The sequence below is a fragment of the Lissotriton vulgaris genome, chromosome 7, assembly GCF_964263255.1.
Source record: "Lissotriton vulgaris chromosome 7, aLisVul1.2, whole genome shotgun sequence".
NCBI classification, from domain to species: Eukaryota; Metazoa; Chordata; class Amphibia; order Caudata; family Salamandridae; genus Lissotriton; species Lissotriton vulgaris.
In genome coordinates this window covers 593,132,874-593,277,052 of record NC_141695.1, presented here as the reverse complement: position 1 = coordinate 593,277,052, position 144,179 = coordinate 593,132,874, and the positions used below count along the sequence as shown (strand labels likewise).

Here is a 144,179-nt window from a genome sequence, read left to right as displayed (position 1 = left end):
GTCCGGATCTCCGCAGCGCGGACGCGCGCCGGGCGACGCCCGGGCCAAGGGCGGGCTCGTTCGAGCCCGTTCGAGGACGATCTAGGACGGGACGGGGCATCCCTCTTTCGTCTACAGCATACTGCAAAGGACAAGGTCAGTATCAAGTCATTGTGGGACCTCTTGTAGAGGGGCTATATAGAGTTAGCGATAGATTTACCCCTGCACTTTGAGTAGCTAGTGTTGTTTTGACTCCAGCAATGGCAACCGTAAATGTGGGAAAGGGAAGAAAACCAATTCCAGGGGGGTAATTCATAGGAACACTGGATCAATTCCTCATCAGGGCATCATCCATGTTGACCCACCAAATTGATATTACGGAAAAAAGGCTATCCCTAGACCCTAACTTTGACAAAAGGTCATCTCTGGGACGGTTGGCGCAGGCACCATCACCAATTCAGCTAGATTCACCTGGTACTCCAGCGAGAGGGGCAGGCAATGAGGGTCTACACCAGGCCCTAATAGATACCAGACCCCCGGGACCTCCAGCTAGGGTGGAAGCTGAACCACCCCCAGTCCCACCTGTTGCTTCTTCGGTCCCGGTTGTGGCAACTAGGACCAATATTTTGGGCGAATCCCTCGGAAAAATAAACACGAGATCCGCAACTAGCTCCAGGAGGGGCGCAGAAGCTGTGGAAGTAGTGGTTAGAAGGAAGAGAGGGGGTGCTCCGCTAAACATGAGGAAGGCTAAAATACAGAAACGCAATAATGCTGGAGATGGCCAAATGTCCACGGCTGTAGAAAGCTCAGCAATCGATCAGCAGTTGAAACTAATGATCACAACTTCTCCAAGTATTAATTCTACACCTCCTTATGAATCAGGAGAGGAGTTTTGGGTAAAAATGGAAAATATCTCCTTAGAGACTTGCCGCCCACTACACGACAGACTTAATGCAATTGAGAACAGACTGTTCCATTTGGAACACTTGGACACAGCAGCTACAGGGGAAACGAGGGGCAGCTCAAACCATTGATGCAAATGTCATTAAAGAAATGCCCCTAGGGAGTGTTAATGTTCCTTGTAATCCATCTGTTTCGCAGATAAATAACTTAGAAAGTATCCCGCCATCGGGGCGGGTTGTTCAGGATAGGGAGAATTCTGCAAATAATTATAATAGGAGTAGAATTTCTGGGTGTGAGAGGGGTGGAGGGGCACCAAACTCCCAAGACCTACCTATTAGAAGGGTAAGTAGTGATCATTCAGCTACAGATTTGAAATGTTTGGATCTCCTCCCTGAGTCCGCCCTGTATGTTATAATTCTCACGGGGGTCCCAGCCTTGGACCAGGGCAAAAGGGAGGAATATGGGGACCTTAAAAACAAATATATACATTGGCTCAACCATAATAGGCCACTGCCACTGCACGCATCAAGTGAAATTCTTTTCGTGCGAGACGCATTGAATGGGTAGGGCCACAGGTGAAAAATATCAGGGGGGACTGTGTAGTGGTAAATTTCAGGGATAGGAGGGTGGTGGATTATATTTGTAACTGGTGACCATGCTCTCAAGATGGACGAATTCAAACACTCCCCCTGACTTATTTCTATCCGAGTACTACTAGGGCAAGAAGACAACAGCCAAGGGCAAGCCGTGGTATCCAAGGGACTAACTCAAGGGACTAGGCCCCAGGATTCACAAGTACCTTGGTCGGGATATATCAACAACCCCCCCCAGTTGTGACTTGTTGGCACTGAGCAATAGATTCAGCGTCCTAGACCAGATAGATTGACGGCAAACCACTGGCCCACTCCAGTCTCTTAATGATGAAGCGGATGGCCTATGTATGGCCCATAGCCCCTCAGATTCCTCCATGTGGCCCAATAAAGTACCCAGTCCCAAGGAGTACCTGTTAGCTAGGAAGGACACAGAGTGTGTGGGTAATAGGATTAAGGCAGGTAATCAGGGAATTTGCACAGAGACTGGAACTCCCTATCTAGCTATTTTGGGGGGTGTTAGAGACGTAGTGGCAAATGAGGATGTGGGAACCATGATCGGGTGTGAGGGAGAAGAAATCGGTCAAACCCGCATTGGTAATATAGATGAGGACTTGACCACTTCAGGGGCCAAGTTAGATGGGGTGACAACCATTACTGGGGCGTTGTAATGAAGGATTCGATTCAAATTATTTCCTGGAATGTGGCAGTAATCAAAAATAAACTGTTGTGCCCAGAATGGTGAGCATTCGTGGAGCAAAATGATGTCTGCCTCTTCCAGGAAACTTGGGCGCTGACCGACACTCTAAGGCGGGGGTATTCTGCCTTTAGTGTACTGGCAACATCGAAGTGAAGGGGAAGACCATCAGGGGGTCTGAGCATCTGGGTTGGTACTCATCTGGGGGCTCAGGCTGCCGAGATTCCTACTGGGTCACGAGATGTGCAGTGTGTTCTTCTCACATCCCCAGAAAACATACAAACTGCTTTCATAAACATCTACTTAAGACCTACCCGAGTGGGAAGGAGTCGGGCACTATTGACCAGCTTAGGCAGTTCACTTCAACCCTTGATCCGTCAATTATCCAAATTGTGGGTGGTGACTTTAATTGTCAGTTTGAGCCACTCACTGTTTCCACCCAAGATGACCTAGAAGACGAGGATCAACATTGGCATGTCCCGGAACCGCAGATTCAGGTAGTTAGAGCCTGGACCCCACTAGTACTACAAATCAATTCATTTACACTTGTGTCCTCCCTTAGAGCTTGTAACGGCAGGACCGCATCCGATAGGCCTGGCCGTATGATATTCAACAGAGAAGGTCACAATTCCTTCTTGGATAATATCGTGGTTGAACCAAGAAATTGGGGAATGGTCCTGGACTTTACAATTCACAACAGGAAAGATAGTGACCATAATCCTCTGGTCATGATGTTAAAACCAGAGAGTCTGGGCATCACAAATTTAGTGTCTGACCAAAACCAAGTTGGTCCACCCCTCCTTTTAAGAAATAATAGGAGGAGAGTCAAGTGGCCACAGATAATAGGCTCCTCAGACAAACTTGCTGATGTTTACCAAAGTGCCCTGCCCTACTTGAGTGACATGGGTGAGATGTTGGACAAAGTCATGCACCTTGGGACCGGAGAAGGGCCCTTAAAAATACATCTTGGGCTTATTCAGAATCTCTCTGGCGTGTTTTGTTCTGAAGGAAAACCAAAGGAAAAAATAGTTACAGTGAGCCCTTGGTACAATGTACACTGTAGGGAAGCCAAAATGGACATGCTTCTTGCAGTCAAGTCAAAGGACAAAACCAGGATTAAGGTCTGTCGCCGTCTATATAAACAGGTTATTCAGAGGGGGAGAAAAGAGTGGGAGGCAGACAATTGGGAAGATCTTAGAATCGCACTCAAGTCCAAAGATTTTAAATCCTTTTGGACAATTGTTAGCTGTGGAAGCAGGGCCGGCACTCTGGCCAATGAACCAAATATAGCTGCCTCGGCCTGGGAAGTGCATTTTGGGGCCCTGTACTCCTCAGCGAGTGATGACGGCTCTGAGAACGTTCAACCTAGCCCACTCCATTTTAATCGATAGGAGATGGCTTGGGATATTACAGTAAAGGAGGTAGAGTCTGACATTTTGAAGTTAGCTCCAACCAAGGCCCCTGGTCTGGATAAGATCCCAGGAGATCTTTATCGTTCGGAACTGAAAATATGGGTTCCTTATTTATATGTTCTTTTTTAATGCTATATTAAACGGTATGGAACCCCCAGACACTTAGCGGGGTGCCGAAATCGTACCTGTCTTCAAGAAAGGATGCCTTCTCAAACCGTCAAACTATAGGACAATTAGCCTTATAGATGTGACGCAGAAACTGATGGGTCGAATTATTTTAGGAAGAATTCAGAGCTGAATGGAGGACAACAAGATTTTATCCCCTTTCCAGGCTGGTTTTAGGCAGGGTACATCGACAGTGGATTAGTTATTCAGACTGCAGGTCCTATATCGGAAAATGGTGACTGTAGAGGGTGGCAGCCTCTACATGATCTTTGTGGACCTGCGGTCGGCATTTGACCTGGTACCTAGAAACAAACTGTGGAGTGTATTGCAGGATTTGGGCATACCACAAAATTTACTTAACATTTTAATGAGACTCCACGCTGAAAATTATGCTTGGGTAAGGTGTGGGAATTATGGGGAACTGTCCGGCAGCTTCCCTGTCAACCACGGGGTGCGCCAGGGCTGTGTCCTGGCTCCCACCCTTTCTTGTCTTTATATAAATGGATTGGTTGACCAAGTATGTAATGAACATCGATGCCCCGAGACTAGCCACCGGTAGGGTGCCCGCTCTGATGTTCGCGGACGACACTTTGTTGTTGTCCAAGACATCAACGGGCATCCAACGTATTCTTGATGGCTTCGCCGAGTTCTGTGCGTCGAGGGGGCTGGAGAACAACTTGGATGAAACCAAGTTCATGATCTTCAACCTGCCGAGGCAGACACGTCCGAACCCCCTCCTAGGTGGAACCCCATTGGAGAGAGTGAAGACATTTGAATATCTGGGTATCACCTTGGGAGAACATTTGGAATGGGATTCGCAGCTGGTGAAAGCCACACTCAGTTATCTAAGGTGGTGGGTGGCATCCAGAAGCTGCATAGAGTGTCTAAATATAAGCCTACAGCCCCAGTAATTGAAATTTACAGTGTCCAGGCCAGACCGGCAGCTCTCTATGGGGCCGAGTTGTGGGGGCATGAGAAATCACAAATCCTTGCCAGGGTGGAACACGCATTTGTTAGGAATACCCTGGGTCTCCCTCTAAGTACCCCACTTGTACCATTGCGTATGGACCTAGGGCTCCTCCCTATTAAGGAGGTCATGCCTTTACGTCCGCTATTGTACTGGAAAAGATATTGGTTGGTGCCGGAACTCCATTGCTATAAACATGAATTCACGGAAATTTGGGATGCACTGAGAAGTAAGAACATTAGGTGGCTGTCCCACATAAAGCTAACTACTTGTAGGCTGGGCCTAGCGGATCTTTGGGAAACTCCAGAAGTTACTTGCCCGGTGATATCTAAAGCGGATTTGAAACGCCACTATGAGAATTACAATCTAGCATCCATGCATGACAGTTCAAAGGGGGGCAGATTGACCACTGAGTTCCTCCATGTTAAAGAAGTTTATAAAAGGGAGGAATTCTTGGACTAGATATTCCCTGCAGTAGCACGTAAACTCTATATGCAATTCAGACTCGGAACTCTTCCACTCCGAGCTCTTCCCAGTAAATGGGATAGAGCTTCGAGTGGGGAATGCCCTGCCTGTGGTTCCTGTCTGGAGGATGAAGTCCATGTACTTTTCTTTTACCCTGCGTACCAGGGTCCACGCAAGCACTGGCTTATTGCAATTTGCAGAAATATGGGTTTTCGCCAGTGTGTACATGCATTTAGGATGCTGAAATACGATACGCACCCGGCAATAGTTTTTGCAGTTTCCCGATTCTTGAATGCAATGTGGCATAAACGCAGGAAATTATTACTGTCCATAGTGTCTAGCTTGAGTTGATTGTTTTATTCCTATCAAGACGTTTGATAATGAACACTACGTTTAATTCTTATTTTATCATTCTATAGCATTGTTGTAGTTGACAAACTGTATACATATTGTATTTTTAATGACATGTCTATTTATTGTCTTAAACTTTGTATTAGATGTTTTATATGTACTTTTATGGTCCTCGGTGGCCGAAATAAAGTTATCGAACGAGCATATTAGGAAACTGAAACTAGTGGTTGCCTCTTGATGTTTCTGAGATAGAGTGTGTATAGCTCATACACTGACTGGTACATTTTCAGAGCTAACGTATGCCCTGCAGGCAGCACAGTTTCAGCAAAAAGACAGCATTCACCCCCTCTCGGCCTGTGTTGAATATGTTAATGATATGGCTCCTGATCTTTCTTCAAAAGGGGGTTTGGCTCCTGGGGGCAAGCCGTTCAAGCCATCATGGTGTAAAATTTAGGACAGGATTGCACATTGATCCTTGTAGCTATGATACGGACACCTGAGCATTCAGAACGTAAAGCTCAGTCCCACTCTCAAACAAGCATTTACAATGCAATGGTTTCGCCTTTGTTAAAGTTAGAGCTATTGGCATTGCTCTTGACATTATTTTTATTTATGTTTTTTTTAACATAAATAAATGGCATTGTCATTTACAATGCCAATAGCTTAATCTCTCGCAAATGCCACACACAAACACCCACAGAGAGCCCCCCCACAAACACACACAGCGCCCCCCCACACAACCACACAGCGCCCTCCACACATACACCCACACAGAGCCCCCCCCCACACAGAGCAGAAGTATGCTACATTTAATGCGAGTCACAGGGCTTTAGATCTCATCCACAGAGGATACCAGACCCTTCTGGTGTGCATTAGTTATCATTCTGCGCAGTCTGTATTCAATCCATCAATCTCGGCGTCACTGGAGAGCGCGAGATACCCGGAAGAGGAACTGATTCAGGCGGTGAGACTGTTACCGCCATCCAGATGGTGAAAAAAACTCTGCGCGGATGAGGTGTTCAAAGTCCAGTTGGGGAAGATATTGGAAGCAACTTACATTACAGCTATTGTCGCAGTCAGCTGACCTGTCCACATGCTCTTGTCATTTCAAGAATAACCTGTACCCAAATCGGCTTTCTTCATAGCCATCCAGTGACTGTCAAATGCCACTAGATATTGCTGAATTTAATTTACGTTGAGCTGGACTCTTTATAACCCATTAGTCACAATGGGTACGTACAACTCCTAATTTAATTTTCGAGCTCTGATTTGAAATTATTTTCATCCATTTGAATGCCATTTACCCTGAGCTATACATAAATATGATTTACCTGTTTAACGGCTGCGCTCAGTACACTATCGAAGAAGATCCTTAACCCAAATACTCGCCAGGCACTCCAGATCCTCTCAGCCCATCTGAAACCACAATATAAATGGGCCCTTGCAGCCAGCTGATCTGTTCACATTTAGACTTTGTGGTGACCTTCAGGCCTTCATTATGTGGAAGGTGGTAACTGCAAAACAGAGGCCAAGAATAAAGGGCAGGCTTATTCAGATATCTGCCTGCTTTACAGAGTTTACATAGATATCTAACATGAGAGTGGAAGTCCACGCTGAGGTGGGTCAAAGGCGTCGCCGCAAAGTAGCAAGCTGTGCTCGAGCACTGGCAGGTGAACTGGTTTAGGGATTCTCAGTTAAATGAAGGGAAGCATGGACACGGAGGAGGATAAGAGACAGAAGAGTATGTGGATGCAGGGAAGCATGGACGGAGAGGAGTATGAGAGATAGAAGGGTAGGTGAATGAGGGAAGCATAGACAGAGGAGGATGAGAGGTAGAAGGGTAGGTGGATAGAGGGAAGTATGGATGAAGAGGAGGAGGAGAGGTAGAGGGGTAGATGGATGGAGGGAAGCATGGAGGAAGAAGAGGATGAGAAGCAGAGGGGTAGGTAGATGAAGGGAAGCATGGCCGAAGAGGAGGCAAAGAGATAGAAGGGTAGGTGGATGGAGGGAAGCATGGATAGAGAGGATGATAAGAGGTAGAAGGGTAGGTGGATGGAGGGAAGCATGGATGGAGATCATGATAAGGAGTAGAGGGGTAGGTGGATGGAGGGAAGCATGGATGGAGATCATGATAAGGAGTAGAGGGGTAGGTGGATAGAGGGAAGCATGAACGGAGAGGAGGATGAGAGGTAGAAGGGTAGGTGGATAGAGGGAAGCATGGATGGAGAGGAGGATGAGAGGTAGAGGGGTAGGTGGAGGAGGGAAGCATGGACGAAGAGAGGATGAGAAGCAGAGGGGTAGGTGGATGAAGGGAAGCATGGCCGACGAGGAGGCTAAGAGATAGAAGGGTAGGTGGATAGAGGGAAGCATGAACGGGGAGGAGGATGAGATGTAGAGAGGTACGTGGATAGAGGGAAGCATGGGCGGAGAGAATGATGAGAGGTAGAGGGGTAGGTGGAGGAGGGAAGCATGGACGAAGAGGAGGATGAGAAGCAGAGGGGTAGGTGGATGAAGGGAAGCATGGATGGAGAGGATGATAAGAGGTAGAGGGGTAGGTAGGTGGATGGAGGGAAGCATGGACGGAGAGGAGGATGAGAGGTAGAGGGGTAGGTGGCTGCAGGGAAGCATGGATAGAGAGGAGAGGTAGGTAGGTGGATGGAGGGAAGCATGGACGGAGAGGGTGATAAGAGGTGAGGGGGGTAGGTGGATGGAGAGAAGGATGGATCGACGGACAGGGGACAAATGGAAAGAGTTTAGATTGAAGGGGTGGATGAGAGAAGGGTGGACAGAGGGACAGACACAGATGAGTGGGTGGATGGAGCTAGGGATGGCTGGGTGGGAGGAGAGAGGGACAGATGTATCAATGGAGAAGTGAGGGATGCCTGAGAGAAGGGTGGATATGGAGAAGGAAGGGGAGCAGGTCAGATGATGGAGGGAAGGAAAGAGGGGTGGAGAGACTGGCGGATGGAGAAAAGAAGGATGGATGAATTATGGATGGAAGGAAGGAGGGGAAAAGACAGGCACAAAATAATAGAAGGAAAGAAGGATGAATTGGTGGAAGAGGACTGAGAAAAAGATGAGAGAAAGAAAAATGGAAGGAAGGATGGAAAAAGACAATAATCGAGAACTGGAAGGACTAAAGAAAGACGGTCCCACACCCTGCTCCCCGGGCTAGTGTCGACCCCACCCGCTGGTTCAGTGTTTCTTCGGATCCGTTCCAAGTGGGGAGCATCCATTTTTCTTGTGACGTCCCTCAAGAAAACTAAACCCACAAGCACCAGAATGCAAAGGTGGTTCCATTGCTTGGAGAACTCCCCAGGCCCGGGTGGGGGCTTCAGTGTGAGTGCAGGGGGCATGGTACCTCCCTCCTTCCCGCCCTGCTTACCCGGTGGCAGTCTCTGTGCTGCGCCCTCCTACTCCGAGTACCACCTGAGCTGAGCTGCCCGGCTGGACAGACTGCCCACCGCCGGCAGGTCGTCGGTCAGCGCGCGCGCGTCCATCCCGGGTCCTGGCACCGTCCCCGCGCCCGGGGATCCGACTCCTCTTCCCACGGCCTCAGACGGGAAATGCCGCCCCCTCGGAGGCGCCGCAGCTAGCACCGGCGAAAGTGAAAGCACCCGAAGCCGAGTGGGCTGAGTATCGGTGGCCCACACGCACATACCAACCCCGAAAAGCCCAGCCTAATTTTAGAAGTGGGCTTGCGGTTAATTATCCCGGCTTCCCCAGAAGGCAAAGAGAAAGCGTGTGATCTTGTGCACACCGATTTATATAAGGCGAGGCGCCTCAGATAAATCGGCGAGCAGCGCTGCACGAAATTTACGTGCAAAGCAGTGCACAGCACGAGTTTTTCAGTGAGAGCTGAGAGACAGCAGGATGTAGCAGGAGGGGCGATTCTCACCGAAACACAGTTCATCTGCTGAGAAATCAGGTCTGAGGAATTATGAGCCCAAGACCCGCCGAGGCGGGAATTGAACCCTGGTCCCGGACCAGAACTCTGCATCAGGGTCTGCCGCTCTAACCATTGAGCCACACTCCTCCACTAAAAATCATTCAAATCACTTTCTCATGTACTGTTACTGTTCAACACACTTTGCAGTCAATGTCTACATCGTGAAAGTTGAAAAAATGCACCGTGGGTTATATATATATTGCACCGACCAAATCTTTAGTCACACAATCACCATAGTATGCCAACGATGGACAAATGTTTTTAGTTTTAGGATTAATTTATAACAGACTTGATACTTTCTCGTCACAATATTTACTTCTGTGTGGCTCCGTTTTGGTATTAATATCACCACATTAATTAGCTAAGAATATCCTGGCACCCAGAATGTTTTGATCTAGAAAATATATCCTGATATTTGAAGGCCACTGAACTTTTTATTTGGACCATTCCCTCGTCAACACTTTGAGAGAAAGCCAGTGCGGTTCCCTTATCCCAAATCGCGCGCAGGGTGCCCCATTAAACTTACGTCATACGAGTGTGGCCCAAAAACGTTCTGCCTTACCAACCACGTAAGCACACAAAAAGAAAAAACGTATCGACATACAGGTTTAACCCACACACTGAGTTATACAGAAGGGATTTCTTGGCGGGGCATGCATCTTTTAGCACCTCTTTTCTCGGCTTACTACTCTCTAAAGCGGCTAACTCCCACAAAAATCTTCAGAGCAGTACAGAGGTAGTTAGGGAGACGGATAAGTCTAAGTGACATTTCTAACCAACAACTCTGGCATGGGTTATTCCGTTTGACAAGGCTGTGCCTATAAACGTGTTAAAAATTCGAGGATTTCTTTTCAGACGCACCATGGGAAATCGCTCGCTCTTCCTTGTACCTTCCACGGGGCTACAATTGTTGTCACCACAAATTAAGCTTCGAGCAACGGGGTAAGAAAAATTTGACATTAACTTGAAGCATGCGTGTATGTACAACAGACTTTAAGTATAGCTTCAAGACTACAAAAGTCACAGTTCACATGCGCCAGTAACGAAAACACAAATCAGCAACATAACGAGCGAGTGTTCTCACCTGCAGGCTTTCCTTTAGTTGTGGTATAAGCAGCCTGTACTTTTGCACAGGGTCGAAATCTTGAAGCTGCTGCGGTTGCTGTGCAGGACCCATGGGCCCAGAGAAGAGGTGCTGTTGTGACCCCGGGGGTGCAGGTCCCCCACTGGGACCTGGTGCTACGTTCATCATCTGAGGATTCATCTGCATCATCTGTCCCTGCATCTGCTGAGACGCCATCTCCGACTCCTCGCCGTATCCAGTCGCAACACAGGCTTACACAGCAGAGTGCATTTCGATTGGCCGCGCGCCCATAATATACGTCATCACACTGCGCTCTGATTGAGCATCGCTTTGTCAGACGACTTTCAGAGGAATAGTTGCCCCTATTTGCAAGAGCAATGCGAATGTGTGTGTTAATGTACTAAGTCATTGCAAGTTATTATTTTAGTAAATAAGCATACCAGCTATGGAAAAAGAAATTGCCCTAATACTCACAATAACATTCAAAATTTCACTTGTCCGTAGTTATTAACAACTTAATTGTTATGTTTGACATTTTGAGGTTTTCAGTATTGGTTATGTGTGAAGTTTTAGTGCGACTGAATGTGTTAATGTAATAAATCATTGTAAGTTATTATATTTGTAAATAAGCATACAAAATAAATTGACCTAAAACTCACAATAACATTCCAAATTACACTTGTCCGTAGATACCGCAGGCACCAAGTCAGAGAGCTCACTCTCAGGCCGGGGCTTCTCTCACTGCCAATTTACGTTTCCAGAATCCCAGAGGGGAGGAGAAAGTACACGAGCTGCCTGTCAGCAGCCGCACAAGGGCTCCAAAAAAGGTGAGCTACATACTGCGTGCCGGCAATGCCGGACCAGACACGGGGGCGTTCCCGGCGTCCCGTGACGTCGGCAAAAGCCAAAGAATGTCGGGAACGCCCCCGTGTCTGGTCCGGCATTGACGGACAGGCCCCTCGTCCAATGGCAAGGCTCCGTTTACGGAGCCAGCCAATCAAGGACGAGGGCCGGACAAAGCCACCTTACAGTTCTCAACAGGATTTCGCCTGCGCCGAAAAGGATGCGCAGAGCGCATCCTTCGGCGAGGCGAAACCTAAAAAGGAGGATGATTTCATGTTGGTGCCACGTACCCTGGACTGCGACACTAAAATGTCCAGCTGCTAACCTACTGGCCGCTTCACAGTAATGCAAAGTGAACACTCAAGCCAAAATCTTATACAGTGAGCTATACTCCCAAACTGGGTGCATAGCTCCAAAGCTTAAAGGGGACCATGTACCTTATGCATGGCTAATACGGCATATTAAGTGACCTACCATGGCGGCAGGTCATGGCGGAAGCATCCATCAAAGTAAAGTGCTTAGAAGTAGTGCTGCACTTGGAGTTTAGATACTAGAGGGCACCAAATTAGTAAAAGTGGAGCATAATCCGGTGTTTCCAGTTTCTTTTGAAAAACAAATATTCCCTTCGGTGGTGGGATTTTTTTGTTGTCAAAATTATTTTTATTATTCAGCATCATAATCAGATACAACAGTGAGATAATAGAGTATGCAAAACCCGGAGGCGGAAAAAGCAGCTAATTGCAGTCCAGTTGCCCATATCGCAGGGTCATTACATACCCCCCATATTCAGCAGAGAAGATGCTCAAGTTGGGTCCACATATCGCAATTTGGTGGTGTTCTATTGGTAACTTATAATTGGTTTTCACAGAAAACCAGAAACTCAATTATTATTATTCTTCATTGGCGATGAGAACTAAGTCACTCTTCAGAGTTCAGCTTGAAATAGGCATTTGAGATTCAGTATTGGATAGTGGCGAGGCAATTGTTTTTATGGCAGAATTTTCTGTGGGGGCTCTTCACCTAAAGCTTTGTGTCATCTGTGTATCATTGGAGTGTGAATTTCTCGCTGGTCAGGAGAACACCAACAGATTCCATTAAGAGGCTGAAATACTCTGAAGGTTACAATAATGTGTCCAGATGGTGAAGTGTTCATTTGGACAAGCTGATACTTTCTAAACCGAAAGGAGTTGAATCATTGTAGTAATTCATGGTCAACTGTTGCATGCAGCAGAGTGGTAAAAAGGGTAGAAAGCTGCAAAAATCAGCGATGTGCAGGGTAACATCAACCATTTGCTACATTGTTGATTGTGGTCTCATATAGTAAAAATCCTGACTAGCAGCCCAGTAGGAATGTGTTGGTTTACATGTATTCATTTATCTGGAATGTAACTCCTGTATAACTTAACTCAGGAATTGAAGGTGGGAGGATAGACGGTAGTGGAGAGGCATCTGAGTCAAGATGGGCTAAATTCCATAGTCAGACTATCTAGCCAGTCTTGAGAAGTGATGCAAGTGCTTCACAAGTCTGAACTACTGATAATGGGATGATGTAATGGTTGTATGATGTGGTCCTGAATATTGCGAAGTTTGAGAGGTTGTCGATTGGGGGTGGGTGTGAGGGTCCATTTAGATGTGCTCAGTTGGGAAGGGCGGGATTTTTTCTGTAACTGAGTTGTAAATCGTTTCCTGATATTGTTAATTTTCACTTTGAAAATACTTTTGATTGAATTGTAACTGCCTGAGGACTGCGTCCTTCATCGGTCTGTGTTGGTGTTGAGGTTGTTTTAGATGGCTTTAAATAGTGCTCTACTTTTGTTTGCGGCTGTGCCAAATGGTGTTTAATTAGTATGTTGCTTTGGTTTCAGTGATGAGTTTTCTGCGAGTTAAGCAGAGGGTTTTCAATAAATTAAGATCTGACTGGAGAAGAGAAATTCACAATTTATCCTCTTGCGTTGGGCTCTTGGAAACATCAAAGGGGCGATGACTACAATTCTGATGTGCATACATTAATGGTGAATTTATCTCCAAGACAGTTAGGAGTGTAGGCTGAGGGTGTCAAACTGTACGCAGCATCTGTTATGGGGTCTACAGAGATGGCTAGTCTGATGAGATCTTGCTGAAGTGTCAAAGGGATTTCCTTGAAGTAACAAAATAGATTTTTTGATGTATTATGCTGTTCACAATGAAATGGTCTAAAACGGAAGAGGCTGCCGGGTTACTGGCATGGTAATTCTCTTCCAGGGTTGGGTGGGAGATGAGGATAGATTTGGAGAAGACAAAGTTGTTGGTGGTGTTTATTGGGACAGACAAATGCTGACCGATGTAACTGGAGCGCGGATGGTTGAGAAGTATTTATCTTGTCTGTTTCCAAATATATTGAAGCCACAGAGAAAGATGTTAACGTAGTTTAATAAGGCTCTGGTTATTAGGTCATAGATTTCAGTGTCGAAGGTGAAGCGTGGCCATTGTAGTCTGTAGATGATATGGAATGTGGCAATCATAACTTGAAGCTGCATGGTCAAGAGGAGTCGGCTATCTGTCTTGCGTGCTTGCTCAAAGTGTTTGATTCTCTGTTGCAATAGCATTGAGGATGTGTTTGGGGGAGAAGGAGGGTAAGCAATTTCTCTGATGAAGAGGGTATATAGTTTATGTGCTGAAATTATGTTTGCTGCTTGACACAGGGTGGTGTGTTATGGAGATAAGAATGAGTGTGTGTTGTGAGTGGTAGAGAGGGATGGCTGGCAGTTATAGGCAATGGCGGGCCTGTTTACTGTATGAATGCTAAAGCATATTAAATACTTCTTCCTGGTTTACAATACCCTAATCTTTCAATATATGGTTCCTATGTATGTGTGTAACAGTATTTATATAGGGCAAGATGAAAGATACAAAAACCGAGAGTTGTATAAGAAGTACTACTGAAGATATGGGTCTTCAGCATCTTCCTGGGGAAAGGGTGTGAAGGATGTTGGTTGATATGTACAAGGATTGTGTTATAAAATCCAAGACAGGTAGTAGAGAACAATTTGCCCTCTGGTATTTCCATTCTTATATTTCCTGATTTCAAGCATTGAATGTGCAGGACGAAACAACTTGAAGATGCAACACATTATGAAAGTGGTACGGGGGCACAAGGATCCCACAAAGTTTGTAATCCACACTTAATTTCTATCCTTTGATGAATAATGCTGCTGTGTAGAGAATACCCTTCAGCAGTGATTGGTGTGTGACTTGGATACTGGGGAGTGTAACTTATTGCTTCTGGGGGCGGAGCTTGCCTGACTTCAAGATGGCTGTGTCTTGAGGCAGCTCTCCCGATCACCATCCATGATCCTCCACGATCCTTGCTCAAATCATACTGAAAATGACACATGTGAGGGGAAATCAGGTTGCCGCTGATTAAAGCTACTCAGCGCACCAGTCACCTTCAAAATTGGGGCAGCCGAACGGTAGATATCGACAGTGATGCACCTCTCGTACGGAGGTGTATAAGGCCCTTGGTCCGTGCCGGCAGCCACCGCACTGCACCGCAAACGGACTAGCAGGAACTGAATCGGAGATTCCGCCTAGAGAATTGGTGAGCCCCACGAGTAGTAGTAGTGGTGGGGCCGGCGCACCATCGATGTAAGTCACAGCACAATGGGAGAAATGCCGGGAGCCAGGCACGCAACACCCATTGGGCTCACGGAATTCAGCCCCCGTCATGTGTGTCAGCCCGGAGGGAGACCGCTTCGCGGGCTGGCAAGCATCAAATTGCAGCCGCCCGAATACTTAACAGGTCTTTAAAAGACCATTTACTAGTAAATTAGGCTTCTGTTGTGTGTTCACCACTTCTTACAGCCACTCTGTCCGTGGTGGAAGACAGCCAAAAATGAAAAAAATGAAAAAACGCTGACAAAAAGGATAGAAAGATAGGATTGAACAAAAAATTGAACAACATACCAAAAACCCGCAAAAACATAAATTAAGGGCGGGTGGGAGGGACAAAAATTACTACCTAAGCTCCCAGCCACCAGGACACTAAGCCTAAAATGGTGGCTGGAAGCAGGAGCCCAAAGCATTTATGCTTTGTCTTCTTTGGGCTTCAAACTAAAACAAGCCCAACACTTAAATGGCAGATGCCCTGCTCTGCAACCCCTCCCCCACTACCCCTCCCAATTCGCCCGGGGGGGGGGGGGGGGGTGGGCACGACCTCCCTTCAGTCGGCTGCACCCCCCAAACACCCCTTGGGAGGGAGGGGTGACGGGGGGGTAAAGAAGATCAAGACAAGGAAAATGTGGAAAAGGCCGCTTTATTGGAACAGGTGTGCATCACATGTTAAATTATCCTCGGCAAAAGCCTTCCAAAACTAAACCTCACTAAATACGTAAACAACCCTGACCTCGTCCCCCTTCCCTAAAGTTTTATGACCCCTCCCCCACCCATACAATACAACATTTCAAAACATTACAAAAACATTATAAAAACATTACATCACCATATCAATCATTATAACTTATAAATACCAAGCCCTCCGTTAACCAACTCCCATGCCTGCCCCTTCAAATCTGTCAATCCCCCAAAACGTGTAATCAAACTAAAAACGACCAACCTATCCTTTCCCTGTCGATAATACAACTTACCCATTAATCAACAAAACTCTGCCACAAACTGCCCAAAAACAACTAGACCCCGTCACCCAGAAAGGCGGGGAGGTAAACTACCCCCCTTTCTGCTCCCCAAGTAGGAAAAAAGGCCAAAAAAATCCTTTACTTCTGCACATTGAAACAACTGGCCACAACTTCTCTTAACTCCAGCAAATACAGGTCCATCCCCAATTTAGATAAATGGACTACATCATCCCGAACAAACTCAATAGACTCAAAACGGATATCCCTATGGGACACCCTTCCAAAACCCAATTGACGGCAAAACCTGGAAATCTCTGAATTCACCTTCTTCCTGGCCCTGTCAATTGCTCTAGGATTCACTGTCCCTCTCCAAATCCTTCGCGGAACCAATTCTGTCCATAAAACATGGCAACCAGACCAGCGCTCTTTAATTAAAGATAAATCCTTCTTAATCTCCCTCTTCAAAACCACTCCTTTAACCCCACAAAGATCATTCTCTCCAAAATGTATAAGAAGAATGTCCGGGCGGCAACCTCTCACCATCGCCTTATTCAAAATTGGAATGAGTTCCCTCCAAAGCATACCCCCTTTCCCTTTCTACACAATATTAAACATTTTATCCTTAAATCCCAACAATGTTCCAAAATAACTTTGAGCTGCCTGAACTCATGCCCATTTGACGAACGAATGCCCCACTATCCAAACTGTCACTTCTCAAGACTGGGGCCCAGCAACTGAACCTCTAAAAGAAAAAACAATGAATACTCAAGGCAAGAAGGATGACGCATGCGCCTCCCGCGCGGTGGCCCGCACATAACGCTGAAAGCAATTAGAAGACTAGCGCTTTCATGCGCTTCTGTCGCTGCACCAATCCTAAAAGAGTGCGTTCCATATTGCTCCCCATCTAAACCAATCTTCTACAAAGCTTTACACAGCACCATGCGCAGTTGATACGCTGTAACCGGTGACCCGTTGATGTGCCGAAAAACAGGGTCACAGTCATAACCTCCTGACAGTGTTCGCCAGCAGCGAGCCAGACGCAAAGGACAGGTAACCTTCGGGGACCGGGCTTCCAACCACACCCCTTTTCCCAACTTCCTCTGATCAGTCTTAGAACTAGAAAGCCAAACATGCACACCCTCATCCGAGAAAAACATCACGCCAGCAAATCCCCTTTTTTGGTTTGGAACCCAATAACTCAGAGATCGTAAAGGCCCCAAAAAACACGAAAGCCATCAACATGGCAAACAAACAAGCTTCAAAATCGTCTTTGCAAACTAAAGGTAGAACCTCCAATAACCGATCCAAAGTCTTCCATGATAAGGGAGCCCGAGACAACTGAGTACCTCCCCGCTCCCTCGCCCAACCTTCAAGCATTCTCCTGCCAATTTCGCCAGCCGAAGGAGAGTAACCCCAAAAGAGTTTTCCCATAAACGAAATACCTGCCAACTTCCCAGCAATGGTCACCTTAGACAGCCCTTTCTCTATGATGTCTAGAATGAACTGTATCACGTCCTTGGAACGACGCCATGCTTCTTCACGCCTGCACGCACCAGATTCCAAAAACTCCTTCCAGGCCAGAGAATATGCTGTACGCGTGGACACCGACAAAGAACCTACCACCAGCTGTAATACCCGACGTTGCCTACATACCACAGATGTGTTGGCATTGGGGTCGGCGATGTGCAAAGCTTTAAAGGTAATGTCATTTTTCAGGCAGCCAAGTACAAAAACTCTCATTAGTTTAAAGATCTGCTCATCCCTAGCTGACTGCCTGTTAACTATCTCCACCACTGCCATGTTGTCAACCCGAAACAGGACTTTTTTGTGTGTCAGCTCATCCCCCCAAAGGGTCAAAGACACCAACAATGGGAAAAGCTCCAGAAATGTTATGCTCCTCCCACCATTCAACCAATCTTCTGGCCATTTTTCAGCACACCACCTTCCATTCCAGTACAAGCCAAAACCCTCACTGCCCGCAGCATCCAAAAACATTTACACATCCCACTGAAAATCCTCATCTCTGACAATTGCCACACCGTTAAAAGAAGTGAGGAAAAAGTACCACATCCGCAAATCCTCCTTGACACCTGCTAACAAACGAACACGATGGTGGGGGCAAATGCTGACCAGCCAAAGCCCTGCCTAATCTTCTACAAAAAGTCCTCCCTGCTCTTACCACCCTGCAAGCGAAATTAAGATGTCCCAGCAACACCTGAATCTCCTTCACCTTCACTTTCTGTTTTGATAGCATACAGCCCAGCAAGTCTAGCATTTTCACTTTTTTGTCATCTGGCAAGCGAGCCCGCATTGCAACGGAATCAATTTCAATACCCAAAAAGGATAAGACTGCGCCCCTCTACCTCCCCGACCCCCTTGAAACTGCGTGTGGGGCCAGAAGTACCTGCATTTGACTGAGTCCCTTGCTGGCCAGCTGAAGGTTTGGGCCCCCAGCATTTAACAAGGGGGTGGCGCCTCCCGCAGCTAGAGCACTCGTGTCTATACTTGCAATATTCTCTAGTGCATAACCCCTTGTTGAAATCCCAGCACGCTCCATTTCCAGACTGTGTAGCTGAACCGCTTCCCACCCCACCCCAGGTGGGCTTGCCCTGAAAGTGCCGATAAATTATGGGCAGACCGCTAGTCGTAAAAATGGTCTTGCCACCTGAAGAAGCCCCCACTGTATGCTGCCATAAATCTGTATCTAACTCCCCCCACTTTGCTTCTGGATCCCATGCCATCCTGGCCCTAAACTCTTCATCGTATTGGGCCCATGCATACCCTCCTCCAGTAAGTTGCGCTTTCCTAATCACATCCATATATTTAAATATAGACACAGTACGCTCTGGGAATCTCTCACAATATACGCTTGCACATATTAGAAAAGCCGCTGTCCAATTCTCAATATTCAATGGAACCTTAGGGCGCTTAGCCAATTCATACTCCTCCTCCTTAGAGCCTTCCTTGGACCTGACCTCCCGGTGTAAGAGTTTCAAAATCTTCATACTCACTCTTCCAAATGCGCTCTTTTGTTGCCAACATTAAATGAGCGCCCAAGGGTTTAGTGACCCCAATGTAAGGCAGCTTTTTAATCTTAAATTCCTTACTCTCAAGCGGCTCTTTAACACCCCCAGCAGCATCTGTGTTAGTCCCACTCTCCACCTTACCCCCCCGCTGCCCCAAATCTTTCATCGGTGCCCACACCTGTATCTTGAACATATTTTCCTTTAAGCAACCTCCCCTCCACCACCCCCCCGCAACCCCCTCCACCGCTGTTCCCACAGACAACATTTTAGGTTTGGCCTGGGTAACCTTCTCACCTGGCTCTAAAGAAACTGCTCCATCGGACTCCGTCCGCCGCACTGACACATCCCGTACATTCCTCTTCCGAGGAGCCATCCCCGATGGGCCGCACTCCCGTCTGTCTGGAACTTGCTGTGTCACTTCTTGAACCTGCAAAATACTATGGGACATATGAGAGGGCCCACCCCCCTCCATCTCCTGTAATTCACCTTCTTCCGGGCTGTCATCATCGTAATCAAGCAAAACTGGCTCCACCACCTGAAGCCCAGCATTCTCAAAATCCACACTGCGGGTCCTACCAGACCCTGCATTACCAACACTAGCTCTCACAGGCTCTGAACGTCCTCCTTGTGGGGGAGCCGACTGTACCCGCCGGTATTCCCCTATGCGCTGACTCTGTAGCTCCATAGCCGTCGGTAAGGTTGACCACCTAGACCTACTAGTCGTTGGGGCCAGTGAGGGCGTGCCGGACCTTCGTATACTGACCGCAACGGCTCCCTCGGTGGTACGGAAAGTGCCGCGCTAGGCTCCCCCCTCACTTCACCTCGGCGAGAAGGGGCCGTACAACGGCCTACAGAGTCCGGGCCGGCGCGCCGCTCTGATGCCTGAAAAGAAAAAGTTTGGACTGGTGTACTGGGATCTCGAAGAACCAAAGCTGCCTCAGCCCTCTGCCATCTAGGCAAAACTGCACCCGATGACCGCCGTCTTATCCAACCAAAATGCACCACCCTGCCCGCACTCACCAATGGTGAATAAACACCTACCTCTTCGTCCTCGCTCCAATCTAGCATAGCCGCCACCACCGCTGAGGCTGGACAACTCCTTGCCCCGTCTACAACTCCCGTCTCTACACCTCGTGTCACACCCCTACCTCTATCAACATTCAGACTCCCCATGCGCACCCTACCAGATGACTGGCCCTCCATCCTACAGCTCCGCAATCCTTCTGACCAAGCAGGAAATGTATCTAAACCCTCCCAAGCCTGGAAACTGCCTGCTGGCTCCAAATCTCTCCCTAACTGTGTAAAAGAGCTGGGAACCAAATTACACGCACTCTCCCCCGCTGAAATGGACCACGCACCGGTTGATGTACCCCCCAAATGTCTCCCTCAGCTCAGCCTGCCCAAGGCCAGAAAAAGAAAAACCTCTCTTCCTATAACTCCCTTCCCCAACTTGCGCCCATTCTCCCTCACCTTTAGAACTCCCACCCACAGAAAAAACATCACCCTGTACAGAGGCCGGTGTAGAAAACAATAAAGGGCTACCCAAATTCTCCTCCTCCACATACTGTTAAGCCCCTAAATCAATATCAGAAACAAACTGTCCTCCTTGCCAATCAGAAGACACAGCTTCACCAATTTTCTCTGGCTCCACCATTTCGCCGCCTGCCGTGCCCTCCACATGAGCGCTCACCCTAAAGTGCCCCCGAGGTGTTAAAGAAGAAATTTCCGGCTCCCAGTCCTCTTCCCCACTGCCCCGCCCCTCCCCCAAGTGCACCGAGCCCTTTCACACCACACGCAAAGAGGCAACCGCTCCAGACACCCGCCGATGCTCCAATGCAGTGAGCGAAGCGGAGCGCTTCCTGCTTACTTTCCGGCCCCCGCGCCTGCCACCCGCATTCGGGGAAGCCTCCAAATCGGCAACACGCTCCCCCAAGCAGGCCTCTTCAACCACGCGCACCGCTGCAGGGGATAACAACGCGACCTCCGCTAAAGCCCGCGGAGGGTCACGCGACATGCCAGGCGCCTCCCCGCCGCCCACACGCGCCGCATTCGAGGGGCCGGTTTCCGAGTACAGGACTCGCCCCTCTCACTTACCGGAGTCGCCCTGCGCTTCCAAAGAGGACGAGCAAGCTGCCAAAGCAGCCGCGACGCCGGCAGAGGCCTGGCAGTATGGGCGCGCCTGCCCCCGACGACAACCAGGTCTATTTTCCCCGTTTCTGGGAGCAGACGAAGCGCTTCAACAACTCTGTAATCCTCAATCAGCAAAAATAAGTCCACACTCTAATACACAACGCTAGCTATATTTATAGACTAGCGCTAATACCGTTACCACAAAAATTACTACCTAAGCTCCCAGTCACCAAACCTAAAATGGTGGCTGGAAGCAGGAGCCCAAAGCATTTATGCTTGAGCTCCTTTAGGCTTCAAACTAAAACAAGCCCAACACCTAAAATGGCAGATGCCCTGCTCTGCACCCCCCCCCCCCACTACCCCTCCCAGATCACCCGGGGGGGGGGGACCTCCCTTCGGTCAGCTGGCCCCCCCGCCCCCCAAGTCCCCCTTGGACCACAGCACCGGCGAGGGCACTTCCATTAACACGGAAAGGCACAAGGAGGGGGCCTTGTGGAGAACCCAGTATCCCCGGTTCCCCAGCAGATACAGGCCTGAGCAGAATCGAGTGCAATCAAAGTTTTTGTTGGTGGCTCCTGGAAGAGCATGTGATGTCTGTGGACACGACAGGAACCTGGGAGAACCAAGAGAACGTTCCAGAGAAACATAGCGATGTGGGGAAGGATAAATTTAATACCGACGTGAATACCAATTGCACCATTGAGCACAGGAGAGAGTACACGGCGAGTACTGAAAGCAACATCGAGATAGTTATGTGACCCCCCACTGCCAAGCACAAGAGGTCTATAAAGGGTACTTTCCACAATTATATAGGAGTGAGGGACTGAGACCAAGCCTGATATTGGACTCAAGAACACACTACTCCCGCGTGCAGACATAGAATTGTAACAGTGACATACCCGGAGCAGTGCGCCTGGCTCGCACGCAGCCCTGCACTATGGGGAAACCAGATAAGTTGCAACCCAAGCTACAATTTGACCTACGTAAGACCCCTAGGTCTAAAGAATCTACACAAGTCGAGCAAAGTTCCACCTCTGATGATCCAGATGCAGGGGAAGATGTAGATATGAAGCAGGCGTTCCGCACTATCCAACAGAGCCTCTCAAAAATAGACAGCAAAATAGACATGCTATTGTTCCGCATGGACGGGATGTCGGAGAGGTTAGACAAACAGGGCGGCAGACTCGATGGAACACATATCAGATCTGGAGGATGTTGTCAGAGCAGATGTCGAGACTGATAATGAGAGGGACAAAATCTTGCAGACACTGCAAGCAAAGTCCGCAGACCTTGAAGCGAGATCTAGGCGCAATAAAGTCTTCATTTTGGGAATTGCTGAGTCGACCAACATGGGCAACATGGAGCAGTACATGGAACAGTTGCTTATTACTTTGCTGGGTCGGAACACCTTCTCTGAGATACTCGTAGTATAACAAGCACATCGTTCCCTGGCGCCCAGATCGGTGCCAGGAGCTCCCCCCAGGCCTTTAATAGCATGACTATTGAATTATAGGGACCGTGACGCGGCATTACGAAAAGATCGAGAATTGGGAACTCTACAACATGAAGGTGCAGAATATCCTTGTTTCCCCGACTTCACCATGCAGGTGCATGAAGCTACTAGGCTCTTCATTCCAGCGAAAAAGAAACTACTAGACTTAAACTTGGAATACAGTATGCTGTACCCTGCTAAGCTGAGGGTCAAGATGGATGGTAAAATGCTTTTATTCACTGACCCTAAAGCTGTGCTACGCTTCATTAGGGGATTTTAATTTACACGTGAATGATTCTAGCTGCATTCAAGCAGGTCATCTTGTGTCACCCCTAGCTGGGGCAAATCTAATTCAACACGTTACGTACCCCACTCATAAGGCAGGGCACACCCTTGATCTCTTGTTCCAACATTGCATCCCTGCTCACGGAGGCCCCTAGCCAATTGGTCTGGTCTGATCATTGCCTAATTCTATTTTTCTTTAGTTTGGATAAACCCTGTCAGAGTAGGGGTAACCAATCTTGTATTAAAATAAGTTGGAAAAAATTGACTGCAGCGTCCCTAGGTCCTATTTTACAGGCCAGCCAACCACCACTCTTAACAGATCCTAATGCTGATACCCTTGCTTTAAATCAGTGGATCCCTGCAGCTGTGGAGTTCACTGCCCCAGCCAGACCTGTAAGGTCAATGAGGCATTCCCCATTGCCCCTTGGGTTTCAGAGACGCTCAGGACATTTAGGAGCAGGTGTAAACGCCTGGAATGTCAATGGAGAGTGAACTGTTGTGAGATGGCTCAAATTACTTACAATAAAGCACTGAAAGAGCAGCACAAACTGATAAAAGTAGCCAAGAGGGATCATATAGCTAGTTGTATTTACAAGGCTGATAGCTCTGGCAAAGGGGTATTCAAGGCGGTTAACGCCTTTCTCTAAACTAGAGAATTAGAGATTGATGTGCAACCCTCCCTCTTTCTGTGTGACAGTATTTCCGATTTTTTTTTATAGTAAAATTCAGAAGGTTTACAATTCCTTGTCAGCGGCACTAGAGACGGAGAAAACAGATAGGAGTGGGGGTTGTGTGCCTGACCTTCCCTTACAAAATTTCTCCCTATCTCTCAGCAGGAAGCTCTGGCGAAAATCCAGAGATGTTAGTCAGGAGCACCGGACAACTCCTGTCTCCCCTAAACTATGGAAAGTGATGGCTCACTCTCTTAATCATGTGTTGTCTCACAAATGGAATTAATCCCTTGCATCTGGCAATTTTCTAGACTTTTTTAAACATGCCACACTTCCCCTGAGAAAAAAAACGAATGGGGATCCTGGGGATTTGAATAACTACAGGCCGATCTCTTTGTTTCCCTGCACCAGCAAACAAGCTGGAAAAACTTGTGCAGCGACAATTGACTAATTACATTCAGAGTAAAGACATTTTACATGACACCCAATCCGGATTTTGGTCTGGTTTTAGTACTGAGACAGCTCTCTTGGAGGTAGCCGAGTCAGTAAGATTGTCAGTAAATTCAGGGGCATCGGCAATGCTGGTGCTCCTGGATCTCTCTGCTGCGTTCAACACAGTTGACCACACCTACCCAGCTGTTTTTTTTCCTTTAAAGAGCAGACTGAGGACTCCTTCAAGAGTTAACATGGGCTGCCGGAGGGACATTGCGCTGTGGAAGAACAATAATAAACTCAAACTCCATGCTGGAACAAAAAGAGGTGATGTTTTTCGGAAAGGAGTTGCCTCCAGAGCTGGATCTCCGGTAGCTGATGGAAATGGGACCACACCCTGCAGCTATTATAAAAGTGGGAGGTTGATCTTTCATTCTCGGCTCAAATACGGCAGGAGACACCACCTGTTTCAGCAAATTGAGAATTTTGCAGAAATTTCTGAATCTGCTGCCAGTGGAGTGCTGCAAAATCATAGTCACGCCATGGTCACATCTAGGCTGGACTATGCAAATGGCCTATATTTGGGCCTGCCAAAGTACTTAATTAGATGACTGAGATGGTACAAAATGCGGCTGCGAGACTGATTGGACGTGTACCATTCCGTCATCATGTCTCTTCGCATATAAAAGAGCTCCACTGGCTACCGGTGGAAAAAAGAATTGAGTTCAGGGCTCGGACTCTGGCATTTTGATCTATGCATGGTAACTTCCCCAGCTACCTGAAACAAAGGTTATGCTGCTATCAGCAGACTCGCTCATTGAGGTTCAATTCACAAAAGCTGCTCTGTACCCCTCGCTTTAGGAAGGTTCGCCTAGGAGGCAGATCTTTTACGGTGGGGGCTGCCAAATTGTGAAACTCCTTGCCAAGCAAGTTTTGTCACATTGATTCAGAGCCTCTTTTTAGGAAAGCGGTTAAGACTTGGCTCTTTAGGTCAGAGAAGTGATTAGGGTCTCAGAGGTGGTGCAGTTCGGGGGTCACTCGGGGCTGCGCATAAACTGGGATAAATCCATCATAATCCCACTCACTCCCACAACCATGGAACAGACCATGGAGTTCCCTCTGAGCTGAACCACAGAGGCGGTTCGTTACTTAGGCATTCAATTCCATACAGACCCAGCAATAGTGATGAAGGAAAATTATGATAAGGCCACACGACAACTAACTGACAATATAGATACGTGGGTTAAGCTCCCACTCTCATTGATGGGAAGAATTTCGATCATGAAAATGGTGATTCTACAACGCTTCCTCTTCTTGTTCCAAAACATTCCACACCTGCTGCCGAGAACTATATAAATGCTGGCATACACAGCTGATTCGGCTGGTAAACAGGCACGCATTAGGTGGGATTCACTTACCTTACCTTATGAACTGGGTGGGATGGGAGCCCCTGATCTAGAGAAGTATTACTGAGCCACGAATAGTGTATTTTCACACCACTGGATACATGGCCCTCATGATATGCCGTTTTTGTACCTAGAGAGGACTGCAGCGGCACCTTACACTCTACTCCAAAGGCTAGTTCATCCATTCCCTAGGAGAATGAGAGTCTTTGATTCTATAGTGGTACCTGCATATGCCTGGAAAACACTACTGCATAAGCAAGCAGGCGCCTTTCTTTAAGCACCTAAGATGCCCCTTCAGTGGTGTATGTGGTTCCGATTAGGCCAAGATGGGGAGCAAGACAGGCATTGCAAACTATAGGCATCAATACGATGGGGGATTTTTTCAAAAACGGTCTGCTAGCGAGCTGGGAAAGAGTTACAACAACCCGACACAAAGCCGGGGAACACAGCATTATTTCAGAGACAGGCACACATGGCGGGCACTTATCTGAGATGATTTGGTAGATCCACAAGTTATGGAGGCACGCGCCACTCTTATTAGGGTTGAGGAACCACTTAAGCTGATCACTAATTTTTACACTAGCCTGCAAGACACTCTCAAGTCTGAAGTCCTAAGAGTAAGGTTGGACTGACACCGTGACTTAGGCACTTCTCTCACTGATAAAGAATGGCAGTATTGCTGCGCCCGCACAAGGTCGGTCTCTCTTAATGGGAGACATTGACTTATTCACTTCAAATTCTTACACAGAGCTTACTGCACCGCTAAGCGTCAATTCAGATATGGACTGGCAGACGACTCCCGCTATCACAGATGCGGGTAGGAAGGTGCGGGGTTCTAGCATTTAGCCTGGCAATGTCCGGGGATATACACATATTGGAGTTAAGTGTTTAAAGAGTTGGGCACCATCATTAGTGCAGATTTAGAGCCAGCCCCAAAGTTGGCACTACTTGGGTGGGATCTTTGCATAGAGAAAAATGTGCGTCCATTGTTCGCTATCGGACTCTTACTGGCGAAGCGCCGGGTGGCGCTGCGCTGGATGAGATGCCCGCATCCCAAGGTTAAAGACTGGCATGGGGACATGCAGCAATGTAACACGCAGACCGATATCTATAGCGAATTACTTACCCCCAGAAGCCGGCCCCGGAATTACTGGGGACCATATCAGACTTACCTTTTGAGCAAAACGGATGATGCAAGAACGGATCAGCAGCTTGCGACCACTGAAGTACTGTCACAAGAGGCAGGAACATAGGCCGTTGAATGGCACAGGGGATGGAAACTGGGCCACACCTGCAGTGGCATTGAGCGGGGATAGGGACGCACACGCGCCATTGATCAGCGAAGTGCCATGATAAAGCCATGAGTTGATACCCTACCTAACAATGTAATAGTGTTATGTAACTTCCCTGAAAGCCTAAGGTAAGTCATTGAGATTCAGGCTTGCGTAGTGTCAATGAAGTTCTTTTGCAAGTTGTGGTCATTGCAGAAGGAGATCTTCTGGTAAAGAAGCTTCATGGTTGCTGCATACTGGTTGACTTTGATATTCTTACTAGCCAAGAGGTTTGATGTATACTTTGCAGTTGCCTGATTGGGGGCGGGGGGAGGTGGTGTAGGATGGGGTTGGGGATGGTGGTGGTGTGCGAAAGTGATGAAGTCAGGGCCTAGTGTAAACTGAATGGAGTGAAGGGTTAAATGTGGACCGTAGTTAGTCTGCAATTCCTTTCAACTATCTTTAGCGGAGTACACTTGGGCAAGAAATGCCCTGAGTGAACAACACGTATGGGACAGGAAGCAGTAACAAAGATGTACTGGGAAGACTTCAGTCTGGCAGTCGGTTTATTTGTAGGCTCTGATCGCGGAAACCTTGAGATTGCTTCTCATTGGCTGACCTATAGGTTCAAAATTAGTTTATACTGCCTTCTCTAGATACGTATAAGTTTCCTTTTCCTCACTAGCACTACTGCTACTGGACAGGTGGCTTATTTTGGATTTTTCTAACTACAGTGCTTCTACAAGTTTGGCACATCACTACCAAGAGACTTGAACTCCCCCGCAGTTGCCAGAAGTAGGTTCATTCTCTTGTCCAAAGACTTTCAATGTTATAATCATGTTTGCATTTACTGCCTTCCTACTATGTGTACAGACCGTTGCTAGATATTTAAATTTGTGGAACTAGTAACTTTGCAAGGGTGATACAACTGATAGCTACTTCGGAGTCCCTTTTATCAAGTCTCTAAGCCAAAACTGCTCCATATTCTTCAAGCACATTTAATGTGCCCTGGTTGATATTATTCGACTTGCACTCCATTTAAAATTCCTTTGCAATTATCCACACTTTGTTCCCTTGCTGACACTTGGTAAAGACCATTGTTTTCCATTTCTAAAACATTTCTCCTTAATATCTTCTTCTAATAGCCTCCCCTTCATTTTTTTTATTTTTGTACCACCCCAATTTCTTGTTTCGGCCATATGGTTAATAGAAGTGAGTTTACAAATTAAAATGCTTTTTGTAAGCCCAAAGTCTTCGATGGATAGTCCCTATCTATTCCAATGCAATTCTTAGCAACAGTCCTCCTTTCCTAACTGGTCTTGAGAAGTACTCTTATTTACAGACTGTATGGTCCTTATCAAGCGTACTCTCCTTAATGAACATATTTCTACATAGGCTTCTAGTGCTACTCTTAGTTGCTACCCCCTCTACCTTCATGTCTTTCAATTTGCTATCCTTTGCCCTCCTTTCCACCTGGTTTGTCACTATCACCATCGTTTCTCAAGCCTTCCCACAATTCCACATTGCACTCTACTGAAAATTGACCACCTCCTTGCCAAACCAAGCTCAATTGCCAACAGTCATTGTACAGTCCATTTTTTTTTTTAAAATGCCAATAGTGGTTTGGGAGTCACTTTTAACTCTGGCATTTTCGGCCCTCCTGGACTTTTGGAGGCCCTGGCTCAGTGGTATCTAAATTTGCATGTAGCCCAGTCTGTCATATATTTCTTTTTCTCACGCTCACACATATCGTTGTCACCAATGCTCCCCACTCAATCACACAACAGTCATCATGTAGAAGGGGCACTTTTGGTGCTCACACCCAAACACTGGAATACCTTGCTTGTTCAGTTTCCAACAGATCAGGGACCATTATTTTAAGAACAACTTTCAAAAAGAAACCTTCCTCCTCTTTCAGACTGCTGATCAAGGATAACCGTTATGGACTTCCTGGCCTTCTTTTCCAAGAGTACTTTTCCTTTATGGCTAGGGCCTTCCGGTTTGTGTAAAGCCTAACGCCATAAAGCCACTTGTTGGCATACAAGAGCTAAGAAAATACCCAATCAATCAACCATCAATACACTAAAAACCTGGTTGACAAAGGTAAGTTATACTTTGGAGTAGATTTACACTATGGAGCAAGTTTACTACTTTCGTTATTCACAAACTCGGAGTGTAAACCAACTACTAAAGAGTAAATTGCATGTCTGTACCCCCAGAGTAAATCAATTTGCTTACTCTTGTGTGGGTGTGTGACGTCACTCCCTAAACTCCTCTTACTCCTCCCTACATCAGTCCCCTTTTAGAGTAAGTCATTTTCTCATTCCCACCAATTCCCGTATCCCTCCCACATTTACGACTAAAACCTATACTTACATGGACACACCGCAGTCGGGGCGGAGAACCCCGCACACATACGTATGACTAAAACTTATATCTTGTAGTGAGTTTTGTAGAACTACAAAATGAACTACAAAGTGCAGTTTGTGAATCAGGCAATTAATGTAGATCTCCTGCTGTGAAGAGCACTTATCATTGATTTGCGGCTCCCTCTCCTTGGAACTCCTCATCGCTCACTCTGTGCCCTTCTTTGTTGCACTTCCCTCTCTTTATTGTGCTCAGCTCACTGAAATACAATGTTTCCGTGCTTCACAGGGCTTCGGAGACTGGAAGAGTCTCTTTTTAGTGTAATTAAAGTCAATACAGCGCCTTCAAAAACTGTGGCTCTAATCACTATTTCAGCAAAGCCGCCTTATATCAATAGAAGACATTTTCTTTTTAATTCCAATAGAAAAACAGTATAAAAGGCCTACAGGACCTGATGTTCCTTTCGTCTCAAATCTATTTTGATACTATTTCTGGAGTCTTCGTTTCTAATTCTGTAAATGCCCACATTGCTTCTATGTTTTTGATGAGATTTCCTAGCCATATCTTGTACCACAACCAACCAGTAACCTGATCTCCCCACATTGAGCAGAGACCATAGGCTATGGCAATCTCTCAAAAGCCCACCTCAACTAGAATACAAACAAGTGTCTGCTGCTGATTAATCATCTCCATGACACAGACGTTCACCCTAAAAATTGAAACAGCCCCGGTACTTAAAAAAAAAAAAATTGAAACCATGTTACTGCCAAGGAGTCAAACCTGTACACTTTAAGAATTGAGAAAACAATTCTGTGATGAAACGGAGGTGGCCTGGCACTCATTTGTGTTCAACGAAAAAAAAAAAAAAAGGACACCCACCAATGTGTTGTGTTTAAAAATAAAATATCTATATAACGAATGTTTTAAATATATTACAGAATTAGAACAGCATACCTGCCTAAGACATATACAGTAATACAGGTAAACTGCCACAGGTCCCTTTTATCAGTCAAAGTTCACAGGATACCCTCTGAAGTGAGCGCTGGAGTTTTACTCCTTCAGTTTCTGTTCATTCCATCAATTCTCACTTCATCTTTTGTTTGGGTCACTGCTTTTAAGGCATGAGCTCACTGCAAGCTTCGGCCACTTGGAAAGTCCACTAGTTCCATATAGTCTAGGCCACATCACAAATTATTTCTGTGCTCCTGCTCTCTCTCGCCTTAGGGTCTGAGACGACCTGACTCCACAAGTGCAGAATCGGATGTGGTGAGGAACCAGGTATCATACCTCCTACATGGCAGCTCGACCAGTAAGCTGTTTGACCATGTCTAGCATTCTTCTTGATGCCTTTTATTTTTCATTCACTCGCTTTCTGACACGCGCACATGCACACAAACACGCACACCATTCTACCAACCAATTAGAACACCTCCCTTCTCAGGATAATTTCCCTTTCTCTCCAACTAGCTCTCTATGAATGGCATTTCTTTGTATTGTAATTTTGTCCTTGCAATTTTTACTTTCTCTATTAGGTCATAGCTTCTCGTTAACCTCTTCCTCCAAGCTTCCTTTCTCTATCTCGTTGCCTTCATGTTCCTGTCTTTACCCCACGTTCTCCTATGAAACGACCTCCCAAATTCTTTCATATCTCCTGGTCCACTTTTTCCCTCTCTTACTATCCATTTCTTAACCATATTGTCCTTAGTTCATTTTGCAAAGCTTCCTATTTTCAAGCACAGGCTTCAGCTCACCTGGGGCCATATGTATGAACAAACTTTCCCATAGACACAAAGTGGGTAAAACTCTGACACAGCTGGCCCCTGATCTTTTGATGTTCTCGTACCATTTGTACCAGCAAGTTCCCATCTGCTTCCCACCTTTCTGCCCCACATCTCTCCATTTCAAGCTCTTTTATACCCGACTGGGGGTTCTTGTCCCACCTCTCCCACTAGCCCTCATTTCAATTCTATAATTTCATTTATTAAGGTTAACATTAAAATAATGGCATCTTCCCTTCTAAATACTAGTTATCCCCCCCCCTCAGATGCAATAAACTTGATTTATGAAATACGAGAAGGTGCTATTAATAATTCAATTGTATAACAGCAACCCACCATACGTTGTATCGACCGTTCAAGGAAGGCCAAAGTTTGAAGCCAGGAAACACCATTTGACATTGGAATATAAACCAGAGGTGTCCTGTTAGCCTACATCGGCCAGGCTTTTTTTTGCTGAAAATCCTGCTTTGGCGATTGAAGGTTGACAACTGATTTGATCTGTAGTCACTAAATCAAGTCATTCTCAAATGAATTAATTAACATAGGACAAGGTCCCATATATGTGAGCTAAAGATCATGCAAGCATGGCTTTTCCTTAACTAACCTTATTTACAAGCAGTTTTATCATGTTGTGGTTCATCCAACTTGAAATTGCTGCAGTGCATGTTTAAAATGCCTCAAGGTTTCACTTAAGTCACCATAAAATCCAGGCCCTTAATTAAAAAATATGCTGTATGAGTTTAGTCAGTGGCCTCTACACAAGGATACAGATAGAATCCTGTGGGATCAAACAAGTCAGATTCTTTGTTCCACTTATTGAGAGCAGAATTGCTATATCTTGCTAAATCTTGCATTGCAGAAGTGCTATATCTTGCATTGCAACTATGTAAGATTCTATCCACATAAGGGCCTTCTTATGTTTTACCCATACTGGATATATATCTATTCCTCCACGGTAGAGTCATCCACCGACATATGTCTAAGGCCACTGACAGGTCTAACTGCAATAGAGCAGGGACCATTCTATCACCTATTATTTGCAGGCCAAGGACAGAATTTTCTTCAATTGGGTCACATCCCACATGGTCATCCATTGCAACACTTTCTCCAACACATCGTTTTGAGGTCTGGCCAAGAGACCGCTTTAGTTGTCTTGTTAGCCTCAGGTTTTCAAATAATATCATAATAAAAATATATACAGACAGGGGCCTTCATCTTCATCCAGTGACTCTTTAGATAGTGCTCTGTTCAAGTACCATTCAGATTGTTTCACCCACCCCAGCCTACAGCATCGGAAATGGGTCAACTTACTTTAGCCATTTACTTTGTTCACTGAGAGTGATGCCACTTTGCTCTTGCACATGCGCACACAACCCTATAAAGTGGGGCAAGTAATGGGCTTCTGGGCCAATCTCTGCTTTCATTTCTTTTTTTAATTTATTTTGCGGCGGGACATTTTTATGAGGAGTCATTTTGTGAATACTTTTACCATATATATCCTCGTCACAATTAGAAATTGTTACTTTTTATAACTTCTACACTTTTAATGTCTATTGCAGATGTTTTCAAAAAAGAAAAAGGTAACAAAATTGCGGGCTTGCCAGATAGCCAAGACCTAAAGGCTTTGTTGATGGCTTTTTTCTATGAAGAGAAGTTGAGGTATTGGCCATTAACCCACTGGATTATTCCTATTCAACATCCAACATGTCCTTCTACTGTAATGTTTTAAAGAGACTATTCCTGACATAGATGACAAATTAAAGATGCCATGAAGCATGGGGTGGTTTTACACTTGATGTTGCTTCCTTAAATGATATATACATTTTAATTCATCTAAATATTCATCTCTTGTTCTTCTCTTACTTTTCCCCTCAAGACCGGCACATCGCCTAGCTGGTTTGTCCAGGTCTTCCTCCAAGTCTATTTTTCAATCTCATAGTCTTCTCTCTCCTAATCTCATTTCTCAACCTAGATCCTTACTACATATATATTCGTACTTGTATATTTGTTCCACTCTTGCTCCTAGTCAAGCATTGAATATACTGGTCTTCTTTTCCCACTACTGCTCACAGCCTCTCTTATTTCATTCTCCTCCTTACATACATCCTCCCAGTCTCTCATCAGTAACTCCTCATCACGCTGTCATCTCTTTCTCCCACACTTCTTTCTAGTACCATTTAGGTTTCATGGTCTTTTGTACTATCCTTCTTTTTGGTCTCTTTCCAGGTGGATCCTCCTCTGCTAAAGACTGCTGCAGGATAGTCATTTCTTCATCATCTTCTCTTTGAGAATGTCCAGAATCATTTGCCGCTCCTGACTCTCCAGCTCGAAGCGCCTCTCACGCTCCCTACGCTCAGTGTCCAAACGCTCGCGCTCCAGGGACAACTTCTCTTTTTCTATCTCCAGCTCTTCACGGCGCACTGCTAGCTCATCCTCACGCAGGCGTTGCTCCACTTGTGCTCGCCGCTCCTGTAACAGCAACAGCTCTGAGTAGGTCTGGCAGCAGCCCTGGCACACTCTCTTGAGTAAAGGACCCTCATCATCAGGGTCTTCAACTTCTTCCTTTGCCTCTTGAACTGCACAAAAAGGAAAAGCAAAATATTAACTTGAGGAGCTGCAAGACCCAAAAGCAAGAAATTCACATTTCACCAAATGCATGTCTATGAGCCTTACCTCTTTCTTTGGTCTTTAATTTTCTCCCTCTTTCCCCCCACCCTCTCCCCCCAACTTGCTTTGTAACTTATAGTGCAAACCTTGTTAGGGACAATTGAGTATTGTATGTACTGCAATGGGGAGTGGGTAGAATGATCCAACTCTCCCTGACAGATTACTCCATCTGTTTTGCCTAGGACTGTAAATGGTCTACCACCTCCGCCTAGTAGAATAATCCACCTTCCTGTGTCCTCCGTATATCTGCATTCCGTGTCTAGCAGAACACTCCACCTTTCTGTGCCCTCTGAGTGTCTACATCCATCATCAATCTGTACCTTCACTCAGGAAAATAATGCTGGAGAAAGTTCTTTATTTCATGAAGTGACACTACCAGTTACACGGGCCAGAAATTCCTTGGGAATTGTTCCACATTTCAAGAAAGTTTAAAGTGACATCCAGCCTCAAAATACATTGATGAGTCCTTATTCTCAGACCCGGCAATCCTTCTGTTACAATTAGTTCTGAACTGCATACAGACAGAATAAGGATCAAAATACTCTTGTCCAAAATAACGAGGTCGCTCTACAAATCTGGCAGGAATCCTAGAGTGAGTATCCCAGGTATGTGCTGAGTACCCACCCCCTACTGATACTCCCAAATGACCAACGCCAATAGCTCTAACTTATTCTTTGGCAACCATTAGAAGGAGAAAGCAGGGTGGGTGTTCTGAAGGAGGGAAAGCAGACTCAGAATAACACAATAAACATGAAGAAATTTGTCTTTTCCCCTTTGTCCTGCTTGCCTCCTGGCACAGACACCATATGCCGGAATAGCCTACAGGCAACAAAAAGTTCACAGACCTCAGAGCCAAACGCGGTATCTTTCTTAAAAGATGCAGCCAGAGAGTAAGGAATAGAAAATGCAAGTAAGTGGCCCACACGGCCGACATACAAATCTTGTACTTATGCATTTCTTTAAAAATCCACTAATCCTGCCTTTGATCTTCTGGAAAGTATTCATTTATTTATTTAATGTTTTAATTCAAGGTTTTAGATGTGTTATTAACCACCCAAGACTGGCATCAGAGAGCTTTGGTTGAACGTATACATACACAAATGAAGATTATAGGAAGGTGCATTGCAGAACAGAGATGATCCAGGTAGTCTTTTTGGTAAGGTTGAGGCATACCAAGCAACCTGCAATCATATATAGCACAAACAAAATAGAAAAGCCTTAAAAAAGGATGCCTGAAAATCAGTGGGAACGCATGCTGGCGCTAGATGTCTGACCAACCAGGGCTACGAGCAAACAACAGGGAAGGCCTTGAAGAGGATTGGATCACTGAAATGCTTAAGAGAAGAGGTGACTCTTGAGGCTTTCTGAATTTAAGTGATTCCTTGTCAAGCATACTGAAACCCACTACCTGAATAGTTTATCTACAAACCTCTCTTTTATCTGGTGCATCAGAATATATGTAATGTAATGTAATGTAATATACCTTTTGTGAGACTTAAGGCTTATGCTCTGTAGGTAAAGGATGACTGATTTGAGAGGCAGTTTGAACATCGACCATGGAGCACGTTGTGTACTTGGCAGAGAGCTTTAAACTTCCCTACCTTTTTCAGGGAGCCACTTGACAGCTTTCAAAGGTTGTAGGGATGTGGTCATAACATTCCAAACCAAATACCAGGTAGGCTCTGAAAATGTGAACTACCTTTTGAGAGAGAAGCATTGGGAAGGCTAGGGTATGAGCAATAATCTAGACAGATTAGTGCGATTTTCGGAGATCTTTGACAGAAAACCCATTAAGCGCCGAAATGCTGTTTTGCAGAAAGAGTTTAGCTGATCACTCACTATCCAAAAGAGAATTCCCAACTTCAATTATATTTCCCTGGGGACTGGAGGACAGCCTAATTCCTCAGGCTCGAGTTAAGGGATGGGGGTACGTTGACCGGGCCAAAGAACAGAATCTCAGTTTTATAACAGTTGAAGCACAGGAAATTATTTGTATGCAAGGGTGACGTCCTGGGGGAATGGTTTTCAGCAAGCTCCAAGTGGAGCGGTGTGCCACCTGCAAACATGCAGTACTCTATCTTGTAGAGGTACAAGTTGACAGCAGAGCAATGGGGAAATCCGTATTTTTTATAGGAATGGGCCCAGTTTTGGTGGGAGAGTTTTTGAAGGAACCAATCCAACGATGATAGTAAATCCTCTGATGATTGATGCATGGGGTGAGAATGGTCATGGGCACTGAGTTGCTCTTGCGTAATATTTCAAAGTGAGGTTTAAAAATTGGAAATACCGGTGACCATAAAGGCCTGCTTATTAACAGTAGTATTTGATACTTGGCTGCCTAAGTCTGTCAACTGCAGGCGATGAATTGTTTTAAATGGCAAAGGAAAGGCTTCTTTCAAATAAGATGTTAATGCTTTTGAGACATCCTCATCACGGCACAATCAGGATGCTATATCTTTCATTCTTCCTGCTAAGTAGGATTCTACCCACATAACGGTCTCCTTACATTTGACCCCTACTGGATATCATCTGCTCTCCTAAGGTAGGCTCTTTCCTCATGTCTAAGGCCACCAACAGGTCTAACAGCAATAGTGCAGTGGCCATTCCACCACCTCATTATTGCTGGAGACATCCTGATTATGCACTGTTTCCTCAGCTGAGGACAAATGTGACCTACGGTGAAATAGGAAGAATTAGGTCTTCTTTCAGAAGGAATTTCTTAATTATTTTCAGAAAGCCATTCCGTCTTTGAAGAATATCATAAAAGGCCCCATGGTTGACAAAACCCGAAGTGTGCCTTTCTAAAACAGAAAATTGCAGTCACATATAGGTTTTATGTAGAGATATACTGATACAGACAAAAGCCAGTGCTTACAAGAAGCAACAAAACGGAGAGTGCCCCATACTGTGCGCAGAGAAGCTGACAGTGTGCGGCTGCTGACTGATAAGCAGAGGCACAGACTTATTTCTACCTGATCTCTGGGTATGGTGTCTACTGACTGTTTTATTGATAATCCAATCCATTAACTTTCACCCGACAGTGTGAAGTGTGGTTGAACTTGTATGAGGTATGCATGGAACCAACACACTCTGGGAAGAGAAAACTGCAAGGACATCGTCAATGTAGCATGCACACTGTCACGTCTTGGTAGATGTGACAATCCACATATAGAAGCCCCTGGCCCGAGTCTTTGGAGACCCTACTGATGTCTGGTCGGATTTAGAGTCGTAAACACTGCCTTCGAGGCTATGGGATCGATGCAACAACAGTACCTGTTTAAGTGGCTTGGTGTTCCTGAGCACAGCAAGTTGTGCTCTACCCAGCAACCGCTTGCACCCTAACTTAGCAGGCATCATGTATTAATTCTGAGGAATAAAACACACATTCATTTTGAGTGATTAATCTCAAGAGACTAACAGAAATGTCAAGACCCCTACAAATATTTTAGTGTGAGTTACTGCTGCCCATCATCTCAGTCTATTAGGTGACCAGCTGCGGTCTTATAGTTGATGGACACATGCTTCTTGTTGGACCCGGCCCTTTTTGGCAGGTTCACCCCGAAACGTTTTGCTTTTGCCTAGCCTGTTTCTGTAACCTGGTGTTGGTGATTTTAGGTCTCTGCGCACTTTTGCACTGTGGTCCAGTGTAAAGTGCGTGCGCTCTCTCTGTGTGTGGTGAGAGATCCTGCCCTCCCATAGGAATGCATTAGGAATATGTGTGACTATGGTAGTTCCTGATGTGTGGGGAGTGCAGGGTCGAGTTTGGTATGTGCGAACTCGTGAGATTGAATGCTGCGCAATGATGTATGCGGCATGATTGTGTCTGGTGTAGAAGTGCCACTTCTGGAAGTTGGCATGTTTGTGCAGTGAGTGTGCTGGCACATGATTGGCTGCAGCTGGCTGGTGAGCCTAGCTCCAGGAGTCTGGATGGGTCTGCCCCGGTGGTGAGTGGAGAGATTAACATGCTGATGTGAGGGAGGGGGTGCACGTGGGACCTGAATAGGGCTGGGCTTTACCCACACAATGCTGGCTCCGCCCCCTGTGGTGCGACTGATGACCCTAGCCTGACTAGTGAATGGGAGAAGTGGCTGAGCACATCAACAGTGCTCCAAAACCAGCTGCGCCTGGTTTTGCCCCCACCCTGCACCTTTAGACAAAGGATTGTGCTGTATAAAAAGGGTGCTGTGACACCCCTAAAAATGTTCTTGTTTCTGACTGGAATCTACCAGGGGCATGCTGCTGCTGGGGCCCAGGGGAAGGCTTGCCTCCCTGGGCCCTGCCCAGCCCCTGGATGTCCTACTCCTGGATGCTGGAGGATTTTCCTTATTGGGAGCTGTGTTGCTCCATCTTTATTCTTCCAGGACTGCTGTGACCTTCTTTTTGCTGGCTGGACCTTGAGCAGCCCCCCAGCGCCTTATTTTGGGCAGGAAGTGCTTTTGATTTAATTTCCCGAGAGAAGGGAGAGGCGGGTGGGCTAAGCAGTGTGACGCGGCAGCCCTTGCGGAGGGAAGACCCCTCCCCCCTTGTAGGTATTGCGGGTTCCAACCCGCTCCGTTATTTGTTTATGTTTTGGGTCCCACCCCGTTTATGGCACCCTTAGCGGGTGCCCACCCCGCTTTTCCGGTTATGTTCTGTACCGAGGGAGCCCACCCCTCGGTGCTGCCCCCGCGATGAGATCGCGGCGAAACCGGAAGTCAGGCATCTTTTGCCGAGTCGGGGGCGGGGCCTACAATCCGGCAGGAAGTCCCACCCGCCGCCGCCGGCCCGAGGAAGAAGCAGCTGGCCGAGGAATGGCCGCACAGGGCCTCCGTGAGCAGGGAGGAGCCCCGGAGCCGCTAGAGACACCCGCTCGCTGCCAGCAGATGTCCACCAAGGCCCCCGTGAGCGAGGGAGAGCCCCGGCAGACTGCGCCCAGAAGACTGCTTCCCCCGCCGCCTCCGGAAAGAAGCCAGTGAGTAGAGCTGCCCCGGGGGGCGGGGTAGGGTGGAGAGTGCTTAGTTCCCGAGCCCACGTGGCTCCAACGAGGGGGGCAATGTTGGTTGGAGAGCCCCGAGAGGCCTGCGCCCCTACCAGTGCAGGCTCAGCATAGGATGCATTGAGGGCGGCCCCGGATGGTAGCGGGCCGCCCCAACGTTTTATTGATAATCCTAAGAGCCTGCATGGCCCTAGTGTTGGGCCAGATTATTCGAAGAGCCTGTGTGGCTATCCCCTGTCCCTATTTTTAAGCACTAGTGTTTGGGGACATATTTATTTAAGGAGCCAGTGGGCTAAGGGGGTACAGTGATTTTAGAGCCGGTGTGGCTCCAATGTGGCACAGTTACAGAGCCAGTGTGGCTCCAACCCCTGCGACGCAGCTTGTCCTGAGGGCTAGTGAGAGCCCATGCCACAGTTTTACTGATGTCTCAGCTGCCCAGCAATTAGTGGACAGCTGCACCGTTTAGGCGCATCTGAGTGAGAGTCCTTGGGAGGGACAGAGATGGCACAGAGGTGCCAGGCCTTCTACAGCGGCGCTGTGCCAGCTGTGCCAGCTGCAACGTTTAGGCCCTTGTGATTTGTCCCAGATTCCCAGCAAGTAGTGGGCAGCTGCAACGTTTAGGTTTGCGCCGTTGGCGCACCCCTGACTGGCGCTGCGTGGTAGCGCGCCCTGACATTCTGGACACAAGGCATTGGAGCCCCTTCTTGAGATGGCCAGTGGGCTGGTATGTGGGTAGGGCGCGAGGCCCTAATGTGATTTTTGCGCAATGTGATTTTACTATGTTTATAATGGTAATTGCCTAATGTGATTTTTGCGCAATGTGATGTTACTATGATTATGAGATTATTTTACCTATGTAGGTTAATGTTAGTGAGATTATGTTTCACTGTGAGTTACGCCCCTAAATGTGATTTATTCTTAGGAGGCAGAGTCTAATGTGTTTAGACTAGTGAGGAGATTGCCTACTGTATTTTTACTGGTTAGGCCCAAATGTGATTGCTGCGTAAGGTGCTTTCCCATTATGCCTGTGATACTTCTAAAGGGGCTCATGCTTAGAAGTTTGCTTTGCCTAGTATGTTATACTAGAGAGGTTATGTGTCCATGCGTGATCTAGGCCTATGGTTATTAGTATTGCGTTGTGTGTACCTACCTGTTACCAGTGTTTACTGGTTGTGACCTATAAATGTTATTTTGTGCTACACTTATTCTAAGTTCTAGAAGTGCTATTTCTGCTAAGTGTTGATTCTGACAGTGGCCCATGTGGCCCTGTCCTGGTGTAAATAATCCCTTGTGAATATTGCCCGTGCCAGTTGGCACAATGTAGATTGTGTGATTACTATCTGATGTGTTTTGACAATACAAAAGTTATTTTTATATAACCTTGTGTGGAGTTCCCTTTGTGGTGTGCCTAGGATGTTGTTGCTGGTGTTTGCGTGCGCAAATGCTTTACACATTGCCTCCGGGATAAGCCTGTCTGCTCGTGCCAAGCTACCAAGGGGGTGAGCATGTTCCCAAAAAATAGACAGTAAACAACTAGCCAGCATGCTTGCAATGCATGTTCAGGAGTAAAGCTGCACAGTCTGAACATGACAAGTGTTGTACAATATGTACCCGTCCCACTAATAATAAACAAAAAATATGTAAATGATCACCACATTGCAATACCAATCAAGAAATAAACATAGGGGGAACATGGCCACAAATCCAGGGCATCACCTCGTATCGTATGCACAGCAGGTGGGTTAACTGTTAAGAACGACAGCAACAACATTTCACACCGTCCCATCACTTCGACCCCAAGTGATGAATGGTTCCCAAATGACTTTGGATCTTGAGGTTGGGGGCATTAATTCCCAGAATGTGGTTAGTTGGGAGTGACCCTACGTGACGTCGTTGATCCTCTCCTTAATAGAAGGCACCCTCTTCCTCCCCCAGGGCACGGCAACTTGGCAAACAGGAGAAGCAATGCATGCAGTCTATGCATCTTAATGAGTGTGTCTTTAGCATAGCTTAGCAAACCCAGCAGGGGAGTGGGGGTCACAGGTGCGCCAATGATCTGATTTATCAGTGTGAAAACTGTGGACCAGAATGGCGTTAAGACTCGGACAATCCCATGCCATAATAATGTCCTGGGTATAGGTCTGCGAAGGTGAGTAGGTTCAACTTTTGTGCCACTGTTCTGCTGATTTCGTCCTTTATATTAGGTAGCATAGGATTGTGTGTTAGCGGTATAGAAGGGGCATACAATATGGGGGCGCCCGCCCTCTTCCGCAGTTCGTCCCACACCCAGCGTAGGGTCTCCGTGGTGTCTATGCCGTCTCGGGTGACGGTATGGTTAGTACAGCACCGCACGGAGCGGAGCAGGCGCGACTGCGTCAGTCTGTACGGCTACATGAGGTTGGAAAGGTGTTGGGTGAACCGAGTGGTGAAGGAATTGGGCTTGAGAATACCAGGCGTATAGTTGCATATCCAGGGCACCCATCCCACCTTGGCTCAGCGGAAGTGTCAGCAAATCCCAGGATACTCGAGCCGCCCCGCCCGCCCATACCAGTGAAACCTTCAGTGATCGGAGGTACTTAAAAAAGGCATGAATGAGGGGGATCGGGATGTTAGCAAATAAAGAAAGACATTTCTGCAATACTACCATTTTAGCTAGGGCGATTTTCCCTGCCTGGGATATCTGGAGTCTAGTCCACAATGAGACTTTCTCCTCCAACCAGGTAATGGCACGCCCGTAATTTAAATTCCACGCCTCCTGTAAGTTCCGGCTAAGCCAAATGCCCAGGTACTTAACCGTTTCGTCTGCTCATTTAAAGGAAACTTAGAGATCACCGGAGCAGTGGTGTCTGTCAAGGGAAACACGACGGACTTCGTCCAGTTGATGGAGATACCAGACAATACTCCGAATTTAATCAACTCTCTCAGAAGGGGTTCCAGGTTTAACGCGGGATCAGTGATGTAAAATTTGACGACGTCAGCACATAATGAGATGAGAAGGCTTCTGTTATTAAACCCAATCCCCTTGGCCGTGTGTTGCTGTCTGATACGCGCAGCTAGGGGCTCCATTGCAATCACGAAAAGGAGAGGGGACCAAGGGCATCCCTGCTGTGTGCCCCGCGAAATAGCGAAAGGCTCCGACATGAGGCCATTTACTCAGATCTGAGCCGTTGGCTTAGTATATAACAAACTGAGATTAATAAAAAAGCAGGCAAAACCCCAGGCAGCCAAGAATAGCGAACAAATACGTCCATTCGAGTGTATCGAAAGCTTTGGTAGCGTCCAGAAAATCCGCAGCGGCCTGTACGTCTGGATGAAGGTAGTGTAGTACCGAAAACGCAGTCCTGAGTTTATGAGAGGTAGACCACCCGGGAATGAATCCCGATTGATAGGGGCGAGCGATCAGGGGAAGTAGGGGCTGTAACCTATTGGCTATCAATTTGGCCAGAATTTTAACATACACATTTATTAATGACAATGGCCTATATGAGTGAAGTTCAGTCTCAGGCTTCCCGGGTTTCAACAAAGTGATTATTATCGCCCCACGAATGGTTGGTGGTAAAATACCAGTACTTTTTGGGGGCGTGGCTTGGCGGGCGAAGATGGCGGTCGCAGCCTCGTAGAGCTCCCGCCGGCCCGGACTAAATCCGATCATTTATCCTGACCCCCGAGCCCACTGTTGGTGCCCAGTGCCTGCACTCGATCCGGTGAAGTCTCCAGTCTGCATTGGTGTGTAGATCCTGTGTTTCCCCCCTTCCTGTGATCGAGGGGAGTCGGTGGCAGAGTGCGGCCTGGTGGCCGGCCGGAACCGGGGTCCTCGAGTTTCGCGACGCCTGGTGGCAGCTGTGACCTGGCGGGTGCGGGTGGCATCCGCTACGCCGTCCTGGGCTTATCTCTCCGCCAGCGATCGCCTGGAGTTTGAGGCGGAACCAGCGACTCCTACCCATCGGCTCTTCCCCTGCACGACCGGCGAGTGGTGGCGGCGTGGCCGGGCCCTGCGACAGTCTGGTGGCGGGACTCCTTGTGCCCGGGGGCGACCGGGGCTGGACTGGTGGTCGGCTGGCCCCCCTGATCCGCCTTCCCTGGCTAGGCCCGCTGGATACGGTGACCCATGGACCGCGGACCCGCTGATTCTTCCTGATATATCTTAGACGGCTGCCCGTGAGGGCGAGTGTGGGTGCGGCCTGTCCTGCTGGGGTGACGCCGGGGCCTCGATTTTCGCGACATCCGATCGCAGCGTCCCCTCCCCGGGGCCTCATCTGGGCCGCCCCGATCCAGTTCTTGCGACAGTGCCCGAGAGTGGTGTGGGCCCTGCCCGGCGCTTGCCATGACCAGGGACAGAGGAGGTGGCCCGCCCAAGCATGGACCCATAGATAAATTCACAGGGCCGAGTGGTGGCGCTGGGGCGACCGGTGGCAGCGGCGGCCCCGGGCCAGACAATGCAGCTATCCTAGCGGCCATAACCCAGTCTCGGGACATGCTCGATGCCAAGATAGGCGCGGTCGGGGCGGATGTCACGCTCTTACGCCAGGACCTCCGCAATGCAGTGGAGCGGATTGCTGGGGTCGAAATCCGTGTCACGGAGACTGAGGCGGACATTAGTGGCCTAAAGAAGCGCCTTGCGGAGGTTGAAAGCGTCCAGAAGACACTGGCGGCCCGCGTGGAGGATGCAGAAGGGCGCGCGCGGCGCAACAACCTCCGCTTCATTGGTTTTCCGGAGCGGTGCGAGAAGGACAGCATGGAGAGGTTCCTGACCGGGTGGCTGGAGAGCTGGCTCCCTGAAGGGGCGGTATCTAGGTGTTTCGTGATCGAGAGGGCCCACAGGGCCCTGACCCAGCGGCCGCCGGAGGGTGGGCGCCCGCGGCCGGTTATAGCCCGCCTGCTGAACTATCATGACCGTGATGTTATCCTACGGGAGGCGAGGAACAAGGGCTCCCTCGCCTTTGAGAATCATACCATCATGATTTTCCCGGACTACACAAAAATGGTGCAACAACAGCGGCACTCCTTCATGGACGCTAAGGCTAAGCTCCGGGGCCTCAAGCTCCAGTACTCGCTCCTGTATCCAGCTCGCTTGCGGGTCATACACCAGTCTCGTACCCACTTCTTTGACTCGCCAGAGGAGGTGTTTCGCTGGACGGATGAGGCAGTGCGACTACGTCCCCACGCCCAACCGGGACTGGACCCGGGCAGGTCTCCAGGTTCGTCGCCGGAGCGGACACAACGCCAGCCCAAGAAGGGCCGACATCGGAGGTCTCGCTCCAAGAAAAGATCGGCTTCCGCCTGTGCGTCGCAATCGGGTGGCACCAGGGACTCTGAACACTCCGATGCGGGCAGCTGAACACTGTTGGGCCTCCATACATTCTGTCTGCTGTATATGGACATGCTCTGCCTTGGCTGGTGAGACTGTTTTATTTTGTCCTTGATGTGCCAGCCGGCTCCCATGTGGAGACTTCGGCTATAGACATGGGGACACAGTGTGGCTCGGAGGGTACCTTATACGGGCCTCAGACCCTCACGGATGTGAGTGTTGTTGGGGGGGTGGTGAGTGTGCGTCTTGGTGGGGTTTTGGGGATCCATTGGTATGGCGGGCCCTGAGTCCTCTGTTTTGGGCTCGGGTCCCTCCATGCTGCGACAGGTACTTCACTGTTTTCTGAGGTATTGGGGTGGGGGGGGGTGGGGTATGGGGGGGTGTTCTGGTGTTGCACTTGTTGTTGGGGGGGCTCTGGGCTGGAACGGGGGAGTTGTGTTTGCGGGCTGGGGGGGTGGGTCCACACGTGTCGGGGGCTGTGCTTTTTGTCGTTTTGCGGGTAGCTCCTGGGTGGGAGGGTGGGCCGGATCTTGAACTGTGTGTCGATAATGGCTAGTGCTGCGAGTGTGACTCCTTCGAAGACTCTGCGGGTGGTGACGTGGAATGTGCGGGGTGCCCTCGATAAGATTAAGCGGGGGGCTGTGCTGCGGTGGGGGAAAAGGGAGATGGTGGATGTTCTTTTGCTTCAGGAAACGCACATGCTGGGATCCAAAGCCCTTAGCCTCCAGAGGTTCGGCTACCACCAGGTCTATCATGCTGGCTTTACGAGGGGCTCGAGGGGGGTGGCCATACTGATTCATCGTAGGGTGGCCTATGTCCACGAGAAGCAATGGGTTGACCCCCAGGGCAGATTTGTTTTTGTTAAAGGCCTACTGGGTTCCGAGCCGGTGGTTTTTGGTAGTGTCTATGCCCCTCCCCCCCTGCAGTGGGCACTGTCTGAACGGCTGTTTGCGTTGTGGGACGAAATCCCCGAGGTCCTGACTGTGGTGGGGGGCGACTGGAATGAAGTCATGGATGTGGGCCTGGACCGCCGGCGGCGAGCGTGTGTGGTACCTGACCCCCCCCCCCGCGGCTGCCCCCACCCGGTTGAGTGCAACGGCGCGAAGTATGGGCTGGGTCGATGTGTGGCGGCATTTTCATCCCGCAGTACAGGCCTTCACGTATGTATCGGCGGTGCATGGGTCATTCTCGAGGCTTGATTACTTGTTTGTACCTGGGGCCTGCCTGAGCCGTGTTAGGGACGCCTCGATACTCCCCAGGGGCCTTTCGGATCATTCCCCTGTCCTGGCCACTCTGACCCTCCCCGTTAAACGGCAACCTTTTCGCTGGCGTATGTCCGCCTGGCAGTTGCAACGGCCGGACTATGTGGCGCACCTACGGGTGGCAATCGACCACTTTTGGCGCGAGAACCTGGTGGGGGGAGCCGATGCTGTTGTGGTGTGGGAGGCGCTGAAGCCCACGATCCGGGGCATCGACATAACTTGGTGTGCGGCCGCTCGGCGGAAGCACCGGGAGGCCATTGTGGCTGCCGCGGCCCGCGTGGAGGAGCTGGAGCAGCGTGGTCGACTTGGAGGTGAGGAGGGTGTGATGCGCCAGCTCCTACAGGCCCAGCAGACTTACTCCTCGGTCCTACATGAGGAGGCCCGGCAGGCGTGGCTCGCCACGCGCAGTAGGGTATATCAGTGGGGCGATAAGTCCTGCACCATGTTGCATAGACTTTGCCAGGCGACCTTCCAGCCCCTGGAGCTCCCCGGTCTCACGGCGGGGGATGGCTCAGTCATAACCGACCCGGACCAGTTGGCGGCCAGCTTTGCCCGCTACTACGAGGCACAATATACCCCTCGCGATCCATTGGGGGAGAGCGGGATTGCCCCGTACCTGGATGTTTTACTCCCGCAGGCAGTCCCGGAGGAGGCTAGAACGGCCCTGGAGGTCCCACTTACGTCCGAGGAGCTAGGGGAGGCCCTTGGCCAACTGAACACTGGGAAGGCGCCCGGCCCTAGTGGCTACCCTGCCGAATTTTATAAAAAATTCCACGTCCAGCTGGGACCCCACTTTCGCAATGCGCTGGAGGCAGCGCGGTCTAGGGGCGAGCTGCCACCTGACTGGCGTCATGCTGAGATTGTGGTCTTTTTGAAGCCTGGTAGGGCACCTGACCGTCATGATTCATACCGGCCTATCTCCCTCCTCAACATCGAGGCCAAGATATTGGCGAAAGCCCTGGCGAACCGCCTTCTGCCCCTCATAGCCGACCTGGTCCACCCCGACCAGGCCGGGTTCATGCCGCACAGGGCCACCCGACACAATATCCGGCGGGCACAGGCAGCGGTCGACGCCATGAGTGCTAGGGATGAACGGGCCGCACTTCTCCTTGCGGACATGGACCGGGCCTTTGACTCGGTGAGCTGGGCGTATCTCTTCACCTTATTGGCCCGCCTAAACCTCGGGCCGGTCTTTCTGTCCTATATCCGCCTCCTGTACACCAATGTCACGGCGACGGTCCGGGTGGCGGGCGCGGTCTCAGGACGCTTCCCAATCGGCCGCGGTACGCGCCAGGGTTGCCCGTTATCCCCATACCTATTTGCCCTGGCCATGGAGCCCCTCGCGGCGCGGGTGCGGCTAGATGCCCAGCTGCGTGGCTTTGTCTGGAACGATACTCTTACGGATAGAATTGCACTCTACGCGGACGATGTCCTCCTGTTCCTTACGGATCTGCGGCGCTCTGGCCCTCGAATCCTGGAGATCATGCGGAGGTTTGGCGAAGTCTCCGGGCTTACCCTTAACCTATCTAAGTCGACCCTGTGGGTTTTGCATGGCGGAGTAGTGGCCGACGACTGGGCTGCTGATCTACGAGTGGCGACTGACGGCCTGAAATACTTGGGTGTTTTCCTCTCGACTTCGCGGGCCGTGGCCTGGACGCGTAGTGTCCTGCCGGTGTGGGAACGGGTCCAGACGGATGTTAAAACGTGGTCCAGGATGCCGCTTACGATCTTTGGGAGGTCGGCCATCTTTAAGATGGTGGCGCTGCTGAGACTGCTGTACCAACTCCAACATTTCCCGCACCCTATCGGCATGGAGTGGTTTCGCCAGGTGAACTCTGTGCTGGGCCGCTTCCTGTGGGAGGGCGGAGCAGCCAGGGTGGCCCTAAAGACATGTTTTCTATCCACCTACTGTGGTGGCTTGGCCACGTCTGATCTCCTCTCCTACTACCAAGCATCACATCTGCTTGTTCTTAATGATTGGTGGTACGGGGATAGGAGTGATCCGGCATATGCCCTGGAAAGGCATCTTATGGGTGACCATACGCTCCACACCGTTCTATACTCGGCGCGTATACGCCGTGGGTTGCCATCGGTGACAAGGGTGGTCTTTGCAGTGTGGCGGCAGTCCTTGCGCCGCATGGGATGGTGGGGCAAGTTGACGGCGGAAACGCCGCTGTGGCACAACGGTCTGCTTCCAGAGCTGGCGACTCTGGCTGGGTTCGAGGGCTGGGAGACTATTGGGATTACTCAACTGGGTCACGTCGTGTCCGGCGCAACCCTCAAGTCCTTTGCAGACCTCCGAGTGGAATTCCAAATGCCTCAGTCCCAGTTTTTCCGATACTTACAGCTGCGCCATGCCCTCGCCCCAAGCATTGCTGGCCTTGATTCCCTTCCGGAGTTTAGCCCAATTGAGGCGAAAGTCTTTATGGGCGACCTGGGAGACAAGAAGGTTTCCAGGATCTACCAGACTCTGGTTATTCACTGCTCGTCTACTCTCAGCTCCCTCCGGGAAGCCTGGGAGGTGGACGTGGGCACCCTGGACGAGGACGACTGGAGAGAGGCCCTGGAGTCTCCTCGTGGCACCGCTGTTGCGGTTCGGCTCCGTCTCATACAATTCAAGTATCTACATCGTGCCTATTACACACGTGAACGACTGTGGAGGGCTGGTTTGATTGAGTCATCGGAGTGCCTGCGATGTGGGGAAGTGCCCGGCACCTTGTTGCACACAGTGTGGTCATGTGGTCGCCTGGCTGGCTTCTGGAGGGGTGTTTGGAATTGCCTGGCTGAGGTCCTGGGCTGGGATCTTCCCCGTACTCACCGGCTGGGCCTACTGCACGTCATGGACGGGGTTGGGGGCAACATCTATAAACGTCACCTATTGTTGCTGGGCCTGGTGGTGGCTAAGCGCGACTTGGCTCGGGCCTGGAAGTCAGTGAGGGCCCCCCCCCTGTCGGCATGGAAGGCGGGACTGGACTATTTTATGGGTCTTGAGAAACCGATTTTTGAGGCGCGGGGCTGCCCACGCAAGCACTTCAAGATCTGGAAGCGGTGGGCTGACTACCGTGGCCTATCCTTGGAACCCCCGGCGGAACCGGAGGAGGACATTTGATCGCAGCGCTGTCTCTGGCCCTAAAGGCACATCCCAGGTTGCTTCATGCCTGCTTCTCTTATATGAACCATCTCTGTATTGCCTCTGTACATGTGTGGAAAGGGGGGGGGGATAGTGGGTACGGGTGGGGGTGTAGTTGGGGTTGGGATGGGTAGTTGGGATTTTAAAGCTGAGCTTCCTTGATACTTGCTTAGTATTTCTTGTGTATGTGATCCATACATTGATTTTGATGTGGTGACCTTGGTGTGGGAAGGTGCCTCATGCTTGTCATTCTTTTGCTCAATAAACTTGGTTGTGAAAAAAAAAAAATACCAGTACTTTGAGCTTCCTCATTTAGCGCCATCAAATGCGGCGGTAGTTCTTCCACGTGGGCTTTATAGAAGACGGTGGTGAGGCTCAGATCCGGGGGGCTAGTCTAAAGGTAAACTTTGTTTGTTTAAGATATCTTTATTAGTTTTCACAAGTAGAACAAGGAGCCAGTGTGCTCCACAAACATTGGGTAACAACCCGGCATGGTAGTATTGTGCATCTGGCAAAAGAACAGTAAATGCAAATATAATGCCGCCCTCCCCCTCCCGCTTCTCCCTCCCCCCTCCCCTCCTCCTCCTCCTAAACTCGCGCAATAGAAATAGTGTAGACCAGCAAGGAGGCCCCAACCAGCTAAGGAGCAGATGTGGCAGAAGTGAGCGACGGTGGGAGGTCAGCCAAGCGTAATAGCCTAAGATATTTGGGACCTGTGAGCTCTGTGAATTCAGATGTCAGCAACGTTACCAGAGGGGCCCTGAGTTCGTGAAAGGAAGCCTCGGGGTTGGTTAAAGAGAGAGAAATTTTCTCCATCCCCAAGATAAACCACAGTTTGTGTAACCAGCCTAACCTAGTAGGAAGTACTGCGGTACCCCAGTGTGTCAGAATGTTCTGTTCTGCCGCTCCCACCGTCAGTGCTATTTGTTTACCTCTCCGAGAATGGAGCGGGAAGGTGATGGCGTTGGGGAGGCCAAGAAGAATATAGGCTGGGAATCTCGGGATCTGTGTCTCAAAATGGAAATCAATCTTGTCCAGTATTTGTGACAATAGGCGTGGTGGGAATGTTGTAAGTCCTCTTGCAGTTGCAGTCCGATCCCAAGCTGCCATAATAGACCAGGTCACTTCAGATAAATACAAACTGCGATGGCGATGCTGGCGGGGCAGAAAGGGAACCCCTCTAAGAGTGCGAGACGAAGAGCCCTGTCTATAAACAACTAATGCTTCTCGGACTCTGGCCGAGACCATTCCACCAATGCCCGCAGCTGAGCCGACCGCCAATATGTCAAAAGATCTGGATACCTAGACCTCCCTCCAACGGATCTCTGTAAGTGAGATCGCGACGCATCCTGGCTCTTTGGTCCCGCCAAATAAATCGCTCTATGTCCCTCTGCAAAGTTCGTAGAACCCCGGTGGGGGGCATCAGCAGGAGTATATGAAAGAGGTAAAGAATTTGAGGTAACAGCACCATCTTCACCGCCGCTATGCGTCCCAGCCATGAAAGGGAGTGAGGCCTCCACTTACGGAGTGAGGTGCGCACTTGTTTCAGTAGGAGCGAGTAATTCATTTGCGGGTAAGAGAAATGGTAGGTGCCACTCGGAGTCCCAGATATGAAATGGCGTCCTGGACCCACTAAATCTGAAAGTTCTGCCGGAGGAGCGTCAGCATCTCGGGCTCTAGGGATAAGTTAAGAGCTTGTGACTTGTGCACATTGATCTGAAAGCCCGAGGCTAAGGTGAAGTGAGCTAATTCATCCAAAAAAGCCGGTAGGGAATCGCGAGAACGCTCCAGGGTCGCCACCACATCATCGGCATAAAGACAAAGCTTATGCTCAGACCCCCCGAAGAACATACCTCGGATCGATGGGTCTTCCCGAATGCGTTGGGCTAAGGGCTCCATATACTAGGCAAAAAGCAGTGGTGACAGCGGACACCCCTGCCTAGTCCCCCAACTTATCGGAAAAGCCGCAGACGCCACCCCATTCACCTGTACTGTCGCTGTGGGATTCGCATAACACTGGAAGATCCAGGCTATGAAATGCACAGGAAGGCGAAAATGAAGCAGGGTGGCTTGGAGATCTGTCCAATGAACCCTATCAAACGCCTTCTCGGCGTCGACAGAGAGGACCATATGCTCCGCCGGGAATCGCTCGGAACGGTCTATAAGATGGAGAAGGCGCTTAGTATTTTCCGAGCACTGCCGTCCGGGGACAAAGCTGGATTGATCTATCAGACCAGGAAGAAATTTAGAGAGTCGCGTCGCCAAAATGTTGGTAAAAATTTTAAGAAGTGATATGGGGCGGTAGGAACCACAGAGACGATGATCTTTTCCCGGCTTAAGTATAACAGTTATTAAAGCTTCAAACATAGAGGAAGGAAAGGGAGAAGACTCAGTCGACTCTACGGAAATAAAAACACGCGCAAGAATAGGGGCCAGCTTCCCACAAAATTTCTTTCTCCCCTGCCTGGGACGGTAGCAACCCGAAGGTGGCTGCTTTCTGAAGATATTGAGACGGGCAGCGTCAGGCAGCACCTGAGCCGAGTATAATGATGCATAGAATTGTCGAACAGCTTCGACAATCGTCTCATCTTCCCTATATTCCCGCCCCCCCCCAGCATCTTGTATCAATGTCACCTTTTGAGCTTGTCGCTAGGCACGGAGGCGGTTGGCAAGTAGGCGCCCGCATCGATCGCCCCAACATAGAAGGAATGCTTAAGGCGTAAAGTTGCATACTCCGCCCGGTCAATATCTAGCCCAGCTAGTTGCAGGCGAGCGGCTTTCAACTGTCACCAGACTCTCGGCGCTCCCGTGCGCTGGTGAATACGCTCGAACTCCACTACTTTGGCTGACAGGTGTGCGCGCTTCTCCCTCCTGTCTTTATTGTCCGCAGATGCAATGCCAATAAAGATCCTCCTAAGAAACGCCTTCTTCACCTCCCAGAGGGTTGTCATAGAAACGTCTGGTGTATCGTTTAAAGCTAAGTAATCCGCTATGTTCTCCTCAATCTGTCGCACAAGTGGAGGACGATGGAGTATGTTCTCCCACAGACGCCATAATCGTAGGGTAGCTAGCCTTGGGGGGGAAGGTCAGAGAAAGTCGCAACGCGGAATGGTCGGACAATGGGCAGGGGAGAATCTCAACCTCGCTAGCGCGCTGTGTGAGCAAGTCGAAGGTGAAAATGTAGTCAATGTGGTTGGTTGTAAGTTTTGTGAGGGTGCTAATAACACGTGTATGCCCTTGTGCTCGTTTGTTTATGTCTCCAAAGGTCAGTGAGCCCGGCTTCAGTCAAAAGGCGTTTCCCAGCATTGGATAATGTCCCCGTCTGACCCCAGAGCTGACCCGAGCGGTCCATGTCCCCATCTAAGACCAAGTTAATGTCCCCTCCTAGCAAGACAGTACGGTCCGGCAACTCTGCAATGTCCTGAATGTCCATTTTAAGGAAACCCTCCTGACCACTGTTGGGAGAGTAAACGGAGGCCAGAACAAACGTGTGAGTGTCTAGTGTAAAAGCATAGGCCAGGAACCTCCCCTTAATTTCAGCTTGTTTGCCACCCACCCTGCCAGGAAAGCGGGAGGAAACCAAGAGGGCCACCCCGCAGTTTTGGATGTAGCAGATGAGAACAGTTGGATCGGAAAATCCCGTGATCTAAAGCGAGGGGTGTCAGCCGAAAGGAGGTGCGTCTCTTGAAGTAAGCATATATGGGCGTCAGTACTCTCCAAGTAAGACAGCAGCGCCCGTCGTTTAGTAGGGCTGTTAAGGCCTTTCACATTCAAGGACACAATACGAATATCGAAGACTATATGGGCGGTAGGGTAAGGCTACAGCAGTGAATCCCGCTCGGCTGAGTTGCCTGAGCAGGTACAGGGTCCCAAGCTAAGGGCATGGCGCAACATCGGAGGAGAGAACCCCATAAAGAAAAAAACCCATTTAGAAACTACTCCGAACCAACAAACCCAAAAGAACGATCATGTGTAGAGTTCACAAAAGTCCCAGGCAGCAGCTTGTGGTGAGACGTGGGATGGATAGCAGGGGTGCTCACCGCCCCCTCCCCAACCCGGACCCATCCCAAGTTGCTAGAGTAGTCCCACCGGAGTTCAGACTAAGAAGGCAGAGGTGGATGACATGCTGACAGAAACCGGCCATATCAGTCAGCGGAAGTGAGGGTAGAGCCCTCCGACAAGGAGCGAAGAACCGCTGATCGTTCCTAGGCCATAATTTCGATATCCGGACGAGAAGTCGGCCGCGAGCTCTCCACTCTCCTCCAGCGGCCACCGTCCTCCCGCGGAGCAGGGCTTACGGACTTCTCAAGACTGCCACGGGTTGCCCCGAGATGTGCAGGAGAGAGGATGCTTCTTCCACAGTGCAAACTTGACGAAGCTTACCCTCCCATTTGAAAATGAGCCCGAATGGATGCCCCCAGGAATATGCAACGTCCTTGGAGCGAAGGAATTAGGTAACAGGCCGGAAGTCGCGCCGCTTTTGAAGTGTGGAGGCAGCCAGGTCCTGATAGAAGAATGGCGCACAGGAGCGGAACTCAATGGGATGCTTTGACCGTGCCTATCGCAGGATACGCTCCTTAAGCTTAAAATCATGAACGCATGTCAAGATGTCAGGCGGGGGGGGGGGCTGTTGCCGACCTCCTGAGGTCCATTCGGTGCGTGCGATTCAGCCGAATCTCCAGGTCAGGAGGACATCCCAGAACATGGCACAACAGATCTAAAACAAAGGTCTCTATATCAGGAGCCTCCAGACCCCGCTTGAATCCGGATGTTGTTTCGCCGTGAGCGGTTCTCTAGGTCTTCCGTGTGGGTTTGGAGATCTAGGTGTTGCTCACGAAGGCGCAGCAACTCTTGTTGAAGCTGGGACAGTTCTTCATTCCTGGCTGCAGTCTGGTTCTCTAAGTCATCCACCCTCCCTCCCACAGAGTCAAGATCCATGCCCATTTCCGGGATCTCGGTCGTTAGGACTTTTTTCATGGCATGAAACTCCTTAGTAAGGCCTGCAAAGAGTGAATCCAGAACGGAGCGTGTGATAGGGCCATCAGTCTCCGTCGGATTCTGCTTATCAGTTACTCCGCTGGTTCGCGGCTCGGTTTCTGCACCAACCATGCCAGATTTAAGAAATACATCTTTGACAGTTCTGTCCTTCCGATTCCTGGGGGTCGCCATATGTCAGAAGGCTCACACCTGGTCCATCGAAGCCGACGATGCTCCCAATGCCCCACCACCTCAGGTGCCTCCCTGGAAAAACTCCTGGTGACCTCTGAAGCAGGAGGGAAAAGGGAAGTGGTTAAAGAGAGAGAGACTGCCTGGTCGATGACCGCGGTTCTCTAGTCTTCGGTGTCAGCTATTCTGTGTTGTCGCTCTGCACCTGCATAAATGACAAACCTTAGAACACACTCTCCACAGTTTAAATTCCAACGTTTTCTAAATACCACAATTATTACCTTTATGACCTGGGCTTAAGCTTCTCTCTCATGGATAGCTGCATGAGATTGTACTTGGTCTAAAGCCTGTCCCAGCATCTGTAAGCACACATTATCGTTAATTCTAATGTCTAAATGGAATTACCTCTAAACTCAATTTATTTAAAAGAAACTCACCCTGATGTTCGATATTAGTTGTAGTGGAATGTCAACCCTGTACTCTCAATTAGGTAGACATAATCTCAACTAACATAGGAGAAGTTCCCATAACGGAGTGTCAGTAATTAGCGCTATTTACATTTAGGATAACGAATATGCTAACTTGTGAAGTCTTATGCTCCGTTGCAGAAAGTCTATAATTGTTTGCCAACTAAACAATATCCAAGAAATACCTGGTAAATGCGCACGCCACACAGCAACCCAGGCAACTAGTTTTCTCTGCTCCTTAGCTGAAGACGTCGACTGTACCAGTTGCTCCCACTTTGCGCATGAGGTACTGCTTCAAGAAGAAACTTGCGGCTCTCCAAAATAAACACGTTTTTATTCCAAAACCAGAACCAAAATACCTCAGAATTACGGACTTCAAAATATCACGCACGCAGCACAGTGCGGAGTCACTTGAAGTGCGTAGGTTAGAGGTAATCAGTGGCTTTTATCTGTCCTGAAGTCGCGCGACTTCGACCGCTGACACTGACCCACCGTCAATTGCTCTTTGGCATCCATGTTGCTTTGAGTTGATAAGCAATTGCATACACTGTCTGAACATGAGTCTTGAGACCATATGGTTCTTCCTCTAGCGCGAATATGTCTTTGCATATCTACATCTGTGGGGCTTTTCAGGCGCCCTATTGGTCACACTGGTCACTGAACCCAGGATCCTGACAGGATCCTGACAGTACCTATCCCCTTCCCCCTCCCCTCCCCCAAAAGGGGTCCTCCCAATTTTGGTTTTGTAGGATAACTCTTGTGAAATTGTTTGACTAATCGGGGTGCATGTACATTAGTGGAAGGTTCCCATGACCTCTCCTCAGGCCCAAAACCCTTCCACTCCACTAGATAAAACAATTTGTTTCTAGCAATCTTCGAGTCTAAAATTCTGCTGACCTCAAATTCCTCATCTGATTCAATGCTAAGAGAGGTTGGTTTACCTTTTAATCGGACATTGGGAGGACTTCTTTTTAGTAAAGATACGTGAAAAGCAGGGTGTATTCTTAGACTGTTGGGAAGTTGCAGTTTTACAACCACAGGGTTTATTTTCTTTAGCACTCTGAATTGACCAATGAACCTGAGCTGAAACTTCCTGCTTCCTTTTAGTTTAAGATGTTTGGTGGACAGCCATGTCTGATCCCCAACCACAAAACTAACCCCCACTCTTCTCTTTTTGTCTGCCTGACGTTTATATGATATCTTAGCCTTAGTGAGGTTAGTTTGGGCTTGCCGATAAGACCTTTTGATTTCTGCTATCCAATCAACCACAGTAGGGATTTCTTGAGCTGTTTTACCTATCATGAGGTTCGGGTGTCGACCATAATTCAAATAGAACGGGGTAAACCCCGTGGATGCATGGATGGCGTTGTTATATGCAAACTCTGCCGACCACAACAAATCGGACCAGTTTCCCTCCTGTTCCAGCAAATATAATCTCAGATATTGCTCCAGTTCTTGATTCACATGCTCCGTTTGCCCATCAGTCTCAGGATGGAAACTGGTCGAGAATCGAGTGTCAATTCCTAGACTGTGCATATAGCTTTTCCAAAACTTGGATACAAACTGAGCCCCTCTATCTGAAATGACAATCTGGGGAATTCCATGACTTCGGACCACATGCTGATTAAACAATTTAACCAACTGTGGGGCTGTTGGGACTTTTTCTAATGGAACAAACTGACCCATTTTTGAAAACGAGTCTACTAAGACCAAAACGGCAGTGTACCCATGACTGAGGGGAAGATCTACAATTAAATCTAGAGATACTGTGTGCCAAGGACCCGGGGCGTTGGGTAATGGTTGCAATAATCCCTGTGGGGCCTGTCTAGATGCCTTCCCCTTAATGCATGATTCACAGGTTGCGACATACTGTCCTACCTGAGCCGCCATGTTTGGCCACCAAAAATGTCTCTGAAGCAAACTTAAGGTCTTTTTAGTGCCCTTGTGACCCGCCAGCGTATCATCATGGCAGCCTTCCAGCGCCTTTTCTTGTAGTTCTAGTGTAGGTAGATATAAAGCCTCATCGTAGAACGGCAACGAGTCTCTGATTGATTTCCGATCATCATCTGCCGCCCAACTTTCTAATTCCTGAAGGGAGCAGCGCTTTCGAATCACTTGGGCGAAGTCCTCCAAGCGAATTACTCCCACAATTTTTTCCAATGGAACAATTGGTTCATCTAATGGAGTTCTCTTTGCCTCAGAAGAGTTCATTCGGGATAATGCGTCGGCCTTCCCATTCTTCACTCCCGGCTTGTATGTTATAACTAAATCAAATTCCGAAAAATACAATGACCACCTCAATTGACGAGGCGAAAGAGTTTTAGCGGACTTCAAAAATTGTAAATTTCGGAGATCTGTGTACACAGTTACTTTGTGTTTCGCTCCCAGTAAGTAATGTCGCCAGTCTTGAAAGTCTTCCTTTACAGCGAGCAGTTCTTTATCCGCAATTGTATAGTTGAACTCAGTCTCAGACAATTTCCTTGAACAGAAAGCCACTGGGTGAAGTTGTCCTGTCGACTTATCCCTTTGGGAAACCATTCCCCCAGTAGCGAAATCTGAAGCATCAGTTTCCACAAAAAACGCTTGTTCAGGATCCGGGTGCATCAAGACTGGCGCCGTGACGAAAGCTCTCTTTAAAATCTTAAAAGCGTCTTCCGCCTCCTCTGACCAATGGAAAACTTTCCTTTTCTTAACAATTGAGTGATAGGATGGACTTTTGCGGAAACATCTGGAATGAACCTTCTGTAAAAGTTGGCAAAGCCAATGAAACTTTGAATTTACTTGATGTTTCTCTGGGATGACCATTCCTGAATGGCTTGTACCTTTGAAGGATCCATTGCCATTCTGTAGTGTAGTTCCTATATTCCCAATAGGCTCTGCGCATTGGAATAACATAAACAGCAGTGTAGACGTAGGACTGAGGTCATCTAGGTCTCTACTGACTATGTTAGACTTAATTAGTTTTGCCAGCTAGCTTAGAGGTCACTAGAAACTTTCTCGAATGTTCAGGAAAGGGTTAACCATCCTGATTTAGACAAGAAGGGATTAGTTTCTGACAACTGCATAAACATTACATCTTTGCTCCCTCAGAATAAAGAGTGTATCTCTAGAGTTGTGTGAAAACAATAGACAGATATTTCACTCAGTCAATCGTGCATGTTTAATTTCACCAGAGTGCAGAGAAATAGAGAGACGGGCGTTTTCAATAAAAGGTGTTATTTTATTGAGCAGTCTTCTTTCTCATGCAAGACAAATTAATTGCCACAATTGCAATACTTATTATAAAGTGAAGTGCGTACAGTAAAAGTAGTATTATGAAATAATACTGTAAAAGCATTGATATGGTTTCTTAGCCATAGAATACTTTAAAATAGATAAAATATATACATACATAAAAACATTGACTTACGAACTCAACTGGTGGTTCTAAGATACGCCTACCCCAGTGTACCTGACCTAAGCCTAATACGTGGGAAGGAGTAAGTAAGTTGCAGTTTGAAGTTAAGTTAGGTTTTTGCCAAGTATCGGAATCAAGAATTCTCTCTAAGGTTTTAATCAGCTCCGTACCTTGGTTATAGAATGAAGGAGGTCTTGTATCTCGCTTCTCAGGACTCGATGTCCCAGCTACCCACGAGGGTGACTTGGGAACACTGGAGCTGGAATTTCTCGGCTGGAGAAAAAGACAGCGTCTCTCTCAGTGCGTCGAAGGGAGGGGCGTTTTCCTTTGGCTCTGGCAACAGCTGGGCTCTCTGGCAAGTAGAAAGTCGCTCTGCTCCCCACCACCGTGTGTTTGCTTAAGGCAACATTGGTATATTTATACCTGAAAGGTGCCGGGTTTGACGTAAGGTTGGACATAAGACGTCACTAAGAACTAACAGTTCTTTCTGGACTCCAGGAGTTCTTGTGCAAATCAAAACAAAAGCAGGGGGAATTCCCGGGCTGCTGGAGGCTTGGTTTGTTTAAAGAACGCGTTGTGCTTTCTAGGAGTCCATGGGAGTAGCCTTGCTGTGTTTTGGACTGCATGGGCTATTACTAAACATGGATATGATTCTTATACCTTTATAAGGATACTATTTGTTATAGCCACATAAGGGCATGAATCGGGAATATCGAATTAGGGTCCTAGATAGAAATACAACAACTCCATCGGCCGACAGTATGAACCCCAAAAATTGCACTTGTGTTACGTGGAACTAACACTTCTCCAATTTTACGTACAAGTGATTATCCAATAATTTCTTCAAGATGGCTCGCACCTGTGGGACGTGGTTCTCGATGCAATCAGAAAAAATTAATATATCGTCTATATAGACGACTGCCACTCGATCCAGAAACTCTCTTAGCACGTCGTTTACAAAGTGTTGGAATGCCGCAGGAGCATTGCTCAACGCAAAAGGCATCACCTGGTACTCATAAAGACCATATTTCGTGCGCAAAGCAGTTTTCCATTCATCCCCCGCGGCGACCCTCACCAGATGGTACGCTCCACGGAGGTCCAGCTTTGTGTACACCTTAACACCTTTTACTTGGTCCAATAACTTTGAAATGAGGGGCAACAGGTACCGGTTCTTAATGGTCGCCAGATTTAAAGCCCTGTAGTCAATACAGGTGCGCAGGGTGCCGTTCTTCTTTGGCCGAAAAAACAGGGGCGAAGAAACAGGCGATTGCGAGGGTCGTATAAATCCAATTTTTAAATATTCATCCAAATATTGTTTGAGGTATTGATTTTCCGCTTCCGTGAGGGAATATATCCGACTGCACGGCAACTTGGCGCCGGGTTCCAATTCAATCTTGCAGTCGTACTCCCGGTGTGGGGGAAGCTTCTCTGCGTTCACCTTATCAAAAACACTTGCCAAGTCTTGGTATTCCTTAGGAATTTCATTCACCTCCAAAACACACACTTGATTAGTGAGTTGGGCCAACTCCGAGGCTGGAGAACCCAAAATTTTCCATCTGTGAGCCAAACAACAATTCTTTTGACAATGCTCCGAAGTCATCTCTACGGTTCGTCTCTCCCAGTCGATTTTTGGATTGTGCTCCGTTAACCATGGCAATCCCAAAATTAACGAACTGCGGGGCATCAATTAGGTTAAATCTAAGAAACTCACGATGACCTTGTAGTCCCACCAACTCCAGGGTTTCTGTTTCTTCAGTGATTGGTCCTGAAGTAAGGTTGGTGCCATCTACAGCTTTGACCATCTCACAGTGTCTTTTCTTTATTGCTTGAATACCCATTTCCTTTGCATATTTTAAGTCACAGAAATTTCCGGTTGCCCCAGAGTCAATCATATTTAGGGAAAAAGACAATATGTAGCAAACTAATGATAATTATATCGCCCTTATATCGACCTCATATCACATGCTATGTAGCGGATAATAATAATTTGCTGAGACAGTAATGTATCAAAAACATTTGATTATTTTATTTCTGTTTCTTAACTTTTGTTATTTTTTTGAAGGAAAAATCTTTATCTTTTTTATCTCGCTTAGTTTATAAAAGACACATGTACTTCATATAATTTAACATTCAATAACATATAATGCACATACTGACAAAAACTAAACAATATCAATAACAATGCAAAAGAAAAAAACGTGCTATACGATATATTCAGTCGGTGGAAAATATTGAAGAAGGCAATGCGGTAGAATGGAACACAACGCGTTTCGGCCAAAGGGCCTTCGTCAGGTGACCGTCATTCGTATATTACATATAGACTGGTGTGTAACATAAACCTACATAGAGAGAGGTGAAAAAATACATAGAATACAAATATAAATATTTGGAAAACAATTATATATATTTCATTATATATACTGGCTAGGCATTTTTAGCAAGGTCGAAAAAATCCATCTTCATGACAATTTTATTTATATTAATCTAGGGTCGAATGTTGCTCATTTAAAAAATGATAACATTATATTTGATCTAAAATACACTAGCAATTAAGTCACTTTTTTTGCAAGATGTATTTTAAGCTCATTCATTACAATATCAAAAAACAATCGTGTGTAACATTTCATTCAAAGCACTCGAAGTTGTATCGTCCCTATCCTGACCTCATAAATTTCTTTTACAGTTCCTTGTATTTCTCATTTTAAAAGTAAAACATAGACCACGATAGATAGATGAAATCTAAGAGATATACAGAAAAAAATATAGCTGAAATCAGTGATCTGAGAATTAGTAGATTTCGAGTATAGAACTTCTTATTTACTCACTTCCACTTATTTTGGTTGAGCGCACAGTTTGATTTTCCAAAGACAATTTGATTATCTTTTAGTATCTGTAGGGTATTGTCGAAATATATAGAACACTGAAAAAACAAATGATCTTATTGTAAAACCAGAGGACTTTTTTATAGAAAATTAAACTTTATTGGCATAGATTAGTATTCGCCTGTGTGGAAATACCTGATATTCTTTATTTTAGGGTCCCCCGTTGTCTGTAAATATGCACCAAATTGATTTAGAGGGAACGAAGGTTCAATACATATTCTTCTCGGATTTGCAAACAAGTACTGACCTAAAATTAAAACAGCTTAGCGTTTATTATTAGAAGAACCGGGGTACTTTTGAACAAACACCAAGATGTTTTTAAATAGAGACTTTTTATTAGGTAATTCCTAACTTATCAATAGGATTACAGAGATTTAGGGTTTTCTCCTTTGGTGTTTTGTTAAAGTCTATATTTTGCTTCTAAATGCACCATGATCTATATGGGGTAGTATGTTGTAATTCTCAATACATTCAAAAACGTTACCCATGTCTATGTAGCCCCAGTTCTTATAGAACGGTTTCCCTCTATTTGTACAATGCATTAATTTGACCAACATGTTTCTCGCCCCCACTAAGAAGTTACTCCATCTATGACTTCTACCCAATTGTTTCCCCTCATTCTGCGTTACAAACAAAGTGAGTACGGAGAAAAACAGATTAAGGGGTCATGTTATAACGCAGAATGAGGGGAACCGTTCTATAAGAACTGGGGCTACATAGACATGGGTAACGTTTTTGAATGTATTGAGAATTACAACATTGTGTTTCACGAGGTAATGATGTTATGTTTAATACTTGCAGTGAAATCCCTGACGAAGGGCTGATAATGCGCCCGAAATGCATTGGATGAAGGATGTTTTTTTAAATGTGTCCGCCGTGCTGCAGGAAGAAAAGGCCTTTTGGCAAACTGCAGCATGTGTAAAGTGGGAAAGGCATTTGAGTGTCGCATATGTGATTGCTAATTCACACTTGAAGTACTTTGAATATTGGAGGAATGAAGACAAATAAATACACAGATTTATTTGGAATGAAACAGAGTTATCGTTTGTTTAAAGGAACCCGCTGTGCGTCCGTCTAGGAGTGTCAAATACGCTCCATTCTTGAGAGATCTATTTTCAATTGACTCAGTTTGATGACGTATAATAGCAAACTAAATAGAATGTAGGGGTCCCCATTTTTTCCATACATTTATTGCTCATGGCCTGTCCATGAGGGGTGCCACAGTTCATGATATATCAGTCACAAATCTGTTATAATCGACAATGTTGTTCTACATTAGCGGTTAGTCAATTTGTATGATACTAGCTCATTCATAATTGTTATCTGTAGTTTGTATTCATCTCAAAATCTGTCCCCTTCAGATTTGCACTCTCTAATCTTTCCTTTTTTCTTATCTCAACTTTTCCATCTATAAGACCAATATAAAATTAGTCATCTTCGCGGATAATTAAAATCATATCCATTAGATCATATAATGGCCACATTAAAAGCATATGGATATAGTGACGATGATTTTGCCACTATGGTAGGATCATCCACTAGCTTCGAAAATAGAAATACCATCAATGATGATCAATGTGGAGACCTAATAAAACTTTTAGCTCTAAAAAAGAAAAGCAAAAGGATTGAACTCCACGGCAGGTTTATACTAGACTATCTTAAAGCTGGAGTAATCCCCCAGGGTCTCCAGGTCAAAAACATCCCTGGTCTTTTTGTCCACCTGAAACATTTTCTAGAACGTTGGTCCCTCATCTCTAACAGATGTTCTAGGGACCACATGATGCTTATAGTGGAAACAGTAAAAGAAGTCCTAGAACAACTAGCAAAAGAAATAACAGAACTTGAGGACAATATTAAAAGCTTCACTGTAATACTAGACATCAAAAAAAAAGTTAGAAGATATAGAGATGGACCTTAACTCATACAGTGAGTATCTGACAAAACGAAAGATGGATAAATTACAAAAAGACATACGGTTTTTCAGCAGGGAAAGAGTATATCCCTACCTGGCTGACAACTTCTATGGTCAATCAGACGGAACAGATCAGGATTATATGACAAATATAGTACCCAACCCTAACAAATTTGTCACCTTCTCCAATTCCTCAGATTCAGGTAGTAACTCAAGTATGTCACCTTATCAACCTAGAGGAGGTCGATTTAGATCCAACCAAGGCTACAGACCTTTTTTAGGGAGGCGCCAACAGAGAGGCAATTGGAGACCCAAATATCGTCCTCAATACCGCCCCCAAAACCAATATCAACAAAACCAACAATATCAGCCCCCAGGACAATATCCACAGAATCAATCTTACCAACCTCAGGGTCAATACCAACCTCACTTCCAGGACCATCAACAGAGTGCAGACAGATTCCTGGAAACAAGAAATGCGAGGTATTGGAGGCAGTAAAAACAATACCCATTTTTTATTCAAGTAACCATGAAGCTAATTCTGCTACCTTCTCTGTGTTATCAAAAGGATTGTCATTTGTTCCCCATTCTGGGTTGAACAAATTTGAGCTCTTCAATGATATGATGGAATTCTTTTGTAAAATACGATTAAAAAATTTCTTTACAAATAGAGAAAGTGACACCAGTGAATACAATATATCAGGTCTGGCACCAAAATCTGTGTTCACACCGACTCTTTACCAAATAGATCCAGAAGAGGAAATTTTTGAAAAAATTGTATTCTCGAAATTAAAAAATATCACTAAATATATACCTCACACCCCTTACAAGGACTCTGCTCAAATAACTGTCAAAAGTTGCGACAAGGGAGGGGGGGATCGCAATCCTAGACACAAATAAATACATTGAAAAAATGGAATCTATGCTTAGTGACACCAGCTTCTATAAAAAAATCTTAAGGGACCCTACAACCAAGACAAAAAACAAAATCGCCAAACTAACGTCTAAAGAGTTAAGTGATGGCATCATTTGCCAAAAAGAATATGACTTTATGAACACAGATAATCCAAAAATGGCCAGTATATACAGTATCCCAAAAATACATAAGAATGAACAAGACCCTCCATTCCGCCCAATCGTTACTACGATTGGGAGTGTGACTGAACCAATATCAGAATACCTGGACGCAATTTTGCGCCCACATATTGGTAAAATACTAGGATATATTCAGGATACCAGACACGTTATCACCCAACTGGAGGGCACAACATTCAATGCCCACAGACAATGGATGGTAACACTAGACGTTGAAAGTCTTTATTCTAACATTCCATGTAGAGGTGCCATTGAAGCAACAAAATGGTTTATTGAGTCTTTCCAGATTGATTGTAACATGTCTTTCATTTTGGACTGCCTAAAAATTATTCTGGAAAATAATGTCTTTGAATTTAGAGGAAGCCTTTATCAACAAATAAAAGGCGTCAGTATGGGCGCTTCGTGTGCCCCAACAATTGCTAATATCTATGTAGCACAATTCGAGGAAAAACATATCTTCAATGAAATGGCCCCTTTTTTTGAATAGATATTTTACTGGTCGAGATATATCGACGACATCCTCTTTATCTGGGATGATAATGAGGATGTCTTACAAGAATTTCTATTGTGGCTCAACACCTGTGATCCTAATCTAAAATTCTCAGAAAAAATAAGTAACTCACAAATAGAATTTTTAGATCTAATGATTAAACACCATGAAGGACAACTGATTATGGATCTCTTCGTAAAACCTACTGCCCGAAATACACTCCTTCATTACAGTAGCTTCCATCCTACCTCTCAAAAAGATAGCATTCCCTTCAGTCAGTTCCTCAGACTGAGGAGGAATTGTACAAGACTAATTGACTTTGATGAGAAGGCTACTGTAATGAAGGAAAAATTCAAAGAACGTGGTTACCCTCACAGATTGATACGAGAATCGTACAAAAGAGCAAGGTACTACGATCGACAACATCTCCTTACAAACAACAAAAATAAACGAGATGCTAGTCTGGTTTTTGTAACCAGACATTCACTACTCAATAATCAGATTCGCCAAATTATATACTCTAATTGGCACATACTGAATGTTAATAAAACAGGTACTGAATTAATTCCAAAATCCCTTTTTGCATACAAAAAAAACAAAAACATCAAAGACCTAATAGTTAGATCAAGGATGCCAACAACTAAAAAAGACACTGGTTCAAGAAATATAATTACCGGGGCTCCGGTAACAGGAAATCATAAATGTGGTATATGCAAAATTTGCCCACAAGCAATAGAGACAAAAGAACTGAAATTTAATGGCGTATCTATTGTATTATCCTCCATGACTAATTGTAAAACTACGAACATCATTTATCTGTTAATCTGTCCCTGCAACAAGGGATATGTTGGGGAATCGTCACGTTCAGTATATACTAGAGTCACTGAACACAAATCAGCTATCCGCACTAAAAAACTAAATGCCCTGATGGTAGTTCATTATATAGAGAATGACCACAAACCGGAAGAAATAAAATGGATAGTGTTGGAAAAAATTGTGGCGAAACCTGGAGTCAATACAGATAAAATCCGTCGTAAACGCGAGGTATTTTGGATATTTACATTAGATACGGCAAAACTAGGATTAAATTCTGAAATTCCTTGGCAGCAGGCCATTGTATGAAGACAGTTGGCAAGATCAAAAGTAAAATAAGGACTAAACAATCTACTTAGATAATTGCCACTACTAAACAAACTGGAGTATGTCTGCTTTTCACTAATATATAATATGATATTAGTTGCCGTCTGACTCTAATGATGCGAACGATTCACAATAAGGCCCAAAAATATATATTCTCTTTTGATATTAAAAGAATATCGAAGTAGCAAATTACGGAAGTCTTTCTTCCCTCTCTTTTAGAGTAACAAAGTTAACATTAGAACTACAAATCAGTCCGTCTTTCATTTTCAATTCTAGCACAAACTTCATACGCAGTATCAAGATAGGTACCGTGTCAACTTAATTATACGTCATCAAACTGAGTCAATTGAAAATAGAATCAGCTGAAAGTCCTTAGCGCCATTTGTTAACACGAGGTTGACCTATAAATAGTAGGCGGTTCTCTAAACACCTTTACGCCGGCACCCATGGAAGTGTAAACCAGCAGACCCCATTAGACGAAGAATCGGTATCAGATCGAAGGTATGTCTCCTCGTTTGGCAATAGGCTATATACCAGAAACCTTTTTACATACCCTAAGACTAAGAAAGAGGTTTACTAACGTTACCCTCTTCTATTTTGTTTACTATCTAGACTCCATATCCATAACAGATTAACAAGAAAGAACACGACCTTCTCTACTAGATGTAAGGTAAAATTAGAACGAAAAGATAATAAAATGAAATAGCAAGTCTTGTTAAATTTAAGAACAGCATGGGATTCTATTATTTAATGACACTTCAGAGAACAAAAGAAATACATGGATCTCTCCAAATGATGATGCAAAATAGAAGTCTTTAACTAAAAAGGGCAAACAAAGGACGATAGATTCACTACCCAAAAAAAAGGTGGCTTCCGGCACTCTTTACTAAGGTAGGATACTAGAATGCTGTGCGTATCTATCTGTACCAAAAAGTATATCTGCTACCCCATATAGATCATGGTGCATTTAGAAGCAAAATATAGACTTTAACAAAACATCAAAGGAGAAAACCCTAAATCTCAGTAATCCTATTGATAAGTTAGGAATTACCTAATAAAATGTCTCTATTTAAAAACATCTTGGTGTTTGTTCAAAAGTACCCCGGTTCTTCTAATAATAAACGCTAAGCTGTTTTAATTTTAGGTCAGTACTTGTTTGCAAATCCGAGAAGAATATGTATTGAACCTTCGTTCCCTCTAAATCAATTTGGTGCATATTTACAGACAACGGGGGACCCTAAAATAAAGAATATCAGGTATCTCCACATAGGCGAATACTAATCTATGCCAATAAAGTTTAATTTTCTATAAAAAAGTCCTCTGGTTTTACAATAAGATCATTTGTTTTTTCAGTGTTCTATATATTTCGACAATACCGTACAGATACTAAAAGATAATCAAATTGTCTTTGGAAAAATCAAACTGTGCGCTCAACCAAAATAAGTGGAAGTGAGTAAATAAGAAGTTCTATACTAGAAATCTACTAATTCTCAGATCACTGTTTTCAGCTATATTTTTTTCTGTATATCTCTTAGATTTCATCTATCTATTGTGGTCTATGTTTTACTTTTAAAATGAGACATACAAGGAACTGTAAAAGAAATTTATGAGGTCAGGATAGGGACGATACAACTTAGAGTGCTTTGAATGAAATGTTACACACAATTGTTTTTTGATATTGTAATGAATGAGCTTAAAATACATCTTGCAAAAAAAGTGACTTAATTGCTATTGTATTTTAGATAAAAAATGTTATAATTTTTTAAATGAGCAACATTCGACCCTAGATTAATATAAATAAAATTGTCATATTGGGAGGAGCTTCGCGGGCAACCAAGATGGCCGTGTAAGCTCGGAGCTCCACGGACCCTCCGGCCCTCCGCAAATATCCTGCCGAAAATCCTGATCCACGTTAGTGGATTCCGCTTGGTGAAAGGTTGCAGACACAGGAGCTGCTTTCCGCTTTTAAATCGGTAGCTCCTAGGCGAAGTTACGTCGAGCTGAACTTCGTGCCAGTGATACGCCATTGTCTCATGGGTGGCTGCTGCTTGTACCGCCGCTCCGCATGATTGGAATGCGAAGTGGATGTCCTTGGTCCCTGCTGGCGGAGTGCTTATAGTTGCGGAGTCGCCTACTACCGGCCTGATTCATTTGCTGACTTCGCCTCTGTTTTACACATCTGCTTCCTTGTTCGGGCGGCGTAGCCCTTTATTCTCCTTGGTTCCATCATGGCCGGCAGAGGGGACCCCGACAAGACGTCGAACAGAGGTGTTCGTAGGACGATTCAGACGCAGCTGAACAAGATTGATCGATACGCTCAGCAGCGGACCTCGCCCACGGTGGTGGCCTCCTCTAAGGACCTGCAACGTGAGGGCTCGCCTGAAGGTTCTGAGCCTACTCTGGGTGACATTATGGGGGCCATCGCGGGCATTCGTTCTGACATGCAGAAACAACACGATGTCCTGACTCATAAGGTGGACACTCTGGCCGTGGATCTGAACCTGATCAGGGCTGACTTGGGGAAGACCAATGATCGGGTCAAATCCCTTGATCTCAAGACCTCCAGCCTAACTACCGACGTGTCGGACCTGCAGGCGGAGGTCCGGACCCTAAGATCGGTCAACGACCAATTTTCCAGAAGGCTGGAGGATTTTGAAGGGCGTGCTAGGCGACAGAATGTCCGTTCTGGAGGGAGTGGAGGAGGCGGCAGTGGACCTTTTTGTGGAGGACTTGGTACAGACGCATCTTGCACCCTCTGGCTTGAGCAACTTTTTCTCTGTTGAGCGCGCCCATCGGATACCGGGCGGCCCGCCGAAGTTGGGTGTTGCGCCTAGACCCATCATCGCCCGGCTCTTCAACTTTAGAGACCGGGATGTCATCCTCCAAGCTTCCAGGAGACATGGGCCGCTCAAATTACAGAACTCTGAAGTGCACTTTTACCCGGACTTCACCAGGGCCGTTCAGAGGCAGCGCCTGAGTTTCGCAGGGGTGAAACGACGCCTGATAGACATGGGTTTTAAATACTCTATGCTGTTCCCTGCTAAACTGCGGATTGAGTACGAGGGCCGAGCTCTGTTCTTTGATGTGCCGGAGAATGCGAGCGACTGGCTGGACACTTTGCCACAACGCCAGGGAGAACACGACGGACATTCCGGAGGCGCAACTGGTGGGTCCGATCTCTAGGACTGGGTACTGCTGTGCTGGATATGGCGGTTGGTGTCCCTGATGTCTGTGACTGCCAATACCAATGCTATTTCGATTCAGATAGTTTTCCTGTTTTTACATGGAGGGTGGCGGGAGGGGTTTGTGGAGATTCCTTACTCCTCTAGGGACTTTTTGTAGACTAGTTTATGGGGCGACAGGCACACTGCTGGTTGGGGGGGCTTCTTAGTCTGCTGCAGGGGTGCAGGGTGGAGGGTGGTGGTGGGGAAGTTTGTTTGTTCACCTTTCTTTCTCTCTATCTCTTAGGCAATGGGATATATATACTGATCAGTTTCGTTTACTGTTGAGGCTTGTTGGGTTTGGGTGGGGCCGGGGACACGATGATGGGGGGTAGGAAACTGCGAGACCTCAGTTGGAATGTGAACGGGTTGGGTGACCGAATCAAGAGAGGGGTTGTGATTCAACTGATTAAACGTCATATGCCTGATGTCGTCCTCCTTCAGGAGACGCATCTGGTCGGAAACACATGCAAAGCACTTAACCGTAAAGGTTACAAAATGGTGGCCCACTCGGGGTTCTCCTCGGGATCTCGGGGGGCGTGGGTTCTTGTTCGTACGTCCCTCCCGCTTGAGGTCGACGTTACTGTGATCGATGAAAGGGGGCGGTACGCCGCTGTGGCGGGTCGATGGTAGGAGCGCGCCCTGACATTACTTTCAGTTTACGTTCCCCCGGGTTTACAATCTAGCACCTCCCAGGACCTTGGTGGCGCCATTTTGAATTTGCCTGCTGGACTGCTGATAGTGGGGGGTGATTTTAATTCGGTTTGCTCCGGCTCCTTGGACCGCCATCCGCCTAGAGACCTCCGTAGCTCCCAATTGTGGTTGCCATCCTTCCTCGAGACCATGGGGCTAATAGATAGCTGGCGGCTCTTGCATCCCACGCTCTGCCATTATTCCTTCCACTCAGGCGCCCATGGTAGTCTTTCTAGGATCGACTATGTACTTACGTTGGCTGCACACGCGCCCGCTGTTTCTGAGGCCCGTTTTTTGGCACAGGGTATTTCTGATCATTCCCCGCTGTGGGTCTCTTTTGACTTTGACGTCGTCATGTCGGACCGACCGGCGGTTGTTAACCCGTGGTGTTTCCGCAATCCCAAGACTCGCAACCTCTTAGCCAAGGCCATCGACCTCTATTTTACTGAAAATGAGGGATCGGTTGCGTCGGCCGCGACTCTATGGGAGGCGTTTAAGACGGTTTTGAGGGGTGAGGCTTTCGCCCTTATAGCGGAGGCCCGTAGAGTCAGAGATGCTGATTTAGTACGCATCGAGGAGGAGATCATGGAGCTTGACTCCCAGTTGGAGACGGAGCCTGATCCCGCTCTTCTGCACGACCTCTCCCTCAAACAGTCGGAGTACCGCGACCTTGCTACAAACGCTGCCCTTGTTCTAGCTAAGGAACAGCAGGGCCGGATATACGACGTCGGCGATAAGGCCGGGAAGTTGCTGGCCTGGCTGGACAGAAGAGAAATGGCTAGCTGTGTTGTACCCGAGATAATGGGGGAGGACGGAGTTGTCGTCACTGATCCAAGTGCCATTGCCGAGTCCTTCGCTGATTATTTTCGAGGCGTATACACCTCTGTTTAGGACCGGTCTGAGACCGATTCGGCGGTGTTTCTTTTGGCTGTCGATCTCCCGTGCCTTTCGGACGAGGAGCGCGACGACCTGGATAGAGACGTCTCTGTGGATGAGGTCGCCCTTGCGATCCGCTCATTGAGATCGGGCAAGGCACCTGGTCCCAATGGTATCCCGGTTGAGCTATATAAGATCAGGCCGGATGTGGTCTCCCCACACCTGCGTAACATGTTCCTAGAAGCGGGGGAAAATGGCCTACTTCCCCTGGACCAGAGGTTGGCCACCATAGTGGTCATCCATAAGGAAGGGAAGCCGAGAGACTTGTGTCGGTCCTACCGTCCCATTTCTCTCCTTAATGCGGAGCCTAAGATCCTCGCCAAGATGCTCGCTAATCGACTGATTGGTGTTATCGGCGACTTAGTGCATCCGGACCAGTCGGGCTTTATTCCACACCGCAACACTGCCCTTAACTTGCGTAGACTCCACGGCGCCCTGGCCAGGGCCCACACCCTGGAGGAGCCGGCAATCCTTGCGTCCTTGGATGCCACGATGGCCTTTGACTCTCTCGAATGGAGCTACCTCTGGGCGGTGTTGGCGAGGCTCGGTTTTGGCCCAGTGTTTGTGGGATGGGTTAAGCTTTTGTATGCTGACCCACTGGCTGACGTTGCTGTTAATGGCCGCGTCTCGGCGTCTTTTGCCCTTCATAGAGGTACCAGACAGGGTTGCCCCTTGTCGCCACTTTTGTTTGCGCTCGCTCTTGAGCCGCTTGCAGCCCTGTTACGTACCCACCCGAATCTGCATGGGATAAGCTGGGCCCCTGGCTTCGAGGACAGAGTCTCTCTCTATGCGGATGACATTCTGCTTTACCTCACCTCCCCCTGCAAGTCACTCATTGTGGCATGTGATGTACTCAGACTTTTTGGTCGATATTCTGGCCTTGTTATTAACTGGGCCAAGTCTTCCCTGTACGTACTGAAAGGGGACACACCGCGCCTCCCTAGAGGCTGCAACATCCAGGTGGCCAGCCAGGGCTTTAAATACTTGGGGATTTATATCTCTGGTAATGCGAAAGCGCGCTATGAGCACAATTTGCTTCCCCCTCTTCTGCGCCTCCGGCGTGACGTGGAGGGTTGGCGCAAACTTCCGCTTTCTTTACTCGGGCGCGCGGCATTATTTAAGATGATGTCTTTGCCCAGGTTCCTGTACGCCCTGCAGAATTCTCAAGATCCGGTCCCCGCCCGTTACTTCCGGGAGATTGAAGGCCTCCAACGTGCTCTACTCTGGGACGGCCGACCCCGCGTCGCCATCACGAAGCTCACGCTTCCGTGGTACGACGGGGGTATAGCACTACCAGATGTGCGCAGATATTACTGGGCCTCCCAATTGGCGGCTATCAATCACGGCTTTTATGGTCCGGAAAATAACCCTGGATATGCAATGGATAAGTGGCTCTTGAGTGGTGGCAATTACTACAGGGCGCTGTATTCAAGGTCTCTGGACAGGCGGATGTCGGGTCCAACGAAAACTGCGGTCCATATTTGGCGGACGATTACCAAGGCGCAGGGCTGGCAAGGCAGGCTGACAAGGTTCACCCCATTGTATGATTCGGATATTTTGGGCAGGTTATGGCACACCAAGGGGTTTGATAAATGGGACCTCATAGGTATCTCCAGGGTGGATGATATGGTATCGAACGGGGAGATCAAGACCTTCTCCCAGATGCAGGCTGAGTATCAGCTGGGTAACTCGGAGTCTTTCCGGTACGCCCAGTTGCGCCACGCACTGCTCTCTGCTAAACCTGCAGAAGGGGCGATTCCAGAGAGCTCCCCGTTGGAGGACAGGGTATTGGATGGCCATATGCCTGACAGTGCCATCTCACTGTCGTATAAGAAGCTCATTAATGTTCGTACTGACCTCCTCCTGGGCGTGCGGGATCAGTGGGTGCGTGACGGTCTGGAAATTGATGATGAGGACTGGCAGGGTGCAGTTTCTTCCCCTAAGGAAGTCGCCATTTCCGCTCGTCTTCGGCTGGTACAGCTAAAAATTTTGCACAGGGTGTACGTGACTGGCCCCCGGCTTGTTCATATGGGCTACTCGACTGATGGGCTTTGTCGCCGCGGCTGCGGCGCCCTTGCCACGTTTATGCACATTCTTTGGGAATGCCCCGCCATTGCCTCCTACTGGAGACGTGTGCTTAGGATTATGGATGAAGTGACTGGGGTGGTGATGGCGGCGGAAGCTAGGAGGTGCCTCCTCAACATTTGGGAACAGACCGATCACAATGTGGCTCAGACGCAGTGGGTGACCCTTGGCAACATGGTGGCCAAACGCGATATCGCGCAGAAATGGGGGGCTTCGGCAGCTCCCATGGTGGTGCAATGGAAAGCCAACATGGATTGGTGTATGTTCAGGGAAAAGACGGTCTATATTGCCAGGGGCAAGCCCAAGAAGTGGTTGAAAGTGTGGGGGGCCTGGAATGCTTACAGGGGAGATATTTGTGTGCCCCCGGAACCTGTCTCTTTGGAGGAACATTTGTCGCCATAACCTGTGACACCAACTGTGACATGTTATAATATTGTATCCTGTCTCCTCTTCTTCCCCCCTTCTCTCCTGTTCTGATCTCCTGTATCTGTGATTGTGTACCCGCTACTCCCCCTGCCCCACTGCCAACGCTTTACTGGTTTCTTCTACTCCATTGCCATTCTTTCTGCGCCTTCTGGCGTCTTCTTCTTTTTCTTCTTCTACGTTCCTTTTATGAAAATATAAAATCAACCTTCATTGTACTGATACATTTATTCTTGCGCTATTGCTCTCCTGATTCTACATGCTGCCTTGCCTCCGGGATGTTAGGCTGAATAGCTGTGTGCACTTTTCTAAATAAAGGTTTTAAAAATTAAAAAAAAAAAAAAAAAAAAAATTGTCATGAAGATGGATTTTTTCGACCTTGCTAAAAATGCCTAGACAGTATATATAATGAAATATATATCATTGTTTTCCAAATATTTATATTTGTATTCTATGTATTTTTTCACCTCTCTCTATGTAGGTTTATGTTACACACCAGTCTATATGTAATATACGAATGACGGTCACCTGACGAAGGCCCTTTGGCCGAAACGCGTTGTGTTCCATTCTACCGCATTGCCTTCTTCAATATTTTCCACCGACTGAATATATCGTATAGCACGTTTTTTTCTTTTGCATTGTTATTGATATTGTTTAGTTTTTGTCAGTATGTGCATTATATGTTATTGAATGTTAAATTATATGAAGTACATGTGTCTTTTATAAACTAAGCGAGATAAAAAAGATAAAGATTTTTCCTTCAAAAAAATAACAAAAGTTAAGAAACAGAAATAAAATAATCAAATATTTTTGATACATTACTGTCTCAGCAAATTATTATTATCCGCTACATAGCATGTGATATGAGGTCGATATAAGGGCGATATAATTATCATTAGTTTGCTACATATTGTCTTTTTCCCTAAATGTGTTTATGTATTCCCTACGAATAGCAAACTAAATAGAATGTAGGGGTCCCCATTTTTTCCATACACACAGAGTCAATCATGACAGACACTCCTTTGACCTCATTGGTTCCAAATCTTACGTCAAATGACACAGTTAAGTGTGGTGCTGCCAATTGAAGTGCGTTTATCAATTGTTGCATTTCTGGAGTTGAATTCACCACTTTTCCCACCAGAGCAACTCCCTCTACTGGTGGGATTAGTCTTTTAAACCTGTGCTGATCTTGGGTTTTTTAAGACAGTCTTTCACAAAATGCCCGGAGACTCCACAATACAGACACAAATTGTTGGCTCGCCTTTTCTCCTTCTCCTCTTTGGACAATGGACCTCTGATTGACCCAATCTGCATCGGTTCCTCTCCGGACCCATTGTCTGCTCTTGAATGTTCCGTTTTAGCGCAGTCTAACCTGGGAAAATAGGTTCGAAAATCTTTCTTCTTCTCAGACTTCCTTTCCGAGAGTCTGTGTTCGAGTTGCAGCACTAAATCAATCAATTCTGATATCTCTCGAGGTCTCCTTGGAATCTGTGCCAGGGCATCTTTCAACTCATCCCTCAGACCACAATCGAATATAGCGGAGCGTTTACTTTCTGGCCACTCCGTTTCGACAATTAGCTTATTAAACTGAGCAATGTACGCAATTAACTCATGGTTGCCTTGCTTCAGATCCAATAATTTGTTATCTGTGGCCTGTTCTGCAGTTCTTCTGTCAAAAATTCATAAAAACTCTTCTTTAAACACATCAAAACTATATAGGGCAGGGTCATCACGAGATATCAAAGGCATAGACCAAGCGGCCGCATCACCGCTCATGTAGGACAGGATGAACACAACCATCACCCTATCCTCCTTAAATACCACTGGTCTGCACAAAAAATGTAGCGAGCACTGCGTCAAGAATATTTGGGCTTTATGAGGGTCCTCCCCAAACCTCTCTGGATTGGCTAATGGAACCACTGGGGCTACAGAGTGAACTACTTGAGTTGCGACCTCTACAGCTGAACCCTGAACAGATGCCGAGGAACTTCCTGCCAACAGCTCCTCCATTCTGGTCCTAATTATATGATTCTCTTGTTGGGACCTTTTCTCTTCTCTCAAAACCCTATTATCTTCAACTGACTGGGTTAACTGACTTTGCAACCTATCCAGAATCCCTGCCAGAGTTTTTAGATCAAACCCTTCCGCCATCGTGGCTTGGATGGAAAAGACTGGCACTTTAATCTGTCAGAAGGCTCACACCTGGCCCATCGAAGCCGACGATGCTCCCAATGCCCTCCCCACCTCAGGTGCCTCCCTGAATAACTCCTGGTGACCTCTGAAGCAGGAGGGAAAGGGGAAGTGGATAAAGAGAGAGAGAGACTGCCTGGTCGATGACCGCGGTTCTCTGGTCTCCGGTGTCAGCTATTCTGTGTTGTCACTCTGCACCTGCATAAACGACAAACCTTAGAACACACTCTCCACAGTTTAAATTCTAACGTTTTCTAAATACCACAATTATTACCTTTATGACCTGGGCTTAAGCTTCTCTATCATGGATAGCTGCATGTGATTGTTTGTACTTGGTCTAAAGCCTGTCGCAGCATCTGTAAGCACACATTATCGTTAATTCTAATGTCTAAATGGAATTACCTCTAAACTCAATTTATATAAAAGAAACTCACCCTAATGTTCGATATTAGTTGTAGTGGAATTTCAACCCTGGACTCTCAATTAGGTAGACATAATCTCAATTGAAATAGAAGTTCCCAAAAAGGAGTGTCGGTAATTAGCGCTATTTACATTTAGGATAACGAATATGCTAACTTGTGAAGTCTTATGCTCCGTTGCAGAAAGTCTATAATTGTTTGCCAACTAAACAATGTCCAAGAAATACCTGGTAAATGCGCACGCCACACAGCAACCCAGGCAACTAGTTTTCTCTTCTCCTTAGCTGAAGACGTTGAATGTACCAGTTGCTCCCACATTGCGCATGCGGTACTGCTTCAAGAAGAAACTTGCGGCTCCCCAAAACAAACACGTTTTTTATTCCAAAACCAGAACCAAAATACCTCAGAATTACGGACTTCAAAATATCACGCACGCAGCACGGTGCGGTCAGTTGAAGTGCGTAGGTTAGAGGTAATCAGCGGCTTTTATCTGTCCTGAAGTCGCGCGACTTCAACCACTAGACCGCTGACACTGACCCACCGTCAATTGCTCTTTGGCATCCTTGTTGCTTTGAGTTGATAAGCAATTGCATACACTGTCTGAACATAAGTCTTGAGACAATATGGTTCTTCCTCCAGCGCGAATACGTCTTTGCATATCTACATCTGTGGGGCTTTTCAGGCGCCCTATTGGTCACACTGGTCACTGACCCCAGGATCATGACACTATATGGGGGGTAGCAATCAACGGGGGACAGAGTAGCTCCGGTTGCACATGGCCACCACTCCAGCACGTCGCAGTGTCCTGCTAAACCAATGTCGTAGCGGGAGCTCCTATGCTCCAGCCCACGCACCGATGTCCAACCTCGTCGCCTGTCTAGGTGGCAGTCCTCGATGACCAAAAGGAGCCCTCTCAATGTTGGCAAGTCCCAAAATAGGTCAGAGTGTGAGGGTCACACTGCCCGAGTCAATACTCGCGGGCCAGGATGTATCTAAACCCCCAGTCAAACGCCAGGGTCTCGGAGGTCCTACTCGGGCTCTCCGGAAGGGCAGCCGGTTGATTGCTATGTTCTCTCCAGTCGCGCCAAAGCCCCCGGGTCCAGAAGAGCACCCAAGTCAGAAACTGACGCTCTAGCTGTTATGCCACTGGTTGGTTGTGCTACTGGCAAAGATGCAGGAGCACTGCACCGTACCTCTCACGCGGCAGGCCTCAGTTGTCGGCCTCACCAGGCCCCTCTCGCCTCCGCTGGGCAATCCAGACCCGTCCGTGCCGCCTCCAGCAACTGCAAACTAGACCCGCCGCGTGGGCCTCACAATGAGGGCGCCCCCCTCCTGCCGCTGCTCCTAGTAGAAAGCGGTACAAAAGGGGGTGGTGATGGACGGAGCATCTGAACCAATCAAACACTCATACCCAGTCAACAGATCTGGGTTTAATCCATCACCGTTCTTTAGCCCACTCTGCCACCCCAGTTCAGACATGGCCATATACAAATCAGTCTGACCCTGTGCCTCATGGAAACAGTCCAGCCCGAACTGCCAAGCCATGCCTTCTCTGGACCAGAAACAAGCATCCTAGGACCGGTTTCTGGCATTACAGCCGTCTTCAGCCAGGCTTGCTTGAATCCAGTGACAAAGTGAGCAAGGGACTCACGTCTGAGCATACCCTGCCAACTTATGGCAAACAAAGCGGTACAAAAGTGGGTGGTGATGGACGGAGCATCTGAACCAATCAAACACACACCCAGTCAACAGATCTGGCTGATGAGGATTATGAATCCGAAACCGGTCCCAGGATGCTTATTTCCGGTCCAGGGAAGACATGGCTTGGCAGTTCCGGCTGGACTGTTCCCATGAGGCACAGGGTCAGACTGATTTGCATATGGCCATGTCTGAACTGGGGTGGCTGAGTGAGATAAAGAATGGTGATGGATTAAACCCAGATCTGTTGACTGGAGGTGAGTGTTTGATTTGCTCAAACGCTCCGTCCATAATCCCCTTTTGTTTCGCTCCTAGTAGAAAGGCAGGCCCCGACCACTGTCGCTATGGTCCACTACACGCTGACAAATCTTGCAGGGGACCACACAATATCACAGATAAGCCGCTCCAACGATGCCCAGCCACTTAGCCGCCACTAGGCTCCTCTCACCTTTCCTGTCGTACCAGGCCCGTCCGCTCCACTGTCCACCTCTTCGGGCAGGCCGGGACCGCCACCCGCGCCCCAGGGCCCTCTAGTCCACAACGCCGCCGGATCGCACACCTTAGGGGTACAAGCCACAGCCCCCACAGCGCAGCGGAAGTCCGGCGCGTCCCATTCTCTCCAGCACACCAAGCAGTCACCTCAGCGACCCTGCATCCCTGAGTTGGGCGGCTATCTTAGCACGACCGGGAAATCAGCATTCCGGCAGCCAGGGCACCAACCTCCAACAGCCGCGACCTCCTCCGGACTGCCGGGACTCACCGGGGCGATCTCCGATCGCAGCTGTGTCCCCCGCCTCCTTCAGCGCTCCGCTGTCAGGCTTCTCCCGCAGGACCTCAGGCGCAGGCGGGAGCCACCATTTTATCGCTGCCGCCGATAGCCCTCAGGCAGCCAGCTGAGATGGCAGGATCCTAACCGGGGGGGGGCACCACTGCCAGGGTCCGGCATCACCACCACCTCAGCCGCGACCCGCCAGGGCAGTCAGGAGCCGTCTCGATGCCTCCCGCTCCCTCCAAAAGCCGCCACCGTCAGTAGCGTCCCGGCAGCTTCAGCTCAGCCACCTCCGGGCTTGGGCGCCGAAACCAGGTGTCAACTCGTCCGTCAGAGCATCCGAGGAGCAGGTAGGAATCGCCAAGTGCTTCTGAGGCAAAATCCGCCGGGAGGGACACGCTGGACAGTGCTGTGTAGGGAAGGCTCCGGTCACGGGCAGGAGCGGCGAGCAGAAACATCCTACTCGTCCGCCATCTTGGACACGCCTAAAGGTAAACTTTTAATGACCTGAGAAACATCTTCTACAGTAAACGGGAAGTCCAAATAATCTTTGTGCCTTTGGCTGAACCAGAGCAGCTCTAGGGAATAGAGGAAGGACTGCATGCTCTACGGGCATGTCTCTTGGGTAGCAGTATAGAGTCTCGAATAGAACGAGGAGAATTCATCCAGGATACCCGCCTTTCCCCTAAAGACAGCTCCATGCGTGCCAGTTAGTTCAGGAATGTAAGCAGTGGATCGAGGGGCCCTGATCATACTCACAAACGTCCTTCCTAGCCTATCAGCCTCTCCATAGCGCCGCGCCTCAGCATATTTCCCAAGGAACGTAACCTCACGCTGTGCTTCCTCCTCAAAGCTGAGCAGTCTGGCCTTTCAAAGAGGCAACGTGGGAGAGTCGCCGGAGGAATAATATTCTGTTTCTAGTCCCCTGATTTGAGTCTCCAAGGAGGCAAGTGAAGCCGGAACGGCCTTTAACACCCCAGTTGGAGAGCGATACACTTACCCCTAATGAGCACCTTAAATGAATCTTGTGAAAGTGGATCGGGCACTACTAGTTTTTTTGGCGCCGTTTCGAATGTTTGTCGTGCTCCAGAGATACTCTCCCTACCCAGGAGTGTGTAACATATAGTCTTGAGGTTGCAGTCCCAAGAGCTCTTGGGCTGTCTCACTGTGCACAGACTTGATGTGCTAAATGAATGAATCTGCACGATTTATTCTTCTTATTTACGTCCTTTATTTCCAATTGTTTCATGTAGTGTTTTCTTCACACTAATATAATGCTTCTTGCATGACTGTGATACATTCAACTACAATATCCATAATGCATTGTTCTCCTTTCTTAGTTCATGTTACAATTCTCCCAATGCATTTCGGCACGTTGTGCCTTCATCAGGGGATACCTAAACAAAAGATACATTTCTTTTAATACTGAGAAAACTTGTCGATTTATATGCCACCACCTTAATGCAAGTATTAGTACCAGTGAGCTGGCTTCGCTACTCGACTCAAGTGCAGTATTATTTGTGTGTTTTTTATTAAATCGAACCTGCGTGTTAAACAGTTCCCCAATACAAAACTTGGAAATCACGTGTGGAACGCGCTGATTGTGAATCATTAGTCTTTACATATGGCCACTGTTCTAATAGACGTGCTATTTCCATGCGCTCTCTGCATACGCTCGCGCTGAATGCTAGCCCAGCTAGTTTTTAGTTAACGTGACATGCTGTCGTCTCTGCGTGTGTGAAATATATTACAGAACGCGCTTACTGAGTCCTCTATAGGGCCACTTTCTCCGGTTCTCCTTTTCTTCGTGGTCGAATAACGCTGCTACTACTCTAAGCTGCTACGTCGCGCGTGACACGTCTGATGTTAATTAACTCTCACGGGTCACTTTTAAAGGGGCCTTGCGTTTCGCGTCAATACTGCTATGTGTGTGTAAAGTTAAATGTGGAAAAAAAACGCAGGCCCCTTTAAAAGTGGCCCTGACCTTTGCCCTGACCTTTGCCAAAAAGTGTGAAAGGTGACAAAAAAGAAAAGAAAAACACTTAATAAAGAACCTACAGATTTTGTTGCTCCTGGGGCTGGTAGTTGCCAAAAGGGACTTGGCTCGAGCTTGGAAGGACGTGAGGGCCCCCCCCCTGAGTGCATGGAGAGCCAGAATGGACTTTTGTATGGGTCTGGAGCGACCGATCTTTGAAGCACGAGGGTGCCCCCGCAAACATTTTAAGGTGTGGAAAAGGTGGGCTGATTATAGGGGGTTGACACTAGACCCTCCGGCAGAATTGGAGGAAGATCTTTAGTCTTCTGATGTATACAAGTCCTTGTATTACGCCACGACTGCCATGTCACGATTAAACACCAAAGCTAATTGTACACACGTGCACGGGGTTAGGGTGGGGCACAGGGAAGGGTGTGGGAGGGTTGGGTAGTTGGGGTTGGTAGGGGTAGGGGCGGGTAGAGTGGGTAGGGGCGGGTATAGCTATGTTCTCTTATAAATGCTTTCTCTTGACTCCTTGATTGGACGTTTGGTCCTGTGCTGTAACTGTACCAAAATGCTTGGTGGTGTTCTCCTGATTGTGGGGAGCCACGCGTATTACTTGCCCGATCCTATGAATAAAATTTGTTGTGAAAAAAAAAAAAAACCTGGAGGGGGGCAATAAAGTTTTAATGTTACTGCTTTTTTTTTTAAAGAACAAATTATTTTTCACTTCCGTCTGCATGCAGGCTACGCCTGCCTCCCTGGGAAAAAAGGGTAAGGAGAACCAAAGAGCACTGGTAGGCATCTTTTATTCTTTTCAATGATACAGTGCAACAGAATGCTGTTCTTAAAGGGGTAGGCCATTGTAGGAATAAAAACAGTTTTCTTTACCTAGTATTGTATCACTAACAATAGACAACAAGCATTGCAGAATACTTTTTAGTGTGATAATGTCTATTTGGGTTTTGAAAATTACTCTAACATCATTTACGGGCTGGCCCCTTTTAAGACTCTCAGATTGTACTTAGATGCAAAAGGCAAAACTGGCAATCACATACTGGCAGCTTGACCTGTTCTATAGGATAATTAAGGGGTATCCAAACCTGGTTGCTGCCATAGGCTGTCTTCTTGAGCTTTCCTCAGCGTCTCCTCTGTAATAGTTACTGCCACTGCATCATCTGGATTTTCCTTGTAGTGGCTCTCAGCGCCCATTGGCAGGCTCTTTCCCGCTTCCAGCGCCATAACCTGATGAAGAAGGTCCTCCTTCTCCATGTACAGTGACTCAGTGCCATACCTAGGGACAGGAAAACAAACTGATCATTCTGGTGGGGAAGTGTTGAGGGGTGGCAGCAGAAAACATGGGGATGGCCGTCAGGGAAGAAATATTGAATACCAATTAATGGCGATCTTACATATGGCATTTTATAAATGAGAGGAAAGAACTAAATTATAAGAGGGGTACTTTAGCTAAGGGACGTTGAGGGACAGTAGACACCAAGTGACCTCAATAATGGACTTGTTACTTAAAATGCTTTGGACAATCTTGGGGAAAGGAATGTGAGAACCTCAAGAATGGGGCTAATATGTGGATGGCAGGACTTCGGACAATAGGAATTAAATGATACCATCCATACGAGGATGAGAGCCAACAGGTATGGGATGAGCTAAGGGCTTGTAGAAGGAGGGCCAATAAAAGCAATAAGTTCTACAAAAGAAGCGTAACCGTCAACAGAAATGGGATGATGACAGGAATAGAGTGGTAGCGGTCTGCTGCAAAGAGTGTTTTCATACTTGCCATTACGATAGTCAAAAGATAGGGGGTCATCTCTGGGATGGGAGATAATGGCCAGAACTCTGAGGGGCCTGGGCTCCCTTCATCACAGGTGCTTTTAGAGTGAAGAATCATTTGAAATTAATAGATGTGTCAATATTATAAGTGAAGCTGTGCTTCTCCTAAGTAGTTTACTCATTCGTGCAAGTCATTGTGGGCTATGTAATGCTTTCAAAACATTGTCATTTCACAAATTAAACTTACCAATGTTCTAATGTTTTTGTAGTAACGCACTATTACATTAGATAAAAAAAAGATACACAAATTTCAAAGCACATTGTAATCAAAGGAAAGTGGCATTTTGGCCTTCATCCTGTGCCTATGGTGAAAAACCCAGGTTCCAGTGCAACAAGAATATATCTTTCGAGCCTCAAGTGTTGTAATCAAGATTCCTATTCGCGTATATGTTGCCCTACGAAGTGGAAACCTTATTTGGTTATCTCCCAAAGACTAGATGCTCTGATGATCCTCGTACCAATGCAGAGGTGCTGCTGTGGCCACATCAGAACCTCTCTTCCCTTTCATATTGTGCAGAAATGCATTGAATTTTAAGATCAAATGTACTGTACACCAAGCATTTTATGAACAATGTCCAATTTTCTTCAAATGGAAATAAATCACAATCTGCACTTTGAACAGGCAATCCATTTTAGTGCTCCATCCAAAGATTCTTTAAACTAAATAGCATCTACTCTCACAGCTGCCATTTCACCAAACATATACTGCTGAATGCACTTCCACCTGACCTTACAAACGCACAAGACAAGATTAAATTCAGGAAAAATCTATAAACCCAACACTTTCCCAACTAAAGTCTACAGTTTGCACTGCTCTTCTTGTTGATTTATTTAGGTCTCCTTGCAGTGGTAACACGCCCCTGGGTGTCAAAGAGCTGAAGTAAAATGTATCATCATAAACAAATGCTCATGGTCATCCAAAATATTGCTGTCTTCAGTGACTCAAGTTATGTGCTGTCACAATCAAGTCTACATGTGCCATGACATCTGTAAAATAAAGTAATTAGTTTTAAGTTTACTATCATTTACGTCATAATAATTTCACCCGTCAAACTGTCATATGCACAAAAATATGGTTCCTTTTTAGGTCTGCCGAAGACAACACCCGTTCCTTAAAAAAAAATGTTTTAACTCTTAAAAAGGGGCTTCTACCCCGCCCATTACTCACTATTGGTTGGCTCCATTATCACTCTTATTATCTTCTTTTTTATTGGTGAGCATGTGTCAATGTGTGTTAGCTTCACTTCGTCTACGAATGTTTGTTTTCCTCCCTAAAAGGTGGACCAAGTAATGATTGATTTCTTTTGTAGGGTTCTTCTGTGCTGCTTGCAATCGGATTGTGATACTTAGTTTTTAGTGTGCTTTTTCTTGCAAGACATCTTGAAACCATTAAAGTTGAAGCTCATAATTCCTAGTATTTCCCAGAGCTAAAAGCAAAGAACTAGCAATAACGAAACTTGGTTCCAACTGACCAGTGTCCAAAACATACATTTTGGTCTCCTGTCACTTTTATTGATGATGAAGCTATAAACATACTCCCTTCATATTAGACTGATTGTATAGAGATTGTATTTTTCAGAATTAACATTTGGACCTGTCACATTTAATTTCAGATGTATATGTTTTTCCTTTTACTTGCACCTCCTACTTCCCTCCTGCCTCTCAAATTGCTGCCTGCCCCTCCACACCCTTGTATATTGCTGCTTATCCGGTCCACCCCACCCTTGTTGTTGCTTGCCCTGTTCGCCGCCCACCTCATCCTCCTTCCCCTTGGTTGCTTGCCCCCTCCCATCGCACCAGGAAAAAAGAACCCAAAAGTCACACCAACGGGTCTCAAGATGCTACAAACATGCAGACAGTGCTGCACTCCCTGTTCTCCAAGGCCTTTTTGGCGCAGTCTGCGTGTGGGACAAGAACAGCAAACTTCAGCTCGGAGGAAAGATAATTAAATAAGTAAATTTTTCCTTGAATGCTTGTTTTGTAATTGTGAGTTTTAGACATCACAGCCAATACATGATCCTTCTTGCTTTTGAGAACTTCAGACTGCTTTAAGTAGACTGAAGCCTTCACAAGCATTTATGGATTCCAAGCATCATTTAGGTTTGTTATTATTGTTTAATTTTTGTTTTGCGCAGAACCTTCCAGCCTTTTGCTCACATTTCCTAGCCCCAATAAAAAAAATGGGTATTTTATTTTTTTGTTGGTTAGATTTAGAGACAAAGTATTCTTTTCATTTGTTCCTGAAAAGTTTTTTTGTGAAGGGTGAGAATTGCCTCATACAAGAAAAACAGATCATTGCCCCACATAATTAGCGATGGCCGTGTCAGAGAGCTTTTTTTAAAATAACTTTCTGCCATGCTGTTTAGCGGCTGTCCTGCTGTACAACCTTGCTAACAGACATTGGCAAATCCAATAGCTCTTGCATAGACAAAATGTATTTGCTTTGCCAATGCTTTATTTCTCTTCAGCATGTTAATTATTATTATTTTTTAAATAGACCCTCTCCAAACCTGAACTTGTAAATTCATAGTCGTCATGTTTGGGAGAGTTCAATAAATGTTATTTTATTTGGTTAATATGTATGTATTTTAAGTCTTCAAACAGTTAGAAAAGTAGCTCGGGGAGGGAGTTTGAAAAGATGTGATGTGAGCAGTATTGGAAGGTAAGCTGTTTTTAGTTTCTGCCTGTATTCCACCAGATGCCCATTTTTTGCTCTCACCTAGTAGACTACTATATAGGCCATCTGCTATCTGCTGAGAAGGGTATTGTTGGTTGACAGTGGGCTTGGTGCATGTCCATTGCTTATCATTGGCTGACTTAATTGTCACTCATTTGCTTACTTCCTATTCATTAGTGTATATGGGTTTCACCTCCTCTTCTTGTTCGTCCCTCCCCTGGAGCATGGACACATTACTGTGTCTTTACATTACTCGCTTTTTCAAGCACTACTTTTTTCTTTTTGTTTAAAGTGCTCTATCAGATTGCATGGGTTTTCCAGCTGTCTTCCAAGTGTACTTCTCTTACTCTCTCCAGACTGCTCTCTCTTGCCTGGGTGCATCTCTTCACTCACACCCTCTGTGATTCCCTTGCCCCATTGTGCTCCCCTGGACCATACTGCTTTCTCCCCATATGCCTTTACCCTCCCCCACCTACTAATGTGTTCTCTCTCGCCCCAGTTTACTTTTCTCCAGCACCCTCAGCACTCCATGTTGATCACCCCTGTGCCCTCTGTGTTGCTTTCAGACCTCAGTGGTGCATCTACCCCCTCCTCACCATGCTTCCTCCACCTGTTTTGTTTCCCTCTTCCTGCTTGGCCCCTAGGGTGCTTCTGTGACCCGCCACCCGCTTTCCCCCAAAAATGCTTTTATTTCTTTTTTTTTCCTTTTTATGAGCCAACCATAGTTGGATTGGTGAGTAAAAAGAAAAAAGAGGCTGCGTCAGCTTGCAGCAATGAGAATGCGTGAGGCTTCAAAATTATGTAATAGTCTTTTTATTTTATTTTATTTAGCCATGCACAGCAATGGGGGATGCTGTCCGGCATTACTAAAACAAATTGACAAAGCCAATAGGTCTCAAAAGTGAGACCTACTGGCTATGCCAAACCTTGATTGAGACTGAGCGATCACTACATTGTTCTACATGCTGTCTAGCCTCCCTTCAAGAGGTCAGCATAATGTGTGTAAGTGCTCTTGCTCGCGTTCAGATATCTGCTTTTGTACTTCATAAATATCTGAGAAAATAACTTTGACTCGGGGTACGGTACTCTACGGTTCATGAGTATCTAGCATCCGAAGGTGAAATCGACAGGAACGATATGCTGTCCGGAAGAATTTGCTGCTTGCAGCTACACAGGCAAAAGCAGCAGTATATAGCTGCAAAGAGTGTTTGAGGAGATGTGGACCACATACCTGTTCTAGCCCTGGGATGCCCGTGGGTAGCCATGTGCTCTATAGATTCGTAAACTGCTGGCTCATCTTTTAAAGTTCAGCAACATGAGCCCCTCCTACCCCCGAACGGAATTGCGCAGCGGCAGCGGAGCGGTGGACAGAAGTCAAGTGGCCTGTGGCCCTCCCTGATGGCTCGAGGGTGGAGAATCGCTGGACTGTGTGGCTGGTAGAGGTACGGGGACACCCTATCTACAGCCAATCTTGCTGTGAAATTGATGGGCCTCTTGGCGGCGCAAAGTCGGGCAGCAGGCTGAGAGATGAGGTAAGGTGGAGCGTAGGCTACAGAATTGGGGAGTTGCAGCTGAACCACAACTAATGCTGCTTGCTTGGCCTCTCCTCCCACAGGCATTGGAGCCATGGCTCACTTGCCTCATACTTTAAACAACACCTGACACGAGGAGACTGCATATGTACCACCTTCTTGAATATAGCTTGTCTACGGGCGGGATGGGTGGCTTCATACCATACACATGCAGGGACTTGTTTTAGAACTTGGGACAGGGGGAGCCACCTGGGCTTCAATTAAATCTTGCTTCCTGGGGATCCCAACAACCCCTACCCCACTCCCAATCTCCCAACACCTTCCCCCACTAGCACACCATGGGCAAGTCTGATACAAAAAAATCCTGTCTGGTGTTTGATGCCAGGAAAAGCGCCAGACATCTGGAAATAGAGGCTGCCTGACTATTCCATCTAGAGGTCACAGCTGATGGAGGCTCCCTTTCGTCGGGGAACATCAAGGACCTATTATGAGAGATGATATCAAGCCTCACCTCCATAGATTCTAAGGTTGACTTTAACACATAGAATGAATGATAGGAAAGACCGCTTAGACAAACACATGCGCATTGCGGTCGCTGAACAAAGATTCTCAGACAGAGGAGGACCACCCACATCAATCCAACACAGTAAAAGTAATGCAGGTGGAACTCCACCATATCAAGTCAAACAATGAGGACTTGAAAGCTCGTTTGTGAAGGAGCAATGTCCGGATTACTGGATTCTCCGAGTTTACAGTGACGGGCTGCACCAAAGATGATGTCTTAGGCACCTCCTCAAAGATGTTGGTCACTGAGGAGACGCATAGATCTCTGGCTTCCAAGACCTATGCCAGGGGCACCCACAAGGCCCATCATTGCCAAATGTCTTAACTATCGAGATAGGGATCAACTCTTATGACTGGCCAGAGGCGAAGGAGATTTAATCCGAAGGGACAGGTATTTCATTTTTTCCAGACTTTACACAATCAGGGCAGGAAGCCCAGAGAAAAGCCCAGAGAAAATTCCTCCCTGTCAAGCAAAAACTTCAAGAACGTGGCATACAATAAGCTATGCTATATCCAGCTAGGCTCTGCTTTACATGTATAGGCAAAACACAGAGCTGAAGGATGTTTTCACTTTACTTTCACTTTCCTTCAAAAACATGTCCAGGTGCCCCATCATCACAAGATAATGCCGATAGTAGACCATCGTTTGAGGAAGTGGAATGTGGGACCTGATGTGGTCCTCCCTGAACATGATGGCCTGTCAGTGTCCTCTCCGATTGACTGGTGTATAACCACCTGGTCAAGTTGGAAAAGATTGCCGGGGCCAAGTGCCCTACTCTGAGGACACCACATACCTTCTGACCATATTGTGTGTGCTGTTGGTGGGTTCATTTTACTTGTACATGTTTGAGTATGCTAAAAGATATAAAAGGTGATGTGGGGGTTAAAGGATAGGACTTCTTTAATATTAAGTACATCCTTTGGGTCTTGAAGGAAGTAAGGCATGGTCTTGATTAATGGTCTCAAGAAGAAGTCAGTAAATTGGAAGAACGGCTCCAGAAAGGAGCCTATACCAGATACTATAGATCTGCCCCATGGCATAAATCTAAATTGGGGTATTTTAGGTCAAATATACATATATTGTGAAATAGGTTTGTCCGTCTGTAGGAACTCAGCCTCATTTTAATAATCAAATTGGGTTTTCAATGCCGTCTTTCGCTGTTTGTTTATTACTCAAGTTTAATCTAAGGGCAGGGGATCTTTGGAGATCTTCAAGTAATTCTGATCATCATTCAACCATCTTAGTCATTCATTCCTATAAATCAGAGAAGCAAAGCAACTATATAGCTTCCTCTTTGTCAGCTGGCTTTATGATCTGTTGGTAATGAGCTAACTTATTCTCTCAGATTTATTTTGATCCAACTTCCAATGACCTTACACTTTGAAATCAATGTTCTTCAGACTGATTTGGTTATCTATAAAGTGCTCTGATACCCTCGGGTCTTGACAGTGCTATATAAAACTCTTCAAATAAATCCATTTCGAAGTGGAAAAAATGGGAGTCTATGGTTCTTGATAAAGATTGTAACATTCGTAAGTAGTACCTGTTTAAAATGTGTCACTTCTGGCGGGATCAAGTGTGGGGGAGGGATGAAGGTAGAATTTTTCTTAAGGCTTGTGTTGTTTTCTGGTGGACAAACATCTTACTGTATTGAAAAAAACTTTAAACCTTATTTCCGAAAGAATAATTGCGAGTTCATAGTTTATCATGAGCTCAACACCATTACTGTTGTCGACAAAACAGTAAATGTCATGTTCTTTACTGTTTCATATTTTATCCCTCAGAATAATAACTAGTTTATTGCACGACTGATATAGACTTGTTGTTTCCTCAACTGGCTCTGTGTCTGTGGTGGTGATGCTGGAGGGTCCCAATGCACCTGTGATGAGCCTTGCCTTTTTAAGAAGCCCTTTCCTTCGCTTTTATCTAAAAACGTACCACAATTGTTACTGTAAGGGTAATAAACATACCAGAAGGAAATCAGTGGAAAAGCCATGGGGACTTTTGGCTAAAACGTCATTGGCGGTCTAAAACATGGTGGCTGAGAAAACCTCATCGGCCCTCGTACTGATAGTCGAATAACTGGTCCCGATCGAGTTTTTCTTCACTACTCCTATCTCCCGTACTGGAATGCCTGGCATGTGATCCATATCATCGTGATTTTGCCCCTTTTGATGTCGACTTTTCTGTAGGTTCTTTGTAGTAATCATTTGTGATGTATGAATAGACTTTCTCATGGGAAAAGTTTGTAACCAAACATTTTATTTAACATAAGTTGACTGTAATTACAGTTCCGTCTCCTCCTCTCTGACATGCTGAGAGAGGCAGTATTATTATCTTTTCCGGGGTAAGAATAACAAGCATTAGAAATGTAATCGATGTCGCATTTTTCTGAGTGAGAGCTATTGGCATAGCTCAAAAGCTACTGGACAGAAACTGTCACTTTGTATGTGCTGAACAGAGCACGTAAAATGGCCTGAAAGCCTAAAACGATGTTGATAGCCAACAAAATAAAAAGGCAGATCAGGATGACCATGAGGAACCGTGGACGTGTTGGGATGGCCAACGCAAGCAAACAATGAGCGAAATTGCCTGGGCATGACCCAAGCTTGTAAAGGCGAGAGAATCAGACCCAATGCACCAATAAAAACCCTACTATTTCTAAATGGAACAACAATGAACAAATGGCAATTCATGGGCATGCTAAAAGCTGATATAGGAGATAACAGATCTTGCAGACAGCGCATGCACGCTGCCTAAGCTCAATCTTATCTCAATATTGTCATGTGCATGTTGCGTACCGACAATCATACTTTCGATGTGTGCGCAGTGGCACCTACTAGGGTTTTACCCTAAGAAATACTATGTGAAAAAGCATTGTTTAATGTTTGTCTTCTGATTCTCTATACATTGTCTACACCAGGTCCATCCAAAATGGGAACAGAGCTCTCAATACATTGTCTACACCAAGGCCACCCAAATTGGACACATAGTTCCACAAATGTACAACTAGGCTTTGTAATTGAATTTTTTACTATAAATCTATGTTGCATATATATATATATATATATATATATATATATATATATATATATATATATATATATATATATATATATATATACACACATATATACACACACACATACACACACATACACACACACACATACACAGTAAATTCAGAGAGGGTCAGTCCTGAAGAAATCTCCCGACACTTATCTATGGCATTTACTAGGGCTTAAATCTCCCTTTATTTTACTCCTACACACCGGAGACCATAATAAGGTTTGTCAATCTACCAGTAGGTCTTTTTAATATTTACCCATCGGCATTCAGCATTTGTTTCATCCCATAATAGAACGTTTAGGCTCCTACTATCACACTGTAGTTGACATTTCCACTGTACAGAGCACCCCTATTTAACAGACTCGTAGCCCAGACTGATAGAATTCTTCTAACTCAGTGAAAGGCCTTGTGATGAAGCATGCCACCTCTGGGTGGGTGACATCATGACAATGTCCACTGTTTTTTGAGACTTCCTGCATAATTAGGAAAGACATGGCTTGGCAGTTCGGGCTGGACTGTTCCCATGAGGCACAGGGTCAAGGCTGATTTGCATATGGCCATGTCTGAACTGGGGTGGTGTGGAGTGCAAAACAACGATGGATTTAGGCCCAGATCTCTGTACTGGGGTGAATGTATGACATTGTTCTGCATTCTGTCCATCAATTGTTGTTTTTGCATTTGTCTCCCCAAGTGGGATGGGTATGCCCAGACGTGAGTCCCATGCTGCCATTTCCTATAGGGTGAATCTTTATACTAAAGCAGTAAACGTGACATCATGATAGAAAGTCAAGAGCTGCCGCTCGTAGTCGTGTCAGTTTCCTGTGCACATCGAGGGATTCTTGCAGCCTTCACACGCCCAATAGTCGGGATCTTTGACCAGTGAGCCCGTGTGCTGTGAATTCATTTGGACTAATCATCCCTGGATTACGGAACTCTGCCTGAGCCCGTGTGCTCCATCACCAGGTTTGCCCAGCAGCCGAGGGAGTCGAGCAAGTTAGCGGGAGCGGGACTGCGAGGCCCAGAGGTGCTTGCGCCTGATCATCGCGCGCACCTGGTGCCTCTTCCCGCCCCCTCCTCCCTGTCAGCATTTAACGACTCGCGGCCCCCGCTCCGCGGGAGCCGCTCGTAGTCGTGTCAGTTTCCTGTGCACATCGAGGGATTCTTGCAGCCTTCACACGCCCAATAGTCGGGATCTTTGACCAGTGAGCCCGTGTGCTGTGAATTCATTTGGACTAATCATCCCTGGATTACGGAACTCTGCCTGAGCCCGTGTGCTCCATCACCAGGTTTGCCCAGCAGCCGAGGGAGTCGAGCAAGTTAGCGGGAGCGGGACTGCGAGGCCCAGAGGTGCTTGCGCCTGATCATCGCGCGCACCTGGTGCCTCTTCCCGCTCCCCTCCTCCTCCTATTTAGCCCAGCCTCCTGACGCGTACGCGGGACGCGCGCGGACGGAAGGGCGGGCGAAGCCCGGGCAAAGGGCGGGCCGTTGTGTGGCCGTTAGGTGGCTGGAGAGGCTGGGATGGGCCAGGTCCCTTCAATTTCGTGTGTGATACCAAGACTTGAGCTTTCCACGTAGAAAACTGTATATACATTCTTTCTATGTGCTGTACTGTGTTCCTGACCTCAACAATCTGTGCTAGTCCTGTTCCACTACTATTGCTTGCCTAAATAACTTGCAGAACGGTTATTCCTGTACATTCATCCCAGTTGTGTATTCTCTTGCCATCATGGATACTGCCTCACCTGGGTTAGTGGGGGCAAACCCTAATAAGGGCACTTTAGACAACTATTTTAAGAAATCTATCTCAGAAATTGAAAGGGAAGAAGCCTTAGCGGAGAGAAGGGTGGAGCGTCGAAGCTCCATCGAGGGTTATAAGGCCAGACCCCCTCTGGTAACATCCCCGCATATTATATCATCTCGCTTAGAGGTGACCCCTATCACTGAGGACCCCTCCACATCCCAGGGGATTCCGGAACTTCTAAGGGACATTACTCCAATACCGCCTTCTCCCGGGGACCCATTTAGTCCACCTACTGTTGATTCCCCGCCACCTTGTAATTCTGATGTAGGCCAGGAAGTTACGCCAGCTCCCGTCCACATTGGTAAAACCATCTCCAAAAATCAATCGAGGAGGATAGAGGCCCAGATAATCCATGGTCCTCCACCCAAAAAGAGAATGAGGAAGGGGGGCTCTATTCAAAAGGGCAAAATTAGTCACTCTGATTTTGGTAAGGGGAAAGGGGGGGTGTAGCTGCTGTGTCCAAACCAATTGTGGATACAAGTCCTGTTATCACTATAGTGACTACACAAGAATCACCACTACCTACACTTGTTACCACCCCCCCAAGTGCAACTTCCGAGGAGACTCTCCTGCTCGCCCCCACCCTGGAGTTTCTTGGGCAAATGCTCAGGACGCTTACTTCCCCTATTGTAGACAGACTATTGGCCATCGAACAACGGCTAGGGAACTTGGAACAGGCTATTCTTAATAAACCGGATAATCAGAAGGCCCCCTCTATTCCTAGTACAGCACTGACTGCAGTCAGCTCACTTATTATCCCAAAACCTCCTTCATCCAAGACGGCCCATCCAACATCTACTAATCTAGCCAAGGCGGCCCACACAACTTCCATTACCACTACAACTGCTTCATTTCCTATGCTCAATGCCCACGCTAAAACAGTGTCCCATAATCCCTTAGGAACTACAACCTCTGCCATTCCTCCCAGACCTGCCACGCATATGGATGGTGCCATCCCGAAGGGTGGAAACAGTATGGCTACTAGACCAATGCAGTCGGCTGGAGAGAGGGAACCCCCTAGCAAAGTAGCAAAACGTAGGATCCCCCAGGTTGAACTTCCTCCGGAATCACTACCCTATGTAGTGGTGCTCACGGGTGTTCCCACCCTTGATCCTGACAAGCGAGAAGGTCCACAGCAACTTAAAAATAAAACCATGTACTGGCTGTCCAAAAATAGGCCTCTCCCGGAGAATGTTAACGGGGACATAGTGCATGTGCGCCGACTCTCCTGGTTGGGGGGGCGGGAGAAAGACATAGAGGGCGACTTGATTGTGATTAACTTTAGGGATCCAGAAGCTGTTAGGCACATTCTGAGCTGGATGCCAGGGAACTTAGGTAAATCAATTATGCCGTGTGATCTTACCTATTTTTACCCTAGAGCCTTAGTAGCTCCCCTGTCATGTCCATGGCCACCTATGGCCTTAACAGGTTTTAATGGTCCAAAACAAAACAACCATTACTTCCCCTTGCACCCTGGCCCCATGATTCAAAAGAATGCTTATGGGTGGGAATCAGTCCCGCAAAGGGGCTATGGTTCTAATTATAGGAGATCGGACTACTCTTCTCAAACTGGGGGGATGGACCACTTGCTTCCTTTCACACCCTTGGAAGTTAGCAATAGATTTGAAGTTTTTTCCGGCTTGGATTCCTGTGATTGACGCCTGGGATCCTCCCCTGGTCATTCTGCTGAAGAGAGGGGCTTAAGTGTACAGAACGTTAATTTTTATGTTTCTGGTCCTAATTCTCCTCCCCAGTTGCCAGGTGATTCCCATGGCACGATCCAAACCCTTCTACTCACACCTAACCACAGTCCACCTCCCCCTCCAGGGATTCCTATTCCACATGTATGCAGTAGTAGTGATACCTCCGGGGGACAGGGATCCACATTGTATACTTCCTCTAGAGCCCTGAGGCTACTATCATGGAATGTTGCAGGTATTTTCAATAAAATACACACTGACGAATGGGACTCCCTAATAAAAAATACTGACATCTGCCTCTTTCAAGAGACATGGGCGAGGGAACCCGTTCTTAAAACTGGTTATGCAATATTTGAAATCCAGGCTACCTGGAATGGTATGGGGAGGCTCTTGGGTGGTTTGGCGGTGTGGATAGCGTCTCATATTGGTTGCACAGCGGAAACTATAGCCACGTTCTCTCAAGACATCCAGTGCGTCTTATTGAACTGGTCGGGCGCCCCCAAGTTGGCAATAATAAATGTTTATTCCCGCCCAGTAGGTCCAGCGGCGGAGTCCACTACACTTGAAGACCTTGTGTCCTTCTTGAGTCAGTTGCCGACCGACTGTAAGGTGTTAATGGGTGGTGATTTTAACTGTCATTTCGAGCCCTTAGAGGGCTTGAGGGAAGGGGCCCTTACGGCAGAAGACGACTTCTGGGGTATTCCAGTGTGTCAATCGCCCTATCCCAGGTCCTGGTCTCCACTTGCGGTCCAAATCATGTCATTAACTCTAAATTTTGCGCTAAGAGCCTGTAACGGACGCACACCCTCAGACACCCCTTCAAAATGTACATTTAACAGGAAAAATCATGAGTCACGACTGGACTACATTTTTGTTGATACCAGTCTTTGGCCAAAGGTAGAGGATTTTAATATAATCCCCCGTACTGATAGTGATCATAATGCTCTCCTACTCTCCCTGGCCTATCTTACAGAACATACCGGACTTTCTCCACTTGAGGAAAGAGATGAATGGGGAAACTTGGTACTAACCTCAAACAGGCGTAGGGTGAGATGGCAGAAATTTTCCAAGTCGGAAGAAAACATTGGGAAAATCTATAATCTGGTGCTGCCTAAATTTGAGGCTTTGGATGTTTTAATTAGTCAATCCTGCACCCACGACTTACATAAAACCCTACCTCTTATACACGAGGACTTAGTGGGAGTACTGGGAGAGGTTCTCTATCCAGAGGTGCCTAAGCCCAAGCATAAGACTAGAACTTCCACCTGGTACAACTCTGATTGCAGAAAGGCCAAATCTGACCTCATTGCTGCAGTCAAAGAGGGTGTACCCCGTACCAGGGTGTCCGTTCTGCGACGCCAGTACAAGGACACAATGGCCCGTGCGAGATCAGACTGGGACTAGATGGCAGGATCTTTCAACAGCCCTGACAACTAAGGACTTAAGAAGATTTTGGTCCTTAGTCACTACTGGCTCAGGGGAACCCATAGCTGCAGTTGAACCCAATATAGCAGCACATATATGGGAAGAACATTTCAGTAAACTCTATGCAGATGCCTTAGAGAATACTCATGTCACTGTTGCAACACTCCTCTCCCTTCCTGGAGACACCTTGGAGTTTACGCTAGGGGAAGTGGTTAGCGCAATAGACGGTCTAGCACTGGGCAAGGCCCCTGGCCTTGATAAACTACCTGGTGACCTTTTTAGGTCCCATCCAGAGATTTGGGCGCCTTATCTTCACATCCTTTTCAATTCACTTGCACGTGGAATGGCGATCCCCTGTACTTGGCTGGGGGCAGAGATAGTCCCAATCTTCAAGAAGGGCTGTCCTCTGCTCCCATCCAACTACAGGCCGATCAGCCTGATAGATGTCCCTCAAAAGATTTATTATCGACTCTTATTGGATCAACTTTTGGACTGGATGGAGGAAAATGAAATCCTAAGTCCCCTCCAGGCTGGCTTCAGGAAAAATACGTCCACCATGGATCAAATCTTCCGCCTCGTTCTCCTCTTTTGGAAATCGGTGACCATCGAGGGCGGGAGACTGTACATGGTGTTCGTAGACCTGAAGTCAGCATTCGATTTGGTACCACGGAAAAAACTCTGGGAGGTCCTGAGGGAGATGGGAGTACCCACCAATTTACTCCAGGCCATAATAAGACTCCATCAGGGCAACTTTGCCCAGGTACGATGTGGGCGGGGTGGAGTATTGTCAAAAAGGTTTCCTGTTTCCCGGGGGGTCAGGCAGGGTTGCGTCCTTGCCCCATCTCTTTTCTATCTATACGTGAACAGTGTTATTTTACATCTAGTTAACGTTAGGGACAATGACGCCCCGGTCTTGGCAGGCAGGAGGGTGCCGGCAATTATGTTTGCTGACGACACCCTCCTGCTTTCCAAATCACCCATGGGAATTCAGAGAATCCTTGATGGCTTTGGACTTTTCTGCAGGCAGTATGGCCTTGAGATCAACGCAGGGAAGACCAAGTAAATGATCTTTAACCCCTCCTCCACAACGAGACCTAATCCATCCCTAAATTCCACGGTTCTAGAGAGGGTCAAAACATTTCAGTACCTGGGCGTAACCCTCCAAGAGAACCTTTCCTGGGGTCCACAGATCGCAAGCTCGCGAATAAGGCTCTCTCAACTGTCTGGGGCTATTTTAAAGGTTACAAACACCTCAACGTACAAACCTATAGCTCCTGCAGTTGAGATGTACAAAACTCAAGCGAAATCTGCTGCACTTTACGGTAGCGAATTATGGGGACACCAAGCTGGAATTGACCTGGTACGTGTTGAAAACAACTTCATGAGGCGTCTTTTGGCCCTCCCAACCGCAACTCCTCTAATTCCCTTACGTTTAGATCTGGGTTTACCGTCCATTAGGGAGGACCTTGAATCCAAACCTATAAGATTCTGGCATAGACTCTGGTCAACAAAGGAGCTTAGTCACTATAGGCAAGATCTTGTGCATGTTATGAACTTAAACCACAATGACAAGATCCCCTGGCTAGCCTTTGTTAAAAAAGAATTGTTCCGGCTTGGTTTTAATGAGCTGTGGGAGGCTCCAGAAATAGTATGTAACAAGGTCCCCCGGAAAAGACTTGTGGAAGCATACAAGGAACAAAATCTTGTATCCCATTTGACTGCACCTAGTATCGGCACCCTAACCCACTGTTTTACTGAATCCAAAAATTCTTATAAGTTTGAAACTTTTATGGATTTTATCTACCCGATTACGGCAAGGAAGCTTTACATACAGTGGCGGTTTGGCACCCTACCTATCAAATCCTTCACTAGCAAATGGACCAACGGAGGGGACAAACTATGCCCTGGCTGCAATTCGTGTGATGAGGAGGAAATCCATGTTCTGTTTTTTTGCCCCACCTATAAGTCTCCAAGGAAATATTGGTTGGTGCCCCTATGTAGGAACATGGCAATAAGGAACTGTTTAATATCATACAGAATACTGAAATCTGATTCCTCCCCCCACATTGTTTTTGCAGTCTCAAAATATCTCCTCGCCTTGTGGCGCATTAGGTCCAAGTTAATCAAGGCCAAACCATCATAGGATGAATGTCTCTGCCACTGTCTTATTGCAACCTTTGACTCCCGTTGGCAACGACTTCCATCACACTGTCTATTTTATTTTTACTGACATGACTCGTTGTTGCTCCTCCCTTTATGCACTTTACTTACCTGAGTTTAGATGACATGAAATGTTGTTACTTGTTCTTGTATGCATTTCTTTGCTGATTTTAACACTGTGTATGTATTTTTATGTATCTTTTATGGCCTAAATAAAGATTTTTTGGATTGGATTGGATTGGATTGAAAGTCAATAAATGGCAAATTTTATAAAAATAGTATTCACTATTTATATTTTTTCTCAATTTCTTTTTTTCATATATATTTTTCTAATAATTTTTATACACTCAATTCATGGAATTTATATCACTCTGAATAAATATGACATATATTGGACAACATTTAGAAAAACCATAAACATGAACAAGACTTCAAATGACTAGATGGTCAGAGGACTATTGAAGTTGGCAATGCAGTGGTTTGTGTTCCAAACCACCGCACCGCATTGCCAACTTCACCCCCACAACCTCCCTCTCCGAGGACTCCCAACAAAATGACGGCACAAACGCAAAAAAAAAACGGGGCGGAAACAGGATACTGAATCCCGCCCCTCCAGGACTCCCTGACCTGCCTCATGGTTGCCAAGGCGATATTTCAAGAAATATTGTCGTGATACCGTAAGGCAGGTCATGGAGTCCTTGAGAGGCGGTATCCAGAGCAGACAAATTTGCAAAACAGGAGCTTTTTCCAATGGCAGGCCTCCGTTTCGATAAATGCAGATGAACATTACATACAAGTGAAAAGGAGAGAAAAAAGTGAGAAACAAGCATAATTTATAAATAGGAGTATAAATATAAATTGAAGTATATGTATTAAGAAATACTATATGCATTTGCATCCGTTTTTCATGTGCTACAATGCGTTCCAGTTGGTACTCTTTAAAAAAAAATATTTTTTAATTCTCCAACGAATTGTAGTGCATGAAACAGATGCAAATGCATATACTACTTCTTAATACATATTTATAATTACGCTTGTCTCTATTTTTTCTCTCTTCTTTTCGCTAGTATGTAAAGTTCATCTGTATTTATAGTTTGCTTCTACTCATTTTTTTAACGTGAATATATATATGTCCATGAATGGAAATCCTGTAACTCTGTAACTAATAATGCAAAAAAAAAAAAATGCCCCAGGCCTGTGCACCATTCAGAGGCGAAGCATGTGACGGTTGGTCTAAGTTCTCTGATGTCTTGCAATTAAATAAACGCTTTCATTTGTTTTCAACAGCATAAAAATAAGTGTATGTGACGATCAATATGTAACCTTTGACCACCACTTTACTCAAGGAATATCAAACCACATGTTTATTACTATTTTTGAAAATTGCTTACTCTACCTTACCTAAATAGATGTCATAGTTGTGGGCATAGGAGTATTACTCTCATAGGGTAAGCAATCAATACTGCCAATGAGCCAATACAAGTCAGTGTAACTTTAGAACTAGTACATCTACCCCTTTCATGATAACCGTACTTTCTTTCCTTTTTGCCAAGTTTGAGAAGCCCCTAAATTGAATTAAGGGACTATAAATGGGTAGACACATTAATTAGACACAAGGTGGCCCTGGATCACATTTTTCAACATCCTGGCTGGTGGAATTTGAGTGGTTTTGGTCAGCAGTAACAGCACTATGGGTGATTACTCATGTAAATGGAGTCCTTGGAGGTCTTAACAGCACCCCCGTATCAATTTTTTTTACTAACCATTAGTATTAAAAAAAATATGGCTCACTGCTTAAAAAAATTATGCTGATTGTGAATATCAGAACGAGTACAAATAGAAGACCGACCGTGATTATATTGTAGGGGCATGATAGGGTTATCCTGAAATAATCATGGACATCTTTTTGTACAAAAGTTGAATATAACATTAGAGATGGCGCCTGTCTACAAGGTGACTGCAAAGGCAACCCATCTACCACAACATCGTCTATTGATTCTTCAAATTCAAAATCAGTCTGGAACTAGTGCATAAGGGTTACTTCTTGCCGCCCAGAGTATGTTTTAGTTTGTGCCACCTAGGCATGAATCCCCAAAGTGTCTTTGCAAATCTTAACCCTAAACTGGGAGACAAAGCAAGAATACCCAGCCCCCATAAATCTTTAACATACACAATTCGACAAATTGATTGTATTCCTTTACAATCCTATTTTATTTTCCCAGAGCTTACAGCATTGTTTGTAGCTTAGTTTTGCAAGAAATCATGAACACTGTATTTGGAAGTACTGTTTTTTGTTGTAGGAAGACGATCCTCTATGTTCTCAAAATAATTACTAACATCATAGAACTGCATGTGATCACAAACAGTAAATATCATACATAAGGTGGATGCAGAGCTGTACAATTGTATTTCTTTTGTGATATATTGGTGCTTTATTGATCTGTGTGATTTACATACAGCCGCACAGTGTTAACCCCTTCCAGGCTCATGACGAGCTGGGCTCGTCATGGTGTAGCCTCCTAGCACGCTGATGACGAGCCCAGCTCGTCACGTAACATGGGTTTTTTTGAAATCCCAGCATAGGTGCAGAATACCACTAGCGCGGATGTGGTTAAAGGGTTGACCCTTTTATTAAAAAAAAAAACATTATAACTCTGGCAGGACCTATGTGTGACTGCAACTGTTATAACTATATTGTACTGTTATTAATCTAAACATCCACCATTGCCTCCACTGAGCTCAGTTCTGACTACTCGATTCAGCTACCACAAAATTAAGGTGATGCGAGTGAGCAACTCTACATCGTAGATTGAGTAACCAGTGTCCTAATGTGTAGACAGTGCTTAGAATATTGTCTGATGTTGACCGGTCCCATGTATCTGGGAAGAAGTCTGACACCTTCCTTGCCTTTAGTATAATAAGGATCAGTAAACTGAAGACTATGTTAAGCTATTCGTTGGCATTTAATTACTGGAAGGACCACATCAGTGTATTCCGCAGGCCATCTCTTTACTCAAAAGAACCCTTTTATCTGTACAATCTTGGCTTCAATACACTCTCCTCTCTTGGCATCTCTTTAGCTAAATCGTTCTGATTTGTCCTCGACCAGAAAATAACTGTGCAAAGCCACATATACTAACTGGCTAAAACCGGTTTCATTCACTGGTGCAATCTCACCTTGATGAAGCCAACACAATGCTGGCTGGCCTCCCCAAATACTCGGCAGCACCTCTCAGCCATCTTACACTTCTGCACACTTGGTGAAGGGCGCAAAAAAATTAGACATTACATCCATTTAAGAGACCTACACAGGCTGCTACATGAGGCTAGAAATTAATTTAAAATAGTCTGTTTACTCACAAGGCGATTAACCTTGGCTGGCCCTCCTACTCATACCTAAAAAACAAACTTCACATCACAAGAGACCAGAGAAACATTAGACACAAAACACTATTTCACTAAACAGAAGAAAAAAAAGATCAAAAACTCCCTCGAAGAACTGTGAGGCAATGCAAACTTCATAGCCTTCTGTGAGGCTCTAAAAGCTCACTATTTACGCTCCATCTGCAACAGGATAATTTTTTTCTCGCAACTTTGCATCTGAGATGTGAATCTCTGTGCGGTTATCTAGTTCTATGAAATCTGTCTTTCTATGTGAAGTGCCGTGCTGCCCATAAGGTAAAGTCCGTGCTATATAGGCAGCATCATCAATAAAATAAATAAAACATATCTGCCACCTGTAATGATCATTACCAGAGCTTACCCTCCACAAACGTACCCAAACAAAACACTCACATAGGAGTCTTAATTCATGACATGCAAGCACACTACAGTTGAACACTTCTGCAGAGTCCTAGATTATTTGTACCTACGCATTTATTAGAGATTTCCATTCTGTAAAATGCAGTATTACTTCTAGAGATCAGGTAAAATAAATCTTTCACTACATATAAAGCTTTGGAAAAAGTCTAGATGGACGAAACACATATAAACCGTCATATCAGGCGCGCAACACCTATTGGACTCAAAGGTGCTCGAGCGCCATGTCACCCGCGCTCTGAGCTCCTTTGTGGAGACGCACGGAGCTCTTGCTCCCCGCCAGGCCGGTTTCCGCCCCGCACACTCCACGGAGTCCGTTGTTATCTCGGTCCTGGACAACCTCAGGGAGGGTATGGATACCAACCAGCGCCAGGCCCTTGTGCTCCTCGATCTTTCAGCCGCCTTTGACACGGTGGATCATACCATCTTACTTTCCCGTGTCAGGGCGGCGGGGATCGGGGGGACTGCTCTGGTCTGGTTATCCTCCTTCCTGAGTGACCGCACCCAGGCCGTCCGCCTCGGTGACTTTACAGCGGACGTCCGGAAAGTTCAGTGCGGGGTCCCCCAGGGTTCCTCCCTTTCCCCCCTCCTGTTTAATCTTTATGTTGCCCCTCTTATCTTTGCTCTTCAACAAATGGAGGTCGCCGTATTTAACTATGCGGATGACCTCCAGCTTGTCTTCAACCTGTCTTCTTCCCCCTCTTCTGTTCTTAACTTCCAAACTGTCATGCTTCACATCCGGGACTGGATGAACCACAATCACCTGAAACTCAACCCCGATAAGACCGAGCTGGTGTTGACGGGTGGTTCATCCAGCCCCTGGTCTTCTCTTTTTTGGCCCCCTTCACTTGGCCCCTCTCCTACACCCACTACCTCTGTTAAAACCCTCGGCATAAAACTCAATTCTCAACTCACCCTTCACTCCCAGGTTAGTTCCGTGGTATCTTCCTCTTTCCTTTCACTGCGCACTATTCGCAGGGTGTCCCGTTTCTTTACTTTCTCTGCCCTCAAACTTATCATCTTGGCCATGGTGGTGTCCCGCCTGGATTACGGCAACGCCCTATATGCAGGTATTCCTGCATATAGTCTACGGCGTTTGCAGCAGATACAAAACCAGGCAGCCCGCCTGGTCTTCAATCTTCCGAAATTTCATCACTCCTCCCCCCTCTTGAAATCTTTACACTGGCTCCCTGTGCGAGCTCGGGTTCAATTCAAGCTCGCCTCCATCACCTTCTTGGCTCGACTGGGCTTGGCACCTGCATTCATCTCTTCTGAGATCACCCCCTACGTTCCCATCAGGGAACTACGCTCTTCCTCCTAGTCCCTCCTCACTATCCCTCGCTTTCGGAGAAAGAAGTGGGGAGGCTCGAAATTTGCCACCCTTGCCCCGATCCTGTGGAACTCCCTCCCCCTTGAACTCCGCACCATCACTCTGTACCCACAATTTCGTAAACACCTCAAGGCTCATCTGTTCACTAAGTCCTTTGACAAATTCCCAACAGCTTCTCCTGTCTCTTAGCCCCGGATCTTGTCAGTTGTAGCACCAAGAAACCGCTGGTGTATGTGCTCTCTACAAGTAATTTTAAACTCAAACTCAAACTCAAACTCCTCCCCCCGTGTCGTGTGTGGCAGCCCCCAGCTTCCAGGGCACACACACAGCCGCACCCTTCACAGGTCTTTAAAAGACCATTTGCATGTTAATGAGGCCTTGCTGTTTCACCCCTTCTAAGAGCCCCTGCAGCTCCACTCTGCATGTTGCTTAAAGATTCAGCCGACCCGAATTTTTTCCTTAGCCCCCTCGAAATTTGGCTCTAGTTGTGCCTCTGGGTCATATTCACTCATAATAGACAGGATTCATTCAGGGAAAAAAAGTGTGAAAAGAAAAGCAAGATGCTGTGTTTTGTTAAATAACTAAACACTGTCATACATGTTGCGTTTACACTAGTGTGTGCGGTTCTCAATTAAAACATATTTAAGAATGGGGACCAGTTCCTGGATTGGGGTCACAATCCAAGAACCAGTGCTGCAGGGATGTCTAAGTCAGTACCCACTACGCACAGTGCATTTCATTGTTCCTCTTTTGTACTTACCAAAATACATCAGTGTCTAGATACAACTACATGAGGATCTGAAGAGAAATAACTAAATACCTCTTGACTTCTCAAAAAATAAGAGTTTTCTGTGTTTGAATAAACCTCAAGAGTGTATCCACGTACTAGGACATGTAAATTGTGCCACGGCCCCAGAGTAAAAAAAAATAATAATAAAGAATCTCAATGTCATGTTTGCGTCGGACCTTGGCAGCACCTTTCAGGTATATGACATTGTTATAAATATAGATGGCCTGGTCATGATGCTCAGGAAAGCCCTTTTGCAGTTACCGATCGACTGGAACTCAGGAGGGCCTGGTTAGTGCCTTGCCTGGTTTACTGTACCACATACAATGGTGACCCAAAAAAATGTTACAGAATTCGCAACAAATCCAAAACTAATTCAGATTAAAAAACAAATAAACATTCTGCAAGAATTTCAGGAAAAAAAAGAAGCACAGAATAAAAAGGTTGAACGTTCTCCTATTAATCCCAGTAGCACAAATAGTCAAGTTCACAATTCTCTCTCTACTCTCTCACAAAGACTACAAGGGCCAAAATATCTCCAACTCCAAATGATGTTCCTATTATGCAAATGAGATAAAAACTAGACGCTTTTCCTTGTTTTCACTCAATAAGGGCCCCAAAGAGTAACCCTGAAAATGCCACTTATCTAAAAAAGGCTTCAAACTGAACAACATCATCTCAGCAGCCGTCATCACAGCGTCATGGGATCGGGAATATAATCACTTCTGGGGCAAGAAACTGACAGCAATCTGGAAAATCGTGAATCTAACTGGCAGTTCACCTGCTCACTCTACCAACCAAGGGCATGATGGCTGGAAGTCTCAATTTGCGATGGATGACTTTGGTGCTGAAAAGTCACAATAAAGTGACATTTGAACATCTGAATATGGTTGACGGCATCTTTGAACAACTGCATTATGTTTTGGAGAAGCACTACATGAATAGACCATGTTGGTTACAGGGAAAAAGCTGCTTCTACTGACCCAATGAGGGTAGACCCCCTGCAGTCCTCACCTCCGGAGTCCGGCGAAGTTTTGCCTCTTGTAGTAGTGCAGTAGCAGGGCCGTGCGCTCCCTGCAGCGCCGATAGTCCACCTCGAAGCTCTCGTCCTGCAGAGCTGCGTTCATCTCCTCGCCAATCCGTGCCCACACGTGCCTTGGCTCCTTGAGGGCAAATGGGTTCTGCATCACCACCTTGCGCAGCAGCATAATGTCGTGTTGCGCTAAAAAGCGCACCTTCTTTTTCCGGGTGGAGCCGGGGGTGCAGTATCCCTCCACTGCTGCGCGCACACAAACACAAAGCACATCGGTCAATAAGTATATCATTAAAAATTACGGTACACAACACAAACTAAAGCAGGTGTTGTCGCTTTAAATAACACCTGTTTAGTAACACGGGTTAGTAACACGGTTTAGCATAGTTGTACAAAACAAAGTGTTCAACATTTCAGACACGAGTACATCATATGTATTATCTTAGCATGTATGTCTAATACCTAAAGACAGATTGTGGTGCGTTTCGAAGTAACCCTCGAGACGTAGCTCGATAAATATATTTATGGTACCATTAATCAATATACCTACTAGTATGCATATTCTCAAATTGAGAGTATTAAACATTCCTATGTACTAAAGCCAGCCAATTATGGCAATAGGGCTAGAAATAGCTCTGTAACATGCATTTAAGTAGTCGATGGGTTTGGGAAAGAAAGCAATTAAAATACTGTTGGGTATGGGCCATAGCAGCCAGCTATTAGAGAGGTACAATCAGGATGACAGTAGGGCTGGTGCCCGAGTCAGTCACATGTCTGGCCTCTGGAATTCAAAGGCGAACTAGACAGGGGAAAAGTTAGTCACATTGTACTGCCCATTTGAAATGTAGGTGCTGCCAAGCGCCAATCCGAGATACCGCACGCAGTTTAGGGGGAGTAAGACGTAACTAGTGGATGCAAGTAACAGGCAGCTGGGGAAAGGGGACTTAACAGTAAGACATAATGGTGGCTCCGAAAAGTTGGTTGGCCTGGGGCAGGGGAAGACAGATGTCAGGAAGACTAAGTATGCTGCATATACGAGCAGGTATTCTGTTAGGTGGGCAAGGCTGTGGAGAGGTCAGTAGTACGTCAAACGTCGCCAAAAGAGCGAATCAAGCCGTCCCACAGCCCACAACGGCGTTCACATCAATGCCCCCTGTATGCACTTCAGAACTCTAGGCCCCATTTGACCCGGCGCAGTTAAAAGCAACTTTTTACTCTGCACGACCAATGCGACTACCTTCTTCTTATATATCTCCTTCAGCACTCAGTGACGTCTCTGTTTCACGGACCGTTCTGCCTCTGCAGAGCTATGCCCTGTATAAATCAAGAACCGCATAGGTCTAGACCTGTAATGTCGTATCCGCCCTTGTTTTATCTTGCGCGTACCTGACCCAAGGGTAAAGGAGAGCTATACAGTACACAGGTGACAACCAATACAAATGGTGATTAAGGAGAACGTATCGGTTGACGCCAGTTTCAAGTTGCATAAGGTCATAGCAAAGGAAATACACGGGGAAGGCAGCAGATTAATCACCAAGAGGAGCATTTTATGCCCTCCATACAATAAAAAAAGAGATAAATTAGGACATTGAATATCTTTCAATCAGGGAAGATAACAGATCCATCGCCGGGAGAAGCATCCACTGCCCTTCATACAAAAAAAGGTTAATTTGGACATTTACCCTAATATCCAGCACCCTCCACACATTCATCCTCCAGACATGCAACATTCGCCCCTCCTAGTATCCAGGACCGCTTTACCACTGCATGCCGACAATATCCTTGCTTTCAACCCCTTCTCTCTCTACCTTTCTCACAACATCCCTGCTTCTCGCACAGTGGTGAATTTTAAAGTGAGTCGCGTAACGCCCCCTAGCCACGTCTCTTCTTGTCACCTGTCAAGCAGGGGCCCACCTCTCCCCTTAGCCTCCACATCATGGTCCTTTTTATTTAGCATTTTCTGTCGCACCGAAATGGATTTGTTCAACATATTCTATTGACATGCAACCATAAATATATCCCGTGCCTCGCTCTGTGGGCACCCACAGCCCTGCGCCCTCACCCCCACTGCTGGTCTGCACTAGCCCTACGGGCTCCATTGTTGTCAATCCTTGGTCAGACAGGAAGCACACAGACCTCTGACGCAACCAATCAGCGCGACCACGCCAGCGTGTACAACCAACTTCCCCTCAAGTGTAGCCTAAACAAGCCCCACCTACACACACCAAGAGCGATAGGTAAAAAAAGAGGCAAATATTACAACAGTTGAATATATTCAGCAAATTTAGAGAACACCAATGTCTCTTTTTTGTAGATCGTTGCATGGTTTCTGGCACTGGTGACGCAAATGTTTCGGTCTGGACTGTCTTTCAATGTAGGCACATCATACATGGCAACATTTTAGAGCGGAATAGTGTCATTTGAGGGAAAAAATCGGAGGGACTTTTTTTAATTCATTAATTTCTATTGAAACAGAGCAATTTCGGACAGGGGACAGCCAAAATAAAGCCATTTGTGGCGTACAAATCGGGATTCTAACGTTTGAATTGGAGCTATTGGCAAATATGTGACCTTCCAGATGTATGTGTAAGGGTAGTGAGTTGGTCAGTATGTATTCATGTTGCAAGAAAAATATTGACAAGTACAGGTGCACAAAGTTTTTGTTCATCGACTGTCGACCAATTCTGCTTCTGGATTCACACAGTTCCACCACTGGTACTACCTATTCCACTAAAGGCACCACCTGCTGCCATAGGCATTAATGCCTATATAGGCAACACTCCCCAACCCTTGCCAAATTGCATGCATGATGGAATACATAAATAAATACACAACACAATTTTTTGGTTGGAAAAATATTGCAGCAGGTTTATTCCATTCAAAAGTATGCAACAAAGTGGGTTATCTTACGGGTGATCCAAGGGCAGGCAGCGGTGACTGACCTACGCTGCCCTTCCCACCAGATGAGCCAAATAGCACTGTGGCCAACCCAATCAGTGCTACCAATTGTTATGGGGTTCCTCTCCCTTGGAACCCGTGGACCACTGGACCACGCCCCTTTTCGGGTGGAGTGTTGCAAGGCCAGCACCAGGTTGTTCAGGCTTACAAACGCCCTAAGGACTAGCGGGGCACCAACGATTTTCTTCCAGAGACCTGCCATGAGAACTTTTGGGATTTGGCACTGGCACCCCTATTGGGATCCTGAAGAAGTACCCTTCTGTAACCTTCTGCCTCCGGATCGCCCTGTAACTCCGCCTGCAACACAAACAAGAACATTAAAAGGTCCTACCTAATCGTGCTCCCCAGCCACACACCAGGTATTTTGTAGGCCAGGAGACAGTGTGTCAGGCAGCAATGAGGGCGCCAGAAAGGCAGAGAGTGGTATAAGTACCTGCCCCCGACCCTCTGTGCGCCAGAAATGATGCGGCTCACCCGTCGGGCTGTTGGACTCCTCCCTAGGGTCCCCAGACTAGAGGTGGTGATGGTGTGCCTAAGTGGCACTAAAGTGGCCGCCCTTTTAGGTGGCCCACTGCGTGAGCCGCGGGGAGCCGCATAGTGCCTATATAAGCAACACTCCCCACCCCTTGCCAAATTGCATGCATGATGGAATAAGTAAATAAATACACAACACAAATTTTTGGTTGGGAAAATATTGCTGCAGGTTTATTCCATACAAAAGTATGCAAAATGTTGGGTTATCTTATGGGCGATCCAAGGACAGGCAGCGGTGACTGACATACACTGCCCTGCCAGCCTGATGAGCCAAAATTGCAATGTGGCAGACCCAATCAGTACTACCAATTATGATGGGATCCCTCTCCCTTGGATCCCATTGACCACTGGACCACCATCTTACTCACGCCCCTTTTCGTTCGGAGCATTGCAAGGCCAGCCCCCGGTTGTTCAGCCTTACAACCACCCTGAAGACTAGCTGGGCACCGACAATTTTCTTCCAGGGACCTGCCATGAGGACTTCTGGGATTTTGCTCTGGCACCCCTATTGTGCTCCTGAAGAGGTATCCTTCTGTATCCTTCTGCCTCCGGATCGCCACAGCTCTGGAGGTGGCCCCCATTGCCCCCAATGCCCCCCCACCAAGACTGCCAATTTCCTCACCTGCAAACTGCTATTTCCAGGGCCTCGCTAATGTCCAGTAAAAACAAATCCATGCCCACCTGTGACAAGTGCACCCCGTCCTTGTCAAAATAACCTTTGGTGTTAGCCTGAATTAGCCCGTGCCTGATGAAGCCAAAGCCCCGTTGGTCTGTGGACTTGCACATGGCGCTGTTTATCTCTGTCCGGGAATGTTCAACTGCCTCACATGACCACCATAACTCGCAGTGCCCAATGTATTTGCTGATTTCACCCATATCTACCTTCATTGCCTGCAACAGTGCCCCTCTGCCCATAACAGTGAGGCTATTGACTCCAAGATGGATGACCAGGATTTGGGGGCCTCCCCCGCCTGCCAGTCTCTGCTGCAGTTTGTTAAGTAAGCTGTGCCATCGCATGCGAGAGTACCCCAGCCAGGCAATCTGTGTCTGGGAGAACCTGTGCTTCCAAGTCCTGTGTTCCGACCATTGTGCCAACCTGGTGACACACGAGTGGCCAATCACCCACACCTTGAACCCTGGCAAAATAAATGTATGCACATTTTATTCATACCTGCCGTGTCCGCATGCCCGGCAGCAAAGAGGGTGCCAGAAAGGCAGGGGACCGTATAAGTACCTTCCTCTAACCTTTTGCACGCCGGAAATGACGTGGCCCGAGCGTCGGGCTGTGGAACTTCTCCCCAGGGTCTCCAGACTATAGGGGGTGATGGTGTGCCTAAGTGGCACTAAGGTGGCTGCCTTTTAGGTGGCCCACTGCGTGAGCCGCGGGCAGCCGCAGTCAGATTACTTAAAAGACAAAGCAATGCTTTTGTTTGTAGAGTCTGGCCTTGGTATTTGCCAAGTGGCGAATAGCCATACCTGGAATTTTAATGTTGCACTGGCTTTGGAACAATGGCACGCAGATGTGGTCAAGTGGACCGAGGCTGAGATAGTACGTAAGCCGGGGAGGTGCAGCCAGCCCGATGAGGGGCCCGGGTCAAAATCCTGCTAGGGCACAACATGAGAGTGGATAGTAGCAGAGACCAGGAAAATGCTGGGCACCGATTGGTCAGCTTGTTTTGAAGTGACCAATCTGCGAGGGGCCTCCTGGGAACACCACAGGGTTATAAGGGCGTGGAGGATGCCTGAGATAGCATGTGCCTTCGCCGTTGGATTGCCAGGGTTGCCATATAGCAGTTGGATTGCCGTGGAAGGACATCATTATAGTGCGCTGCACAGGAAGATTGTGGCAGTGGAGCACGCGCAGCAGGGTGAGGAGAGCTCGCTGCTCCGCTGGATCGATCATTTAGCTACACTTAGTAAATCCGTGAGTATCGATGCCACTGATGAGGGTTTAAAGTCCCCATTGGGCGAATTCTGTGCCTCACAAATTTGCTAGTAAGTCGGCCTGCAGCATGGAGAGGAGCGTGCTGTCCGGGAAGATTTCAAAGGCTTGAGTCGGGCAGTGGCGTGGTCTGAAGTGCACTACCCGTGAAGTGACAGTGGTCCGGAGCGCTGGTATCAGCGTGGTCAGTAGCGTGCTGCCCAGGAACTAGTGGCGTTGTGGGCAGCGGCATGAAGTGAGAGTGCTGCCCTGGTGTGGAGCCTAGTCTGGCAGTGGCGGGTCTGGTCAGGAGCACGCTGCCCGTGAAGTGAAGGACTGGTGGCGTGCAGCGGCGTGGTCATGAGCGTCCTGCCCTCGATTTTTTTTTCCAAAATATATTTTTTTGTTTCAGTTGTTTAAACAGAATAAACATACAAGTCACACTTAGGTCAGACATATTAGTTCAGTTTTCTCAGTCCCTGTATTCTAACTTATTTTTAATACATTGTGGGCAACTAACATTGTGTACCATTCCCTTGTACGTTGGTATGCCCTGATTTCCACTCTAGCTCCCTCTCTTGGTGCCTTGAGCCCTTTGGGTCTTGCTTAGTACCAGGGCACCATGTGTAACAGTTTGGGTACAATCACTGCTTCCTATTAAGCCATAGTAGTTCATCCAGTTACTCCATACTTTAGTAAATTTCTTGTGGCACCCTCTGCTCTTATATGTAACAGTTTCCGCTGCCACGGAGAGGGCCATACCGCGTTTCCATTCATGTAATGTCAGGATTTCTCGTGAGACCCGATACCGTGCTATATCACGCTTCACCACTATCAAACCCAGCGAGTTTAAGAGCAATTGGACTCTGAGGACATCTACATCACATGGAATTCCCAGGAGTATACATTTAGGGTCTGCTGGAAGGGACAATCCTAGTATTGCATTTAACTCTTTGAGTATTTTGTCCCAGTAGGCTTGGATATGGGGACACTCCCATATCGCGTGTATGAAATTTCCTGCAGGTGTTCGAGAACACAAACACTGGGGGTTCTTTGCCCGGCAAATTTTATGCAGTTTTACTCTGTCATAGTATGACCTATGAAGGATATAAAACTGGATAAGATGCAGTCTGATTTTGATTGCCACTTCTCCAGGGTACATTAGGGCTGCTTCCCAATCAACCTCTTTTAGTTCCCCTAGGTCTCTTTCCCTGGTTTCCCTTAGTTTACCCATGGTGTCAGGCATGTTATTATTAATTGTCTTATAGGTGAGTGACACAGCCTTTATCTTGAGCTCTTCCTCTGTAGTAGTCTCCCCTCAAGTGGTGCATACTCTGGTATCTCTGTTTCCCTTATTCCTTCTGCTCCACATGCCTGGCGTAACTGAGCATATTTGATGAAGGGGGAGTTATGTAGTTTACATTTATTTTGTAGCATAAAAAAGTTTTGATTTCTCCACTTACTGTTATATCTCCCACTGTGAAGATCCCCAGTATGTCCCAGTTTTCAAAGCCCTGGAGCCCGCCCACCTCTCTGAGCCTGCTTCCCTTCCACAGCGGGGTGGCGCTAGTTATCTTGTAGGACCGCCCCTGTGTCCTAGTGGTTCTTTCCCATGCCTCCACAGTGACTCTCATCGCTAGGATCCCTTTCTCTCCATACAAGTAGTGTAGGAACGTGTGCGGCGTCAGAGTCTCCCTTTTTAGTCTATATGTGAAATGGTCCCAGGTTATGTGTATCCAGTCATTTACAGGAGTTGTGTGCTGCCCAATAGTACGCTTCAATGTCCTGTATTGCTAGTTCCCATGATATGGGTTGCGGTGCAGCATTTTTATGGTTATCCTTGGGTGCATAGTAATGCTCGGAGTTCAGAGTCTATTTCCCTGAAGATCGTTCTGGGGAGAGGATGATATGTATTCTGTAGAGTGTATAAGTATTGGGGCAGGGAGATTATTTTAAACATGGCTGCCTGGCCTATTATTGAGAGAGGTTGTCTGCGTCTTGTTTAAAGTTCGCTAAGACCTGCAAAGATGTTGTGGCATTGGCAGACCCCTGCTTGTGGTTTAAGGAAGACTCCAAAGCATTTAAATCCTTCTGTGGCAATTTGGAAATCACCGGGGAGCAACAGCCATTTCAATATATGGTTCGGGCAGTATAAAATTGAATTTTGCCGATGTACCCTATATCCCGACAGCCAGCCATATTCCTCTACTATTGAAAGCAATGTAGGTATTATTGTGTCCGGTTTTGTTACGTATTGTATTGTGTTGTAATTGCATCTATATAGCGCTTACTATCCCTGACGAGGCGCCAAAGCGCTTTTTCGGCGAGTAGCACGCTACTCCGGGACCCATAGAGGATTAGTGTTGAATTAGTATAGTGAAACATGCAAGTACATTTTAAGTGGTGGATAGGTTAATCACTTATTTGGATTTGGAATGATAGCAGAAGGATAGAGGAGGACAACGGTTTGTATTTATTTAGCGCTTGTTGACGCACCCTATTCAGGAAGCCTACAAAGGATTAGTGGTGAATTAATATGGTGAAATATGAAGTAATTTCAGTGGTGGATATTAGTCAGCTACTTGGAGTGAGAAGGATAGCGGAGGGATAAAAGGGGAAGAAAGATTTGCATTCATATAGCACTTGTTACCCCTGATGGGTGTTGAAGCGCTTTTCTGGCGAGTAGCACGCCACTCCGGAACCAATAAAGGATTACTGAGTATAGTAAAAAATATGAAGTAATTTGAGTAGTGGATATGGTATTCAGTTATTTAGGTAGTATATTAGTATAGTTTAATATGGAATTTGAGAAGTGATGATGTTAGTCTGTTAATTTTGATTGAAAAGGATAGTGGAGGGATAAAAGAGTGAAGTTTTTTTTTAATAAAAAAAATAATGTTTTAGGTCTTAGCAGAAGGAGGAGGCTTTTGGATGAGTAAAAAGGACTTTTGGAGGGTAGGACTCAGAGGGAAGAGTTTAGAAAAGTGTGTTTTAGGGGATGGGTATAGTAAAAGAGGTGTCAGATGATGCAAGGAGGGGTAGAGTAGGAGAGAGTCTAGAAAGGGTTATTTTGGCAATCAAAGTAGTGGTATGGGGTTTGGGATAAATGAGAGAGTGGATGTAGAGGATATATTGATAGATGTATAGGGTAGTGCATTGGAAGGAGTAGTAGAAGAAGTTTGAGATGAGACAGAAGGTTGTGCTAGAAGATATTGAGCGCGACGTATAGGCTGAGAAATAGGGTAGTGCATTGGAAATGCTAAATTAGAAGAAAGTGATAAATATATAGATCCATAATTACATTGAAAGCATTGCATACCAGCGCCGAGACGCCTACGGGTAATTGCACGTGCTCTACAAATGCCATTAAATAAATAAATAAATAAATAGATACATAAAGGAGGTAAGTATATGTAGATATTGATAGAGGCACAGGATGAGAAATAGGGTAGTGCACTGGATATGCTTTTTCAGGAGAAAAGTAACAGACACACAGATCCAAGTACATGGAAGGTACATAGATGCACAATGGAAGTATGTACATGTAGACCAAAGATGATTTTTATTTATTTATTATTATTTTTCTTTCAACAACATAATTATTTGACATGTTTATACAAAGTGACTAGCAGCCCGCCCCGGCGTTGCCCAGGGCAGAAGGGGGCAGCATTTTATGCCTCTGTGCACTCCTGCCCGCCCCGACATTGCCCAGACCGCATCCCTCCCGCCTCGCCGCCACACCCCGCCCGCCCCGACATTGCCCAGACCGCATCCCTCCCGCCTCCCGCCTCGCCGCTGCCCCCCGCCCGCCCCGACATTGCCCAGACCGCCCCGCGCCTCGCGCCTCCCGCCCGCCTCCCGCCTGCCTTTGCCTTACCTGAGCCGCCCGCTCCGGACTTCACAGCCATTCCTCGCCGCTCGTCACCCCTCCGTCCCGACTGTCGTCATCACGTCTAGGTCGCGGTCAGCGCTACGTCGCGGCCGGCGCTAGTTTTAGGGAACTACTTTGTTTTGACATTTTAATTTTTTAATTTACGTTTTATTTTGTCGCCTATGTCCATCTACACACCCTGAGGATTCCAACAATGTATTGGGTGTGTGGATTGGCACTGTGGTTCCCGTGTTTACCTTGCCAAAAGGTTTCTGTTCTCTCTTTATACTAGTAGTATAGATACACAAAGATAGGTACATATATATAGTGAAAACAAATGCTAGTATACAGAGGGATATGCTGTAAATTTCGGTTTGCGATTGGTGCTTATGTGGGGAAGAGCCAAATCTTGAGTAGTTGTCTGAAGATAAGGTGGTTGTCGGTGGACCTTATGTTGGGGGTAAGTAGTTCCATAGTTTGGCTGCTTGAATAGAGAAGGATGTGCCACCCATGGTTTTTTTCTTGTATGGTGGGATTTTGAGGCGAGATGCTCCTTTAGAGCGGAGGTTCCTTCGTTGAATGTGTTTGGTGATTTTATTCCTGATGAAGAGTGGTCCCATTCCATGTATTGCTTTGTGGGTGATACCAAGCAGCTTGAACGTGGATCTTCTGGCAACCGGTAACCAATACAGGGCTTTCAAGGCAGGGGAGATGTGCTCTCGCAGTTTGATATGCAAGAGTAGTCTGGCAGCCGAGTTCTGAATCCATTGTAGTCTTTTCATGGTCGTTAAAGGTGATCTGTGGTAGAGGCTATTGGCGTAATGGAGTTTGGACAGAACAAGGGAGATGGTAGCTTGGACCTTGTGTGGAAATCCCAAATGAGTGAAAATTAGTCGCAGCGTTTTTATAGTAGCAAAGCTTGATCTTGCTAGTTTATCCACTTGGGCATTCATTAACAGTTTGGAGTCCATGGTCATTCTGAGGTTTCTTACTTCCTTCGATACTTTAGGCAGTGATCCAAGTTCATCAGGCCATGCGGCAAGCGGGTTGTAATGTTTCCAATTGCCACACGTGAGTATTTCAGTTTTTGAAGCATTCAATTTGAGATGGCTCCAGGTCATCCACTGATCCATGACTCTGAAATAGCTGAAAATTGGTAATTTTCCAAAGTCTTTGGGGCATTCCAGTTGAAGGAGTATTTGTGTGTCATCTGCATAGTTATAGCATGTGAGGTGAAATGTATTGATCAGTACTGGTAATGACTTCATGTAGATATTGAAAAGCATGGGCGAGATGATAGAACCTTGAGGGACCCCTGCTTTTGTGGAGTACGGTTTGGATGAGAAAGGTGTTGTATGGATGACATTAGTTCTCTTTCGAAGGTAGGATGCAATCCAGTCTAGAGCAGTTCCTTCCATGCCGGCTTCATAGAGTCTTTGTTTCAGAGTGTCATGGTCAACCGTGTCAAAGGCAGATGAGAGGTCCAAGAAGAGTAGTGCAGCAACCCCTGTGCGGTCAACTGTATTCTTTAGGTCATCCCAGATGGCAAGGAGGGCAGATTCAGTGCCTCTTCCTGGATGGAATCCTGTTTGGAAGTCTGAAAGTATGTCATTCTCTTCAATGAATTGTGACATCTGGGCGAACGCTGCTCTTTCTATCAGTTTGCTGAGGAAGGGTCCATTTGCTATCGGTCTGTAGTTGTCAGGGTTCAGCGGGTCCAAGTTTGTTTTCTTCAGTAAAGGGCGTATGTATGACTTTTTGAGTTCTTCTGGAAATATTCCAGTAGTTAAGGAATCGTTGATGATTATTCTTACTGGAGTGGCAGCAGAGGTTGTTAAAAGAATTGTCGTGAAAGTTTGTGGCGGACAGGGGTCAGAAGGGCTGCCGGCAGGCCTGCTTGCTTTGACCAGGTCCATAAATGCATCGTGTGAGATGTGTTGGAAGGAACGGAGAGGCTTGATTAGAACATTCTTGGATTGTTGTTTTGCACAAGGGTTAGTGCTGGTGCTTTGTTTCTGTTTTAAGTACGATTCCAACATGTCTGCTTTGTCGGTGTAATGATTTGCCAGTTTGTCTGTGAAATCTTGAGTAACAGGATGAGTTCCTTCTAGGCAATTTGGTTTGTGAAATTCATTGAGTATTTTATAGAATTCTTTATTTGCACATTTAGCGTTTTGAATTCTGTCTGAATAGTACCTTTTCTTAGCTTTTTTGATAGCCGACTTGTATAATCTGTTAATTTTCTGTAGGTGAAGTTTGTCTTGTTTGGCGTTTGTTTTGAGCCTGGTGTGTTGCACCTTTCTAATTTGTTGTTTTATGTCTTTTATTTCTATGTTTCTCCAAGGCGCTTTTTTTCTTTTGTTCTGTTGAATGGTATTAGGATGTCAAAAGCTTCCTGTAGTCATTCATAGATTTTGAACAGAATTTATGGTTTCCAGATTTGTACTGGATGTTAGTTGTGTTTCCAAGTGCTCCAAATTGAGTTTGTTCCACGGCTGATAGGTGGATAGATGTAAAGTAGTTTTAGGTGAGTAGCGTAGCGATGTTTTATGTTGGAAGCCAAGCAAGTGGTGGTCTAACCATGTGACTGTGGTTATAGTTTGAAAGGTAACTAGTTCAGTATAAGCAAAAATGACATCTAGGATATGTTCAGCGGTGTGTGTCGGATTGTGGACAATCTGATGCAGGTTCAATGCGTCTAGGCCGGTGATTATTGTTTTTGGATGGGTCATATTGGGTTTATCAAACCAAATGTTAATGTCACCCAGAACGCATATGTTGGAGTGTATTGTTATCAGGTTTGAAACTGTGTCTAGAAGTGCGTCTGGGAATGTTGCCTTGCTAGGTGGAGGTCTGTAAAGGAGCAGGAAGTTACAGGAGGAAGATGGTGTAAGATTGCATCTTGTTAGAAGAGCCTCACAATTCTTTATGGAGATGTTGTCACTTTTAGTGATATGTATTGTTTGCCTGAATACAACAGCTAGACCACCTCCTTTTTTGGCTAGAGGAATGGCTTCATGCAGGACTAGAGCCATATCTTCTCCCAACCATGATTTGGTTATGAATAGTATGTCTGGTTTTGCATCGGTGAGAAGGTCGTAGATGTGATGCTTGTTTTTAGAGAGGGATCGAGCATTTATTAGTAGGCAGTTTAGTGAGTGGCCTTTGGTGACAGTGGGGCTTTGTTTGGTAGAAGAGGGATCAGTATTGTGTGGGTTTGTAGCAGGTGTGTTTTAAGTGCTGGTATTAGCTGTATTAGGATAGCAATTGTGTAGCTGTTTTGTATCGTGTTCCTCATCCAGCATGCTAAGAATGCATTTTGATGGGTCTGCGTGGGTATGTGTTGGAGAAGGTGTTTGAGAGTGAGTTGGAGTGCTGTGTTGCTTTTGTGGTGTAACATTGTTGTGAAGTAGACATGGGGAAGCAAAGTTGTGAGGTGTGGCATGTTGCTTATATTTTTTGTGTGTGTTTAAAGCGGAAGGTGTATGAGTCAGGGGAGGTGGTGCAGCAAGTGGGTCATGTAGTAATGTTCTAAATTGTCCAATGGATAAGAGGCGGTTAGAAGAGAGTTGCTGTATTGCTGTATCTGTGTTAGGTGTGGTGGAAGAGTGAAAGCTTGGCATTGGCGTTTGTTCCTTTGTGTGGCTTGAAAGGTGGGTATATGTTTGTATTTTGTGATGGTAAGTATTATGAGGTGTTGGGCTTTGAAGATCTTGTTGTGCTGGTTTGTGTGATATGTTTTGCTATTGAGGAGTAGTCAAAAAGGGTGCTGATGTATACGTTTCATGAAATGGATTTGGTTGTGCAGTATTGTTTGTGAGAGGAGGTTGTGATGTAGAGGGGGTGGTGATGTTTTTATGAGTAGAGTGTATGTTGTGTGTAGGAGGGAATGAAGTAGAGGTGAGAGTGTTTATCTTAGACTGGTTTGTTGCAAGAGTTACAAAGTGTGGTGGTGTGCAGTGTGTGTGTTGTGCGTTAGTGTTATTATGGTAGAAGGGAGAGGAGGGTGTTTGTTGGACAACTGATGGAAGGATGATTATATGTTTGTTAGTGATAAAAGGTGGTCTGTTAGGTGTAATTACAGCAGAGAGAATGTGTCTGAATGGGATGTAGTTATGTATGGCATTGATTGGCGTTGTGTTAGTGATGAGTGTATTGGTTAGTGGTATAGGATAGAGTTGTGTATTGTTTGTAGGTGATGGTGGATATGTGTGGTAGTTGGGATAGTAGGGTGTGCAGATGTGGTTTGGTGGGTTTGTAGTACATGCTGGTACATTAATCTGTGCATAGTGTTGTGCGTGGTGTACATTTGGTATGAGTATGTTGCTCTGTTTGTGGATGTGGATGGTGTGGGCTGGGTATTGCTAAATGAGAAAAAGGGCAGCATTTCTGGCCCTAGTCCTGACCCTTCTCGAACAGGCTCAATCAGGCAGCTGCCCTTGTCCTCTCTGCCCTTAACAGACTCAAACAGGAAACTGCCCTTGTCCTCCCTGCCCTTGACAGGCTCAAACAGGCAGCTGCCCTTGTCCTCTCTGCCCTTAGCCTCGACGCCCGGGCTGAGATGCCCTAACACTGGTCATGTATAGCCCTAGTAATCAGGTGACCCCTTCAGCCAATTGGAACCCTAGCCTTAACACTATCCAATCACAATACTAACCTTAAAATCTAGAACCAATAGGAGACAGGACCTTACAGTCAATCTTAGCTCTAGTCCAAGCACCAAATCAGTTCAAAAACCCCGATCTCTACTTCCAATAAAGGCCTAAGCCCTACCAGTAGTCCCAAAACAAGTCCATGCAACCAATGGCACAGGTTGCTCTAGTCCCTACTTCCAATAGAAAGCCTAACCCTACTCTAAGTCCCACACCCAGTCCAGCAACCAATCACACCAGAAGCCCTAATCGCTACTTCCAATTAAAGGTCTAACCCTAGTCCTAGTCCCACCCTACTCCCAACAACCAATACCTTAGGAAGCCCTAGTCCCTACTTCTAATATATAAATCCCAACCCTAGCCCTAGTCCCAACCCTACAATGACTGAATCACAGACCCAGAAACCAATCAGAACCCTCAGATACCCAACCAATGAGGACATTAACCCTAATCCAATGGAAACACCAGATACAATCACCAATCAGGGTAGACATGTACCAACCACTATAAGGTTCCAGCGACCTCAGACAAGGTGTGCTGGCCAGGGAGTTGGAAGCTGCTTCTCCTGTTCAGAATCTCCTAGGAGACAGACAGGCTCAATCCACACTTTGGACTTCAGCAGGTAAGGGCCTCACTAACTTGAAATCTAAAATTACTGTTCGAATACAACTTTACTCCCTCTGCTGGCCAAAGTGCATAGGCCCTAGTAAACACAGTTTAAACAGCTCACAGCAGCACCCTCTGATGTAGAAAATCCATGTTGCTGGGGGGGAGGCAGGGGGGCTGGTTTCACTGGCTTGTGAACACAAAATGGTGGCTGGGAGTGCACTGTTTTAACATAGAGGTCTTAGCACAAAGCAAAGGAGAAATTTGGAAGGAAAACAGAATTGCCACCAAGGAATGAGAGGGACAAACCACAGAGGTTGGACTGCAAATCCCACAATTCAACACGTTAAATGGAAGTAATCATGGGCAGGGAAAACCACAAGTTTAAAACACAAAACAGGTGATAAAATATGCAATCACAGACAGGCTAAAACTACAATTTTAAACTGTGACAACCAAAGACAGTAAACACAAAAAGTGAAAATCGTTTTTTAAACAACGTTTGTCTTGGGAAGAGACAGCACTAGTCTGTCTCCTTACCACTTCATGGACTCTGCTCACTGCAATCTGGGGCACAGGTAGGCTGCAACTCACAAGATGGAGGAGAATGATTTGGGGTGCACCCAGCAAGACCTTAAGGGCCTGGACAGGTGTGAGAGGAGGGCTCAGACTTGCCTGTTAGCTTAATAGCCAATGGTCTGCTGGCCTGGGGGTGGGGGCTGGGCAGCTGCTTCTCCTGTTCAGAATCTCCTAGGAGACAGACAGGGTCAATCCACACTTTGGACTTCAGCAGGTAAGGGACTCCCTAACTTGAAGTCTAACAATACTGTTTGAATAAAACTGTACTCCCTCTGCTGGCCAAAAAACGAAGTGTACAGGCCCTAGTAAACACAGTTTAAACAGCTAACAGAAGCACCCTCTGATGTAGAAAATCCCAGTTGCTGGTGGGGCGTGGGGGGGTGGAGGCAGGGGGGCTGGTTTCACTGGCTTGTGAACACAAAATGGTGTTGTCTAATCGCACATGCTAGTGGTTCAATCATGAGTCCAAATACGACTGGGGATTAAGGGCATCCCTGTCTAGTCCCGCAGCGTATCATGCATGCGCGGGAGATTTTCCTGTTGACTCACCCTGCTGCTCTGGGAGCAGTGCACAATAGGCTCACCCATTTCCTAAATTTCAGGCCAAATCTGAATTTGACTATAATAGAGTCTAGGAAGGGCCAATGCACTGCGTCAAATGCTTTCTCCACACCCAAAGAAAGAAAATGTGTGGATCATTGCAGATTTTAACCACCATTATCCAATTGTGTAATCTAAGGAGGTTCCATCTGGTTGCCTGACCCGGCATGAACCCTGATTGATCACAATGGACAAGAGTCGTTATGACCTGCAAGAGTCGCATGAGCAAGATTGTCGCTAGAATTTTGACCTCTGTATTCAGCAGAGAGATGGGGCTGTATGAATGGCATTTGTTTTGGGTTTGCCCTTTTTATGAATAGTCACAATAGTGGTGGTCGAGAGGTCTACTGGGAGAATGCTCTCTTTTTATGTGTCTTGGTAGAGGCTCAGTAGGTAGGGGCTCAATAGGTCTGTACATGTTTTATATAGCTCAACTCGTAGTCCCAGTCTAAGTTGGGAAATAGCCTCATTCACTTCTGCTAGGGCCAGGTCTCCATCTAATGTTTTCATGTCACCCTCCTCTATTTTGGGAACCTGTATACCTTTAAAATATTCGTCCAGTTCAGCTGTGTGACTAGATGTCTTCCTATCATAGAATTCTTCATAGTGTTTTGCGAATGATGATACTATTTGCTCGTCTGTGGAGAGAGTCACTCCATGTTCGTCTGTGATTGAACTCACCCATCTAGCCTCAGTTTTCTTCTTGCTAAGCCATGCCAGCAGTTTTCCGGCTTGTCGCCTACCTCATAGAGGCGGTGTAGGTTAGATAGTCTTTTAGGATTTTATAGTTCCCAGTTGTTTAATTTCCATGTTTTCAGTGATTCTTGGCTTTTAGCCCCTATTTGTACCCAAAGGGGTGAGTGGTCTGACAGCCCTCTCAACAGGTATTCTATCTGATTAATCTCTCCCAGTTCATTTGAGGGGACAAAAAGGTAGTCTAGCCTTGAATATACGTTATGGGTCCCCGAGCAGTAGAAGTATTGTCTGGTATGTGGGTGTTGAGATCTCCACGTGTCTGCGAAGTAGGCTAATGGTGTGGTGCCTTACTTTTCTATGTGTGTCCCTGACTGATCTGCTACTGCGCACATCACATCATTGAAGTCTCCCCCTAGGACATGGAAGGTTGTGGGGGTCTCTAGGAGTATGTCTGCCACTTTGAGGAGTACTGGGGGTTGCAGTCTGGGAGGTGCATAAATGCAGATGAGTGTGATCTGTCATCTGCCCCAAGTACCCGTAAAAGTCTACAAATGTGCATCTGGATCGACCCATTTACAGTTTTGTTCAAAAGGGGGTTGATTTTCTAATCAAGATTGCAACCCCTCTGGATCCAGATGTGTACCCGGCATGTGCCAGCACTATGTACATTCCCCTCCCCAGAAAGTTACACTGGGTGCCCTAGAAGTGGGTTTCTTGGAGTAACACTACGTCGGACTGTCGGTGCTTTACATATTGGGTGACTAGCCCCAGCTTAATCCTATCAGACTATTAACATTCCAGGTCTGGACTGACATGGTCCGTTTCTCTAAGGAGGTGGACATAGGTGTATCGAGAGTATGGGGCAGGCCTTTCCACGTTTGTCAGATATTGGAGAGGAGTCTGTTCTGTTTCCAGTATTCCTTCCTCTGACCCAGCATGTCCAAAGTGGGACAGCAATCTTAACAAACAACCCATTGCTCCACCTACCCCCTCCCTACTTCCCTAGTCCTTCTCACTCTTCTGGACCCATGGCTATAAAGCAACTATGTATAAGAGGAGAAAGAGAGGTCTGTCACCCACCCACCTGTATGCATGAACCAACCCTGTTAATTCCCACTACATGCTCGCAGATGTATGAAGTTACAACGCATACATTTCCAATGCATGCCTTTACAATGCAGTTTTTACATCGCAACATCCTTTGCAACGCATTATTTTACATAGCATGCCAGTACATCACATTTTCAGAAACTACCTTTACAACGCATTCCATTACATTGTATTATACCTTTACAGCACATATCATTACAATGCATACCATTACATTGCATTTAAGATGTAAATGTATTGGCATTTATATAGCGCACTACTTACCCGTAGGGTCCCAAGGCGCTTCGACCGCTGCGAAACCCTTCCTGGCTTCCCTGAGAGATGGTCCCTTAATGGGTATCTCCAGGGTGAGACCAGGCATCCCTGGCGGTCTGGTGGGGCTGTTAGTGAAGATGAGGCAAGCTAATGCCCAGAGTTGCCGAGTGTGATCGCTGATCAGAGTGGGCACCGAGGCGAGAGAATTATCGAGTCCGCTGACCCTGGTCCAGAAACCTGCCGCGCCGGAAATCGAACCCTGGTCCCGGGCCGTCCTCTGCTCTCGGGTCTGCCGCCTCTAACCAGTGAGCCACACTACTTCAAGGTAAGTATTCAATAGTATAGGGGTAATAATTACTATTCTAACTCCAGTGAGTGCAATAGTAGGGTAAGTGTTGGATAGTGTAGAAGTAAAAATTACTTTTCTAACTCCAGTGAGTGCAACAGTAGGGTAAGTGTTGGCTAGTGTAAGGGTACTATGCCTTGTAATGTTATGCATTGTAATGACTTGCGATGTAATGGCTGCGTTGTAATGACATGCGATGTAAAGGATGTTGTGATGTTATGACTGCTATGTAAAGGTAGTGCAATGTAATGACTGAGTTGTAAAGGTTGTTTCCCGATAAGAAATATCAAAACGGGTCCTTAGTGAACCACACTACAGTATTTACTGATACTGCTGGTGAGCTGGCATGCTGATGTCTTATAGGCTGTCGTTTCCATATTACCTGACCCCAGCTACTGTAACAGAGCCAGATTCAAACATTCGGGCTGCTAGGATCTGCTGCATCTCCCACTGGCAGTTCCGGCCCACCTCCATCCCCCTCAGCCAAAGGGTGTGTGATCTCATCACTAGAGCAGTCTCTCGGTTCCTGTAAAGTCGAGGAATCACCAAGTTGGGTTATTCAAATATATTTATTTCTCATAAAGAATATGCATACAGGACTGACGGGCCCAGAGGTACAGCTTCAACTGACACTGGATAGAATGCCCAACATTCCATTTCAATCCAGAACATAATATGAGGACAATAACATATTAACATTCCAAACTAGAAATAATTGAAGAGGAAAAATGTAATACATAAAATTAATATTCATTAGGATAGGATACATTGGAACACCACATATCTCCCCCTTAAACAAAAATAAGATAAAAAAGAAATGGAAAGAAACAAAAAAAAAATTAATCAAGTAATTTCTTTGGCATCCTTCTTGTTCTACAACTGCGTCGCAAAACAACTTCAGGAGAAGAAACCAGTAAATTAGATGATCTGTTAGGTTGAAAGACTTTGGCAAGACGAGAAAAACTCCACCACTGTCCATAAACAAGTCTTCCCACATGCCCCTTAACCTCAGAATTATAATGAGGTTGTCTGAATTTGGATAAACCTTTTTGCAACAATAAAGGATCTTTTACTCTTACCAAATCACCAACAGAAAATTTGATCAATTTCTTTCTGCCAGATTGAGAACTCTTATCAAATCTAAGACGATTAACATCATCAGACATTCTTTTAGCTTTTGAAGCTTCTTCAGTTACAGAAAAATGATTATTGAAAGCATTAAGTTTCCAGATCGGACACAAAAAAGAAGAAACTTTCCTCCCTCTCATCAATTCAAAAGGAATGGAACCCGACACAGAGTGCGGAGTGGTTCTATATGCCCAAATCATGTTGCCTACAGCTGTTTCACAATCCCAATGACTATTGAGAGTACTCTGTACACATTCAACAAGAACCCTATTAAACCTCTCAACTTTACTATTGGATTGAGGGTGATAAAGAGGAGTGCGTAAATCTTTAATTCACAATGTAGTCAAAAACTCTTGCATAGATGGAGAAGTAAATTGCACTCGTTATCGGTTAAAATTTCTTCCGGAACACCTTCTCTAGAAAACATGTCTTGTAAGAACCTAATAACAGGTTTAGAATTGGAATCAGACACACCTCTTACTTCCACCCATCTAGAAAGATTGTCAATACGAACAATAAAATACCTCATGCAATTAGGCAAAACATGGAAAGGACAAAGAAGATCAATAGAAACTCTTTGCCATACTCTGGATGGACACAAAACAAGTTTGGGTATAGGAGTATTGGTAGTGAGATGTTTGTCACTATAACAACACTGTACACAATTCTGGACTAAATTGTCAATATCACGATCCATGCTAGGCCACCAGAAATCATTTCTAATTCTGCGTTTAGTTGCACTCCTGCCCAAATGACCCGAATGAGCTGTTTCCATGATCCTTACTCGGAATACAGTGGGAGGAATACGTTTATTATCCCTAACCATCAAATTATTCTTAATAGATAATTCACCAGAATTTTACAAAATGGTTGAAGATCAGCAGAAAGAACTTTCTCCCTAGGCCATCCTTTAACAACAAAATCCATTACCTGCGTCAAAACAAAATCATTACATAATGCATCTCGCCAAGAAGACATATCAGAACAAATAACAGTATCATCGACATTGGCATTGATGCATTCCTCAATGTCTTCAGAAATCTCATTGGAAGTATTTTCCATTGGAAGTCTTGAATGAAAGTCTGCTTTTACATTTTTACCACCAGGAATATGGAGAACTGTGAAACTGAATTCCAACAATTTGGTAGACAATCTAGCAAGTCTAGCAGTGGACTTTTTAATTTTGGATCCAGAAAGAATATCAACAAGAGGTTTATGATCTTCCCTCAGCCAAAATTTTCTTCCCCAAACGTATGATTTAAACTTTTCAACTCCCCAAACACAGGTAACTGTGGGCCAAAACTCAGTTTCTCTCGCGGAATTTGCAGATTATCTGCAATTTTGTGATCCGCAAATCTCACGAAATTGCCGAAAAATCTGCAAATCCGCTCGTGGGCGGATTTCTTTTTGGGCCCACAGGAAGCACTTACAGTTAAGGCAGGTGCTCGAGTTGAAGCTAACTTTGTAACCATTTTAGAATGGCGCCGGCAAGCTGCCAGAGTTGAAATTGCAACTTGCAAAGTTAGCTTCAACTCGGGCACCTGCCTTAACTCTGTAAGCTCTTCCTTTGGGCCAAAAATTTAATCTCAACAGAAAGCACTTACAGATATAAATAAAGCAGGTGCTCAAGTTGAAGCTCAAATTCAGTAACGTTTTAATCAGCCCAAAACATTAGTAAGCACGGTTGAGGCTGGGCAAGTGTGCTTTAACCCCATATCTGCCGTTGAAAATTAGCTGTAATACTCGAGGGAGGTATTTGAATCCCTGAGTTTCTCGAGCGCAACCCTCGTGTAGTTCCTGTGACCACGAGGCTGCTTTCTCCTCACCTGCTGCCCTGCTCGCTCTCTGACCCTTTACACAAGAGGCATGTGAACACGCATAGAAGCCCCGGGTCTTTGCATCCATGAGTTTCTCGAGCGCAACCCCTGTGAAGTTCCTGTGACCAGGAGGCTGCTTTCTCCGCACCTGCTGCCCTGCTCGCTCTCTAACCCTTTATACATAAGAGGCATGTTGACACGCATAGAAGCCCACTAGTTTGGCCCCGCACCACACACTAGTGGCATCAAACGTCTTCCCGCCCAATACTCGAGGGAGTTCTTTGAATCCATGAGTTTCTCAAGCGCAATCCCGTGTAGTTCCTGTGACCAGGAGGCTGCCTTCTCCTCACCTGCTGTCCTGCTCGCTCTCTGACCCTATATACACAAGAGGCATGTTGACACGCATAGAAGCCGCGCACCACACACTAGCGGTATCAAACATCTTCCCGCCCTTTCCCAACTATGATGGTCAGCTCACTCAAGGGACCTCGGCGCCTTTTGGCGTGGTGGCAAAGTTACAGGCACACATGGTCAGTGGAGACAAATCATCTGGCCCTTTACGCAGCTGCAGTGTAGGAAAAGCCTAATACATTTACCCAATGAGGTAGCACTTACTGGATTAGCCAGTAGAAAGTACTCCAGTGCAAATCGCAAAAAAATCCACGATTTTGCGGAAAATCCGTAAATTCGCGAATGTTTTTTGCAATTTCGCGCAAATTCACGGACCGCAGATCCGCAAAATTCGCCCATACTTAAACACAGGCCAACATTTCCTTTTCAATTACGGAAAACCTGAACTTCACTTCTTTCATTCTCCTGGAAGCAAAACCGATAGTAAATTCTCTTCCACAATCCGTTTGGGACAAAACTCACCCATTCCATATGCACTAGAATCAACAGTAATGAAAGTGTCACATCCTTCAACAGAAGCTTGGAGAGCAGGAGCAGAAATAATACACTCTTTAATTAAAACAAAATGTTCTTGGCATAAAGCTGTCCACACAAACTCAGAACCTTTTTTCAATACATTTCTAAAATATTCAGTAAGAGTGGAAAAATGTCTTATGAACTTAGATTAAAATTCACATAGACCAAGAAAAGATCGTAATTGGTCTTTATCCAACGGATGTGGAGCATTCACAATGCCCTCAACTATGCTGGGTTTGAGTTTAACACTATCTTTGGTTAATAGGTGACCATGATATTCATTTTTGTTTACAGAAAAAATACACTTGTCCTCCCTGAGGGTGACACCATTGTTCTGAAGATCTTGAAAAACAGCATCCAAAGTTTGATTGTGTTCAAGTTCTTTAACAGTGTGTACAAGAATATAATCTTGAAAAATTAAAACATTGGGAATATCTTGAAACATAGATGTCATAACCTTCTGGAATACAGAGGCAGCTGAAGCCAGTCCAAATGGCATCCGACAAAAATTGAAATGTACCATCTGGTGTCACAAAAGCTGTAAGATGACGAGATTTTTCATCAAGAACTACCGGATGGTAGGCCAATCGTAGATCCAACTTGGAGAACCATTTGGACTGACCCACAACAGTGATTAAATCCTCAATACGAGGCAATGGAAGGTTTTCAACCCAAATAGCTTTGTTAACTGATCTTAAATCAACACAAAGACGAAGTTCGCCAGACCGTTTTTTGGCCCAAACTATGGGAGATAACCAGAGAGTGGCGTCAACACGCTCAATTATGCCATCCTCAATCATTTTGTTAATCATAATAGTAAGATCATTCCTTATACTAAGGGGAACATTTCTTATTCTGTGTTTAACTGGTATTTCATTCTCTTTGACTTTAATAGAATGCACAAAATCTTTTATTTTGCCAATGTTATCATTAAAAACATTTGGGTAATTACTCTTCCAGTGAGAACATTCCGAAAGAGAATTGACTAAAGAAAAAGGATTCTTCTGGCCAGGTCTTATATTCATGCCAAATTCGGCTTGATGCCACCATCCTAAGACATTGAAACCTTTAAGGGCAACATAAACTTTCCCATGAATTGTTTTATTCTGAAAAGAAATATCAGCCCAAAAATAACCTGCAAGATCAATCCTACTGCCCTCAAAGGCAGTGCAAATGACATCAGGAGAAATAAAATCAATGTTGCACCAAGATTGTTTGAATTTGTCAATAGAAATAATAGTTATCCTGGCCCTGAATCGATGACTAAAGAAATGTTATGAGATTGAATGGAAACTTGTACAAAAGGATGACCAAATTGTTTATCAGAATGAACATTGTTAATGTTTAAGTACTCTACAGACACAACAGATAGGGATAATTCTTCGATTCCCTTATCTAATTCATCAGAATTTTCATTGGAATGTACATCTTGTACACTTCTAATTGGAAAACGTTTACCACCTCTGCACATTTTGCTAAAGTGACCAGTTTTTCTACACTTATGACATTCTTGAGTAACAGCAGGACAATTTGTAAAATTAGAAAGATGAGAGGGTGAACCGAATCTAAAGCAATAACACCCTGGAAACATGCGTGTAGAAGACTTGTTCTTCTCAGGAAAATGTTTTCCTGTCTTAGGTTTGGTATCAGAAATATGTGGTTTAGAGGAAGGAATTGGATTGGAAGTAGTAGCTGCTACAGTAGAAAATGCATTGGATTCTAATTGTTTAGAGTAATTCTGATCGCTCAATACTTTTAGCAATATCAATGGTATCTTCCAAAGATGGATTTTTGCAAGAAAGCAACTTTTGCTGAATTCTCTTAGAATAACATCTACACACAATTTGATCCCTTATTAACTGAGAGGTGAAATCTTCAAAGTCACAATAGCTGACTAAAACCTTTAAAGCAGTAACATAAGTATCAATAGACTCATTATCAGACTGAACTTGTGTAAAAAATGTGTGCCTATGTACCGCCAAATTAACTCTACCTTCTAAATAAGTGCTAAGTTGTTTAAGAGGCAAATTATATTCATCCATGTCTCCACTATCATTACCAACATAAGTAGGTAAATGATCAAACACATTTTGCCCATCTACACCTGAATAGTAGTAGAGAAGACTGCGTTTCCTGTCAGGTTTAAATTTCATACCATCAATAGCTCCTAAATAAGCATTAAAAGATCTGAACCACAGACGCCATTTTAAAGGAGGTTTACCAGGATCCTGTAAGAAATAATTAGGAGGAGTAAGAGTTTGCATGTTAAAACCATTAGTAAAGTAAGTAAGGGAAAGAAGAAACACAATATGTAATAGCAGTGGTAGTAGTGTTCACATGGTTGAAAAGTGTGTGAATCACTGGTAATTGAAGTTGTCTGAATAAACCTAAAAAAAAATGGTTAAAACAGTATATAAGAGTAAAGGAAAATTTACGAAAAATCCACGATAGAAGGGATGATGTAATACTGTTTCAAAAATACTTGTTGGTCGGAGCGGTATCGCACGACAAGATAGGAAGAATAATGGATACAAAGTGTGTAATCCAGTTTTCTTTGACAGCGAAAAAAAAAAAAAAGGATGGAACTATTCAATAACTCATAGAAACATATATGTATGCTGGAGCGATCTCCTACAGACACACACACATGTGAGAAAAACAAGTCACAGATGAAAGAATAAAAAAATAAAAAATAACTGGAATAAAAATTTGCAGTGGAGGAATGTAGAAGCAGAGCAAATTCCTCACGCAGTGTAAATATATATATTTTTTTAGTTGAACGAAACAAACTGCAACTATGATGGAATAAAGAACCAAAAGTAAAAATATAAACGTATAGCAAACCAAAGTTCAATGAAAATAGATTGCGCTGATACCGGTATGTGTCCCACAATGAAACACACTTGAAAAGATCTTCAGTTGCTAAAATCTAGAAAATGGCTTGGACAAGTAAGGATCCTCCATAATAAACAACGTGGAAGAGGAATAAAGAACGCGATATCCAGACGCGTCTTCCTCGCGTTGTAAACAGAAGTGAAATAACGTTGTGAAAAAAACTTGTTTCCAAGACAACGTGGAATGGCGTCAGCACGCGTCTTCCTCACGTTGTGGATGTAGCAACGTAGTTGAAGAATCCAGTATCCAAGGAGACAGGGATGACGTCAACCAACACGCTTGAGCGGAGGGAGCAAAGTAGTTGACGAGTCCAGTTTCCGAGGAGACAGACATGACATCAGCCAACACACTCGAGCGGAATACAACATTTTCTAGCTATCGCAACAAGAATTTTAGATTCTATTAAGGACACGTAGGCGAGGATTATGCTTTCTCATTTCTTTACTGCACAAAACAGCAGCCAATGAAAGTGAAACTACAAATGTAAAAAACAACATTTCCCATGAGGCTTTGAACCACGCCTCTCTTACAACAACCAATCACAACGGCAATAAGCATATAAATTATAGAGACACTAATCTGGCCTCTTCTTTCTTTGCGCGAATAGTCTTGTTACATTGAACAAAAGTCTTAACTCTCAACGGAGAGAAACAGTTCCATCAGCAATTCTCAACGGAGAAATCCAGAACCATAAGGAATCATCCTCCAACAGGAAGGGACAGCAGCCGAATCCACAGGAGGCAATTAACTCTTGTTGGAGTCGTTTCCTGAAACAGAAAAGGAAGTTTGAGAAAAGAAGCCCACAAACAATATTTCTCAGAGGGTGGGTACAAAGTTGTTAAACAACATCATTTCACAACAACAAAACAGTTATATAACTGTCCCAACGGGTGGGATAATCCTCGCCTCCGTGTCCTTAATAGAATCTAAAATTCTTGTTGCGATAGCTAGAAAATTTTGTATTCTATGGCAGGACCGGAGGCTTCTGATTATGCTGGTTCAAAGCTCAACAATTAAAGCTCATCAATCACAGCATCAGAAACATGAGGAATAGGTTTATAATAAAACACTTTAAACATCGAATCCGAAGACCAATCAGCCGCTTTCAGGATATCCTCTAAGCGGGAACCTAGTAAATAGGCTTTAGAAGCAATCGCACCTCTAGCTGAATGAGCACTATAAGCAGAAACATCAATGCCGGCTTCCGACATGATCCATCTAACTCATCTGGCTAAAGTAGCTGCAGCGACTGGCTTGAAGGGTTTTTGAACAGAGATCAACAACTGCCCCAAAGGATCAATCCTGTGTGCGATAGTACGTTCTTCATAACATTTGAGACACTGCAACACACATAGCTTGCTGTTATATGGAAAGGCTGGGTACTCTACTGAACGTGACATGGTCTTAGTGCGCCGTGTAATGACAAAGGAAACACCCTGAGGAGAAAACATCCTACCAGCCAAATCTAAAGCCCTAACATCTGAAACCCTGCGACATGAAATGAGGCACAACAGCATAGTGAGCTTGGCAGAGAGCTGCTTTAAAGACAAATCACCATTATTGGGCCAGGATTCCAACAAATTAAGCACCTCAGTAACATCCCACATTGTGGAATACCTGGGCCGAGGAGGGTTGGCCACGCACACACCTTTAAGCAACTTACAAACCAAGGGATGCATCCCCACAGGCTTACCGTCGATGTGGTCATGACCAGCAGAAATTGCAGACCTGAAATTATTAACCGACCTGTAAGCCAGGCCTGAAGCTGCACGTTCAGACAGAAAATTTAGTACATCCTTCACAGTTGATCCCACGGGATCCACCTGCTTTGAAAGGCACCAACCCACCCACTTCTTCCAAGATGCAGAGTATCGTTTCCAGGTGGAAGGAGCCCACGCTTGCTGCATAAAGCTGGAAGCTTCTCGTGAAAGGCCTGCAAGGCATTCATGTCTCCGGAGAGCGTCCACACCATCAAAGTCAATTGTTTCTGCTGGACCAATGGATGGCAAGCTCCCACTGGGTCCTGCAGAAGCGTCGGGAAGACTGGGAGCCGGAAGGGGAGATCTACTGATAACTCCAACAGTGTGGGAAACCACGACTGAGTCGACCAGAATGGGGTCACCAACACTACTAACGCCATCTGCCAGCTTATCAACGCCGCCACTCTCGGAATCAGCGCAAATGGTGGAAACGCATAATTCCTTTGTTGCCCCCAATGGTGAAGGAGAGCGTCCGTCCCCATCGCCATTGGGTCCGGTCTACAACTGTAAAATAGGGGGAGATGGGCATTGAGGCGAGAGACAAACAGGTCTATCTGGCATGGGCCTCGCATAGTCATGAACTGAGAGAACAGCGATGGATGGAGTCTCCAATCGCTGAAGTCTCGGAGAAATCGGGAATTCCAATCCGCCACCTGATTGAATTTCCCCGCAAGGTATTCCGCCACCACAGAGATCTTGCGATCCGGCAGAAGTGCCAAAATTCCTTCGCAATGTGGTCCAGCATTCGGGACTTCGTCCCCCCTAATCGGTTGATGTATCTCACCGCGGAGACATTGTCCATACGAAGGAGTATACAACAATTGCTCTTCAGCGGTGAGACAGACCTGATGGCAAAAGACCCTGCCAACAACTCTAGACAGTTGATGTGTAGTGAGAGTTCGGCTGCTGACCACCGTCCTCCTGTGGTATATTCTCCACAGCGAGCGCCCCAGCCCCATTGACTGGCGTCCGATTCGACTACCACATCTGGCTGCGCCGAAGATTGATCGGCCATTCCAGGCTGACATGTGATCCAGCCACCACTGAAGTTCCTCCCGAGCCTCGGGGGAAAGAGGGATTAAGTGATCGTAGTGAAAACTCCTCTGAAGATAAAAGATTTTTAGTCTCTGCAGGGCCCTGTAGTGCAAGGGACCGGGAAAGATGGCTTGGATCGACGAGGCCAGAAGGCCCACAATCCACGCCAGCACCCGCAAGGAAATCTTCTCCTTGGTCAAGGTGGATTTTATCTCTCTCTTGATGGACTTGATCTTGTGAAGGGGAAGGCGCAGTTGAGCTGAAACAGAGTCTATCAGGAAACCCAGGAATTCCATCTGCTGATTCGGTATCATCAACGATTTCTTGGTATTGATCACGAATCCCAGATTCTGCAGCAAGGACTTCGTCCACTCCAGGTGAGTGAGAAGGAGGGACCGGTCCTGGGCCAGGAGGAGCATGTCGTCTAGGTAGACAATAAGACGCACTCCCATCTCTCGAAGGCGAGAGATCACAGGCTTGAGAAGTTTGGTGAACACCCAAGGGGCTGAAGACAGACCGAAGGGAAGCACTTTGTAGCGAAACCAACGCCCTTTCCAAGGGAATTGCAAAAATCTTTGATGAGATGGGCAGATGGGGACTGTCAGATAGGCATCTTATAGGTCTAATCGGACCATCCAGTCGTTCTCCAACAGAATGTCTCGTAAAAGATGGATACCCTCCATCTTGAAGTGGCGATAAGTAACAAAGGGGTTGAAGTCCCTCAGATTCAAGACAAGGCGTTGACCGCCTCCCTTCTTTTGCACAAGAAAGACGTTGCTGCAGAAGCCCTCTGGAATGAAGGGTCCTACAGCAATGGCCTGTTTTGTCAAAAGTTCATCTAGCTCTGAGTCTATAAAACTCTGTTCGAGACGGGAAAAAAGGAGAGGTTGCGGGGGAAAAGGCTGCAAGGGGCAGTCCACCATCTCTATCTCGTAGCCCTGGACGGTCTGAAGGATCCAAGCATCTGCAGTGAGGTTTGTCCAGTTCATGACAAAATGACGCAACCTTCCCCCTAGCGCGACCAAAGGAAACAAGTGACTTACCAGAGGACTGATTATCGAAGTTTTTGTAGCCTCTGTTGACCCCTCGATTATAGCGGCCCCTGAAGCCGCGGGATCTTGACGGGTAAAAACCGGCTTGGTCCGGTTCCTGCGTGTACCCTCTGCCACGTCTAGGGGCGTACCCTCTTTGAGGACTGGAATTTGAATAGCGGCCGGTCGAGCGTCCTCTGCCACGTCCGGCCCTATTAGAGACCTGATGCAACACCCTCTTCAAGGAGGCTTGAGACTTATCCAGGGATGCAAACGTATTGACAAATTTTGCAATGTCCTTCACAAAGTTGTCCCCAAACAACTGTCCTTCCGCCAAAGGACCCGGCTCTGAGGAAGCCAACTCTACCAATTGAGGATCAATCCGTAACAGGACTGATTTCCGTCTTTCCGAGGCAAGAGCACAGTTTGCGTTTCCCAGCATGCAAATGGCTCGTTGAGCCCAACCCGCTAAGACTTCCGGGTGGATGGCATCCCCAGTCTCTTGGGCCTGAAGGGCCAACTCCAGGATCTTGGCCAAAGGTCCTGAAAGGTCAAGGACCTTATCTTGGCACGCTCTGAGCGCGCGATCAATCCCTTTTTTGGGGTCTTTCTTATATTTCTTTAGAAAAGTGGTCATGGAGGGGTAACTGCCACCTTGTGAGGTAAATCGGGACGGGGGCACTCGGACTTAAGGCGGGATCTTACTTCTTTATCAAACCCTTTACGGAGGTGGGCCTCCAGGTATTCCGCCACAGCAGGGGGGGGACCCAATCTGAGGACCTAGGGTGGACAATGTCTGTTGGGTCAAAGGAGAAGGGAGAGGGATTGACCGGAGAGGCATGCTTACGCTTCTTAGTGCGTTTGCGGGGAGCAGCATCCGAAGAATCTGTATCGGTGCCAGTATCAGTAGTGGCGTCATTAGGAGGGGGGGAGGGAGGAGGGCGGGAGGTCAGTGCTTTGTCAGCATTAGAGGATTCTTTAGATTTATAAATCTTTTCATAAGACTGGGCATGGGACCAGGCCGGGTCAAGTGCCACCTTCTTAGGGGGGGGGGGGCGAGAAGATTCCTTGTTGGGAAGGGAAAGAGGCTTACCAGGGACTAATAGTTCCAATTTTTTGGCCAAGGGAAGGAGGGCCGAGGAAAGGGCTTTGTCCAATTTAGCGTCCAATTTTTTATCAATAATATCTTCCATGGATTCTTCTTCATAGAATTCCTCATGGCCCTGGTAGTCACACGCAGCACCCTCCTCATCGCAGTACTCAGTATCTGCCATATTTACAAGGAATCAGCAATTCCAACTCCAGTCCCCAGAGGGAAGCTCAGGTACCAGCCCAGGCGAGGGCGTCGATAGTGGGGAGTGCCAGGCGCAGGAGCCGGTAATACCAGGTAAGAATGAAGTATAAATTCCAAATCTAGGACTAATGGAGGGAGTAACCCTTTCTGAGGACCAGAAAGGGGTTTCCAAAAATTATGATTTGCCTCCTCACTCACTGGGAGGCAAAGGGTTAATTGCTGGAAGCTCCGGTGCACAAAGTGGTGAAAGAACGCTGCTAATAGCTTTTAGAAATTGCCCTCGGCTCCTGGCCAATGCTGCGTAGATCCCCACTTCAGCCGGGGGCAGAGCGTCAAGCAGGCACCTCCAGAGATCTGCGCGCGCACACCGATGCGCGCGAGACCTCAGAGACGCACGCAGGGCCTCCCCGGGCCCCGGCGTGCGCCTCCCTCCCCGAGGGGGGGCTAAACCCCTCACCAGCGCGGACCGCGATCCAAGCGGCCGCTGGAAGCAGTGAGACAGAGGGAGAGAGCGGAGCCTACGGTCGCAACACGCGCCGTCAAAGGAGTCGGGACGCGGAGCGGGGAAGCTCCGGTCCCAAGCTAAAGGTCAGACGGGGCAAGAGAACAGTAAACTGAATCGGTAACCAGTCCGCGATCGCGGCACAGTGCATCAGGCAATCGTAAAACAATGCAAATAACTAAAGCATGTAAACAGGCAATCACAGTGCATTACAACGCGCCAAGGCGATACATTAGGCATAGGCCATGAGTCAGCTAGTAAAAGTATATAAAGTATAGAGCACTTATCTGGGCTGCGGAGCAGCAAAGAAAGAGGAGGCCAGATTAGTGTCTCTATACTTTATATGCTTATTGCCATTGTGATTGGTTGTTGTAAGAGAGGCGTGGTTCAAAGCCTCATGGGAAATGTTGTTTTTTACATTTGTAGTTTCACTTTCATTGGCTGCTGTTTTGTGCAGTAAAGAAATGAGAAAGCATAATCAGAAGCCTCCGGTCCTGCCATAGAATCTCGAGAGCGTGTAAACGGAGATTTAAAACTTTGATAATTTCAATAATTTCAATCTTAAAAATGAAGCCAGCGCTGAATTACAGAGAATTTTGGAAAGGAACAGCGCAAGAAACAATTTTCATCTGGGCCCGTAGAAAAGGAAAAAAAATACCTTGAAACACGAGTCCAACGAGAGGTCCAGTGTCACATCCCAAAGCATCGCCAAATATGTAAAGTCTAGGAATCATCAAGGTGGGTTATTCAAATATATTTATTCATCATAAAGAATATGCATACAGGACTGACGGGCCCAGAGGTACAGCTTCAACTGACACTGGATAGAATGCCCAACATTCCATTACAATCCAGAACATAATATGAGGACAATAACATATTAACATTCCACCCACAAAAAATTGAATAGAGGGAAAATGGAATACATAAAATGAACATTCATTATGATACATTAGAACACCGCAGTTCCTCTGAATCTGCATGTAAGCTCCATTGACTGGATCGGTCTGTAGTCTCGTAATCCATAGTTTCAGTGTGCTCCCTCCCCGCTCTATTGTTAGTTCCTTTAAGTGTACACAGAGTTCCTTGTCCTGTTCTCTTCAGTCTGGTCTTGTTCCTTCTGGTTCTCCGTGCCTTGTTTACAAGTCTGGGTCACGGTGTCTTTCCATCTCGGATCCGATCTGTGGAGGGATGCAGGATCGGTCTCTCTTCAATTTACCTATGCGTATTCTGGAAATTGGAAGAGCAATGTTTTTCCCTTGTATATGATTTTCAGTTTTTCCTCAGAAAAGCATGTATTGTATTTGCAGTATTCGGAGTTTCACTTTCACAAAGTTGAATGTCCTCCTTTGGTGTTATACGTCCTGGCTATAGTCTGAGAAGTTCATTATTCTGTTGTTTTCATGTCTGACTTCTCCCATATGGCGCGCTTTGCAAAGGATCATGTCCCGATCTAGAAAATTAAGGAATTTTGCTATGATCGGTCTTGATGGGGCTTCGGTTGGCGGCTTTGCGCTCAGTGCTCTATGTGCCCGTTCAATTATGAAGCAGGTGGAGAAGTGTTCATGTGCGATATTGGATTTCAGCCAGTTGTTTGAGAACAGGTGTAGATTGGGTCCCTCTACCCTGTCCGGAAATCCCACAAATCATAGCTATTTCCTTTGTGCCCTATTTTCAGCATCATTGATACGCCATTTGAGCTACCAAGTTCTATTATCTCCTTTTGGAGGTACTTGACTACGCCCTCAACTTCGGAGACTCAGTTCTCGGTCTCTGTCACTCTCTCTGATACCTTACGGAAGGCTTGTCTGAGTAATGTGACTTAGCTTCATCTCCAGCCACAGCGGGGCCCGGACCCGGGAGTGCGATGGGGAGGAAGGGCCACAGTACAATCCAACTGCGATCTGCAGCCTTTTCCTGGCCCACGGCTGTCTCTGAGGCACTGCAGAGAGCGGTCCGGGTCTTGAATCCTGCAATCTGGGGTCCCTGTACCTCCTGTTTGGTAGTATCTTTCCAGGCCCTCAGGGAAGGCTGTCTCAGTTCCAGGTGCCTCACCCTCACATAGCCCTACTTACGAGTCTCCGCTGAGCCCCACAGCCAGGCAGCCCCTCCTGTCTGTGTGGCCTGGGAGTGGAGGAGGGAGGCTCAGTGGGCTGCCAGTGCTCACTTGCCAGCCCCAGGGAAGGGCAGGACGCCGAACTGCAGGTGGGGGCTGGACCAAGGCACAGCCCAGCTGCAGTTCGCGGCCCTCCACTAGCCCGAGGGGCTGGAGAGGGAAGTCAGGTTTGCGGATCTGCCAGTTGGTCGTAGTATCCTCCAGTGTCACTCATTACTTCGCTGAAAAACTGCGGCATTGGTCTCCGGTGAGGTCACCCGTTTTTTGCTTGTTTTCTGGCAGAATTTATTGTAGGATTATGATTCGCTGTGGAGGTCGCTCTTTTAGTTACCTGCCCCCCCATCTTTGGAACACTCTGCCCTTGACGTTGCGAACGTGCTCTAATCTGTCTACCTTTAGAAAGGGACTTAAAACTCATCTTTTTGCCCTGTAAGTTGTTCCTGTTGATTCTTAGTGCCGCTTTGGCTGTCTTGTTAGTTGCTGGTATTTGTGTTATGATCTATAGCGCCGGGACGCTCTTCGGAGCAGCTGAGCGCTTTACAAAACCCCCAGTAACATAACATAACATAACATTCCGGCCGGGAGCTCTGCAAGAGCACGACCTACACGGCAATGTTCCATGCCACGTCCGCTGCCCTTGAATTTTGACCTTTTGCGGGCAGCGGCGTGAAAGGAGCACGCTGCCCATGCGCATGGTTAAGACAGGCAGCGCACTGCCCGCGAAGTCTTGCTAGCCTGGTGAGGCGGGCAGTGGCGTAGGGTCAAGTCTGCTGCTCGCAAAGACCTCCCCCACTGACGACTTACCTTGGAGGAGCCTTCGGAGCCTACTTGTTTTTTTAAGGGCAGTCGGAGACTGGCTGGCTATGCTCCCACCCAGGGAAGGTCTCAGCCTTCTTAAAGGGCCAGCAATGCTATTGGAATATCTCCTGCTCTACTGTTACAGGGCATTAGAGCAAACTGCCATCATCACTAGGTGCAAGCTTTTGTTTCAAGAACTGGGCATTGCAGAAGCTGAGTCCTTTAGGGGAGTAAAGGTGCCTGACACTAGGTGTACTGGGCATGGCTGGAGTGCTGGTTGGGGGCGTTCAAAGCCGTCAACTTCCAGCAAGAAGGCACCATTCCTGGAACCCACAGAGGTGGCATCCTTCTTGGGGGCTCTGGAAGGGAACACTGCAAGCCTGCCAGGTACAGAAAGCGATAATGAGGACGACGAAGTGGGAGCACGGCCGGCGAAGCGCGGAACCTATAACCAGGACAGCTATGAGGGACCAGAGTTGGACAGCGACCTACAAGAGCTGCTGGGAAGATCGCAGAACTTGGTGGCAAGGCGGGGCAAGGATAGGGTGGGGAAACCAGTGCTTGGGACACTCCAGTTGACAATCAATCAATCAATCATAACATTTGTAGAGCGCGCCATTCACCCGTTAGGGTCTCAAGGCTCTGGGGATGAGTGGTGCTGCTACTGCTCGAAGAGCCAGGTCTTGAGGCGCCTCCTGAAGCTGAGGTGGTCCTGGGTCAGTCGTAGGTGGGTGGGGAGGGAATTCCAGGTCTTTGCTGCCAGGTAGGAGAACGATCTTCCTCCGGTGGTGGTTCTGTGGATCCGTGGGATGGTGGCGAGAGCGAGGTTGGCTGAGCGGAGCTGGCGGGCAGGGGTGTAGAACGTGAATCTGTTGTTGAGGTATTCCGGGCCCAGGTTGTGGAGTGCTATGTGTGCGTGGGTGAGCAGTCTGAACGTGATCCTTTTGCTGACGAAGAGCCAGTGGAGATCTCTCAGGTGGGTTGAGATGTGGCTGTGGCGGGGGATGTTAAGGATGAGTCGTGGGGAGGCCTTTTGTATTCGCTGGAGACGGTTCTGGAGTTTGGTGGTTGTTCCGGCGTAGAGGGCGTTCCCGTAGTCCAGTCAGCTGGTGACGAGGGCCTGGGTGACTGTTCTTCTTGTTTCGGTGGGGATCCATCGGAAGATCTTCCGGAGCACGCGCAGGGTGTTGAAGCATGAGGAAGAGACGGCGTTGGCTTGTTTGGTCATTGTGAGCGACGAATCCAGGATGAAATCCAGGTTGCGTGTGTGGTCTGTGGGTGTCGGTGCGGTGCCCAGTGCCGAGGGCCACCAGAGGTTGTCCCATGCTGAGGGGGATTGTCCGAGGATGAGGACCTCAGTCTTGTCCGAGTTGAGTTTGAGGCAGCTGTGCTTCATCCAGTCATCTACCTCCTTCATTCCTTCCTGGAAGTTTGATTTGGCGATGGCTGGGTCCTTGGTAAGGGAGAGTATCAGCTGGGTGTCATCGGCGTAGGAGATGATGTTGATGTTGTGTTTTCTTGCGATGGTGGCGAGGGGGCTCATGTAGATGTTGAAGAGTGTTGGGCTGAGAGAGGATCCTTGGGGTACGCCGTAGATGATTTTGGTTGCCGAGGATCGGAAGGGGGGAAGGCGGACTCTCTGGGTTCTGCCGGTGAAAAACGAGGTGATCCATTCCAGAGCTATCCCCTGGATGCTCGTGTTGTTGAGGCGGTGAACTAGGGTGTGGTGGCATACGGTGTCGAAGACTGCAGAGAGGTCCAGGAGGAATAGGACAGCTGTTTGTCCGTTGTCCATCAAGGTTCTGATGTCGTTAGTGTCTGCGATGAGGGCGGTCTCGGTGCTGTGATTTGCTCGGAATCTGGACTGGGAGGGGTCGAGCAGGTTGTTGTCCTCGAGGAAGGTGGTCATTTGTTTGTTGACGGTCTTCTCTATGACTTTGGCCGGGAAGGGGAGAAGGGAGATGGGCCGGAATTTCTTGAGGTCCCGGGGGTCTGCGGTGGGTTTTTTCAGGAGGGCGTTGATCTCAGCGTGCTTCCAGCTTTCTGGGAAGGTGGCTGACATGAAGGAGCTGTTAATGACTTTCCGTAGGTGGGGTGCAATTGTGGTGTCGGCCTTGTTGAAGATGTGATGAGGGCACGGGTCTGCGGGGGAGCCGGAGTGGATGGTGTTCATGATGTGGATGGTGTCTTTACTGCTGATGGGGGTCCAGAAGTTGATGGTGGCGGTGGGGGTCGTTGGGCTGGTGTCCGGGGGTGGACATTGGGGTCCGAAGCCGTCGTGTATGTCTGTGATCTTGCGGTGGAAGAACATGGCGAGGGAGTTGCAGAGGTCTTGCGAAGGGGTGATGTCGTTGTTGCTTGCGTCAGGGTTCGAAAACTCTTTGATGATGTTGAAGAGTTCCTTGCTGTTGCGGGTGTTGTTGTCTAGTCGTTCCTTGAGCGAATTCCTCTTGGTGTTCTGGATCTGCTGGTGGTATTCGCGGGTGGCGGTTTTGAGGGCTGTCATGTTCTCCGATGTCCGTTCCTTGCGCCAGGTCTTTTCGAGGGTGCGGCAGGATTTCTTTGCGGCTTTGAGGGTGTCTGTGAACCATGAGGGTTTTCTGGTGGTGGTCTTGCTGTGGGTGTTTTTTAGTGGGGCGAGGTCTTCGGCGCAGTTGGTGCTCCAGTGTGCGAGGTTGAGTGCTGCGATGTTGGCGTCGGGTGTGTTGGGTTTCGGCGGGTGGGATCTGGCTCAGTGATGTGGTGAGCTGGTCCGTGGGGATTTTGCTCCATCGTCTGTGGGGGATCCGATGCGTGTGGTGGTGAGATGTGGTCCTCTTGAATGGGAAGTGTACGCAGCTGTGGTCGGTCCAGTGCAGTCCTGTGACGTGGTCGAAAGCGATGAGATTGCTGGCTGAGAAGATGGCGTCAAGGGTGTGGCCGGCGAGGTGAGTGGGGGAGTCCACTAGTTGCTTGAGTCCGAGGCTGGCGAGGTTGTCGAGCAGTGTGGTGGTGGCATTGTCGTTGTTGTTGTCTAGGTGAAAGTTCAGGTCTCCAAGGAGGATGTAGTCTGGTGAGGCTAGGGCATGCGGGCTGTTGAGGTCGGTGATGTTTTCGCTGAATGGTGCGCGGGGGCCCGGAGGTCTGTAGATGAGTGTTCCTCTGAGGGTGGTCTGGGGGTCGGTGTGGATCTGGAAGTGTAGGTGTTCAGCGGTGGGTATGGTGTCTTCGGTGTTGGTCGTGACGTTGATGGTGTTCTTGTAGATGATGGCGATTCCTCCTCTTGTTTTGTTGATGCTGTCCCTCCGGGTGATTTTGTAGCCGTCCGGGATGGCTATCGCAATGTCGGGGGCTGAGGAGGTGTTCATCCAGGTTTCCGTGAGGAAGGCGACGTCAGGTGTTGTTGTGTCGAGGAGGTCCCAGAGGTGGATGGCGTGCTTGTGTACGGAGCGGGTGTTGAGGAGGATGCTCTTGAGGTGGTTGTTGCTGCTGTGTTTGGTGGGTGCGGAGCGGTTATGGAGGCAGGTGAATCTGCAGGCTTGACAGGGGAGGGGTCCGTGGGTGCGCTTGGGGGTGGCTTAATAGCAGGCGGGCGGTCGTCTGGTGTTGAGAGCGTTGAGGGTGGCAGTGTCGTATCTCAGTCGTTAGGTCTGGGTCCAGCGAGGTCCAGGGGTTCTGGCGCTGGGCGCGGTCCAGGCGTGGTCCAGGCATGGACGGGCATAGACAGGCTTGCTTTTGGCGCGCCTTCGGCACGCAATCAGCGCACCCGCTGCGCGTTCTGTGGACTCCGCCATGAATGGTGAAGAGGGAGGGAGGAGCAGCTGGGAGGCGGAAGCGGGGCGGCAAGTGGGAAGAGGAGAGGGTACAGAAGAGAAAGGGGCGGGGCCTCAGAGGAGCAGCGGCGGGGAGTGGGGAGAAGGGGGGAGAGAAGAGCAGGAAAAACGGTCCAGAGGACGGGCGGCGAAGGACAAAAACACAGTCAATAATCAGTGGCAGAGAATAAAAAACACAGTCAGAAATAGTAGGCACAGGATAAAATTACAGGGCACAAATACAGTTAAGCACTGGAATACTTATCAGCAGGGGGGAGAGGCAAACTTGCGGCAGCAGCGGTGAAAGGCTGGGCCCCACTGCGGGGAGCTGTGCGGTGTGTGGAGCGACCGGCCCTGACAAGACTGGGGACCAAACAGCAGCTGGCTTTGGGAAGGACAGTAAGCCCCAATGACAGGGTCCTCAAAGCAGGAGACTGCAGCCGAAACGGAAGCCACCGTGGAGCGGTCTACAAAGAAGCAACAGGTACAGGCTTAAGGGCAGAGGAGTCTGGTGACACGACTGCCCTCTCAGGAAAGGGCATCCGACACCGAGGTAGAGGGCGATCATGGAGGGCGGACGGCCTAGCGCAGCCACAAAGCCACAGCAGAACAGTCCAGAGTAAAGACAGGAGAAAATAGTGAGCCACAAGTGAACAGCTCAGCTGGGGCAGGGCGGCAACCTCAAGATGGCAGCATTATGAGTACGACAGGGGTGACGTGGGGGGGGGTTTGATAACTATGGCATGTAGGTGGGAGTGCGGAATGCAGCACCCAATGTGGAGCAGGCAGGGCTACACAACACAGAGCAAAAGCAGGGTAGGCCAGGGTCATGCATAGAGAGCTTACCCCCCTTTGCCTGCGCACCAAGGTAGCCATGGCTAGGCTCGAGGAGCCCTCTAGCGGTGCCCGGCCCACCTGTATTTTTGGCACGGCATGTGTCCATGGCAAGGACATGGCAGTGAGTATGGGTGCATCAGCCACAGGCAACACACAGCTGGCAGCCCAGGAAGGAGGGACAGCAGTAGGACAGCCCATTGAGAGGGGGTAACAGGGTACCACAAAAGCAGCCGGGAAGGCCAGCAAGCAGACAGGTGACACAGTGGGTAAAGAGCCAGAGACACAGGCTCCCACTGATCTGACAAAGGTCTGGGTTGGGGGCAGAGCAGCAATAGGGGGTGAAGGTAAACTCATCAGTGAGTACTTAAAACCTTCACAAGGCACTCCACCAGTTATAGCCAGGGAAATCGATTTAGCAGCCTCATTCCACTAGCTGTGAAGGAGAGGATCAGGCGCAAGGAGTATAAAGACATATTCTCACTGTTAGAGGTACGCTAGGCAGGGTTTGACTTAATGTACTGGATAAGAAAGATGAGGATGAGAGAGAAAGGCGGAAGCAGAGAATGGAGCGTAACATCGAGAATTGGATACGTGCTTTCAGAGCATTAGCTAGCCTGTCTGTTGAGAAGGTCCCACAGAGCACAGCAGCCCTGTTTTTGCATGAACAGAAAGTGCACGAGGTGAAACTAAAATATTAAGGAGATGCTTGGCTCCTATACGATCAGGGCTTCAGGGTAAAAATGCAAACCTGGCCATGCATAGACTGGCACCACCACAATTTGGAAGGGTATACGACCCATATGGTGGCTGCCAGGGAGGGAGAATCAGTAGCAGAAAGACACCTTTATGGGGAACAGGGAAGAAAGGGAGGCTGGATGGGATTCCCCATACCAACAGGCCAGGGGCATTCGCTGGAGGTAAAACAGGTGAAAGCCGCAACACAACATGCTGGAGGTATGACAAGAACGATTGCAAGTGGGGACAGTCCTGTAAGTTTAGGCACGTCTGTAGCAACTGCATGGGGACATACCCAGCCAATGAATGCAAGAGGGATAAAGGGCACAGGGCTCTACTCTGCACCACTCTACTCTAGGCCACTGCACTCAACGCCAATCTACACTGCACCACTCCATGCCACTGCATTTTATCAATTGCACTCTGCAACGCTCCACTCCTCTCTATTCTGTGCCACTGCACTTTACGCTACTACACTCTGCTCCAATGCACCACTCTACTCTATGCCACTGCACTCAAAGCCCCTGCACTCTATGCCATTGCACTCTACGACACTCTGGTTTGCATGACTTCACTCTATCCTACTGCACTCTACACCACTCTACCTTGCACCACTCTATGACATTTCATTTTATGTCACTGCACTTTATGCCATTGCACTCTATGACAATCTTTTCTGTACCACATATAAATAAATAAAACAAATGTTGTTGCGCACACTGCATCGAATTTGGGGATGCAGTGCACACAACGAAATTAATTTTATTTATTTATTTATATGTTTACCTGTATTTGGTCGCATTCCGTAGTTTACTACCCCCCACCCTGCCCCTCGCCCGCACCACGTCACCGCCTGGTAGCACTCCCACCCCCGACAGTTACTGCTCTACACCACTGTACTTTATGCAACTGCACTCTACGACAGTCTACTTTTGCACCACTCTACTGTACACCACTGCACTCTATGTACACCGTACTCCACTCTGCACCACTCTCCTCTAGGCCACAGAACTCTATGCCACTCTACTCTATGACCCTGCACTTTTCCCCCACTGCACTTTATAGACCTCCCAGGATATTGCTGCACGGATTAGCAAATTTTGCTGCACATAAATGCTAATTTTGCAGCAGACTATTGCGTTTTTTAGCATTTTTGCAGCACCTTCTTTTAGTAACAATTCATAGTTATGTCCTAATAAAATGGGAATCTGCATGAAAAAAGACATGATGTATACTCTTCTAATCACAACAACATGTTGCCTATCACTCATGCTCTAATCTCAGCCTGCAAGATTTAAGGACAAAGGATTAACGTTTGATGTCAGAAAGAGATACCCACCTACCCGCAGAATTGCACAGTGTGAAACTGAAAAAAAAAAAATCATGGATCAATCCTGGCTTCCTGCTTGACCAAGCTGTGTGATCTTAGGCAAATGCTTTACTTCACTAAGTTTCCTTTTTGTTCATTACTAGATATGAGAGCACCTTCAAATATGTGTGTTCAGGATGTGCGCTGCACACTCAACCTCTCTTGTGTTTGCTATAATAATCTATAATACTGCTCCAGCTTCCTGCTTGACCAAATTGTGTGATCTGAGCCAAATACTTTTTCAATGAACCGCTTTTTTGTTCATTACCAGATGTGAGAGCATCTTCAAACATATGAGGTCAGGGTGTGCAATGTACCAAACGTTCTCTTGTATTTGGATTGATTGATTATATAATGTGGAGGGGTACATGATAGTTGACTAGTCTCGGTGCACTGATGCGATCCTTGTTAGGTTGGAGGGTTCATGAATCTTTCAGAAACTGCTACTTTTGATAAATGTTGCTTAATTCAGTAAAATAATCTAATATACTGAAGTGAAAAACATTGAAATATTAAAGAAATACACTTTTAAAATGGAACGTTTGTCATTCGGTCAAACCAGAACCTCTTTAATTCGCTGGCTCCCCCGTCTATAACCAGTACGGCTACAGAGCAATTACTTTACATTGGTACAATAGGAAAGAACTGTAAATTGCCGGTTTTGCTTTTTAAATAAATACTACTTTTTTGTTTATAGAGCAGAACCATTACAGAGCATTTACTTGTCTTTCCTGTCACACTAATGCAAAGTAAATGCTCTATACCGCTTCTCCTTTTAAATACATCATCACTCTTGATGACTTTATATGTAATGCCTCTGTAGCTTTCAAATACGTGCTCGCAATTGTTGCTGACAATGGTTTAAAAAAAAAAAATAGATGACGCCACTCACCCCATAGTCTTCTTTTTGATTTCAGCAAGAGTCGCCGTCTGCTCAGCTTTGGCCCGCACAGCTCTTCTGGAGACAGACAGTAGGGGGAGCTGCCTGCCCGTGCCTTCAGAAAGAGAAACTTTTAGTGTGGCTGGCTCGGCAGCAAGTGAAAGCCGAGTGTGGATTTCTGTTTTCATGTCCGACAGACCATAAAACTATAAATAAA

The 144,179-nt window shown here is 46.7% G+C and overlaps 1 protein-coding gene across 6 annotated transcripts; it reads right to left on the bottom strand.

The window, feature by feature from the left end:
- Nucleotides 1-29,981: 29,981 nt before the first annotated feature.
- On the bottom strand, nucleotides 29,982-121,450 carry LOC147702075 (uncharacterized). 6 transcript variants are annotated; one of them, XM_086930695.1, is made up of 4 exons: nucleotides 121,430-121,450; nucleotides 102,901-103,165; nucleotides 80,277-80,467; nucleotides 29,982-33,449 (listed from the first exon to the last, which is right to left on the bottom strand). In XM_086930695.1, exons 2-4 carry the CDS (start codon nucleotides 103,092-103,094, stop codon nucleotides 33,136-33,138), a joined length of 699 nt encoding a protein of 232 aa, XP_086786821.1. In that variant the 5' UTR covers nucleotides 103,095-103,165; nucleotides 121,430-121,450; the 3' UTR covers nucleotides 29,982-33,135. The 6 variants fall into 6 exon arrangements, with proteins under 6 accessions (XP_086786821.1, XP_086786817.1, XP_086786818.1 ...); XM_086930691.1 differs by lacking the exon at nucleotides 121,430-121,450 and adding an exon at nucleotides 104,982-105,045; XM_086930692.1 differs by lacking the exon at nucleotides 121,430-121,450 and adding an exon at nucleotides 104,982-105,045 and having other exon boundaries at nucleotides 102,901-103,162.
- Nucleotides 121,451-144,179: the final 22,729 nt, after the last annotated feature.

Bases quoted from the DNA above. Each gene is read 5' to 3' on its own strand.
- LOC147702075 (XM_086930690.1), bottom strand. From the start codon at position 104,857: ATGATGTGGAGGCTAAGGGGAGAGGTGGGCCCCTGCTTGACAG. The intron at 80,468-102,900 runs GTGAGGACTGCA...TCCTGTCCCTAG, and splicing joins AACTTCGCCGGACTCCGGAG to GTATGGCACTGAGTCACTGT. The intron at 33,450-80,276 runs GTTTGGATACCC...CTTTTTGTGCAG, and splicing joins CAGCCTATGGCAGCAACCAG to TTCAAGAGGCAAAGGAAGAA.